This window comes from Budorcas taxicolor, chromosome 1 (assembly GCF_023091745.1).
Source record: "Budorcas taxicolor isolate Tak-1 chromosome 1, Takin1.1, whole genome shotgun sequence".
Classification (NCBI taxonomy): Eukaryota; Metazoa; Chordata; class Mammalia; order Artiodactyla; family Bovidae; genus Budorcas; species Budorcas taxicolor.
The window spans coordinates 207899587-208041528 of NC_068910.1; the positions used below are offsets into that span (position 1 = coordinate 207899587).

A 141942-nucleotide genomic window follows, 5' to 3' on the forward strand; every position below is an offset into this window, starting at 1 on the left:
ATGCTCTGGGGTCCCCTCACCCTCCTCTGTTTCACTCTTTCTGGACCCCCACCCTCGTATCCTCCAAGCTGCTATGTGTATACACTGTATATCTTTAACTCACACATTCCACCTTCCAGCGTTTTTATTCTGCTTCACATGTACTGTAAGAATCCTACGACAGTCCCTTTCCCCTCCCTGTTTACAGAAAGCCAGAGTACAATCCTACCGCATGTTCCCTCCCAGAGGGAAAATGGAGCTGCTTGGCAGGTAGCGCCAAAGACTCCCGCAGAAAAGAAGCAGTATTTGGAAAATGTCTTAAGGATTGGAGCCAACGCCAAGGCCCAGGAGTCACAAGACGGGCATGTAACCAGTAAATGTACAGCAAACCACAGCTCAGATTCCCTGACAATAAGATACACATCTATGGAGACTGCATCGCCCCATCTGTTTATTTTCTGTGTCTGATGCTTTGTCACGATGGGGCCTTGCCGACCCTGGAGGGATGGCCCTGCCCAGGTTAACGAATTCCTAGAGACAGTGAACCACTTACCTTCAAGTGCTTCTTTCATATGAAGATCAACCAATCAGAGAGCTCACACCCTACCCCCTCCTCTACGGGACCATCACTCTGGGCCACTGTCCCTTGTCACAAAGGGCAGGTACCCAATACCTGGGAACAGCCACTGGGCCCAGAACCTGCTGGAGTGACTCAGGCCAGCTAGTCCCAAGCCTGCTGACCCAGCCTTGCCAGCTCCTTCCTGTGGAAAATGCCATATAACTAGCTTTTGCCCACATTCTCCTCTTACTCCTATCTCCCGATGACCCTGGTGCCGGTCCATGGGGCCCTGCCTGCTCTGACATGTCTCCTGATTCCAGGGAGCTGTGTGTATAAACCTCTTCCTTCCTGGCATCATTTCTGTGTCTGTGTGTCTTAACATCCCTCATTAAAACATATCCAGAAACGCCTTCAAACAAAGGCAGTGGTGATCACAAATGTCCGAGCACAATGCCCAGTGTTTGTGGTGCTGGGCACTGGGGGGTGGAATGAGCTGGAAGCACAGTCCCCACTGCTGCGGGACTCATACTGCACGGGGGCACAGCTGATGAGTGAGAGGATGCTGAACACGGAGACTGCAGGACGTAGGTGCCACAGAGCTCCCTGAAACCAGGGGTTCCTCCACTGCAGACCTCTGTCCGCAATGAAGGGTGCTGAAGGACCCACCTCAGGTCCTTACAGGGGACAGTCACAGGCTCCAGGGGAGGTTCTAACAGACCTGCTCTACGCCTGTCACTTCTTACCATGGCAGAGCTGCTCTCCAGGATTAGAGGCAAATCTGGTCTAGTTAAGTATAAACTGCAGCCTCCTTGTCCTGTTTAGGATTTAGCAAGTGAGCATCAGGCTTTTCTCCAGAGCGTGAGCTCCTGGCATTTGAGCTGGGCTTTAATTTCCTCCTGGGTGCCTTCCTGTCTACCTTCCATTTGATTTTTACCAGCACAACTGCGAGGTGGATGGAAGATTAATCACTGAGGCTATATTAATAACTGCGTTTCCTATTTAATGGTACATAATTATCATCCTTTCACTGTGGACCCAGAACCACCCATGCACGTCACTGGAATTGTGGATGGAAGCTAATTTCATCATGTGTTAGGAGCTGCCTCTCAGAAACAGGATAACTGCCTCAGAAACATATTTTTAGATTAAAAAATAAAATTTTAATTGAATAAAGTTGGAGACATTCAGAAAACTAAAAAAAAAAAAAACGAGGTAGATCAGTCTGACTACATGAAGACAATAATTCTGAGTATTTGGGCTGATACTCCTTCAATCTTTCCCCCAAATATATAGAACTCTTTTTGTATTGTTGTAAGAAATTATTGTGGTGCTGGAGAAGACTCTTGAGAGTCCCTTGGACAGCAAGGAGATCAAACAAGTCAATCCTAAAGGAAATCAACCCTGAATATTCATTAGGAGGATTGATGCTGAAACTGAAGCTCCAACACTTTGGCCACCTGATGTGTAGAGCTGACTCATTGCAAAAGACCCTGATGCTGGGAAGACTGAAGGCAGGAGGAGAAGGGGATGACAGAGGATTAGATGGTTGGATGGCATCACCGGCTCAATGGACATGAGTTTGAAAACAAACTCCAGGAGATAGTGAAGGACAGGGAAGCCTGGCATGCTGCAGTCCATGGGGGTCACAAGGAGTTGGGCACAACGGAGCAACTGAATAACAACCACATAAGCAATTATGTTTACAAATTTTAGCCTTCTTTTGTCATTTGAGATTTTTATGGTAAGCACATCAATATTAATAATTCTAATGACTCTATGTTTTATTAAATTGATGAAACTATTCCTTTTTGATGTTCTGTTTACAATTTAAATTCTCTGACAAACATCTTTGTGTATAAATTTTTTTGGAGATACTGATAATTACCTGCAGGTAGAATCGCAGATGGATTTGCTCAGAGAGTCCGGCTTTGACTGCCTGGCCTGCTCCTGGCGTCCCCTCCAGGAGCCTGTCTGCCAACCCTGGGCCCTGGGCCTGACGCTAGAGCCCTGTGGTCTGCTACTGCCAGCCTGCCTGCTGCGTTCCAGCTGTTTGAACTTGAGTCCCCTTGCTACTGTGGTACCTGAATGATGACCTCCTTCCTGGGAGTATCTGCTGCCTCTCTGTCCCTCACGCCCATTTGGTCACAGCTGTGGGCGGTCTGAGGCTCAGGACCTCCCCATTGGTGCCAGCCTTGCCCCCAGACTCCAGCATCTACTGGGACTGTCTTGTTCATCCCTGGTCCCTGAACTCATCTGTGGTGAGGACAGAGCTTGCTCAGGAAATCTGCAGAGTGAATAAATGTCTCAGACAGTAAAAGGGGGGTTAGTGATTTGGAGACAGAGGGCAGGTCAGAGTGATGTCCAGGGTTTGCTACACAAGCTCCTTGAGGACCAGGCGCCAGAGAGATGGTGAAGGCCCTGGGACTCATTGAGTCACTGCCCTGCCTAAACAAACTTAGTCCCAAAGCCCCTCACTCTGTGGGGGTATTTGACCTCCTGTCTAATTGTAAGAGTCCAGAAGATGTGGGAAGAGAACAAAAGATCTGAGCTGAGAGGAGCAGGAACTGTCTCCCCAAAGGGAAGAGTCCAGAGCTGGCCGTGGTGCTGAAGTCAGGGCTCCAGGCTACCCAAAGGGAGCGTGGAGTGGAGTCTGCAGCAGGACTACCCTGGGACCAGGCCTGGACAGGGCAAAGAGAAGCTACATCTGAGGTTCCGGCCCCAAGGAAGTGTCAATAATTGAAGTCCTCTGCTTTCCCCTGACATCCTGGTGGGCTTACCTGTTTACTTATGTCCCCCTCACCAGCACCAAACCTCACTACAGGAAAACTCACAAGCTAAGAGACAATTAAATTTAATGGCAGCCTGGTGGAGCAGGTACTTATCTTCAGATAAGGATAAAAATTAAAGCTTGGATTTAAATAGCACCTTCCCAGCTACCCTTGAAGGAGCATCACATGGAATTAACAAACTAAACTTTCCTGAGCTGCACAGGAATTTGGGGGAACAGCTTAGAAGCACCCGCATGTTTCTGACATCCAATCTTCCATATAGCTGTCCTATTATAGGAGATGGAATAAAAATGGAAGATCCAGGTTAAAGAGTCCACCAAATCTCTTCTATCCACCAGGATCATCCCAATGTCACTTGAACCTCAGGAGAGCCTACAGACCCCCAGCCACCACAGGAGTGATATTCCCCTGTGGGATCTCCCAGGACAGAGAGCAGTGCCCAGTGCCTTATGGCTTGTCCTGAGCTAGTCGCCTTGGGACGGGCCTGGCCTGGACTCTGGCCCTCAGTCAGGACCGCGGTTGAGGGATAGACGGAATGTCACAGTGCATCTGAAGAGCTTGTTATCTGCCCCTGGCAGGGTCTCGGTAGACCTCCAGCTGACCTCTGTCTGCTGCTGCCAAGGGCTGGCAGATACTGTGGGCTCAGGGCTGAGGTGGGGACATAATGACTGGTCTGATCTGTCCCACTCCTTGTCACTTCTTATGGGCTGGAGTTAGGACACATGATGCAGGAATCGACCTTGGGTGTAAAAGAAGCAAGTGGAGGATTCGAGGCCTATGGCTCGGAACACCCTGCGTGGCTCTGCACAGCCCAGTCTCAAGGCATCCTGTGGACACGAGGACCCAGGTGCTCCAGCATGAGCTCCGGCTGGAGGGGCCCAGCAGACCTGCTGCAAAAGCCCTGGGCAGTCATCCCTGGAGGCTGGATGGACCCGCACCCCGAATTAAGTTCTGAGGTGGACACTAAAGATGGCACAGCTGGATCTGAGGTGGGGGAAGTTTCATTCCACATGCTCGGGTTTCGTTCCTCGCAGGACCAGGTTTTCCGAGCAGAACAGAGCAGGCTCCTTAGCTGGTAGGAACACAGCTCAGAGCCAGGAAGGCGCTGGCTGGGGTTTACTGAACGTGAGGGTGGGGTCCTGCTTGTATGTAGACAGGGGCTTGCATGATTTCCACCTCCTGCGTGCAGGGAGAGAGCCCCTGCTTGCCCAGACGTGGGGCTTCCAGGGCAGAGGAGGGGTAGGTGTGGACACTAGCCGCAGCCAGAGCCCAGGGACTGTAGCTTGGCCCTGTAGGATCTGAGGGACTGGTTTCCCTTATGTGTTTCAGGCCAAACAATTCACTTCCTGCTGTCTCATTTCCTTTTTAAAGATCTTTCGAAACATGTTAGCAGAAATGAATCACAGCTCCTGTAGGAAACAATATGGCAGTTCCTCAAAAAATTAAACATAGAAATACCATATGATCCAGCAATTCCACTTCTGGGCAGAACCCAGGAGAAGTGAGAGTGGAGCCTCAAACAGATATTTGCATACCCGTGTGCACAGCAGCCCTACTCTCAACAGCCAAGCAGGGGGCACAGCCCAGTGTCCATCAAAGGATAGGTGGACAGAGAGATGTGGTCCACCTTCACGAGAGAATAGTCTCCACTGTAAAGAAGAAGGAGGTTCTGACATCTGCTGTGACAAGGGTGAGCCTTGAGGACCCAATGCTCAGTGACATAGGCCAGACATGAAAGGACAAATACTATGTGATCCACTCACCTGAGGTCCCTGGAGGACTCAGATCCATAGAGACGGGAAGCAGGACGGTGGGTGCCAGGAGCTGGGGGGTGGGATGGGGAATCACTGTTTCATGGGGGCAGAGTGTCTGTTGGGGAAGAGGTGGACAGCAGTGATGGTCACACCACAATGCAAATGGACTTAATGCCGCTGGCCTGGACACACCTCTGAGCAGATAGAATGGTAAAAGTCGTGTTAGGTTGTTTTACCACAATAATAAAGAAGAAACAAACCCAAACAGCAGGTGCAGGGAAGGGTTTCAGACTTTCGGGGCTGTAGGGTTTATTACCGTCCCCGCCTTCCACGTGGGCCTGGGAGCCCCGACTCCTGCCCTCGGTCACACTAGCCAAGGAGATGACGCCAGGCCTCAGATGCAGGCTGTCTGAGGAAGAAGACGTCAAAGTGCGGACTTGTACCCTGGCCCTTACAGCAGGACTGTGGTGTCCTTGAGATGGAATTGACTCTGGGACCCCCTGGAACTGGCTTCCCGGGGTGGAACCAATCTGAGTCCCATTTGGATTACAACCGAGGTACAAGAACAGACTCTTGCCTAAACAGTGGCAGAGAAAATAGAACTCCTTTTTTAAAGATATCATCGTATTCCTGTTGTCCTGCCATAAATCTGGCGAGGAGGGAGCTGCACCTTGACTCCTGTGGGATCTTAGTTCCCAGACCAGGGCTCAAACCTGCTTCCCTTGCAGTGCAAGCGCAGAGTCTTAAACACTGGACCACCAGGAAAACCCTGAAAATAGAGCTTATGATTCCTCCCAGCCGTGCCCCAACTCCATCGTTTAATCTAAGGTTCAGAAGGTGCTTTCCCACCCGGCACCAGCCCTTCTTCCCTGTCCCCAGGCCCTGAGGACACAGCCCCCTGTGCTCGAACCTTCCTGGGCGTGAGTTTCAGGCAGCCCCTGAAGTTTTGGGCAGGAGGAAGGGGGCCACTGGCTGCCTTCTCACCCAGAGCGGCCTTCTTCCCAGCTCACACGGCTGATGAGGAATTCAGCTCCTCTCGGGCTGGCTGTCAAGTTCTCTGCCGAGTGGTCCTCTCCAAAAACAGACACAGAGCATCTGGCCCTCCTCAAACCCATCTCACTTGTCCTTCTCTACTCCTCTGCTCTGGTCTCTGCATCAGCATTCAAAGGCCCTTGAGCTCAGGTCAGACCAACTGGGTGGATAAGCTGTCTCCCACTTTATATCCCGGATGTCAGGTGGGCAAATCTGGGGTCCCTGATGTGAGATGGTAGAGGCCCCGGGTTGGGGCTCCTGGGCTCCTAGGACCAGAAGTCCCGGTACATTCAGATGCAGCTGGTTTGAGCTAGGGCCCAGGCATTGGTACCCAGGAAATCCTCAGGGGCCCCGAGAGCCAGGCTGGCCTTGAGGACCGTGGGCATGAAACACATGGCTAAGCACCTCAGCTGGCCCTGGCTGCTGCAGCGGAGCACACAGCCGGGCAGCTCTAACAGTGGGTGCTTATTTCTCACAGTCCCAGAGGCCAAGTCCAAGATCAGGGCTCTGCCTGGTGGGTGACCGACTTCTGTGTTTTCACTGGAGGAAGGGGCAGGGGCCTCTCAGGGTCTCTTTTATAAGGGCCCCGACCCTGTTCCTGAGAGCTCCACCCTCCTGACCTGGTTAACCCCAGAGGCCCCAGTGTGGCACCACCACCCTGGGCCTCTGGGTTATCCTGTAAATCTGGGGGCGCACAGACCTCTAGCCTGCAGCCCTGCCCAGGAGAGCAGAGCGGGGGAGAAGTGGCTGGTCTCAGGGCTCTGGCCCATTGGGGGGTTTCATGAGGACTGGGTATGGGGTCCTGGAGACGCTGCCTCCCCAGCTTAGGCAGGGGTCTGAGATGTACAGGACCTGGGCCAGGGTGGCTGGAAAACGACTGGACTCAGGGCAGCAGTCACTGGGCCTCGAGAATTCAGAGTGGGAAGAGGTTACCTCGGGGCTTCTGTGGGGCGGTGGAATCAGGTTTATTTTTGTTTATTTATTTTTTAAAATATTTATTTGATTGTGCCAGGTCTTAGTTGTGCCACACGGGATCTTCAGTTTCTGCATGTGGATCTTAGTTCCTGGACCAGGGATGGAACCCATGTCCCCTGCACTGAGAGCATGAAGTCTTAGCCACTGGACCGCCAGGGAGGCCCTAGAATCAAGCTTTAATTGCCCTTATACTTTGACCTGAAAATTCTAGAAACCTTGATGATGTTGGGAGCCACAAAGCGAGTGCTGAGAGGCATGGATGGGAGTCTGGCGGTCCCCATCAGAAGGACGGTGGGCCTTCCTCGTGTTGTCGCCCACCCTCCCCTGGACAGGCCCAAGATCCTTGGGCTTCATTGGCCCAGAGGTCAATCCTGTCCCCAACATCGTCGTGACACATGTGGTCAGACAAGATCACACATGGTCTCCGGGCATCTGCCCCATAGCTGAGCCCCTCGGCTCTGGTGTCAGCACCGGCCAGTCTTGGGTTAGCCCTCTGCACACATCCAGACCTCAGTCCAGGTGGCACATGCCCTGCGTGCTCCCAGCCAGAAGCCTCGCCAGGACCACACAGGCGTCAGGCCAGCTTAGCAGCAGTGACCCCCGAGGGGAACCAAGGGGCACAGGGTCTGGCCCAGACTCTGCCCTGCTGTAGCCTCTCTGACCCGGGAGCGATGAACCTGCCCTGTCCGGCTCAGTCCCTGGACGGGCTCTGCTGCTCCTGGGCTCAGGCTCTCCTGTGTCCTCTTTTTTTTTTTTTTCCTGTGTCCTCTTGAAGGCGGGGAAGGCCTTCTCCCCGAGAAGGAGTGCCTGGCTCCACCTTCCAGAGAACGGCTGATTTTCCTCTGTAAAAGGTTCAGCCACATGGACAGAACCACAGCAAACCAGTGAGTCTCCATTCACAGGATTTGGTCCATATCATGGGATATTCAGACAGGAATATTCTTTGCTGGCCACAGGCATTGCCATGGAAAATCCACCGGGTATTATCAAACCTACACACAAATCCTGGAGGTTCCAGGACATAATAGCACATACAAAACTTCACTTAAAAGGTCTGAGGGCTCTGTATCAAGATTATATTTTATATTAGTCATATTTAGGGGCTGATTTGGGGATGACTCGTGTTGTTTTACAAAATTCTACCTTCCTAGAGTCGAGAGCGGTAAGAACTCTTGGCAAGAGCCATCCACTCAAACCGGGTGCTAAGAGCCCTCGCCCCTGCTTACGGCCACGTCCAGGACTGCCACCCTGCCCCCCACAGCACTTGGAACAGCTTGCCTTTCACAAAAGCTCATGGGGTCCCTGCATTTCTTTCTCCCTAAGAAAAAGCTGCCCCCGGGATCTCACCCAGCCTTTGCGCCTGAGAGCCTTCCCCATGGGTGTGGACTTGCTCCTGGAGGACTGCCTGCAGCTGCCCGCTGGTGTGGACCGCCCCCAGTGAACTGGCCCTGGCCTAGACACAGCCGTGAAGACCAGCCTTCCTGCATCTCCAGTCTGACGGAGGTGGGGTGGCCGTGGGGGGAGGTTGACCTCCAGGGGCTGCGTGTTTACAAGGGCCCCAGGAGCACAGGAGAGAGGCGTGTGAGTGTGTGTACTTGTGGAAAATGTACTCTGGGAAGAGCACAGAGCCCTGGCATCAGAGGCCTGGGCTCAAAGGATCCCCATGTTGGCACTCACTAGCTTCAAGAGGTTAGTCAAGGTATGTCCATGCTTTGGCCTCTGATTCCTCAGCTGCCAGATGGGAGTATGAGAGTAATCACTAAGTAATAGCTACTCGTAGAGCTTCTGTGAGAGGCGTGTGCTCATGTCCACCCTGCTTGATGTGTCTGGATCCATGGTCCTGTCCTCACGGGCGGCAGCCCTGAGCTGTGGGAGGGACCCCAGTACCCCCTCCCCAGCCTCCTGCTGTCACAGGTTAGCACACATGGGACCCAGGGAGCAGCTTGTCACAGGCACTGGTGGAGAGGGGGTCCTCGGCGTGTAGTACAGGCGGAACTGAGGTCCCCCGGCGTCACGTCCATCTTTCCTCCAAGGACCCTCAAGATAAATTCCTGCTGATTCAATTCCAGAAGAGAATTTTTTCTCATTAGATGTACCGTTTCCCCTTGTGAAGTTAGGAAGCAGAATGCATGCAGCTGTCGCTGCTTCTCTTTCTGTTTTAGCTGCCAGGAAAGGCCCAGCCAAGGAAAATGCCCAATTACTTCAGCTCAGGTCTCCTAGGCTTTCTTTACTAGAAACACTTCCTTTACGTGCTTCCTCTAGCACGTTTTCTTTTCGTTTTTACAGTTGTTGTAGCATTTTCACTGTTGGAAATGATGTGACTTTTTTTAAAAAAGGAATTTTTAAAATTACCCAAGTGGTACAGAAATTTGTTCTCCTTGTAAAAGTTTATAAGTGAACAATGGCAGATAAGGGAGAGACTAGGTTGTCTCCTTGGGCACAGAACTCTACGCTCAGGGCACTCAAACCTCGTCCTGTGTGTCTTTTCATCTGGCGACTCCTTTGTGCCCTTTGTAATAAGGTTACAATGAAGGCTGAACACCGGAGAATTGATGGTTTGAACTGCAGTGCTGGAGAAGACTCTTGAGAGTCCCTTGGACAGCAAGGAGATCAAACCAGTCAATCCCAAACGAAATCAACCCTGAATATTCATTGGAAGGACTGGTGCTGAAGGTGAAGGCTCCGGTGTTTTGGCCACCTGATGCGAAGAGCCGACTCACTGGACAAGACTCTGATGCTGGGAAAGATTGAAGGCAGGAGGAGGAGGGGACGACAGAGGATGAGATGATTGGATGGCATCACCGACTCAATGGACATGAGTTTGAGCAAACTCCAGGAGATGGTGAAGGACAGGGGAGCCTGGCGTGCTGCAGTCCATGGGCTCACAAAGAGTCAGACACAACTTGGCAACTGAACAGCAACAACAATAAAGTGACAAAAATGAAAAAAAAAAAACCCACAGTTACAAAGCAGAGTTCTTCTATCGCTCCCCAGTCCTGGTCTCTCCACTCCATTATTTGAGAGCTTGGGTGTATGTTTCCAGGTCTTTCTCTCAGAGTTGACAAAAGATGGATACATACAGTACATACAGTATTCTGCAGGCTGCCTTTTTTCACCCATAAATGGCATTGTATAACACCTATCATTTGGGTATTTGTGGGTTTTTTTTTTTCCTATTTAACTCCATGCTTGGAGATCTCTTAAACTGTCAAATACCAAATGATAGCTGAAGTGACACCGACAGATTCAGCCCAGAGTCAAGCTCTCTTCTGACTTTCTGCCGCTCCGTCCCTGCGCACACGCATGGACGCGTCTCTAGGGCGATGTCACCCAGCCAGCGTTTCTATTTTGTCTGTTGCCCTGTGTGCATTCCTGTGGGATCGTACTCGGAGGGCCAGCACTGTCCCTAAATGCAAGAGCTTTCCTTGAACTTAAACGAGACATTCGAGGGAAACAAGCATCAGGAGGAGGGCGACGTGCTCGGTGAACTTGAAGTTGAACTTGAGGGCCTCCGTGGTTCCGAGGAGTGAACATGGGTCCACATTCTGCTGCGGGGGTCCCTCCTGGGGCCCCAAGTCAGGTGCTGCCGGGCGAGCGCCTGCTGGCCAGCTCTGCTCACCTTACCCGTGTCTCAGGGTGACCCAGGAGGCCCAGACTCTGGGGACTGTGAGCAGACAGGCGGTGCCCAGGGCTTGACACTCACCATGGTGGGGACCTGGGGGCTGGAGTCAGAGACCTGACGGCTGAGGAGGCGTCCGAGAGTGCAGGACGCAGGTGAGGGGCTGGACCAGGAGAGAGTGCAGGACGCAGGTGAGGGGCTGGACCAGGAGAGAGTGCAGGACGCAGGTGAGGGGCTGGACCAGGAGAGGGCAGGACGCAGGTGAGGGGGCTGGACCAGGAGAGGGCAGGGGGGAGCCTCTCACCCCAGGGGGGCAGTGCTGGGCAGGGGGTCAGCGAGGATAAGAGGATGAGACTGGGACTGGGCATGAGAACCACTCTCTCCAGGGACGCTCAGCACACCCCATCCTGGGGGCCGGCGGCCTGTGTGTCTTCACTTGGCATCCCTGTGTTGGGACACGTGGAGAAGGGTCTGAATTGCTGGGCCACAGCCAGCCCTGCCCCCGGCGGAGGATTGTCTCAGATGCTTGGCCAGACATCTGGGCCAGAGGGATTGCTGACTAATGACCTCGCAGGCTGTCACCCTGGGACTCTGGGTCCTGTGTGCGCTTGTTGTCACCTATGAGCACAGATGTGCCCTGGACGCCCTGGAAGCCTAGGCCTGGGGTGAGGGTCATGTGGTGAGACATCTGCCACTTGCCAGGTGCTGGAGGTTGAACTGTGTGCCTGAGAAGCTGGGTCCCGATCCCTGTCCCCGTGCCTGTGGCCTTATTTGGAAACTGGGCCATTGCAGGCATGTTAGCTAAGATGAGGGGGAGCAGGGTGGGTCCTGATCCAAGACGGACCTCCTTAAAGTGTCGGGAGAAGATGTGGACCCAGGGGGAGGCCACATGACAATGCAGATGAGCCTGGGAGCGATGCGGCCATGAGCCATGGGATGCCCGGAGCCCTGCCCTTGGAGAGCCCCTGGTGGATTTCAGCCTTGTGACACGGTGGCTCCAAACTTTGGTCCCAGAACTGGGCAGAATGACCCTAAGCCCCAGCTACTGGTGTTTGCTGCAGCCGCCCCAGGGGATTCAGACCTCAGGTGATCAGCCTCATGGGAAAGGCTTTTCTGGCATTTCCTCAGCTATCCCTCGGCCCTGAACATTCCTGGGAATGTTGAAGCACCTGATGGGCTTATCCTGTAAGCCTGTCCTGTTACTTCAAGGACACCAGAGTCGGAAGAGGCTGAACTTGAGATAGCCAAGGAAACAGGCAGCCGGTGGTGTAGACTTGGACTCATGTCCGAAAGAACTCAGCTGCAGAGGCCTCCTTCCTGCCTTGCCAGCTAGGCTCCTCTGGGCCCCTGGCTGGCGACCTTCTCCATCGTCAGTGGGCCTGGGCCCTGCAGACTCAGGGCCCCTACTTCTGCTGCCTTGCAGGCTGGTGCTGTATGGCTGAGTCTAGCATAGGGGACAAGCCCTTTGTCTACATCTTGGAGGGGTGGGTCCTGACCCCCAGCACCAAGCTGGGTCACAGGTGTTTTGTTAGGAAACTCTCCTTGGCCTTGAGCGAAGCGTGCTTTGGGCCCATGTCACCCCAAATTTCCTAGAGACTGCAGAGATGGGGGGGTCTGAGGACACAAGTGGACTGTAGGTGGGGGAGGGGAGGCAGTGTCCACTTGGAGCTGAGACAAGCGGGCCTCTGCCAGAAGCCGCATCCTAGTTGAGGGGGCACCCTGGCCCTGGACGGGGGAAGGGGTTTACTTACTGTCTCCCCCGTGAGCCTGGAACCCTGGCCTCTTCCTTCCTGACACAGACCACATGTGCAGCACACAACTCAACTCCCCTCGGGGCTTAGGTGGGACCAGAGGACCATGACCCCAACATGGCCCCGGGATATCTGAGCTGCTCTGACCTTGAAGGGGCATTGGGCCGGTCACCCTAGGACATGAGCCATCACTCCCTCCAGACACTGTCCTTCCAGCAGCTCATGTCCACAGATGCCCTGGTGCACACACATGCATGCACACACACACATACACACATGCATGCCCCCCCGCATGCACACACACACACACACACACACACACGGAGGTGAGAGCCTGGACTCTTCTCTTTATCCAGCCTAATGTGGTGCAGCTGTAGAGAAAGTTTGCACCACAACCTCTCTGTATCAAGTCCTTCTCTGGTTTCACAAGCAGCATTAATTACTTTAAACACAATGATGTTTGTGAGAGCAGGTATCTCGCAGAGATCTGTCATTTTATTTAGTTAAAAGCCATTTGTAAGTCGTTTGTGTTGTAAGTTCTGTAAAACAAACACAATTTCCACATTGGATTTTGTAATAAAATGAGACAAACATCTTCACAGGCGACACCCACATGAAGCTTTGAGGCAAGAAGTCGGGGCAGATCAGCGCTGACTCAGGGAACAGCCCGCAGTGCAAATGGGCGGGCGAGCTGTTCCCTGCTCACAGGAGAACCAGGTGCGCACGGAGCTCAGGTTGTTCTCAGGTGGTGTACCTGCACAGGGCTGAGGGGGCGTCAAGACCAGCTTGGGCCCCAAACTCAGGAGCGAAGCCCTTTCTCAACAGGCAGCTCCTCATACTCAGCTCCAGGGGCAGAAAGTCTAAATGAGCAGCCTCTGATCCCTCCTGCAAATCAGAATCCTGGAAACTTGCTTGCAAAATAATAGACAGCTATGCGAGGTCTCCGTCTCAACACCAGTCTGAAGGGTGGGTTCTACTGGGAGTTATTGGCTGAACTGTGTCCTTCAACAACTCACATGCTAAAGTTCTGACTCCCAGTACCTCACAAGGTGACCTTTGGAAATATGGTCATTGCAGACGTAAGGAGTTAATGTGAGGTCAGGCCGGGGTAGGTGACTCTGATCCAACATAACTGGCGTCTTTATAAAAGAGAGGAATTTGGACAGAGATAGGAGTGCACACACAGACAAACCAACTAGCCCCAAGAATTGCCAGCAACCTCCAGAAGCTAAGAGAGCTTGGGACAGGTCCTTCCCCAGAAACTCCAGAGGGAGCCAACCCTGCTGACACCTTGACCTGGGACTCCAACACGCAGACTGTGAGAGTAAACTTCCGCTGTCTCTGGGCCCTCGGGAACTCGGACAGGGCCACCACAAGACGTGTACCTTGGGCTGGGGGCTTGGGCTCAGAGTGAGGCTGAGTGTGGGTATCTGTGATAATACAGAAATCATTGTGTTTAGTGTAGGAGGAGAAAGGACAGACATTTCTGTTTTCTTGTGTGACCTAGGTTACTGAATTCATCTCTATTTACTTTTTAATATACAGCCGTAAGAGCAGCAACTCTCAGAACTTAGGCTTGCACCGGATTCCCTGGAAGGCTTGTGGGAACACAGATGGCAAGGTCCCACCCCAGAGTCTCTGCTTCAGCGGGGCTGGGACCACGTCAAAGACTTGCTTACTGCCCTGGTCTAGCTGTCAGGGCTGGGGCCCAGGGTCCACCTTTTCAGAATGATCAATGCACAAATTATTCAAATCATAAAAATAAATCTCTGGGGGCTTTCCTGGTGGCTCAGGGGTTAAGAATCTGTCTGCCGATGCAGGGGACATGGGTTTGATCTCTGATCTGGGACAGTCCCACACGCTGCAGAGCAGCCAAGCCGGTGTACCACAACTTCTGAACCCGTGCTCTAGAGCCTGAAAGCCTCGACTGCTGAGTCCATGTGCTGAGACCACTGAAGCCCAAGTGCCTAGACTCTTCGCTCCACAACAAGAGAAGTCACTGCAACGAGAGGCCCAAGCACCACAACCGAAGAGTCGCCCCTCCCTTGTCACTAGAGAACAGCCCACATAGCAACGAAGACCCAGTGCGGCCAAAAATAAACAAATAAATAAATATTTTTAAAGTGACCCATGAACTTTCCATAACGAATGGAGGTGGGAAGGGCAGATACAGCCATCAGCCCCACCCGGAGCCTTCCACAAAGCTAATTTTGTGCGGCGCTTACCCCATGCCAGGCACTGTGCAAGGCCCTATTACCTGATGTCTTCTAATCTTCACAATGTTCATACAAGGCTGGTACTTTTATTATCCCCATCTGAAATGAGAACACTAAGGCACAGAGAGTTTAAGACACCCGCCTAAGGTCACGTAGCTGTAAGTTACCAAGTCAGGATGCAAACCCAAGAAACTGGTCAGAAGCAGGTTGTTCAAGCTCTTGGGAGCACATTTCAGAGATGGTGCAAGTTAATTCTCCCTGGAGCCAGGAGGGAGGAGAGGACAGAGGGCAGAGGTAGCTGGGAGGGGCGGGAAGAAGCCTGTCTGAGTTTGAGGCTGGCTCACCCCTTGGCCGGGTGGCTGGAGAGTGCCATGTTCTTTTTCCAGATGCCAAGAGAAGCTCAGACCAGTGCAACAGTGTTGATTATCTTAGTTCAGTTCAGTTCAGTCACTCAGTCGTGTCCGACTCTTTGCGACCCCATGAATCGCAGCACGCCAGGCCTCCCTGTCCATCACCAACTCCCGGAGTTCAGTCAGACTCACGTCCATCGAGTCAATGATGCCATCCAGCCATCTCATCCTCTGTCGTCCCCTTCTCCTCCTGCCCCCAATCCCTCCCAGCATCAGAGTCTTTTCCAATGAGTCAACTCTTCGCATGAGGTGGCCAAAATACTGGAGTTTCAGCTTTAGCATCATTCCTTCCCAAGAAATCCCAGGGTTGATCTCCTTCAGAATGGACTGGTTGGATCTCCTTGCAGTCCAAGGGACTCTCTAGAGTCTTCTGCAACACCACAGTTCAAACGCATCAATTCTTCGGCGCTCAGCCTTCTTCACAGTCCAACTCTCACATCCATATATGACTACTGGAAAAGCCATAATTATTTATAATTAACATTCAAATTTCTGTGAGAAGATTGCTTCTAAATTGCTTCAAAATAGTCCTCGAATATTTTAAACATTCCCTCAGCAGTTTTATCTACTCTGTTTATCTATTAATTTGCAGTACTCTGCAACAAGTACGTAAAAGTGTGTATAAAGTAGAAGGAATTAGCCCAGTACCCCAGCAAATGATAACAGGACCCCTAGTCTTCAGTCTGGACCATTGGCGCTGGGCTGTAACATGAACAGGAAAGGGCTGAGCTCAGCTGCTAGGGGCATTTGGGGCTGACCCATGGGTCCGTGGGTAAACAGTGCACCTGCAATGCAGGACGCTGGTTTGATCCCGGGGTCAGGAAGATCTCCTGGAGAAGGAAATGGTAACCCACTCCAGTATTATTGCCTGGGAAATCCCATGGACAGAGGAGCCTGGTGGGCTACAGTCCAAAGTATCACAAAGTCAGACACAGCTGAGTGACTAAGCACATAGCATTTAGGTCACAGAACGAAGATCCAGGAGGCAGGCCTGGCCTATCCCTCTGTCTACCCTGTACTGGGGTGCTGGCCTTACCTTCTTGGCCCCTGCACAGGGTTCAGTCCACTGTGGGTGCTCAGCAGAGAAGTGAGGGGGCAGGCCGAGGGCATTGCCCACTGAGCACAGCGAGGGGCAGCAGGCTGCCTGCCAGGCTGGGGGCAGGGAGGGTGGGGAGGCGGGCTGCCTGGCCAAGGACCACAGGCTGGAGACTAAGACAGGCAACGCTTATTCTCTCATGGTCTGGAGGCTGGAGTGTGAGACCCAGGGGTTGCAGGGTTGTCCCCCTTGAAGCCTGTCTCCTGGCTGCGTGAATGGCCATCCTCTCTCCGTGTCCTGGCATGGTCATCCCTCTGCATGCCTGTGTCCCTGTTTCCTCTTGTCCCCAGTCTGGGCCAGGCTGGCCATGCTCACCTCTAATCCCGCAGGCCAGGGGCCAGGGCTTTTGTGAGTGGAGGGAACGAGTCTTCACCTTGTAAAGATGAACCCAGCAGCAGCAGACACTAACGTGCTGAAATGGAAGCTACAGGAGGCCCCATGACCATTACAGGGCCAGGCAGGAACGACAGCAGCAAGAGGGAACGAGGGAAAGGGGGACGACACTCTGGAGGGGAGTGTCCTGTGATGGATCTGAAGCAGACCCAAGGGGTGCATTTAACTCAGACCCGCTTCCAGCTGGGCTGCCTGGCCATCCTTGTTGGCTACGCCCTATCTGCCCATGTCCTCTGTGGCAGAAAACACATTTGCTGTGTCTTTGGGAGAAGTGATTAGCCCAGTGAGAGCTTATCTGTGGATAAAGTTCAAGCAGATCAAAGTGCTCACGATGCCCCTCCTTGTGAGCAGCAGCTTTACATTTGAATCTGGCTTTGACTGTAGTGCCCACGTGGTGGGAGACGTAAGGTGGCCCTGTGGTCTTTGGGTGGTTCCTGGAGCCACGCTCTTTCGTGGGTCCTTCTCAGGGGAGGCGCCTGGCCCCCTCCATCCCAGCCTCCAGGGGTCGAGCGCTGTGTGGTCCAGGCATGGAGCCCTGCCTGCCAGGGGAGGCTGGCTCAGGCCATGATGGCCGTGGGACTCAGGCCGAGCTCCTGAAGCCGAGGGGACCACGTGAGCCGTGTGGAAAGCAGGTGGCAGCCCTGGCTCTTTCATTCCTATGAGGTTGGCCCAGCAGGTGGGGGCAAGTCCCCTCCTGCAGACATGCCCCCTTCCCAGGAATGAAGGGGATGGAAGTGTCCCTGGCTCAGAGCTGAGCGTGAGATTTCAGATGCAAAACAGAGGCTGCGGTTTGTATGAAACGTCCGGAATAGGCAAATCTATGGAGCTGGAAAGTGGGTGACAGGTTGCCCGGGCAGCAGTGGCTGAGGGGGACCAACATGGTCGATAATCAGTGGGCAAGAAAGACACCCCCTGGGTGAGGGGACAGTGATGCTTGTGAAGGTCGCCTGCCTCAGGAGATTTATTTAAAAAACCACTGAGTTACATGTTTGAAATGGTGAAAACTGTATATGATACATAACATATGTTTTAAATTTATAATTTTAATAAAATTATAAATAATAGTTTTAAAATGAGGCTCATCAGTGCCATCTTTGTAGATTCCACATATAAGTTAATATACAATATTGTCTTCCTCTTTCTGACTTACTTCACTCTGTATAATCAGCTCTAGGTTCATTCACTTCACTAGGACTCACTCAAACATGCTCTTTTTTTATGGCCGAGTAATATTCCATTGTGTGTATGTACCATGATCTCTGTGTCTATTCATCTGTCGGTGGACATCCAGGTTGTCTCCATGTCCTAGCTATTGTGAAAAGTGCTCCAATGGGCACTGGGGTACATGCGACTTTTTAAATTATGGCCCTGTGGCAACCGAGAGGGGTGGGATGCGGGAAGATGGGAGGGGGAGTTCAGGACGTGGGGGACACATGCATCCCTGTGGCTGATTCAGGCTTACATACGGCAGAAACCATCACAATATTGTAAACCAATTATCCTCCAATCTTAAAAAAATCAGAAAACAAAAATGAGGCTACAGGTTTCAGTTCCAAATTCTCAAAGGGGCTGGACTCAGGGGGACAACGTTTCCTCTACTTCCTTCTTTATCTGAGTGTTGACTCCACGTGAAGCTTCACACCCAGCTCTTTAGCTGCAAGGACAGGAGCCTGCCTGTCAGCCTCTGCTGGTCTTAAACTTTCCTCACCTGGGAAATGGGATTAGTGATACGGTCCTCATAGTCCCGTGAAGATGGACGTGATGCAGGCAGGGCAGGGCTGGCCTGGCTCCCAGGACCTGACACAGTCTCAGCAGCTCCAGGAACAGCAGCTGTTGCTGGCGATGTGAGCATCAGTGTGGTGGGAGGATCCTAGCTGGATGGGGCCTGGGGCTTTGGTTCCTTGGATGTCCCTGGTCCCCACTGAGAGAGCGGCGTGTGTGTGTGCACGTGGTTGGGGGGCGATGTTCATGGGTAAGGGAAGCCAGACAGCTGGGGCCAGGGTGATGGAGAGGCCCTGAGTTGGCCACCCTTTGCTCCTGGCTTATTTCCAGCCATCCTTCGCGGCCCTCTTACAGGCCACCTTCCCAACAAGACAAGACCTTCTCTGCCCTGTGGATGGTGTCCTGCCCTGCTCTGTCTCTGCTCTGTGCCCTCTTCTCCACACTTCCTGTATGGATGGATGGTGCATGTGCCCTGGATGGGATGGCACCCCCCATGGGGCAGAAAGCAGGTTGAGTTTGCCTCTTACAATTCCTGGCTCAGTGCTGGGTAGCCAGCACACGGCCACTGAGGGAGTGCTCCATCCATCTCACCGAGCGGGGGCTGTCTCCCACCGGTGGGGGCGGAGGCAGTGTGGGCTGGCAGGGAGTCTGGGGCCCAGCTACTTTGATAGGAACTAGGAACCCCACCCCGATTCCCCATGTTGTTTTCACTGGTACACTGCTGCAAGGGAGTTATGGTCATTTCGTTCCGTGAGTTCTGAAAATCTAGCCCAGTTGGGAGTTTCTTACATTATCTTCCATAAAATTGCAATCCTCAAAGTGAGGACTCAGGCAGCCTCCCGGTGGAGTTAAGATAAATGAACACCACTGGTTTTCATGTCCTTTTAGATCAACATCATGGGAGCTCAGATGCTTAGAACTCTTTGAAATACATCAGTTCATCACAGCTGTAAAGTCACAAGGAAACATAAGCAGTAGTTATATCTTCTCCATTGATTTTGGAAGGAGAGTGTGTTGAGATCTCTCTGATGTGAGCTAGTAGAAATAGGGTGATAAGCTGGTTATCGATTAACTACAGCCGTGTAACAAACCACCACAAAATTTCACGGCTTAACCGTTTATTTAGCCCATGATTCTGTGGGTTGGCAGTTAGTCTAGGCTCATCTGGGTGGTTCTCCTGCCGGTTTTGGCTGAGTTTCACCAGCATCTGAAGCCAGCTGACAGTCAGTGGCCTCGTGACTGGTGTTGGCTGGTGGTTGCCTGGGGGGATGGGAGTGACTTGGCTGCTGCGCCTCAGCACCCACAGGTCAGCCGTTGATGTGATTGAGACCACAGGGATGCCGAGAGAAGCAAGACAGCCAGCCGCACGTGCAGGTCCTCTTAAAGCCACTTTAAAAAACTTTATTCCTTTTCAGTTGTAGTAAAACACACATAACATTAATTTTATTTTAGCCTCTCTAAGTTTTTGTTCAGTGGCATTGTTTAGAGACAGTTAACTACCTTGCATGCCTTTGCTGTAGTCCTGCTGCCAAAACAGATCTCAAGAGCAACCCAGGTTTAAGGTCGTGAGGTCATGGAGGAGCTGAACCTTACAGGGGCTACAGCGGGGCCATAGCAGTGCTAAGCGGGGCCGTGCAGCCAGTTCCCAATGGGGTGGGTGGGCCAGGGAGCTGAGGGTCACTTCTGAGGAAAGGTGGCTCAGCATGGCTCTTGTGTCTGATAGAGACAGGGCAACAGGGACCCTGGGGAGTGGCAGTAGATGGCAGGCGCTTGGCTCCAGTGGCTGGAGTTATAGACCCTGGTCCAGTGTCTTGGGGAATAGGCCTAGCGAGACAGTGGTCAGGGTGCCACTGGCTGGCCTGATTCTGGCAGGGTACACCAGCCTGGCTGTGAGTAGTGGCTTCATAAGCACTTGGTGAACACCAGCCACAGAGCAGGGCAAAGCCATCACGTGCTGGGGTGGATGGAAGGGGAGGGGGCAAAGGCGGCCACCGGGCAGAGACCCACCAGGGCGCCCAGGCAGGGGTCACAGTGTGGGATGAGGGTACCTGCCCTGGGGGCAGGAGTCCTGCCTCGTGGGCAGGCTCCGTGCTCCCTGGTCTGGGGAGCCGGCAGACGCGCAGGCATTTGGTGAGTGCAGGCGGCTGGGCCCCAGGGGGTCTTACACTCCAGACTTAATCTTCCTGAAGGCCACCCCCCCCCCCCCCCCGCCACACACACACACAGGCCGTAGAACAAAGGACTGAGAGATGGCTGGACTCTCAGCTGGTGTCGACGTGGCCCTGGCTGGGCTGGCGGTCCCAGTGGCAGTCATCCATGCCTGGGGACGGCTGGTCTCCCGAGGGTCTGCCTCTGCAGACAGCCTGGGCGGGGTAAGGCTGCTATTTGTTAGGGTTTCTGGGCAGTGACAGCACAGGACGCTTCCAGTGGTCTTCACCCTCACGACCACTCCGACCCTGCATCCCCCCAGAGGTCAAACACACCCAGCTGTGAAACGGGTGTCCTGGCATGGGGGGGAGGGCAGAGACCTGCACCTGGGAGAGACGGGGGTGACACTTCCACACCCCATCCCCGCAGGCATCCTGCTTGCCAACAAGGCACCAGCTCCGTCTGGAGCTGTGGGGCTGAGAGGGCCGTCGAGACATCCAGGCTGACCCCCCACTCCCCAGCAGCTGGGGCTTCTATTCTCGTCCCCTCTGCCTGAAGTCTCCGTGATCAGCAGTGGTCGGCCAGCTCTAATTGGGGGACGTTTTTCCGTCAAGGGCTGGAGGTTCTGTCCCTTCTCCTTTCATTCAAATTATCCACCAGGGGTTGAGCAAACAAGCTCTCCAGCCAAGGGGACCTGGTTTCGACGCTAGCAGCTGTGCGACCTCAGGCAAGTTACTCAGCCACTCTGTGCCTCACCTTCCTCACATGAAAACAGAGAACAGTAGTCCCTGCCTCATAGTGATGTTGGGGACAAAGGGAGAACGCGTAGCACAGTGCTGCGCTCGAGGCCTGCCATCAGCATCGTAGTTGCCATCACGACACAGCTCTGATTCCTCTCGGCCCGACTCCGACTAGCTGGGCCGGGGGGGTGCCGGGACTCCTCCTGTTGAGGGCGATCCCTGGACAGTGTCAGAGTGATGCCCTTGGACTCAAACCATCTTTACTCATGTTCCCGGCTTCTCTTTCCTTCCAGATTCCAAACTCCCTCCGGATTCTGTTCCCCAGAGGGTAGCAGCCCCAGCGGAGTCGGGCTGCAGTGGACCATGGGGAGGCCACGATGGAGCGGAGGCAAGACCTGACCCGGCTGCAAGCAGCTCTGTTTCTCCTGGAGAGCTGCTTCCGCTTTCACAACACCAGCTCCAGGTCCAGCTTATCTCCTCTCAGCATCTCTGATCGGGTAAGACACGGGTTACGTTTAAATGCCTTTCTGCATTATATAAGTGATACATGTTCATCGCAGAAAATAAAAATAAAGCGAGAGAGAGGACATTTATATTTTGGGCTGAGTGTTTGAGGGGGCTATGTCACCCTCAAATTCATACATTGAAGGCAAGTATTCAACACATGCTGAATGTGACAGTCTGGGGTCTCTGAAGGGGTGATTCAGGTACAAAGAGGTCACAAGGGTGGGCCTTATCCAGCATGACAGGGGTCCCATGAGGGCAGGAGAGGAGAATGCAGACATGCATGGAGGGACGACCACGTGGGGACACGGGGTGGAAACAGCCATCCACATGACAAGGAGACAGGCTTCGGGAAGAACTGGCCTGCCCACGCCTGACCTCCAGCCTCTCATTTACGGAAGCCCGAGAAGACACATTTCTGTCGTTTACGCTGCTGAGGCTGTGGTGTCGCTGCAGCGCTAGCAAACCCAGGCGAGATGTGAAGTGAACAGAGCGCTTCTCCCCGTGGACCCCCATCCTGAGGTCTCCAGAGAGGGCCTGCTGCGCAGCTGCCCAAGCATGAAGCAGGTTCGCAGCTGTCCGCTCAGACCAGGCCCAGATGGTGGCTGGAGCTGGGCCCTGTCCCCCAGCTGAGCCGTCCCTGTGACAGCGGACTCAAGGTCCTCCCGGGACCACCATGCCCCTCCCCACCGGTTCTGACAGAGGCCACTCCGTTTTCCAGGGCAGGGCACCTGAGGACTCATTCCCCCCCAACCCTGCCCCACACCACCCAAAGCCTCCCACCCCTGAAGCCAAAGAACATAAACTCATGCATTTGGTAATTACTCGGTTCCGAGGCTACAACCCATTCTGATGCAAAGAGTGGGCTTATTTTTTTTTTTCAAGTTTCTTTTTTGGGGGGGGCGGATGTGGGCCATCTTCAAATTATTTATTGAATTTGTTACAGTATTGCTTTTGTTTCATGTTTTGTGTTTTGACATCGAAGTATGTAGATTTTAACTTCCTCCTCAGGGATCTAACCCACACCCCCTGCGTTGGAAGGAGAGGTCTTAGCCACTGGACCCCAGGGAAGTCCCTGCGCTTTTTTTTTGCTGAGATGTTGTGACTGATGACGTTAGCAAGTCAGCCAAAGGGCAGGTACTTCCTCCCATGCGTTTCCAGGAAGTGACCCTGAGCTTGTCCTCAGTGCGCTGGGTGCTGCAGAGACCAACTCCTTTCCTGGGGCCCAGGGCACTATCCAGGCCTCTCTTCTTATTTCCAGAAACAGCTCTTGTGTTATTCTGAATATCTGGGTTTTTAGACTGTTTTGTTCCTAGTCACATCATGCCATGATCTTACTTGTGTGCCTAAACCTCTGTGCAGAAGGCATTCCACTCCCCCAAACCCACCCAGGTTCCCTTCCCCTTATATTAAGACAGTGGATGGCTTTTTCTGGAAGCATTTCCTTGAACCCACTCAAAACATTACTCAAGTGGCCCATTCCCCTACTTCTCAGGAATCAGGTGGCATACTGGGCCTGTGAGATGAGTTAGTTTTTCTGTGTATGTTAGAAACACCCAATCTGAACAGGTGAATTTTTAGAAACAGCGTGAACTTAAAAAAAAAAACAAACCAAACGTCAGAGAACTAATTGGAAAACAATTTGATGCAAAGAAAAAAAATGAGAATTTTTGATTGAGGGTGTGTATCTGGGTAAGGGTGGGTGTGAGGGGCAGACTGACCTTCCTTGGAGAGGCCCTGCCCACCCACCATGTGGACAAGCCTGACCAAGGCAGCCGCTCCCACCTTCACAAGGAGCCCCCAGCTCTGTGTGGATCTGGAGGCCCATGGCTGCAGGTCAAGAGGACGTGAGCGTGCACAGGACGTCCCCTTTGTCTTGGTCTCAAAAAAAAAAAAAAAAAAAATCAATAATCTGTGTGGCCAATAGGCACTTCTACATCACTAATTATTAGAGAAATGCAAATCAAAACTGCAGTGAGGTACCACCTCACACAGGTCAGAATGGCCATCATCAAAATGTCTGCAAACAACAAATGCTGGAGAGGGTGTGGAGAAAATGCAACCCTCCCGCACCATTGGTGGGAATGTAAATTGGTGCAGCCACTATGGAGATCAGTGCAGAGGTTCCTTAAAAAACTAAAAACAGAGCTACCGTTTGATCCTGCAATCCCACTCCTGGGCATATATCCAGAGAAAACAAAAATTTGAAAAGATATACACAACCTAAACTTCACAGAAGCACTATTTACAATAGCTAAGATGCAGAAGCAACCTAAGTGTCCCTCAACAGATGAATGGATAAAGAAGATGTAGTGTACATACACAATGAAATATTACTCAGCCATAAAAAGAATGAAGTAATGTCATTTCCAGCAACATGGATGGGCCTAGAGATGATCATACTAAGCAAAGTCAGACAGAATAAGACAAATATACGATATCACTTTTATGTAAAATCTAAAAATAATACAAATGAATCTGTATACAAAAGAGAAACAGACTCACAGGCATGGAAAACAAACTTATTACCGAAGGGGAAAAGAGGGGGAGGGATAAATTAGGAGCATGGGATTAACCCAAATACACTAAATATATAAAACGGATAAGCAATCAGGATTTCCTGTATAGCACAGTGAACTCTGCTCAATATCTGTAATAAGCTATAATGGAAAAGAATCTTGAAAATCATATAGATATTCTTATGTGTGTGTGTGTATCTGAATTACTTTGCTGTACACCTGAAACAAACATAATATTTTAAATAAGCTATAGTTCAACAAAATTAAAACATAATAAAAATAAGCGATAGCTACACAAAAATAAGCAGTCTATAGTAAGAATGGAAGAAAGTTTTATTCAAGTCAAGAATTCTAGCCAAGGAGTGTAACCTCCACCGAGGAAGAAAGCATAGCTTTAGGACTTCCTGGTGGTCCAGTGGCTAAGGTTCTGTGCTCCCAGCACAAGGGTTCTGTGTTCAATCTCTGGTCAGGGAACTAGATGCCGTATGCTGCAACTAAGAGATCCTGTCTTATATATATATAAGAAATCCTCTTATATATAAATAAATAAATATATATACTTAAAAAGCATGGTCTTTAGCAGCATTAGACTTTGTAAGAACAGAGAACACACATCAAACATGACAGGAATGGCTTGGTGGTAAAGAATCTGCCTGCCAAAGCAGGAGACACGGGTTCGATCTCTCATCCAGGATATACTCCTTGACATGACAGGAATATCCTCCTTTAAGGTGTCAAAGGAGACACAGTAGCATATACAGAGCAAGTCAGCACAGCTTTGACATCTGAACGGGAACCTTATTTTGAAATGAGGATCAGCTTTTATCATCATTTTCAAAGTGGACATTCTTACTTCTAGGTAATATGTTGTTTTCTTTAATGGTTAAGGCAGGTGTAAGGCAGGTTGGACAGGCCATAAACAGGTGTTCCAGCCCACATAAAGTCCAGGCCAAGTTCTGTATTAGCCAGATGGCTCCCCCATCCCCCAATCAGTCTGCAGAGCTGGAGTGCAGGCCCTGAGGGTGCCCCAGGTAAGAAGCACTTCTAAGCAAAATGTGCAGGCAAGGTCTGCGTATCAGGTGGGGCCTCCAAGCAGAACAAAGAGAAGGGTTAGGGTGCAAGGCGCTTGGGGGCCGTTGTAATACCTGTGAAAGGGGATGGAGCCTCAGACCTCAGAGCTGCTGACTGAGGCTTGGATGGCCTGTTTGGGGTGTCTGGCCACCAGCAGACCTGCCCCAGCACCCCGGCTGCTCACACTGACTCTCTGGTCCAGTTGCCCTCCGTCTGGTGCCCTGACTCTCCTGTGGGACTTGCTACAAGGATGCCCATGACAGTCCATGGCAGGCAGCTCAGCAGGCCCTGTGCTCAAGTCACAGAGCCTCAGTTCCCAGGACAGAATGACCACACACAGAAGCCAGTCAGCCCCACTTGGCTGAGCAGCTAGTACAACGTGGGACCAGGTTCAACCCTGGGGCTTCACCACTGCAGCTGGCTTCCCCGTATGCTGGAGGTTTGCCTGAGGTCTGTCCAGGCTGGGCACTGGCTTCACCACTCTTGAGACCTCGACTTCGACTTGTGGGCTGATCAGGCCAGGTTTCTCCCTGGAGCCCCTCTGGATTGCGTTCCCCACTTGTCAACACTCTTTATATAAAACAATAAATTATTTACTTATTTTTGACCGTGCTGGGTCTTCGTTGCTTCACAGACGTTTCTCTAGTTGCAGTGAGCAGGGGCTGCTCTTAGTTGCAGTGCTCAGGATACTCACTGTGGTGGTTTCTCCTTGCAGGGTATGAACTGCAGGGCATGCAGGTTTCAGCAGTTACGGCACATGGGCTCAATAGTTGGGGCACATGGCCTCAGAGAAAAAGTTCAGTGGCTATGGCACATGGGCTTAGTTGCTCCATGGCAGATGAGATCTTCCTATACCAGGGATTGAGCCTGTGTCTTCTGCACTGGCAGGCAGATTCTTTACCACTGAGCCACAAGGGAAGCCCAGACACTCTTTTTTAATATTCATGTTTAATTTTCTTTATTTATTCAGCTGCCCTGGATCTGAGTTGCAGCATGTGGGATCTAGTTCCCCGACCAGGAATTGAACCCAGGCCCCCTGCGTTGAGAGCTCAGAGTCTTAGCCACTGAACCACCAGGGAAGTCCTTTGCGTTACAGACTTTCAAAAGTGCTTGAATTAGCCCCAGGGCTTGTGGCTCTCCTGGCACACTCTTAGGATCATGGAAGTCTTGGTGTGGATCTCCTGGTTTTACAGAGAAAGAATACTAATAGTCCAGACCTCGGCTCTCAATTCCCCAGCGGTTTGTCCAGCTACTTTAGGAGACACCTGTCAGGCAGTATGGCCCATCTCCAGACCCGCCTGGCCCCTCACCTTTGCTCCTGGCTCCTGAGCTGGGCTTGACTGGAAGGGTCCCAGTGAGACTGTCTCAGAGCTGGAAAGATCCCTTCTGGGCCTGGGGTGAGCAGCTGTCTGCCATTTGATTTGGGATCACCTCTCAGGCTCCAGTTTCCTTTTCTGTGACATGGTATGCCAGCAAGTTCATCTAAGAATTAGAGCGGATAATGACCAGGATAGTCCTTCTCCCAGAGCCTGGCTCATACCCATTTTCAGCGCTCAGCTCCCACTTTCTTTTAGCTTATTCTTGGCAAAAATCCATCCCCCTCTTGCTACATACCTGTGCCAAATAATATTCTAGGTGAGACTTATCCTTTCCCCATTATAATTCAGTAGGCTGGGGACCTGAGTTTCTTTCCTAGCAAGATAGCATCCTTACTGCGCTCTTGAGAAGCTCCATCCCTGTGGGTGGGTTGGGGCCTGGAGCCAGGCTGCTGGCTCTGCTGCTGGCTGTGCACCTGTGAAAAAGCCATGCAGCTTGGCTGGGCCTCAGTTTTGCAATTGTAAAATGGGATGATAACAGTGGCCTTGTTGTGATAAGGAGGTGAAATAACAGCTCTCAGTAAACCGTAGTGGTGACCACATCTCCTGGTAACACGAGCAGGAGCTCAGGTCTGCTCTGCTCACTTTCAAGTTCCTTTTGTATGTTTACCCTGCTCACGTGTTCAGCCGAGCTTTTCCAGAGGCAAATTTCTGCTCAGCTGGGGCCTGAGTGATCATAGATTCCCATTGAATATAGATTAGATTGCTGACAATTTATGCTGGTGAGACAAATAGGGTGTTTTGAGTTGATCTAAAATCTCAGAGTAACTATTAAGGGGGCATTAAATGTCTAAAGGGCTTCCCAGGGGGCCCTAGTGGTAAAGAACCCGCCTGCCAATGCAGGAGACATAAGAGATGCCGCTTTGATCCCTGGGTTGGGCAGATCCCCTGGAGGAGGGCATGGCAACCCACTCAAGTATTCTTGCCTGGAGAATCCCATGAACAGCAGAGCCTGGCAGGCTACGGCCCATAGGGTTGCACACGACTGAAGCAGCTTAGCACACATACGCACAAATGTCCAAATGATGAGGTACATTTTATTCAGTTTTTAAAAAGTAATTATAAAGTGTGTGGGTATGATACATTTAAAATTCACTACCTAGTTCTCTGCAGCACAGCCAACGACAGTCTGTTTATCCTTCCAGAAGTTTTTAGGATGTGTATATTCATCCATTGCTTTTGATACAGAAAAGGGATGGTCAGATACTCAATGCTCTGTATTTTGTCTAAATCTCAGAGATCAGGTACTATCAGCAAGTATAGAACCAGTCACAATTTTAATGTTTTAGAAGAAAAATATTGCTAAATGAACATTTCAGAGTTTTTTTTTTTTTTTTTTTTAATGAGGTGTCTTGTTGGTTGTTTCAGGTTTATTATTTTTTTTGGTAAATATATGCTGTGTCACAACCTCCTGGACACACATCTGCAGGAGCCTGTGGAGCTTCCACTGTAGTGTCCAGGTGGTAGTGCAAGGACCCAGGCTTCACAGGTATTAAATTCGCATGAACATTGCAAACATATCTCCTTCTTCAAGGATAAGGGACTGTGAGTAGAACAGGTGCAGGTCTGTTTATTTTATTTTAGTTGGTGTTTTCTGAAATAGGCACAGCAGACAGCAACAGCACCTGGTATTGTAAGCAGTTTTCAAATGAAGCTCCTCCAAGCTCAGGAGGTCCACCTTGGACGTGGGGACTCAAGCAGAGGGCAGGCCACATGGAGGTATGGAGCCGGGCGGACACAGCGGTAACGACCCTCTACCTCTGTGCAGCCTGGCTGCTCCCCTGGGCCAGGTGCCTGAGGGGACGCAGGCAGCCCCGTCCAGCTGCTCAAGAGAGGACAGTGTCAGTGACCACAGGGGAGGGGTTGGGCTAGCAAGGCCGGTCTGAGGTCCCCCTGGCAAACGCCACCCCCATTCAGGGAAGCTTCCTCCACTGTCAAAAGCGGATACAGATATACAACGTTGCCAGCCGGGAGCCAACTGTAAATAAGTCAGAGGGGCTCCACTTGGGTCTGAAACCAGTGGGAACGGTGGCTCCCAGGACGTTTCCCAGTGCAGCCTCCGGGACCCCCCGGCGGTAACCGTGGACGGGGGAGAGGGGGCGGGGGGGATTTAATTCTTGGTAACACCCCTGTGCCCGGCCGGGCCCCCGGGGGGGAGGGGCGTCCACGCGGTCAGCCCTGTCCGTGGTCCTGTCTCCGCGACCCCGTGTGCCCCGCCCCCACCGTGAGGCCCACCCCGCACGCATGCCCTGTGTGCCCCCCGCGGGTCCGCGCCCTCCACCCACCTCGCCGGTTCCGCACCCACGTGCTCCGCCGCCCCAGGACCGCCGGGTCCTCCAGCCGCGTCCGTTACTGGACCCCGGGCGTCCCTTCACAGCCGGCGCCCGGCCAGGCCGCCAACCCCACGTGCCCCTGTCCCCCTCTGCGCCCCGTGCTCCGCCCGCCGTCCCCTGGTACCTCGCTGTCCCCTTGGCTCACCCGCCGCCCCCCGGGCCCCCCCGCGTGTCCGCGCTCCGCTCCCCCCTCGTATTCCCCCCCCCCGCGTGCCCCTGGCCGCTCTCCGCCCCGTGTCCCCTCCGCAGGTCCCATGTCCCCTCCCTGCGCGGCCCCCCCCCGCGTGTCCCCCGCCGCCCCGCGCGCCGGCGGAACTGTGGGATCGCCGCGCACAGGAAGTGGCGGGGCGGCGCGGCCGAGGGCGGAGGGCGGCGGGCCGGGCGGGGCGGGATGGGGGCCGGGGGCGGCGGGCGCCGCACTCGCTGAGGCCCGACGCAGGGCCGGGCGCGCCCAGGGCCGGAGCGCAGCGACCGAGCGGCCCGGAGCGGAGGCGACGCCGGGGCCACGCGCGAGGAGCAGGTGGCGGCGGCTGCAGGTGAGCGGCGCAGCCCCCGAGGTCGGCCCCCTCCCCGCCGCCCGAGATCGGCGCCCCCCTTGCCTCCCCAGATCGCCCCCACCCGGGCCCCGCGGCGCAGCAGGCCGGCTGCGCTCCGCCGGGAGCGGGGCCTGCGGGAGGACTGGAGGACCGGGACTGGGGACGGCGGGCCGTGGGTTCCCTCCCAGCCTCCGGGGCCTCGGCCGGCCAGGCCCAAGCCTGTCCCCGTCCTCGCCGGCCGGCCTGGGGCACTGCAGCCGGGCGCGCTGGGCCGGGGTGGGCGGCGCGCGGCTGGGGCCGGGGCGTCCTAGGAGGGGCGGGCAGCCGGGCTAGGCGAGGGAACAACACCCCTGCCCCTCGGCCCGCGGACTCCCTTGGGCCCCTCTGCTCCGGGTGGACGCCACGCGCCCCCGCCGGGTTTCGGGGAGCTGGCAACGGGGACCCCGCGCGCGCCCCCGACCCTGCGCGCTGCGGCCACGGGTTAGTTTCACTTTTTGCTCGGCCCGGAGGGAGGGCTGCAGGTGAGACCGCAGGCTGAGGTGGGGCTGAGCGTTCTGATTTGACTTTGACGTTTGGACCAAAGGCCGACTGTGAATTTCCACGGTTCCAGTCAGGTGATGGGGCCGGTCAATGATCCAAGAGCTGTTTGGGAGGAAAACCACCTTCACCCCCAGGGCCGGCCAGAGGGCCCAGGGACGCCTGAAGCTGCCCTCCCAGGGTCTCAGGAAGGGAGGATGACTAGCAAATGAAGCTGCCTGCAAATAATGTGCAGGTCCTCTCTGTCTCTCCTTCTCTCTTTCTTCCTTTCTTCCAACTTTGAAAGAAGTTGGGTGAAATAGGGAAAATGATTTTATAAATGGCTCCCCAGACTTTTTTTAGGCACAATATAAAACCTCCTCTTAGAGAATACTGGAGCAGTTAGGTTCCTTTCTGTAGGAAATTCGATCTTGTGAGAAGGGAAAATGACGGTGGGCTGTTGGCCTTGTGTCTCACTAGAATAACTGACACCCATATTAAGGGTGGAATCACGGAGACCCCAGATCCCAGGTGGTGAGTGGCGGCTGTGTGCTGTGGGAGAGGCCAGGGGACCCCCTGGGGCTCTAAATGACAGCTCTGCAGGCTGGTTGTGGTCATCCCCAGGCTGGTAATCAACTTCCTCTGCTGTTGAAAAGCTTCCTGGGGGTCTCAGGGAGACTCTGAACTTTTTCTAATTGGATCATTTCCCCTTTTCTAGACCATCCTAAATGGACTCCTCCTCTCCCTCAAAGTTGCAGAGTTGGCCTGTTACAACTCACTTCTGTATCCTTTTCTCAGCCCTGAGGGAACCTTCTTTACCTTGTATAAAAAAAGAGGACATGTGATTGAGGTTCACACATACCATGTGGCTGACATCCACAATGCACGCAAGTGTGACTGAGATTCAGCACGCACAGAGCCTTGTGGCCCTCGTGGCCTCGGAGGGGGACAGGTGCCTCCATGTTCCACGCACATGCAGACTGGCTGTGCTGGGCCCTGTCCAGGCATCTCTGTCCAGAGGTTTGAGGTTGAGCAGTGTGGCCTAGAGAAAGTGCGGGAGCAGGGAAAGTGGCAGGAGGTGAAGGAAGAGGCTCAGGGGACACTTGAGTTGCCAGGGTGTGGGTTCTAGGAGCCACCTCCGGCAAGGACTCTGCGCTGCCTGGGAGGGCCAGCTGACTTTCTGTGTGTCTGTCACAAGTCTGGGTGCCAGGGCCAGGGAAGTGAACTGAACGTTGTTCATTTTGGAAGTTAGAAGAAGTGTATCCACCAAAGTGATTTTTTAGAACTATTTATTCATTTATATAAGATCCGAGTGCTTCAGAATTTAGTTGCGACACGTGGACTACGTTGTTCCACGGCATGTGGGATCTTAGCGCCCTAACCAGCCATCAAAGCAGAGTCCCACCAGACCAGCAGGGAAGGCCCTTGTCTGGCTGTTTTTACTTCTGCTTCCCACGTTTGCTAGCATGGTTCCTGACATGCAGGATCAGGCCTTTACATGTGACACCCCTGAATTGCACTTCAGCCTTGGGGAAGAGTGGTCTGGGAAAAGCCAGAGGTTTCGTTACCTCCTGAAGGGTGGGTCACAGATCGGCATGACCAGAATCTGAACTGAGATCCTTGGACGCTGTCTTCTCAGCCCTATCAATCTGCTAAACATCTGTGAACATTTTTCAGTTCAGTTCAGTTCAGTCGCTCAGTTGTGTCCGGCTCTTTGAGTTGGTGAACATTTTTATCTCTAGTCAAATCAGAGATGGGAGGGAAATGTTGAAATCCCTATAAACAGGGGAAATGAAATCCAGAAACTGTGTTTGAGAAGAGTTGAATTTACTGGGTTTTCTGGAGTGGGGAGGGTGTTGTTGACATATCCAATCACATATGACTCCAAACCACACACCTTCCAATCGGCCTTCAGCCTGACCCAGTGGAGCAGACTCAGAGATCAGCTTCAGCGAAGGTTAGTACTCCATCCCCTGCTCTCAGCAATGAGGCCCTGACTCCGTCAGAGTCCACCTGGGGCAAAAGTAGTGGCTTCTGCTTCTGTCTTTCTCTCCTCTCTTGGGCCTCATCAGAAACTCTAATATCTCACTGTTACAAGTTGTGGCTGATTAATCCAGAGCAAAGCACTGGATGCAATTGGCTGCATTTATCTATTCCTTTCTTAATGATTTGTACTGTATGACATGGAATCTTTACTCAATCTTCTCATCGAGAAGTGTACAGTTACAGGAAGGTTGGACTAAATTTCGTAAAACGATTGCTTGGAAGTTTCATAGATTTTACTTTTGGTTAATCAAGGAATGCTTGAGGTTTTAAATAAGTTGCTTCATGTTGTAAAGTGAAATGACTTGGACTTAGTCTGTTGTTTCTGAAACCACTTCCTAATGATTAAAAGTAATCCTAAATTGTTGCCGCTGTTGTTTACTTGCTCAGTCATGCTGACTCTTTGTGACCCCATGGGCTGTATGTAGCCCGCCAGGCTCCTCTATCTATGGGATTTTCCAGGCAGGAATACTGGAGTGGGGTGACAGTTCCTTCTCCAGGGGATCTTTCTGACCCAGAGACTGAACCCGTGTCTCTTGCATTGCCGGTGGATTCTTCACCTCTGAGCCACCTAAGAAGCCTTAAATTGCTCGTTTCAGAATGCTGGATTTTAAGCAAACACAGTACTGGTTCAGCCTCGTACAGACTCTAATTTAGTTATTTAGAAGAATTCACCATGCCCTGATTATGTGTCGAGCAAAGTGCCAGAAACTGAAACACAGATAATCAGGCGGCAGTGCCTATGTGTCTTTTTGGAGGTGGAGGAGCTGATCCGCGGGGAAAGTTGGCCCAAGTTCCCGCTGCAGGGCTGGGGCCTTTGGCCCTGGACACCTTGCTTTAATTGGCCACATCTTTTCCCAAGCGCAGCTAGAAGGTCATGGATAGGATACATTGTAGATGCTGGTGTTAGCAAATTGAAAGAAACATGTCCTTTGATACTGTGACAGGCAGAAGTCTTCTCCCAGGCAGGAGAACTTGGCATCACACAGGACTAAAAACTGAAGCTGGGCGCTCATGGTGGGAGCCGCCCACCAGCAGCCGAGAGGCCTGTCCCCAGGTGGCCCGGGGAGGCCATGCATCATTGATGTGGCTCCTCGGTTCCTTTCTGAAAGTGGGCGGGGAATGAAACCAGCAGCAAGAAGGTTAGTAGTGAGTTCAGCTGGGAGCAGCAGTAAGAGCTGCAGCAGGAACGCCTTTACCAGTTCTGCCCTTCTGAGGCCTGTGAGCCCCAGGGGTGCACCCCCGGGGCAGGGGAGTGGCCTGTGAGCCCATGGGTATCAACCCTCAATGTGGAGAATGTGTTGATGATTGTGTTAATGCTTTTCATACTTTGGTTTCTAATTAGACGGTTATTCCAGGTTAACTGGAATGATTGGTTGAGTGAATGAATGAATGAATGCACCTTTTCTTAGGAAGATACACGTCATCTAATCCTTAGGTTCAGAGAGAAAGTACTTGATGGTATACCTTGCAAAATATGATTCACTAGCAGCGATTTTCGCCAAACTAACACAAATCAGATTGTTGGATGAAGACTTCACCTGTCCAGGTTCCATGAGAGGAGGAGGCCAAGGTGGGAAGTGCAGGAGGTTTGTGGGGGGCTGCTGTGGAAGCTGTAGGGAGGGGAGGAGGGGTGATCCTGCGCCTGGCCTCTGTGGGGTGGGGTGGGAGACAGGGCAGAGGACTGGGAGGATGGGCCTCAGACGCAGCTCTGAGAAGGTCCGCCTGGGGTCCTCAGTCCCGCCCTGCGTCTTGCAGCCAGGAATGGCAGGCACCCCTCCCCCGTACCCAGGGAAGCAGGTTCTCTCTTAAGGGCCTTCTGTGTGTCAAAGTGCTGTCACAGCCTCAGAGACAAAGTTTAGTGACTTGGACTCCACAGAAGTAGAAGGACGGTAAAAATGATCCCTTGGCCCGGGCAAAGTTTTGGTTTAGTTTTAGGAAAAGCCCTGCAGTCTGTTGGGTTCCGTGAGCGTTTATTTTGGCTCCTTTACTGTAAGTAGTGTTGTTGTTGTTCAGCAGCTAAATTGTGTCCAACTCTTTATGACCCCATGAACTGCAGCACACCAGGCCCCTCGTCCTACACCGTCTCTAGGAGCTTGCCCAAACTTATGTCTATTGAGTCAGTAATGCCATTCAACCATCTCACCCTCTGTCGTCCCTTTCTCCTCCTGCCTTCGACCTTTCCCAGCATCAGGGTCTTTTCCAATGAGTTGGCTCTTTGAATGAGGTGGCCAAAGTATTGGAGCCTTCAGCTTTAGCATCAGTCCTTCTAATGAATATTCAGGAATGAATTCCTTTGGTTTGATCTGGTTTGATCTCCTTGCAGTCCAAGGGACTCTCAAGAGTCTTCTCCAGCACCACAGTTCAAAAGCATCAGTTCTTCGGTGCTCAGCCTTCTTTATGGTCCAGCTCTCACATCCATACATGACTGCTGTGGTGAACTGATACAAAAAGAGAGTGTCCAGCAATGAGAGGAAGCAGACTCTTGCAGATAAATGACAAAGGGCAGAGCACACATGTGTGAGCATGGGGCAGTGTGTTCAGGTTCCTAGGATGGGTACTTAGTACTGTTACTCAAGTTCTAGAACATTTGGTAGAAAGTGCATCAGTGGCCTGTGGTTCAGTTCCAAGCTCCAAGGCAGCAGGGTGTTTCCCTGGAGCCCCAAGTGCTCTGTACCTGGCATTTCTCTTCTTTAAATTTTAATGAGTTATTGGGTATGTGCTGTGCTTAGTCGCTCAGTTGTGTCTGACTCTTTGCAACGCCGTGGACTGTAGCCCTCAAGGCTCCTCTGTCCATGGGGAATCTCCAGGTGAGAATACTGGAGTGGGTTGCCATGCCCTCCTTCAGGGCATCTTCCCAACCCAGGGATCGAACGCAAGTCTCCTGCATTGCAGGCTGATTCTTTACCATCTGAGCCACCAGAGAAGCCTGTTATCAAGTATAAATGTTTCTATTTTGGTAAACAAAGCTATATGTGAAAATTCTAAACACAGATGGGACAAGTGCTAGGCCAGGGTGGCCACGCAAACATGAATGAGGACTGTACACTGCTCCTCTCGGATGTGTCTTGCCTGACCCCCAGCCACTGACCCCATTGACCTGCAGCCAGTGACCCCTAGCCTCTGACCCCCAGCCACGGACCCCCAGCAGACATGCCATGCAGCTGTGGTACCCAAGTCACTAGCTCTTTGGCTGCTGAAACCAGCCAGAAACCTAGATCTTCATATGCAATTATTTATTTTTAACAAGCTGTGCAGGCAAATGGAAGATGTTCCTGCCTGAATTTAGACTGTGGGCCACTATTTTTACAACCTCTTGTCTAAAATATTTGTGTAATTTTCAAAGTAAAGTCAGTGAGCCAATTAAATGAGGACAAAATGCATGCAAGAGAGGCAAACAAACAAAAAGATGAAAAACAAGACCCCAGGATTTCATGTCCAGATGAAAACCAGGAGAACTGTCTTTCCTATCTCAAGCATGGCTGCTGGAGACAGGTTTGGGGTCCGTGAGGATGGGTGGAGGGAAGGAGAAGCTGGTACCCAGAGAGGTGTCAGTCAGGGAACAAAGGAGCTCTGTGTGTCTCCGGGTGCCTGTAGGAGGCCCTCCCAAGGTCCATGTAAAGATGAAGTCTGCAAAATGTAATGTTTACTGATACCAAATGCCTTTAGTGGAAGGCGCTCCTCATCTTGCTCTATGAAAGTGTTGGAAGTGAAAGTCGCTCAGTTGTGTCCGACTCTTTGCAACCCCATGGACTTATCCAGTCCATGGAATTCTCCAGGTCAGAATCCTGGAGTGGGTAGCCTTTGCCTTCTCAAGGGGATCTTTCCAACCTAGGAATCAAACCCAGGTCTCCCACGTTGCAGGCGGATTCTTTACCAGCTGAGCCACAAGGGCAGCCCAAGAATACTGGAGTGGATAGCCTATCCCTTCTCCAGCTGATCTTCCTGGCCCAGGAATCGAACTGGGGTCTCCTGCTTTGCAGGTGGATTCTTTACCAACTGAGCTATGATCCCCCAAGTATAATCTTGCTCTATACTTTGATAGAATGTTCTGTGTCCACACGTCTTGGTTACACGTGTGGAGCCATGCAGCCCTCTAGCGTTCTCTGGGCAGGGAAGTCCAGGCAGTGATGCCTGCACTGGGCTGTTTGCAGAGATAGGAGAGACTCTGACTGCACAGCCCCCTGCAGGGTGTTCCGTGGACCTACCTGCTCTTCAGCACCTGGAGTTGTCATGAAGTTTTGCAAGTGGAGGGACTTCCCTGGTGGTCCAGTGGCTAAGACCGCAGGGAACGCATTTCCATCCCTGGTCAGGGAACTAGATCCTGCATGCCCTGACTAAAGATCCCATGTGCCAAATAGGGAAAGTTTTGCCAATAGGTTGGATACAGACCGTGACTAGTGGTGGCCTGGATTTGTTTCCTGGTAGATGGGGTTGGGCCTCTCTCTGCACTTACTGCTGGATGCGTTTCCTCCTCTGTGAATCCCCTCACCTGTTTTCCTGTTGGGTGATGGGTTTTCCTTATGTATTCCTTGCATATGGTTCTGTATGAGGTATTTCCTTGTGCATTGAGGATAATAATCTTTTGTCCTAATGTGTGCTTCAGGCGTCTTGCTTAGGTGGGTCTGGTCTTTTTACTTTGTTTTGATGAATAGAAATTCTTAATGTAATATAGAGTTTATCCACCTTTTCAGCTTTTCGAATGCAGTTGAGAAGTCCTGAGGTCACTTGTGTGTTCTCCTGTGTTTTCTTATAGAAGTTGGACTGTTTGCTTTCCACGCTGAAGCCCTCCGTCCCTCGAGAGTGGCTTCTGGGTGGTGACAGGTAGGGGCTCTGTCCCCATGCAGAGTACAATTGTCCTGATACCAGCCTCCGCCGGGTGGCCCTCTTTCCTGTTGACCCGTGGGGCCACCGCAGTCACGTGTCCAGTTCCCTCCACTGGGTTCTCTGCCCCTCTGGTCGATGTGTCTGCATGGGTGGCCCCTCAACCTGACCCTCTTGCGCTCTGGGCATGCGCCCCACTCCCCCTGCCACCCGGGGTCTCTAGAGCACCTGGCTGATCTTTCTCTTTGTTTTCCTGTGTATGTGTTAAAAGCAGTGTGTCAAGTTTCCTGAAAAACTTTGTCAAGGATTTAGATCAAAACTGCACCCATTCTGTAGATCAGTGGGGGGGTGGATTTCATGTCTGTGGTATGAGGTCTTCCTGCCGTAGAGGTGGTGTGTTTCCATTAATGTCAGTCTTCTTACATGGTTTTACTAGGGCTCTCTACATCCTATTCTGCACGCTATCTTATACTTTGTGGTTAAATTTATTCCCAGGTGTCCTTATTTTTGTTACTTTTATAAACGGTGTTTTCACATTTTATTTATTTTTTTACTTAAAAAAAATTCTGACTCTCGTTGGTGTTGAGCAGAAGGGGAGTTGATTTTGGATACTGATTGCTGTCCAGGCACCTCGCCAATCTCTTTTTCTTATAATTTGCCGAGTTGGGGGATTTCTGCGTGGACAGAAAGTGTTTGTTTCCTCCTTACACCTTTGGCATTGTCCCATCCTGTTTTGCTGCCTGGGCCAGGGTTGTCAAGACAGGACTGTACTGTATGCGAGTGTGATGGGCCATTTTGGTCATTATTCTGGGTTTTCAGGGAATCTGCTCAGTTTTCCCGTTTAGTGTTGGTACAAATATGGAGGCTGCTTAGTTCCGAATCTTCCTGTTCCTCCTCCTGGGAGCAAAGGAGCTAACAGATGGAAGGAAATAAAGAGATGAAGTGATTCAAGACTCACCTTCACTGGTTATCAGGAAGATGCAAAAATGACAGCTTGGTGAGATGCCGGCCTGCTCCATCAGGGTGGCCAAAATGTAAAGAGAGTGCCTGGGCCAGGTGTGGGCACAGACGTGAGCCAAGGTGCGCTGGTGTGAATGTGAGCTGGGGGGTGTTAGAGAAGCACGGCCATGTCTGCAGAGCAGCCTCCACATCTAGGCACACTTGGTGTGTGGTCCCACATGGGCAGGATGGCCACAGCAGCATGCGTGCTGTGTCCCAGGGACACTGCTGGGGAGACGGCAGGGTTTAGGGCAACTATATGGAAGTGGGGGTGTGTGGTAAGAACCCCTTCCCAGATTTCTTGTCCTGTTGGAATGAGGACATACTGGGAAGAGACTCAAGGGGTAAGTGGTTACTTCTTTCAAGGGGTGGGATAGTGCAGCTGGGAGGAGTTACAATATATTACTGTATCTCCGCAGATTACCTTAACCCATTTAAAACAAGTTACAAAAAATAAAAGAGAGAATGCTTATTTTTCTGTAGACTCCCCTTTCCAGTTAAAAGAGTTGTCTTGTTTATACAAATATTTGACTTCTTTCTGAAAAATAGGAACCATATATACGTTTTTCCCCTTGCTTTCTTCTTAAAATTCCTTTTGGAGTGTAGCTGACTTACAATGTTGTGTTGGTTTCAGGTGTACAGCAAAGTGAGTCAGTTACACATAGTTCCACACTTTAAAAAATTCTTTTCCCATATGGGGCATTACAGAATATTGCATAGAGTTCCCTGTGCTATATAGTAGGTGTTACTAGTTATTTATTTTATTAATATATATATAATAGTTCATATATCAAAATTCCAGTCTTCCAATTTATCCCTTTACCCCCTGGTCACCATCTGTTTTCTACATCTGTAACTCTATTCCTGTTTTGTAAATAAGTCCATTTGTACCATTTTTTAAGATTCCACATGCAGGCGATATCATATGGTATTTGTCTCTGACTGACTTCACTAAGTATGACAGTCTCTAGCTCCATCCACGTGGCTGCAAATGGCCTTATTTCATTCTTTTTGTGGCTGAGTACTGTTCCACGGTATATACGTACCTTTATCTTTATCTGTTCCTCTGCTGATGAATATTTGGGTTGCTTCCATGTCCTGGCTATTGTGATAGTGCTGCTGTGAACACTGAGGTGCTTATATCTTTTTGAATTATGGTTTTCTCCAGATAGATGTCATGAATATTTGACTGAAGATGTTGCTTTATCAAAGACTTTTTCCGTGTGTGTTGAGCTGATCATATAAAAGTTTCTCCTTTTATCAGTTAATGTGGTGAAAGTACTCGAGTAGATTTTCCTGCTTTTCAGGAAATACCCCGTCTCAACCGTGATGTATTTTACTCCATGACCGTCCTTGGTGTGTTGAGATTTTGTGTAGAATTTGTTGCACCTTTGTTTAGAAGTGTGCGTGGCTTGTAACTGTCCTCTCTTGCCCTGTCCCAGTGGGTTTGGGGCCGGGTTACACTCATCTCATCATCCAAGTGGGCAGTGTTACCTTCCACGTGAGATTGAGGTGATGTGTTTCTTGGCCTGGGCCTGGCTTTTGTGTCGACAGATTTTTGCATTTTGATTGATTCTTTTACTAGCTTCTGATCTGTCCAGCTTTTCTAGTCTTTAAAATAAGATTTGGTGTTATTTTTCTAAGGAGTGAACTGCATTGTTGCTGTGTAACAAGTGACCTCAACACTTCCTGGCTTTCAACAACACTTTCCATCTCGTCGTTTCTGTGGTCCAGGAATCCAGGCTCAGCTTAGCTGGTTCCTCGGGCCGAGGTCTCTCATGGGCTGTGACCAAGTGTCGCCGAGGCTGCAGTCTTATCTAAAGGCGAGACAGGGCAAAGGTCCTTCTTCAAGTTCATTCACACTGTCAACAGGATTCAGGTCTTTGCCAGTTGTTCTGTCCATCCTGGCAGTTTGTCCATCAGAGCAAGATGGGGAGAGAGTGTGAGCCAGCTAGTCGAAGACTCAGTGCTGTAAGCCCCATCTTGGAGGCCACCTTCCACTACTTTTCTCAAAAGCCAGTCACTAGGTCCAGCCCACCCTCAAAGGTGTGAACCTTGAAGTCATCTTAGACCTCTCTACCCCAGGGTCCACATTAATAACATTGTCAATTTCTTGGTAAAAAGGTCTTAATATTTTCTTAATTTTTTAATCTCCCTGGATTTGACATTAAGCTCCACCTTTCATTCCTAGCATTGTTTTTGTTTTTCTTTTCTCTCAGTTTATCTCAGCAGAGGTTCATCTGTCTCCTTGCTGCTCACAAAGAGCCGACTCTCCGCCAGCTCTCACATCCATCACATTCTTGGTTCTCCTGACATTAATTTATCCTTCCATTGTCATCATTTCTTTCTGCTCTTTCTGGGTTTTTTCCCTGGTGATCTCTTTACAGGTTATTGAGTTGAAAGCTTAACTTCTTTGTCATTTTTGTAAGCACAGTTTCTTAATTTTCAAGCTTTATTTCTATCATAAGAACTAAAGGTAAACGTTTCTTCCTGGTGCTATAGTCCTGTGTCTGGTATATTTTGGAGTATAGCAGTATCACTGTTCGGCTTCCCTGGTGGCTCAGATGGTAAAGCATCTGCCTGCAATGCAGGAGACCTGGGTTCGACCCCTGGGTCTGGAAGATCCCCTGGAGAAGGAAATGGCAGCCCACTCCAGTACTCTTGCCTGGAAAATTCCATGGACAGAGGAGCCTAGCTGGCTACAGTCCATGGGGTCGCAAAGAGACGGACACGACTGATCGACTTCACTTTAGTATCATTGTTCAGTTCTTGAGCATTTTGGTTGTTCAGTTGCCAGATCATGTCTGACTCTTTGTGACCCCGTGGACTGCAGCATGCAAGGCCTCCCTGTTCCTCACTATCTCCTGGAGTCTGCCCAAGTTCATGTCCATTGAATGAGTAATGCTATCAACCATCTCGTCCTCTGCCACCCTCTTCTCCTTTTCTGAGGGTTTAAATATCTGTCATTACTCTTCTGTGACCCATGAGTGATATGGAAGGTACTTTTATTTTCTAAGTGCATGGGGATTTTACATTTATTATTGATTTCAGCTCAGAAGGCTTGTGGGCAGAGGGCACAGACATGGATCATACCGTGTCACCACCTACCGTCTCCAGGGGTCAGCTGGTGGTCCCTCTGGCCTTCCTGGGTGAGCGATGTTCCCTCTCCACTGTGTTTGCAGCCCCTTTTACATCCAGTGTTCTCTGTTTTTATGGTGGCATCTCTAGAGTGGGTTTCTTCTTATTTATCCTGCTTTGGAGTCAATGTGCTTCCTGAGGATAAAGTTTTGTGTCTCTCGGGAATTCTGGGAAAATTTCAGCCATTCTTCTGTTGACTTCTGCTTCAATTTACCTTGTGCTTGACTTTCTCACACCAGTTTCCAAGTCTCACACTCTTGCCCATGTTTGTCTTTTAGTCTTTTTTCTTATCACCACCTTCTCGTTTCCCAGCCGTATCTTCTGTCTAATCTGCTACTTAACCTGCACATTAAGCTCTTCATTTCAGTGATCCTAGTTTTCATTCCTTTTAAAAAAAAATATTTTATCTTTATTCATTGATTTATTTGGTTGGACCGGGTCTTAGCTGCGGCATGTGAGATCTTTAGTTGCAGCAAGTGGGATCTAGTTCCCCGACCAGGGATCGAATCCGGGTCCCCTGCATCGGGAGTTCAGTTCAGTTCAGTTCAGTTCAGTCTCTCAGTCGTGTCCGACTTTTTGCGACCCCATGAACTGCAGCACTCCAGCCTTCCCTGTCCATCACCAACTCCCAGAGTCCATCACTCAAACTCATGTCCATCGAGTCGGGGATGCCATCCAGCCATCTCATCCTCTGTCGTCCCCTTCTCCTCCTGTCCCCAGTCCCTCCCAGCATCAGAGTCTTTTCAGTCTTACCCACTGGACCACCAGGGAAGTCCCTGTTTCTCGTTCTTAAATGTCCTCGGTAGTTCTCTCCAAACCTGCCTCTTCTCTTGCTTGGTGTTTTTTTCTTTGCACTTGTTCCAAGTTCTTCTTTTATCTCTAAGCATACTTATTTCATAGGTGTGCTCAGTTTCATCCACCTCTTTGTGGGCCCACCAGGCTTCTCTGTCCATGGGATTTCCCAGGCAAGAATACTGGAGTGGGTTGCCATTTCCTCTACTGCATTGCAGGCAGATTCTTTTTAACTAGTGCCACCTGGGAAGCCCTGCTTGTTTCATATACTGCAAAGAATAAAGCCAACGTAATAAAAGCACCTAAAATAATACTGGAGTCTAAATTTCTTGAGCATTTGCTATGCTGCCTCTCACTCCCTGACGCTCAGTTCTCATGTGCTTTGTACCCTGGGCTGTGATCTTGTGTTCAGGAGACTTTGTCTCCCTGGAGGGGCTCTGCTTCTCCCAGGAGCCCGGGAGCGGGGCTGATCTAGAAATAAACCATTATAGGTTTATTTCCTGGATTCATAAGAGGGGACTTCTGAAGGTGTCATTGACAAAGAAGGAACTTGATCCCCTAAACAGAACTCAGAGCTTGAAGAGATTGCCAAGGTGAACCTACACAAATCCTGGTGAATAAAGCAATTGTGGGAGTTAAGGAATGCTATGGTGTGAGTAGCCCTGAGGGACTCAGCTAACCTGGGGGGTTTTGTCCTGGCCTAGGACTGCCTCGCCAGGGACAAGAGCAGTGTCCAGGATGCGGAAAGTCGGAGGCCCTCGCTCCCTGCACTCCGTGAAGCGCTTTATTCAGTTTGGGACACAGTTGCAAAACGTGACTCTGATTTTGTTCTCAATGAACTTAACTTCCCATTGACTTCTCTGTTGTCCATGCGACGGAGGTGGTGTCTGTTGTCTTAGAACAGGCAGACCATCCAGACAATGCTTTTGGTAGCTAAAAACTGCCATACGTCTGCAGTGTATGGTATATACCAGTGAAGGTGAAAGAGCATGATTTTTTAAAGGGGATTAGTAAATCTAACATGTCAGATTTCAAAGCTATTAATAGAAATTAAACATGAATGGAAAGACCGTCAGGCACTTGGAATGTTGTCTTGGTGGGGCGGGGTCTGCCCGAGTTCATGTCCACTGTGGATCTCCAAGACTCCCTTGTGTTTTAATTACTTGTGAGGCCGTGACCCCAGCTCACTGTCCTCTCAGTTCTGCTTCTTAAACCCTGGGCCCACAGGGTCCCCTGCAGCCTGTGCGTCCCTGGACCAGGCACCCCAACCTCAGCAGTCCTCTCCTGTCCGTTTCTCCCATACCCGTGAACATGCCTCCTGGGGTGATGTGTCCAGGCCAGGCCCTGCCCCACCCACGACCCCCTCCTCTATGTTTCTCATCGCCCCCCTGCCTCACCCAAGACTGCCTCCAGTCCCGCTCCCATCAGATCCCTTCCCTGTGGCCGTTGAGGTTCTGTCTCAGTGAGCCCAGTTCTGTTCCTGCCCTTGCCCGCTCCAGCCCCTGCTGATGGTGGTGATGCTCAGAGGATGCCAGCTCCTCTGTTTGGTCCTCACTGTCCCCTCAAAACCCGGTCTCGGCTTCTCCCCTGAGGCTGCACCCTGGACCTTTGCCTGGTGGATTCTTGCTCATCCTCCAGCTGTCAGTTTGCCAGGACACCTTCCCCAGCCTGAGACCCAGCTGGGATGCACACACAGCACTCAGATGCTCACATGCATGCACACACACACACACGCACCCGCACACACCTCACATCGTGCAGGCTGTCTATGGGCTGCTTTCCTCACTTCACATCCCACTGCTGACCTTTACCATCTGCGTGCTCCGCCCCTGGGTAGAGACCACAGGGCTGCACTTGGGCCTGTGGTGTGAACAGTGAGGTCAACAGCCAGCCCTGGAGCTTTTTCTGTTCCCTGTGGTGAGTCCTGCGGGCACCACATTCCCCTGGGTGGCTCGCTGAGCGCATCCTGCCCGTCCCAACACTGCAGACCCACATAGCAGACTTACCGTGAAGAGACCACACCTGTCTCCACACCCACCAGTAACGATGGAGAGAATACCACCATTCTGGGTGCCTGGTAGCCTTTTGTTTCCACTTTATTTCTGGTTTTGAATCCAGCAAACAGAGGCTTTGTCCCTGCTCTATGATGAACGTCGGTAGCATCGTAACCCACACTGTCCCCTGTTTGTTAACGTCCACAGTGCGAGTCGGGGCTTCCCTGGTGGCTCAGACAGTAAAGAATCTGCCTGCACTGCAGGAGACCCAGGTTCTGTCCCTGGGTCAAGAAGATCCCCTGGAGAAGGGAATAGCAACCTACTCCAGTAGTCTTGCCTGGAGAATCCCATGGACAGAGGAACCTGGAGGAAACAGTTTATGGGGTCGCAAAGAGTTGGACACGACTGAGCAGCTAACACACAAACACGCGCACACACAATGCAGATTGGTGGCAGGTAGACTGATTTTCCCCGTGGAGGTGTGGGATGGGCCATAGGCTTAAGTGGCCTCAGCCAGTGACTTCACACTTCTCAGGAGTGGCCCTCTGCTCCTCATTGCTCGCGCAGGGGCTCATGAGGGTTAGAAAACATCATGTGTGAAGACAGTTTGTAAAGTGGTGTCACACGTGAGGCACCACATGTGTGTCAGAGCAGCGATGCCTCATGAGGGGGTGATGGTGAGTCCCGGCGGGGCTGCCAGGGATGACAGCACATGGCCAAGAGACCCAGGGCCGTGAGCCCTGCAGAGGGTACAGAGATGGACACAGCTGAGCCCCACGCCAGCTCCTCCCCAAACTGGTGCATGCGTCCTTGGGTGGCTGACAAGGGTCCCAACCATCTCTCACCCAACGCTTCTCCCCTCTGCCCCTCAGATGCCAAGCAAGAGGCTGGTGGGTCTTGTTTCTGCAGAAGCCACTTCCTGCTGTGTTTGGCCCTTTTCTGGAACACGGGCAAGGCCGCTGCCCACTAGCCTGTGGCCAGCCTGGATGCCAGTCTGTCCATCTCAGAAGTGCTGGCTTCTGTGCCAGCTTGACAACCCCCCTCACCCTGGCGCTGGATTTTTTCATGGCTCAGCACGTGGCACGGAGCTTTGTTTCCCTCTAAAGTGCCCCTGAGGGCATCAGAGATGCTGGCGGCCTGCCCCAGGGAGGCACCTGCTGGCTGTGCACCCAGAGCAGGCAGGGCGCCTCGCCCATCCGTCCTTGTGCGGCTCCAAGGCTGCTCCTCAGGGCACGAAGCTGTGTTTCTGTGTCTTGGGGAGAAGACCAAGCGGCAGCTCTGCAGGGGCCCCAATGTTTATGCCACGAGTTCAGTCTCTGAGCCACAAGGGAAGCCCAAGAATACTGGAGTGGGTAGCCTATCCCTTCCCCAGAGGATCTTCCAGACCTGGTATCAAACCAGGGTTTCCTGCATTGCAGACGGATTCTTTACCAACTGAGCTATCTATGCCGTGGGTTCAGTTTCTGGTTTGGGGTGAACTGGGCCTGTCCTGCTTTGTTCTCCCTTCTACTGGGCTCAGAAGGGATCATCTCCCTGTTTCAGCAGTTTCATTTATTGCTCTGTGTGTGTGTGTGTGTGTGTGCATGTGTGTGTGAGACACACATACCTGGGCCTGAGCTGAGCTCTGGAGCATCCAGGGCTGACCTTGAGTGCTGGCCTGGCCTGGATCAGCAGCAGCTGCTTGTTGTACATTTTGACTCTTTTGTCCCTCCCCTGACTCCCCTGTGCCCCTTAACAATTGGCTAACAGTGATGCTCTGTGTTGCCTTCACAAACATAACCTTCAGCCCCAGAGACCTTGTTGGAATGGGAGCTCTGGTCTTCAGATTAAGGATGTGTCCTGACCCGGTTCTGGGCGTGGAAGTGGGACTGGGGTCTGGACAGTGTCCCCCAGCACCCCTGCAGAGGGGCCCCATGTGATGGGGCTCAGACCCAAGCAGGAGCTCCCAGTGTCCGGACAGCACGCTCACGCACAGCCCGCTCCCTCTCGGTCTCCACTGTGTGCAGGTTGCCTCTCTGAGGTCACACTTGGTTCTCGAGTAAACGCTTTCGGTTAAATGTCTTCTCCATTTGTGGAGGCCAGTTTCTCACACAAGCCAATTTAAGAAGGCTCCAACCAGACCAGCCCGGGGGTGCCGGGCATCTGCGAGGGCGGCAGTGCCTCCAGGTGAGGGCACAGGCAGGGGTCTGGTGTCCAGGGTTCCGGGGTGGCTTGTGGCTGACGCTTCAGGGCTTTAAAGATCATGGCGCACTTTCGGTTTTCTGTAGCTCCTTCAGCACGTGGTGGTCAGCTGTTGTTCCTAGGAATCTGTCCCATTAGCTGTGTTTGCACATCAGGAGCTGCTCAGAAGCGGCTCCTGATTCCCTCTGCAAAAATCCCTCAGCATCTGCTTGTGCCTCCCCGACCTCCTGACGCTGTCTACGCAGTCTCTCATTGTGTCCTGATTCTCTTGCCAAAACACAGCCAAGTTTACTCATCCTTTCAAAGACTCACTTTTGTGGGTTTCTGCATGTTTTTCGTTTCATTAATTTCTGCTTTCTAGGTTATTTCCTTCCTTCCTCTTAATTTACTTTGTTTTTCTAACATGTTTTATGTCATTTGTTTTCAGCCTTCTGAAAATTTCTCCCCTAAAGTATAACCTTTGATCCCTTTAAGAACTTTTAGCTGCAGCCTAAAGTTGCGAAATGACATGTTTTTGCTACTATTTCATTCAACAGGTTTTTCTAGTATAGTATCTTAATTGATTTTTAAATTGTTAATTACTTTTTTTTAAATTAATTTTTGTTGGAGTACAGTTGCTCTACAATGTTGTATTAGTGTCTGCTGGACAGCAGAGTGAACCAGTTATACATATACATATATCCCCTCTTTTTGCGGTTTGCTTCCCATTTAGGTCACCACAGAGCACGGAGTAGAGTTCCCAGTGCTTAACAGGAGGCTCTCATTAGCTCTCTGTTTTATACATAATGCCAATAGTGTGTCGCATCAATCCCAGTCTCCCAATTCGCCCCACGCCCTCTTTCCTTCCTTGGCATCCGTACATCCATCTGCGGCCGTTCTCTGCATCTGCATCTCTATTTCTGCTCTGCGAAAAAGTTCATCAGTATCTTTTTTCTAAATTCCAGAAGCGATACGATAGCGTTTTTCTCTTTCTGACTCCCTTCACTCTGACCGTCTCTAGGTCCATCCACGTCTCTGCAGGTTGTGCAGTCCTGTTCCTTTTTGTGGCTGAGATCCCATCGTGTGTCGGCACCACATCTTCAGCACCCGTTCTGTTGATGCACCGTCTAAGTGTATGAGAACTTTTCCCAGTGTCTTTTTTGTTACCTTTTTCTTTTGCATCAGTAAATTTTGGTCAAAGAATATACTCTGATTGATGCCTGTGTTGTGAAATTTGTTGAGACCTGTTTAATGGCTAGCATTATAGTCACACTTTATAAATGCTCTGTGCATCTTTGAAAAGACTGTATTCTGTGATTGGTGAGATTAGTTTTGGTAGGTTCATTAATCGTGTTGTTTAAACCTCCTATATTAGGTCTTGGCAAAGAGAGAGCCCGTAGGCTTAATCTGGCTTGCCACCTATTTCTAGAAATAAATTCTTTTTTTTGTTGTTTTAACTTTTATTTTTTGGTCATGCTACATGGCATGTGGGATCATGGTTCCCTAATTACCAGGAATCAAACCTGTGGCTTCTGCAGGGGAAGCACAGAGTCTCAACTACTGGACTTTCAGGGCAGTCCCTAGGGATAAATCTTATGGGATCACGTCCACATCCTTGGTTTATGTATTGCCGTGGTCTCTATTCATTTGCCCTGAAAAATCTAAAATATTTTCTCTTTGGCCCTTTCCAGAAAAATGTTTGCCAACTCTTGTATCTTCAGTCATTTATTTTATCTGTTTTATCAAATACAGAGAGCGGGTCTGTTAGAATCTTCAGTTATCATTGTGGATTTGCCTACTAATTCTTGCACTCTATCAGTTTTTGTTTTATATGTTTGGGGCTGTGTTATTAGTGACACAGTTTAAAATTGTGGTATCTTCTTCATGTGTGACATGTCTGTCGTATGAAGTAATCGTCTGTCTCCACTAGTGTGTCTTGCCTGTAAGTTGGCTTTGTCTGAGATTCGTATAGCTGAGCCTCTGGGTAGTATTTGCCTTGTGTACGCCTTCTGTTCTTTTATTTTTAACTCTTTTTTATTTTTAAGTCTTAGATGTACCTTGTAAACATATACATGTTGGGTCAGCCAGAAAGTTCATTTGGGTTTTTCTGTAAACATCTTACGGAAAAACCCAAACAAACTTTCTGGCCAACTCAATATAATTAAAGTGGTTTTTTTTTAACATGGTATTTTAAATTGAAGTTTGATATTCTTTTTTTAAAAATTCTGACAATTAAGAATTTTAGAGCCATTGTAAATGTAATTTCAGATAGATTTGAGTTTAAATCTACCATCTTATATTTTACTATTTTATCTGTGCTATGTTTTTTTCTTTCCTTCTCCTTTCTTTTTTGAGTTGGTTATTGATCCGTTCTTTGTTGTTGTTTTTTTTTTTACCTCTACCACTAGGAAGTTATAGACTTTTTCTGCACCTTTGATGGTTTTCCAGAAATTACAACATTCTTATTTATCAAATGTCTAAAACTAACTTGCACTTTACTCTTGGGGGAACCCAAGGACCTGAGATCACCCCACTACCCCTTCCAAGTGTTATTGTATATTTAACTTTTTTAACCCACTAGCCTTTGCTGCTTTATCCTCAGTATTAGTCTCGTTTAGATTTGCAGACGTACCTGCCTCTTTCTTTGCTCTTTATTCTTTTTGCATCTCTGGCATTCCATCTGAGCTCACTTCTTCCTGTTCAAGTGTACATGCATCAGAAATTCCTTTCATCAGGTTCTGAGGTGGCAAGCTTTCCCCACTTTTGTTTGGGTTTCCTTGCTGCTCTGGAGCTGGGCTTGCCTGTTGTAGAATCCAGGTTGGCTGTTGGGTCCTTTCAGTGCGACATTGTGCGCTGGCCTCTGACATCCTTTGTTTGCTAACAAACCATTGTCAGGCTATCCCTTCTTTGCAGGTAATCTGATTTTTTCTCTGGCTTTTCACATCAAAATTAAAAGTCTTTGTGCTTCAAAGGATGCCATCAAGAAAGTGAAAAGACAACCCACAGGATGAGAGAAAATATGCGAATAACTCATTTGCCTAGGGGCTTGTACTAGAAGGTAGAAAGAGCTCTGGCGAGGCTGTACGGCCAGTACCTGAGTGCCCGTGATACTCTCGAGCAGGGACAGTGAGTGGGGAGGTCCTGCCACCTGCCGCCGGCTCTGACCGCACCCTCCTGCCTGTGCTGTCGCCCACCTGGACCACCCCCCTCCATCTGCCTGCATGCAGGAGAATCACCCGTCATCTCTCCAGATGTCATGAGCGTCACCGCTCTATACAGCCGCAGCCTCTGCCTCCGATATGGTCAGCGCTTCTCAGCTGAGTGCAGTGGTGCCCACTTGGATGAGTGAGAAATGGAATGCAAACGCGGACTCCCAACATCCACTTCTAGGCGTGACGGGGTGACCCGGACCAGATCTCACATCCCGCATTGAACAGCAGGAAAAACCAGACAGAAGCATATGAGGTTGCAAGGTTAAACACCGCACGGCAGGAGCGCTGGACAGTGACCCCACAGGAGGGGCGCCCCCTTCGGCTCATCCCCTGCACCTGCCAGCTGAGCACAGGGAGGGTGGTGGAGGTGTAGCCCGGTGACCAGGGCTCCAGGGAGGCTGGAATCTGTGGGGGAAATGCTGGAGAGGCTAGGAGTGCATGAATCAGGAGCTCTAGGGCGCTGAGCACAGAACCCCCGCCCCGCGCTTAGACGCTGTTGACCATCGCAGGTGTGGGGGATGCCCCCAAGGTCAGGGGACCTGGAAGAGCGTGGGTATCATTATTTCCTCAGTTCACATGGGCTGTGAGTGAAGTTGCATACTCAGCAGCCAGGTGAAAAGACCTCACAGTTCAGAGGGCATTGAGCAGGGTCCTCAAAGGTGGTAGTCTCCTCCCCAGACGTGAGCCTGCTCAGGACCCATAGACACAAAGCTTGAAGGAAGCCTGGAGAGAGTTGAACAACTCTTGAGTAAGTTAATGACATCCACTAATGAGGCCTGACGATATTTGAGGGATGACAACAAACTCACCCCCCAACACGCCACGTTCACAGTGTCCAGGAACCAGGCAGAAATTATTTGTCGTGCAAACAGGTGGGAAAATGTAACCCAGAAGTTGAGAAAAATCAATTAGAAACAGATCCAGGTGGATCCACGCTATCCAGATGGTAGAATCAGGATAGAAGGATGTTAAAAATGTCTGTTATAAATATGGCCCATGTGTTCAGTGACACAGAGAAGCTATGCACAAGGTGAGGAGAAAATGAATGGTGTAAAAAAAAGACCCAAGTCTTCTAGAGAGGAAAGCCCTGCACTGGATGGGTTCATAGTGGGTCAGACGCTGCAGACACGAGATCAGTATTATTGAATATATAGCACCAGAAACTTTCTAAAAATGAAACACAGGAAAGAGGCAGGGAAAAAAAAACAACATCATCAGTGTAACCATGAAGAGCGATAATAAATAGGAAATTGAAAAGGATGTGTGATGGAAAATATTTGAAAAAAAAAGGCTAAAATTTTGCAAATTTGATGAAAACTGATTTTCAAGGAGGTCCACAAATCCCAAGCAGAAGAAAACTATGCCACTGCAGTATTCTTGCCTGGAGAATCCGATGGACAGAGGAGCCTGGCGGGCTACTGACCTTGGGGCTGCCAAAGAGTTGGACAAATGACTGAAGCAACTCAGCATAAAACAAAATTCTGACACATGCTATGGCATGAATGAACCTTGAGGACAGGCTGCTCCATGACGTGAGTCAGACACAAAAGGACAAACGCTGGAGTGACCCACTTATGTGAGGCCCCTGGAGGAGTCAAGTCCCAGGGACAGAAGGCAGGATGGTGGGGCCAGAGGCTGGGAAGGGGGAGGGGAGTGAGTGAGTGATGGGGCCGAGGGTCAGTGTGGGAAGATGGACAAGGTCTGTGATTGGATGGTGCTGACAACAGCTCAGCGGTGTGAATGCTCTTAAGGCCACCGAGCTGGACACAGCACAATGATTTAAATGGTGACTCGTACCTGAGGTTTAAAACAAACACACAAAAACAAGGACTAAACTTAGCCAGTAGGCCTGGTTTTGGCTTCTGATCACAAGCTAAGCTGTAGTGGAGGAGGGCTGGGCTGACCTGGAGACGAGCCTGTTTGCAGGGTTAGTGGGTCTGGAGGAAGGTGAGAGCTGCTGAGGTCAGCACGGTCATTGTCCTGGGAGCTGGAGCCTCGTCACCCAGAGGCCAGAGACCTGAAGGCTGTTCTGCTCCTCTTCCGAGGCAGGAGGCAGCCCACCTTCAGCTGCTCCTGCCAGCCCCCCATGGAGGTTGAAATTGCTTTGCAGCCCTTCCTGGGGTGTGCCCTCTGCCTCTCTCTGGGTATGTTCATTTATGGGCCATCTGTCAGGCCTCCTTAGAAGGCGGAGGACAGTAGCAGCTCTCGGAAAGGCCCCGCGAGGCTGTGTCCTTGGTGATTGCCTCAGCTAGCGGACTGTTCAGTTCATCAGGAAATCAGGTTCATTCAAAACCGTCCGCCTCCCTGATGTGCAGACTCGTTTGATTTCAGGGTAACAGCATGTAGTTCGTTTGCTGGTATTTTTCTAGTCCTGCCTAACTACACTGTGTTGTGTCTTTCACTTTCAGGCCTTGAAGTTAGAAACCTCCAAGGACGATTCTCCCGCTCCCTGCTGACCCTGGGCCTCGGTGAGTCCAGAGAGGGAGGTGCCTGATGCTTTAGCTGCGTGTGTGTGCGCATGTGCGGTTGTGTGTGTGCGTGTGTTTATTACTGTCCCCTGGAGCAGTCCCAGCCAGACAGGGTCCCACCCCAGTCCTCTGAACCTGGCTCCGTTGGGAGACACAAGTTCCTCGCTTGGAGAGCCAGGCTCGCTGGCCCAGCCTCAGTGACACTGAAGGGACGGATGGAGTGGGCGCAGTTGGGCCTTAACGCATTGCTGGTTGATTTTCCTAAAGGAGTCCAGCAGGGCTGTGGGGGGCACCAAGAGCCTTCTGATCAGCGAAGCACATTGCTCTGTGCACGGCAGCCGTGTGTTATCAGCACTGCTTTGTTTCTGGAGGAGAGTGGCCAATGGCACTGGTCATCAGCCAGGCCTTTCCCGGAAGCACAGAACTGGGGAGGTCAGAGGTGGAAGTCAGTTTGGTCTCCCTCTTTCGGGGTAGGGGGCCTCAAGTTCTGTAGCCCTTGAGGGCTGGGAACAGGAGCGGGAAGAGAGCAGCGAGTCAGAGGCTCTTCAGCTACTGGACAATCCCCAGATCAGACTGATAACCAAGCACCCAACAAGATTATCTCAACATTTACGAGAAGAAACGACGTTCAGTTACCTGCATACAACTGAACACTTTTTAGAGACAGGAAAGATAGAGCAACCTCCCCCCACCCTACCACCACCACAATAAGCTAGTAGTCATCAGTATTGAAAGTTAAAGCAAATCGTTTGCTTATGACTTGAACTGGCACCTCTCAAAAGATACCCAAGTGTCTAATAACAATAAACATCTGAAAAGATGTGTGACGTAGTCATCAGAGAAATGGAAGTTACAGACCGCGGTGTGCTGGTGTGATGAGTGGAGATGAGGCAGGTGGACAAGGGTGGCAGCAGGGGGCTCATCAGGCACGCTTACCTCTGATTTTCTGCAAGTCGGCTCCTAGCTGAGCACTTATAAAACCCCTCATCATTCAATTCTCTTCCCATCTGTGAACAGTGAGTCTTACCTGTGTTTTTCTGAGGAGGACACAGGCTCACGATGCTCCCTTTGTCCTGAGGGCAGGGGTATGTGGTCCTGTCCCTGCCGCTCCAGCTCCCAAGCCCTGGTGGACTCTGGTGCTGGTCATGGCGTCCTGCCCCAGCTCTGCGGGAAGCTGGGAACATGCTCAGACCTTGGCTGTGTGGATTCTCGGGCCCTGGGGCCTGAGTGCTCCTGAGAAGCACCCCACCTGCCACACGGCCCCAGGCACAATGATGGTCACTGGCTTTGCACCACCAGCCCCCCACCCCCCGCCACTGATGAATGGTAAAACAAACTAAACATCTCTCCTACGTAGCTTACTGCAATTTTAGCTCACACGAGTTTTCCATTAGCTTTTCTTACAAGTTTTAAGGTGATTAGAAGGTTTTTCGTAGTCTTTCTTAGGTACTGATACTGAAACAGTGCTGTTCCCTGCCTGCCCCCATGGCCCACATGGATCTCAGAGCTCAGTCCGAGGTGGGGGTGGGGGGGTGGGGGTGCAGAAGGAGAGGCTGCGAGGGCAGATAAGGTGGGAGGCCCCCCCACTCGGCCATGTTTGGGGACAGGTCCTCTTTGTTCTAAACGAGACACGAGGGGACTCACAAAGGGCTCAGACTTTGACCGGCCAAGTTGTGTTTGGAGGAGGCTGGTGTCCTGCAGGGCAAGCTTTTTCCCTTAAACACTATCTTATTCGGGTTCAGCCTAATTGATTAGGCCTTGTAGTGGTTGCAAAGACAGAAGATTGGAGCTCTATAAGCCAGCAGGTAACTTTTTGTTAATATTTACATTTTAATTAAAGAAGTGATGTATGCTTGTAAAAATTAAACACAAAACCAAACCTAATAAGTCATCAAAATTTCATTCTTTCCTCCATCCCAAATCCCACCTTTTTTTTTTTCTGGAGGGAACTGCCGCTGTAAATGGTTTGTGGTTTATCCTTCCAGAACTTGTCAACATACACATGAGAACATTTATGCAGTTTCTGAAAATGTTTATGTGTCATGACGTCTGTCTGTAGGACTTAGTTTTAACCTGTTTGGGGTCTTTTAACATACACAAACCTACCTTGTTTAAAAAGACGTAGCTTCCTCTTTTATGTATGTTCTAAAGAGCATGATTGGACATACGTATACAAACAAACACGTACACACATGCACACACGTACACACAAACTTTGTAAGAAGTCTGGCTGATAATTCCAGAGCACAATACCTGGTTCTGGTTTTCAGTTTCCTAGACCCAGAGTGTGCTTTCATGACTTGAGATATGTGTGTCTTCTCAGAAACTGTAACTGGCACGCTCATCCTCCTGTTCAGGGGCTGTGTGGAGGGGGTTGGGTGAGCGCGGTGGGGACAGTTGGCAGAGAGCAAGGCTCACCCTCTCGGACACTGCGGCAGTGTGAGCGGCCCTGCCCGGCCCCAGGTCCCCCCCTGCTGGAAGGTAGACTTTGCCCCCTGCCCGTGTAGAGCGCCTGGCTGGTGCTGTTTGTAGGTTGGGGGTGGGGTGGGGTGGGTGAGGCTCTACAAGAACAGTGGCCTGGGCCGGATTCCCTTGCCACCCAGGAGCGTCTGTTTTCTGGAACATTCCACACTGTGTTCCTCTCGTTGGGACCCATGTAAGGGTATGTGCACACGTGGTTACGTTCAGCTGGTCATCAGTTCAGTAACAGAGCCATGTCCCTCAAGCACGTAAAGAGCAAGCATACCAGAAGCACAAGCAGGTGGGGGCCTTGGTCTGACTCTGCTCCACCATGAGGCCCCGTGTCCCCGACACACCATCTGCCTGACGGCCCCTTGTCTCCTGGTGAACAGAGCTGAGGCTAGAGAGTCCTCTGGAGCCCTTGCGGAGCCTGAGCACCCACATGGCTCACTCTGCTCCAAGGGGTCTGGCTGCCCCAGGGATGGGCGTCCGGTCTGGAGCCGCCTTCCCACACTCGGTTCCGGCCTGCCTGAAGTGGTCTCCTGCTGGCTTGTGTGTTAATTTACATTCAGAAGCATGTCCGTGGAAGCACAGGGATCCCAGGGCTGAGGCGGGTGGGTGCTAGAAAGAGGCCGCCCTGTGAGTGCCCGTGCCATCGTCCACGTGTGGCCCCTTCTCAGCTTCAGCGCCGCTTTGCTGTCCTTCTGGCCCCCCAGCAAAGTGAGCTTCTCTCAAGGGAACCACTGGCTTGTGAGGGGACCCGGGGAACGGAGGCCCTGCCCAGCTGCCCACCTATCCCTTGCTATCACCGATAACTTGCCTTAAGAGCTTCTTGGATTTTATAGACAATCATTTCACCTATGGGTTCTGATTGTCTAAAAAGAAGGAAAGCTGGTTTCCTTCTTTTTCACCCTGGCTTCTGTTAGTTTTTTCCTTGTCTCATCACAGAGGCTGCAGTGAGCTCTCTGAGGATTAGGGGTCTCAAGGGTGGACGTCCCTAAACAGTCAGGGATGGCACTTGTCATCAGCTGCTTTTCCTGAATCTTATGACATGATCATGTTTTTTCTTTTTTAGTCTCTATTGACAATTATTAGATCAATTGAGTTTCTATGGTAGATCGTTCCTGTGTCCTGCCATAAACCAAACTTGGTCATGATGTTTTGTTTTCATTAACTATGTGATGAAATCAGTTTGCTAAGATATATGTATTGCATATGTCTGTGTTCTCACATCTGATTGACCTTTTAAGTAACGGGTCACGGACAGAGGAGCCTGGTAGGCTACGGGCCACGGACAGAGGAGCCTGGTAAGCTACAGTCCATGGGGTTGCAAAGAGTCTGACACAACTTAGCAACAGAATAACAACAGCAAACCATCAAACCATCCTTGCATTCATGGAGCAGACCCCACTTGGTCCTGCCATATTGTCTTTTTAATGTGCTGTTAGATTCTGTTTGCTAATTTTTAAAGGAAGTTTTGTATTTATTTTCATAAGTAAAGAGCAATGGTTCTCAAAGTTTTGGTCTCTTTACACTCTTAAAAAATTATTGGGGACTGTATAAAGCTTTTGCTTTTGTGAGGTATGACTTCCATTGTTCTCAGCTGAGGGTGATCCTTCCTCTACACAGGGGTACGTTTGGTGATGTGAGGAGAGGTTTTTGATTGACACAGCTGGTGTGTTGGATGTTTCTACGGGTGTCTAGTGGGTAGAAGACAGATGTCCTGTGATGCACAGAACAGCCCCACAGCAGCCCTACGACAGAGGTCCCAAATGTCAGCAGTGCCACAGTAACACAGAACATTAAAAAATTTTATTTAATGATTCACTCAAAAGAGCAGCAATAAACCCATTGCGTGTTAACATAAAGAATATTTTTTAATAAAAAAACTATATTTGAGCAAACTCCAGGAGATCAGTTCAGTTCAGTTGCTCAGTCGTGTCCGACTCTTTGCGACCCCATGAATTGTAGCACGCCAGGCCTCCCTGTCCATCACCAACTCCCGGAGTTCACTCAGACTCACGTCTATCGAGTCCATGATGCCATCCAGCCATCTCATCCTCTGTCGTCCCCTTCTCCTCCTGCCCCCAATCCCTCCCAGCATCAGAGTCTTTTCCAATGAGTCAACTCTTCACATGAGGTGGCCAAAGTACTGGAGTTTCAGCTTTTGCATCATTCCTTCCAAAGAAATCCCAGGGTTGATCTCCTTTAGAATGGACTGGTTGGATCTCCTTGCAGATGAGGGACTCTCAGGAGTCTCCTCCAACACCACAGTTCAAAAGCATCAATCCTTCAGCACTCAGCTTTCTTCACAGACCAACTCTCACATCCATACATGAGCACTGGAAAAACCATAGCCTTGACTAGACAGACCTTTGTTGGCAATGTAATGTCTCTGCTCTTGAATATGCTGTCTAGGTTGCTCATAACTTTTCTTCCAAGGGGTAAGTGTCTTTTAATTTCATGGCTGCAATCACCATCTCCAGTGATTTTGGAGCCCCCCAAAATAAAGTCTGACACTGTTTCCACTGTTTCCCCATCTATTTCCCAGGAAGTGATGGGTCCAGATGCCATGATCTTCGCTTTCTGAATGTTGAGCTTTAAGCCGATTTTTTCACTCTCCACTTTCACTTTCACCAAGAGGCGTTTTAGTTCCTCTTCACTTTCTGCCATAAGGGTGGTGTCATCTGCATATCTGAGGTTATTGATATTTCTCCTGGCAATCTTGATTCCAGCTTGTGCTTCTTCCAGTCCAGCGTTTCTCATGATGTACTCTGCATAGAAGTTAAATAAGCAGGGTGACAATATACAGCCTTGACGTACTCCTTTTCCTATTTGAAACCAGTCTGTTGTTCCATGTCTAGTTCTAACTGTTGCTTCCTGACCTGCATACAGATTTCTCAAGAGGCAGGTCATGTGGTCTGGTATTCCCATCTCTTTCAGAATTTTCCACAGTTTATTGTGATCCACACAGTCAAAGGCTTTGGCATAGTCAGTAAAGCAGAAATAGATGTTTTTCTGGAACTCTCTTGCTTTTTTGATGATCTAGTGGATGTTGGCAATTTGATCTCTGGTTCCTCTGTCTTTTCTAAAACCAGCTTGAACATCAGGAAGTTCACTGTTCACGTATTGCTGAAGCCTGGCTTGGAAACTTTTGAGCATTACTTTACTAGCATGTGAGATGAGTGCAATTGTGCAGTAGTTTGAGCATTCTTTGCATTGCCTTTCTTTGGGATTGGAATGAAAACTGCACTTTTCCAGTCCTGTGGCCACTGCTGAGTTTTCCAAATTTGCTGGCATATTGAGTGCAGCACTTTCACAGCATCATCTTTCAGGATTTTAAATAGCTCAATAGGAATTCCATCACCTACACTAGCTTTGTTTGTAGTGATGCTTTCTAAGGCCCACTTGACTTCACATTCCAGGATGTCTGGCTCTAGATGAGTAATCACACCATCGTGATTATCTGGGTTGTGAAGATCTTTTTTGTACAGTTCTTCTGTGTATTCTTGCCACCTCTTCTTAATATCTTCTGCTTCTGTTAGGTCCAGACCATTTCTGTCCTTTATCGAGCCCATCTTTGCATGAAATGTTCCCTTGGTATCTCTCATTTTCTTGAAGAGATCTCTAGTCTTTCCCATTCTGTTCTTTTCCTCTATTTCTTTACATTGATCGCTGAAGAAGGCTTTCTTATCTCTTCTTGCTATTGTTTGGAACTCTGCATTCAGATGCTTATATCTTTCCTTTTCTGCTTTGCTTTTCACCTCTCTTCTTTTCACAGCTATTTGTAAGGCCTCCCCAGACAGCCATTTTGCTTTTTTGCCTTTCTTTTCCATGGGGATGGTCTTGATCCCTGTCTCCTGTACAATGTCATGAACTTCATTCCATAGTTCATCAGGCACTCTATCTATCAGATCTAGGCCCTTAAATCTATTTCTTACTTCCACTATATAATCATAAGGGATTTGATTTAGATCATACCTGAATGGTGTAGTGGTTTTCCCTACTTTCTTTAATTTGAGTCTGAATTTGGTAATAAGGAGTTCATGATCTGAGCCACAGTCAGCTCCTGGTCTTGTTTTTGTTGACTGTATAGAGCTTCTCCATCTTTTGCTGCAAAGAATATAATCAATCTGATTTCAGTGTTGACCATCCGGTGATGTCCATGTGTAGAGTCTTCTCTTGTGTTGTTGGAAGAGGGTGTTTGCTATGACCAGTGCATTTTCTTGGCAAAACTCTATTAGTCTTTGCCCTGCTTCATTCCACATTCCAAGGCCAAATTTGCCTGTTACTCCAGGTGTTTCTTGACTTCCCACACCCAGGAGATAGTGAAGGACAAAGGAACCTGGTATGCCACAGTCTATGGGGTCGCAAAGAGCTGGGCACTGAAAAACAACAACAACATTTTCCAAAGCTGAAAAAAAATATAATGAGGAGAGAGAGAGATCATTTTGTATATTCCTTATTGTTGGTGTTGTTCAGTCACTAAGTTGTGTCTGACTCTTTGTGACCCCGTGGACTGCAGCACCCCAGGCTCCTGTGTCCTCTACTATCCCCTGGAGTTTGCTCAAACCCATGTCCATCGAGTCAGTGATGCAATCCAGCCATTTCATCCTCTGTTGGCCTTTTCTCCTCCTGCCCTCAATGTTTCCCAGCATCAGGGTCTTTTCCAGTGAGTCAACTCTGCATCAGGTGGCCAAAGTATTGGCGCTTCCACATCAATCCTTCTAATGAATATTCAGGGTTGATTTCCTTTAGGATTGACTGGTTTGATTTCTGTCAAGAGTTTTCTCCAGCACCACAATTTGAATGTATCAATTCTTTAGTACTCAGCCTTCCTTATGATCCAACTCTCACATCCATACATGACTACTGGAAAACCATAACTTTGACTATATGGACTTTTGTTGGCAAAGCAATGTCTCTGCTTTCTAATATGCTGTCTAGGTTTGTCATAGCTTTCCTTCCAAGGAGCAAGAGTCTTCTAATTTCATGGCTGCAGTGACTGTTCACAGAGATTTTGGAGCCCAAGAAAATAAAATCTTGTCACTGCTTCCACTTTTTCCCCTTCTCTTTGCCATGAAGTGATGGGACTGGATGCCGTGATCTCTGTTTTTTGAATGTTAGATTTTAAGCCAGTATTTTTTCACTCTCCTCTTTCACTTTCATTAGAAGGGTTTTTAGTTCCTTTTCACTTTCTGCCATTAGAATGGTATTATCTACACATCTAAAGTTATTGATATTTCCCCCAGCAATCTTGATTCCAGCTTGGGATTCATCCAGCGTGGCATTTCACATGATGTACTCTGCATAGAAGTTAGATAAGCAGGGTGACAACATACAGCCTTGACGTACTCCTTTCCCAATTTTGAACCAGTCCGTTGTAACATGTCTGGTTCTCAGTGTTGCTTCTTGGCCTGCATACAGGTTTCTCAGGAGGCAGGCAAAGGGAAGTCGCTCAGTTGCGTATGACTCTTCGTGACCCCGTGGACTGTAGCCTGCCAGTCTTCTCCTGTGAAAATTTCCAGGCAGAAGTACTGGAGCAGGTTGCCATTTCCTTCTCCAGGGGCTCTTCCAGACCCAGGGATCAAACCCAAGTCGCCCGCATTGCAGGCAGACTCTTTACAGTCTGAGCCACCAGGGAAGCCCCTTTCCTTTAAAATTTTTCTACTGTTTGTTATGATCCACACAGCCAGAGGCTTTAGCACAATCAGTGAAGCAGAAGTAGATGTTTTTCTGGAATTCTCTTGCTTTTTTGATGAACCAGCAGATGTTGGCAATTTGATCTCTCGTTTCTCTGCCTTTTCCAAATCCAGCTTGAACATCTGGAAGTTCTTGTTTCTCATACTGTTGAAGCCTGGCATGGAGAATTTTGAGTATTAGTTTGCTAGCATGTGAAATGAGCCCAATTGTATGGTAATTTGAACATTCTTTGGCATTGCCCTTCTTCAAGATTGGAATGAAAACTGACCTTTTCCAGTCCTGTAGCCACTGCTGAGTTTTCCAAATTTGCTGGCATATTGAGTGCAACACTTTCACAGCATCATCTTTTAGGATTTGAAATAGCTCAGCCGGAATTCTATCACCTCCACTAGCTTTGTTCGTAGTGTTGCTCCCTAAGGCCCACTTGACTTCGCACTTCAGGATGTCTGGCTCTAGGTGAATGATCACACCATCGTGGTTATTTGAGTCATTAAGACCTTTTTTGTATAGTTCCTCTGTGTATTTTTTGCCACCTCTCTTAACCTCTTCTGCTCCTATTAGGTCCTTACTGTTCCCGTCCTTTATCAGGCCCATCCTTGCATGAAATGTTCCCTTGTTGCCTCCAGTTTTCTTGAAGAGATCTCTAGTCTTTCCCATTCTATTGTTTTCTTCTTTTAGGCATTGTTCATTGAAGAAGGCCTTTTTATCTCTCCTTGCTATTCTCTGGACCTCTGCGTTCAGTTGGGTATACCTTTTTCTTTCTCCTTTGCCTTTTGCTTCTCTTCTCTCCTCAGCTATTTGTAAATTTATATTACTACAATGTAGTAAATCTCTCAAGCGTATGATGCAATAGGAGACCCCTGAAGTATCTGCAGATGGTGAAGGACAGGGAGGCCTGGTGTGCTGCTCTCCATGGAGTCGCCAAGAGCCAGACAGGACTGAGCAACTGGACTGAACTATCTGCCTCTGCATTCAGTTGGCTTTACTGCGCAGTGTGGTGGAGCTAGTGATGAAAACTCCACTTTACCAAGAATGTGCTTGGAAAACAGATGAGTCTGATCCCACGACAGGGTCTTAGGGTCCCCTGGGCTTCCCAGATCACTCCTGAGAACCGTTGGTTTAGACAAATTCCTTTTTTCCTGTGTTCATTCTCACATAGTAAATTCAGGGTCACACTTCCTTCATAAAAAGGCACTTGGAAATTTCCTTCCTTTCTTATGTTTGGAGAAGGTTAAATTATGTTAAGACAATCTGATCTTACAGGGTTGATAGAATTCTCTTGTGAGTCATCTGGGTTTGGTATCATTCATTAATTTTTAATTCTATAAAATTAGGTCTGCTCAGACTTTCTATCTTTTCTGTGGTCACTGTTTTTATAAAAAAATTTTTTTTCTCTTAGAAAATCCTCTATTTCACCCAAGTTTTCAAGTTTATTTGCACAGAGATGTACAATTATTTCCATGATTTTTAAAACAACTTTATTTCCTTTTGACAGCTATTCTCTCATACTTTGTGTATTCTTTGTGTATACTTTGTGTATTCTTTGCGTATTCTGTCTTTCCTTAGTTTATTTTTCTTGCTATAGAGAACTTACCTGTTTTATTGATTTTTTTCCAAAACCAGCTTTTAAGCTTTAGTCATTAATTAGAATACTTTCTTCCTAACTCATTTTTGCTTTTACTTTTATTGATTCCTTCAGTTACTTTTAAATTTTCTTCCAACTTTCTGAATTGGAGGCCTAACTCTCTTATTTTCCTGTCCTCATTTCTAAAGATTTAAAGTATTTAGTGTGATAAATTTTCCTGTAAGCACTGGTTTCGTTTTCATTGTGTTTTCTAGGAATTTTGCAGTTTGGGTCTCTACTTTTTTTTTCCCTGGAGAGTAACTTGTCAGGGGAGAACACTGACATTTTGCGGCAAGGAAGCAGGCCTTTTCTGATTCCTGATTTTGTTACTCATTTCTAGGCAATATTGTTTGCATCTTACTTCCTGTTTCGGATTTGTTGAAAATTTCTTCATTGCTTAATTCATGGGCACTGTTTGTGAATGCTTCTGTGAGCAGCTGAGAGAAAGTGCGTCCTGTCTCATCAAGCACAGGCCTGGCTGCTTGTCCTCCAGCTGCACTTCAACAGGCGGCATCATCTGAGGTCTCTCTTAGTTCTGGACCACTGTTCTTTCCTGGATTCAGAGCAAAGTACTGACATCTCCTATTACTAGGAGATGCCTTGATTTGTTTCTGTGGTATCCCCGTGATTTCTGCTTCCTGAAATGTGAAGCTGCATTGCTTGGTGTGTAGCTCTAAACTTACATCTTCCTTGAGAACTTTAGTTTCTAGCATTATAAATAGTCCTGCTTTGTGTCATTTAATTTCACTTGCCTGACATTTTCTTCTCCAATATCAAAATTTTGGACCCTATTTTTTGAGCATTCCTCGTGTATATTTGTTCGTTGTTTTCAGTCTTGCTGAACTGTTTTGGTTGAGCTATTCTCTTATACCTAGCAGAGCTGAATGTTTGAAAATTTTTATTTTATTTTTAATTGGAGAATAATTTCAATATTGTGTTAGTTTCTGTCATACATCAACATGAGTCAGCCATAGGTATATGTATGTCGCCTCCCTCTTGAGCCCCCCTCCCCATCCCACTCCTCTAAATTGTCACAGAGCACCAGATTTGGGTTCCCTGCTTCATACAGCAAGTTCCCACTGGCCACCTGCTTTACAAATGGTAATATGTATGATTCAGTGCTCCTCACAAGCCCGTATGAAAGTGCTTCCCATTGTGTATGTGTTCTTCATCCATTTGTACTGACCTGATCCATGTCTTTGGATTAATGCTGTCAGTATTCTGTGTATTTGGGGGGTGAGTACGGATAGAATGGTACCCATACACAGACACACTCCGCTGTTCTCTTTGTGGTGTCTGTTCTTGGCCTTTCTGGTATCGTTTTGTGTTTGGTGATGCTGACCCAACAGTCAGGAAAGTGTGCTTGGCCTTAGTGGTTACCTGGTATGAGCAGATTTACGTCAGATCCTGAGTCCCCCCCTTTCAGATAATGTCTGTTGTTTTTCTCCTAAGAGCAACAGTAAGAGGCCCTGTGGCCTCCCTCCCCGCGCCATTCCCTTCCCTGGCACCTGCTCCGGACAGCCCTGCACACCCGGGGCCCCCTCGCTGTACCTGCTGCTGCTCGTGGAGTGGAGCGATGGGGTCACCTGCTGCCACCACGCCTCCTCCACACCCTCCCCTGCCCTGCCAGCTTGTTGAGCACACAGCGTGTCTTGTCGGGTCAGCCTCCTGTGCTTGGACCCCTCTGTCCCCTGCAGCACATCAGAACTCCTCGCTGGGCCTTCTCGTGGCCCAGGCATGTCCTGCAGTCCTGTCACAGGCACAGGTATGGGCACAGAGCCACTTGTCCCCACGTGCCAACCCTCTTCAGGGCTCCAGGACCTCTCGGCTCCAAGTCTGTGTCTCGATCTTAGTCTCTCAGGCCAGCGTTCTTCCCGTGGGTGTTTGTGTGTCTTCCCTTTGCCTGTAGTTTCTGTCTTTCTGTGGTACTGTGTCTTAGCTTTGCTTGTCTCCTGTGGTCTAGCCTTCGACTGGACCTGTAGACTGCTGTGTATGCTTGTCGCGATCACTGACGAGCTTGGACTTCCTGCTCGTAACCATCTCGTTACCATCCTTCTCCTTTGCTTTCCCGCCTGCTCTTGAACTTAGCGTGTTGAACGTGTTCACTCACTCCTCCCTGTGGTGCCCACCCTTCTGACCCTGGGATGCCTCAGATGGAGGCAGAGTGTATTCACGTCTCAAATAATGTGAAAACCCGAGGACCAGGGTTTGGGCACACGGTGTTTTCACGCCCTGCTCTCTGGGCACGGGCAGTACCGTGCAGGTGTTTGCCCTTGTGCTCTCTCAGAGTCCCTGCTGTGACCAGACAGGCTCTGGGCACCGTCTGCAAATGAGGGACAGGGAGCCCCGAGGGTGACACTGGAGTGGGCAGCAGGGCGCATGGGCCCCAGCTGTGGCGCTCCCCACCTGCTCCTCACTCCCCGCCTCTGGCCTTCCAGGACCGTCAGCTGGCCTTTTTATCTCCTTCCTTCTCTGCCGTAGATGGTGACAGTTCTTATCGCAGTAGTTCTTAGCCCAGCGGGTGCTTAAGTCCATGCTGGTCACCAACCACAGCCACCACACTCCTGCCTCCCACACCCCCGAGCAAAGGGCCCTTCCTGGGGCAGCTCCTGCACTGGCTTATGTGTGTGTGTCTTCCTCTGTGAGGGAGGGGCTCAGGGATGCTGGGGACACCAGGAACTTGGCTTTATCAGGGCAGTGAAGGACCTTGCAGGAGCTCCATTATTTGGCACCTTGACAGCTTGTTTTCAGTGGTTGGTTCAGCTTGTTTTCAGTGGTTGGTTGTGCTTCTGTTTATCAGTAACCGGCCCCAGGTGCTTGGTTCTCTGAGTGAGTCTTGCCTATCGTTTCCCGACCTCTGGAGTCTCAGGATGGGCCAGTGGGTGTCGGGGAAGGTGGGCACGTTCCACAGCCACAGTGCTGGGTGGATATGGTGGGGAACGTCCCAGGAGCACGGGGCGGGGTGGGGGGGACATCTTGGGAGGTCAGCAGGAGGTGCAGGTGTGAGGATACCTCTGTGTCTTGATGCCACTCTCGTGAAGGTTTAACGAACACTTGGTGGGTCATTGTGAGAAAGTAGGCTTCTTTGGGGTGAAACCAGAATCCTCCCGCCAGGACCTGGATGTGAGGAGCTGAAGCCTGAGGAAGGAGGGAGCACTGGTGGCTGGTGCCGGTGAGCTGGGGGCCAGGGAGGACCGTTGGCATGTTTTCTCTCTGCTGCAGGTACTTTGTGTCATTCGCACTGGAAAAATGCTGTAACCAGCGACACGTGTTGTCTGTCTTAGAAGTCAGGTTGCTCATAAAGAACCTACCCCTCAGTGGTTGCGGAACAGGCCCTGGTCCGGGCTCCCGTGGCTGCTGGGAGGGTCTGCTGCTCTGTGGCTATGGACCCTCGGTGTCCACTGGGTTTTGTCAGCTTGGAGAGGACCTGGCCACCATGACCGTGGACCTGCCCAGGCCCCCTCGGACGGGCCATCCCAGCCAGAGGTCAGGCGCCCAGTGAGGGGGGTGAAGCACTGAGCCTGGAAACAGGTTCAGCTGAGATCTTATTCAACACTCGCTAACTGCGGGGAAGGGCCAGCCACGTCCCATGTGCTGCTTGGGTCAGGGGTGGGTGAGGTGCCTGCAGACCTCTGTTTGGTGAGGGCAGAGGCTCCTGGGGGCTCAGGGGCTCCTGGGCAGTCAGAGGCTCCTGGGGGAGGTGACACAGAAACATGAAACGTGCTAAAGACCCACATTGGGACCCTCTGTCCTTTGCCAGTTCCTAGGGGCCCTTCCCGGCTTCCGGGCTGCATTCCGGTGGGCAGTGGTGGGATGGAGGCTGAGGTGACAGTAATAAACGGATGAACACCAAAATGCCAGGTGACAGTTGCTGACAGGAGCCTGACTGGGGGTGTGGCAGGGTGGCAGGTGGGGTGGATGATGCGGGAGAACAGACAGCCCCTCCCAGGGGGCAGCAGCCCCTCCCAGGGGGGCAGCAGGCGTGGGCTGGAGGAGGGTCAGACAGATGGAGGGACAGCTGGGTGGACGCAGTGCAGCCAGTGGGGAGCAGGGGGGGTGTGTGGACAGCAGGCCCAGCAGCCAGGGGTGGGGGGATTTGTTCTTGGTTCAGCAGGGCCCACAGCAGATGCCCAGCATGGTCACGGCCTTTGCCGGACAGGGAGGCCCCAGCTGACTCAGGCTGCCGGGGGACTCGAGTGAAGGTCGGGAGAGGGTGGGCTGGGTGGCAGCACTGGGCGGAGAGCAGCTTGGCTTGCAGGGGGGTGAGTGCATGTGTGGTGCACATGCGTGTGGCACACACGTGTGTGGGGGGTGCACGTGTGGGTGGGTGTGGTTCACCCATGTGCATGCGCACATGTGTGGTACACACGTGTGTGGGGTGTGTGGGGTGCACATGGTACAGACGTGTGGGATGTATCTGTGGGCGTGCATGTGGTGCACATGTGTGTGTGGGGGAGGAGGGAGGGCGGGAGGCAGGCGTGCAGTGCGCCAGCCCCCACCCCCAGGTGCGAGCCGTGGGAGATGTGGGGAGGGCACAGTGCTGATCCTGCCTTGTGCTCCGAGCTGGAATGTGTGGGAACATGTCCGGTGCCGGGAGGGTGGCCCAGGGCGGTTGTGTTTCACCAGGATTGGGTTTGGCCTGGCAGGAGCCTCTTCTCTCAACCCTGTCTTCAGACACCATCTGTGACCCTGGTAGGGGGGTCACAGGCTCTGGGGTCGGGGCCTCGGGGGCGCCGCACCAGCCATCCTCCTGCAGATGAGGAGCTGGAGGCTGAGTGTGCGTGTCTGCATGTGCACGCGTGTCTGCATGTGCACATGTGTCTGTGTATGCGGTAGCCTGTCCGAGGCTGACAGTTTGTCTCCCTGGAGCTGCCCTTTTGGATTTGGGGTCTGTCTCAGACCCCACACTGCTACCTGGCAATGTGGGTTCAAGGGTGTCTGAGACATTGTTTTCTTGCATTTGACTTTTTAGAATCAAAAATCTATGCAACTGGTAGAAGTTGTAAAGTGTTGCCCAGAGACTGTAGCTGGGGGCTCCTGTCCTTGGGAGTGGGGTTGCAGGGTGAAGGGTGGCCCTGGGGCTCCAGTGAGGGGATGCGGAGGCAGTTTCTTGGGTGACCAGCCTCCAGCTGTGGATGGATCCCAGGCCTGGTTGGCATGAGTGGGACCAGGGTGCTGTGCACCCAGCTGGGCCCTGGTGGGTGAGCTCGTCTGTTCCAACCACAAGCCTGTGCTCTCCTCCCTACACTGTGAGGGCATCAGGACCCATGATGCAACTGTCCCCAAGAGGACTGGCTGTCATTGGGCATTTATGCTGCGAAAGGACAAGTGAGGCCAAGAGAACACGGGTGTGTGTGCTCGGAAGGGTAGGGTTGAGAACCCGGTGCATGCTGGGCACGGCCTCCACAGCTCCCTGTTCCAGTGTCGACAGGATTGCAATGGGAGTGCAGAGCCGGAGCCACATTTATGAACCACTGGGGAGTCCTAAACCACTCAGGTTAATTTGTAACAGTTTCAAGATCTGCCCTTTAATCACCTTTGCCCCAGACTTCCACATCTGCTGGGAGCAGGTTAAGCCTCTGCGTAGGTGCTCTAAGAAATCAGCACAGGTCAGTGTTTCTCCTGTTAATAGTAAGACAGTCCACGGCAGGGGTGGTAGCTCCATGGAGCCACAGGGACTCAGGACTCTGACTCCTCAGTCCACAGCTTCTGTCCTCCCAGTGGTCTCAAGAAGGCTGCTCCCCTCTTGCCATTTCATCTTCATTCCAGGTAGGAAGGAAGAGTGCATATCTGGGCCGTTTCCTTTTAAAGGGCTCTCCCCAAGTTCCCCTCAGTGGCCTCCACCTCCCTCTTCCTGGCCAGACATGGGGTTCCCACTGATCCCCTCTCCTTCCTGGCTGGGCCTATGCCCGTGGACAGGATGTCTGTCCAGTTGGTACAGAAGCAGCTCCTTCTGCCACTTGGCAGAGTAGTCATTTTCCAGGAACTGTGTGTGTCCTTGACCCTTGGCCTGAATTTGGACTCTTTGTCCTCCCTCCTCACTGCTCTCCACGTGGGTGGCTCTTCACCGTGGACTTGCACTTCTCCTTTCAATGTGGGGGCTGGTCAAGTCCCAGCTTCCAGTCGCTGAAAATAAGAAAAAGAAGGAGGCAGCCACAGTCTCTGGCTCCTCTCCGCACTTGGGGCCAGGCCAGCAGCTGTGGGCAGCAGCGCACTCTCCCCTGGGCCATGTGGCAGCCGCCCCAGGCCGCTCTCCTGGCTGCTTCTGCCTTCCTGGCTTGCACAGAGTCTGAGTCATGAGTGAAAAGCCCCCATCTCTGGCCACAGGCAGGAGGCAGGGTCTTTTTTCCCATCTTCCTAGGAGCTCCTTCCTCGCCAACGGGGCGGGGCTGAGGGCAGGATAAAAGCCACCTCGTGGGACTTCAGGGCCTTTGGGACTTGTCCTGCAGGCTGGCGCCCAGAGCCCAGGTAAGGGTGGCTGGGAGCTGCTCCCCACAGGGCCTCCCCCCTTCCCTCTGGAAGAGGCCCCAAGACCTCCTGGGGAGAGGGGACGGGAGGTCAGGGCCATGCTCCTCAGGACTCCGAGTGTGCACCCTCTGTGGGCTTGCCTCTCCCTGAGCTCCAGCTGCAGGAGAGGGGGCTGGGTCAGTGGTCTGTCCAGGGACCCTTCCCTGCCTCTGCTGGCCTCCACTTTTGAGAACTTGCTCCTCTTTAACGTGCCGAAGTTTTCTGTGGTTTGTCTGTCCTCACCCTGAGCTTCAAAAGACAGGCAAGGACCAGAGACCCAGAGGTCTTGTGTTCACCCATCCTGTGCCCGCCTCCAGCGCACCACACTTGACCCTGCTTCCATCAGGCTGTCACGGCTGAGTGGTTCCTGGGTCTGTAGCGTCTGCCAGTCAGAGTGATCAGAAGCTTTCATCTGCCGCGAACATTACACACGTAACCGAACAGCAGAGTTGATGGTCCAACGTGCGATGCCTCAGACCTTGAAAACTAAGTATCCCTGAGAGGTAAAAGCACACAGACTTTGCAGACTTGGATGAGGGCACAGACGTCTCATTGCTGCCTTCTTAATATGATTGCCTGTTCAAATGATGACATTCTGACTGCCCTGGGTTAAATAGAATACATCACTAAAGTGAACTTTACCTTTCCCTTTTTAAATGCAGTTTAAGATCCCCCCAGGCTCATGGTATCACCCTGTGCCAGCCTGCTGGGGTGGCGCCTCCCCGATTTGCCTGGGACGGACTCTGAGTCTGCAGGGGAGGGCAGGGTTGGAGTTGGGGGGGCAGTGATTGGCTGTCGCTTCTGCCTTCGCTTTCTCTACAGCCATATCTTGGGGATTATGTCAGGTTAATATGCAAGGGCTGGAGGAAGGGTTCTGAAGGGTGAGGGTGTGTTCATGGCAGAATCAGAGGTGTGAAGCAGGCAGATGCCAGAGGGTGGGTCCCTGCCCAGGGGCTGTGGTGTGGAGAGGATAAACCTGGACCAGTAAGTACTTAGGTGTGGTGGGTTTTGTGCTATAAAAGAAGAGAAAGTTGAGACAAGCATTCTGGGTGGTCTTGCTGGCGGCTGAGTTTCCCTGGAGCTGAAATTGGTGGGATGGACCAGGTAGAGGTGAGTGTTGGGCGGGGCATCTTGTTGTCCACCCCTGTGAACTCCCCCTGGCCTCAGCGCCCATGACTTCCTGATCTGATTGTTTCAAGGAGTGGTGAGCTCTTCCAGGTACCCAGCCTGTCTAGGCGCCAGCGGTGGGGAGGGCCAAGGCTTGGGCTGTGGAGGTGCCCCTGGAGGCCAATACTCCCGGACGCACAAACAGCATGAGTCCACGTCAAGGTCAGGGTCACTTGAGAAATCCAACACTGAGCAGGTGAAGTGTGTGTTTGGAGTCAGAGCTTTCTCCTGATGGAGCTGGTTCTGTGAGCCAGCTTGCAAAGTCTAGAAAACATGCACTGTGTCTGGGTGCCCAGGGCAGGACGAGACTGTAGCTCCCACCACGACGAGACAAGGCACTGTGAAGCGAGAAGTGGTGTTCGTTAGTGGCTTATGAGTGGCAGTCCGTTTCCCCGCCTGGTGTGGAACCAGGGGAGGTCAAAGTGACAGCCGTGTCACTGATCTGTTGAACGTGACTTAGGTGTCCTACAAAGCTGGACTTCCTGATTCTAAGCCCCAGGCTTGCCCACCAGCAATGGGCGACTGCAGCCCCCCAGTGTAGGGCAGGGCCACCCCAGGACACTCGGGCTGGGCAGGCTTGAGGACGGGCAGTCTGCAGGTCAGGGCGGGAAGAAGAAGCTGACACCAGACCACTCGTGCTCAGAGGACAAGGGGATGGGAGCGGCCGGAGGGCCGGGCATGTTCTCCCAGTGGTCAAAAAATGCAAGTTCAGCTCTTCCGCTGCCTTTTTAAATCCAGCTCCATACAACGTTCCGCTGCCGCAACTCGGTCTGCGCGGCAGCACCTTCCGCCGACCACTCCGCCGCTACGGAAGACATGAACGAGTGCAGCAACATAGAGGAATTCGCAGAGGGATCCAGGATCAACGCGAGCAAGAACCAGCAGGATGACGGTAAAATGTTTATTGGAGGCTTGAGCTGGGATACAAGCAATAAAGATCTAACTGAATATTTGTCTCGATTTGGGGAAGTTGTGGACTGCACGGTTAAAACAGATCCTGTTAACTGGAAGATCACAAGAAGTTGGATTTGTGCTTTTCAAGGTTGCTGCTAGTGTTGATAAGGTTTTGGAACTGAAAGAACACAAACTGGGTGGCAAATTGATAGACCCTAAAAGGGCCAAAGCTTTAAACGGGAAGGAACCTCCCAAAAAGGTTTTCGTGGGTGGGTTGAGCCCAGATACTTCGGAGGAACAAATTAAAGAAAATTTTGGAGCCTTTGGAGAGATTGAAAATACTGAACTTCCTATGGATACAAAAACAAATGAAAGAAGAGGATTTTGCTTTATTACACATACAGACGAGGAGCCAGTAAAGACATTGTTAGAAAGCAGATATCATCAGATTGGTTCTGGGAAGTGTGAAATCAAAGTTGCACAACCCAAAGGGGTATATAGACAGCAACAGCAACAACAAAAGGGAGGAAGAGGTGCTGCAGCTGGTGGGCGAGGTGGAACTAGGGGGCGAGGCCGAGGTCAGGGCCAGAACTGGAACTAAGGATTTAATAAGTATTATGATCAAGGATATGGAAATTACAATAGTGCCTATGGTGGTGATCAAAACTATAGTGGCTATGGCGGCTATGATTATACTGGGTATAACTATGGGAACTATGGACATGGACGGGATACGCAGACTACAGTGGGCAACAGAGCACTTGTGGCAAGGCATCCCGAGAGGGTGGCAATCACCAAAACAATTACCAGCCATATTAAAGGGGACGCTGCAGGAAACAGGAAGAGATTGCTCAAGTAGCCGTCTTGCGGGAGGACATTGGAGATTGGTCTTCTGCTGATCCGAGATGATTATTTTGTAACAGACTTTCTAGTGTGCAAGACACAATTTGTGTCCAACTGTATATAGCCGCCAGTTAGTTTTCTTTGTTTTTACTTTGTCTTTTGCTCTCTGTGTTATGACTGTGTGGATCTGTGTTTATACAGACTTTATTTGTATGATTACATGTTAAACCTCAAATAAATGCTTCCTTATGTGACTGTTTTTCTGCGTCAGGTACTAAATAGCTCTGTAAAAGTGTAATTTTAAATCAGCAATAATTAATGCACAGTTTATTTTGTAGGGAGTCTTGCTCCATAGGAAGAGAGAGCTGGTCCTTTGTGAATAGCCAGCTACAGTGTCTGCTCTGTCTCCTTGTCTGTTAGATGGATTCTGTTCTCTTAAGGCTTCGTTTTCCTCTAACCGAGGCTTCCATCATAACCTTTAATGTTTCCTCTCTGCCTATCTGGAGACATTGTCATGAAAGTTTCTGTGGCATAGTTATACTGTTGTGATGAGTGGGAGCTTTCTAGTAGACCATGAGTCTTTGGTTATATTTTGAAAAGTAAATTTTTAATGGGATAAAGCATGCTGGTAGCTCCTTTTATGAAGAAAATGTTTTGCTTTATTCTTGTCTCCAGAAAGGCATTTTTTAATGGTTTGTTTTATTCAGTGGTCTGCTAGAAAGAGCTTTGATTGATCATAATATCATAACTTTGTTTTCTTGATTAAAATGTCCAGATATACCCATTACAGGGTGGGGGGGAGGGGGGCTAAAACTGTGTTATAGGCGCTACAGGTTAAGAATATCAGATATAGTTAGATTTTACACAACAATTTGGGCAAATAGGTATGAAGTTATTAAAAGTTTGAACAAAAGTTAGATTAAAAGATTTGAAGTAGTAGCTGAGTAAATTAATTGTATTCTCTTCCGTTGGTTTTATGTCACAGCAAGCACCAAACTGAACAAAATGTTTTCTCTTGGGGCATTGTTAGGAAGCTGTACTGGGTGTTAACTGTTAGATGGTGTGAGTTCTTAGAAGGCATGGTTAGTAGGTTTCAGTCATTTTTTTCATGCGGTTAGTGCATGAGCTGAGTAGTTGAGCATATTCACATTCAGACATGAAAGAATATTGGAGAAGGATAGCCCTTGATTCTTATGTAAATGCAAGTCTTAAGTGTGATCAAGTCATGTCATTACAACAGATCTTCCTGGTGCATTAAAAAGAAAACCTTTTCTCTCTAGATTTGGGCGGATATCCTAGATAAGTTCAGGTTTTGAATTTTACATTCAGTGTAGTTAACTGAGTTTAATGTTTTCGGTCTTGTTGCTTTGGTTTCGTGTTCGCCATTAGGATTGGCATACATGTTTACTTGTGGAATAGTTCGCCTCACCTTCAACCAAGTGTAAATTTTTTTATGCTAATGAACCTGCCCCTTGTTTTCTTTGGTGCCTGCAACTTTCTTTTATTCCAGTGATGTTTGTACTTGATGGGCTATCAAGTTATAATGCTTTTGGCTTTGTTTTGCTCCTGTTTTGCTATTTGATCTTAAACCTAAGCCAAGTGCCAGTGTTGGCTATTGCAAGGGATTGTTTATTCTTTCAACATGCAACCTTAGGGGACAGAAAGGAGATTTTCATTTTAAGTTATGTTGTCAAGTCAGTAGGTGCAGTGTCTTTAGGCAGTAAATCTTGTAAGTTCAAGTATATGATTAGGTGACAAGTTGACATTGAGATTGTTGTCCTTTCCCTGATCAAAAATGAATAAAAGCTTTTTTTGAACAAACAAACAAAAAATGCAGGTTCAACTGCACAGGGCCCCAGAGCCTGACCATTAGATCAGCAGACACCAGGGTGGCCCCACAGTTAGGGGCGTCCAGGTGGGAACCAGAGGGCTCCTATATGAGCCCCAGAAACTGGGGAGGGGGTAGTTAGCTTTATGTGTGTGCCCATCGGCGAAGACGTCTTTTGATCACAGATGGGCAGGAAGGTCCCCAAGAGAAGGCCCCTAGTAGCCTGGCATCCCAGGAAGCAGGCAGGGACGAGCCTGCTCATCAGTGGCCCTCTACCTGCTATGCCCCTAGGTGGTGGCGGGGACGGTTCATCCACAGCCTGGAGGCTAACACATGGTGTGGTGCAGGAGGTGGGGTCACGCCCTCGGAACTGTGGAAGCCTGTCCTTTCCCAGGAGGAGCCAGGCCGGTCTGGCTGTGTTCACATGCCCCCGGTGAAGGTGATGTTCACACGCCCCCAGCGAAGGATGAGGCTCCACTGTTGCCACACTTGGTTGGCCGGTGAGAGTCAGGCCGGCAGGGGGGATGCAGGCCAGCTTGCCATCACACCGTCAACCACAGGGCTCCGGGACAAGGGCAGTAAACTGAGCCTGGGACAGCCTGCGGGACTTAAACAGGAGCGGATTCGGGCCAGAGACAGGCAGGTGCCCCAGCAGCGGGGTGCCTCAGGCTCTCCATCCGCCAGGGCTGGGGAGAGAGCTGAGAGTCACAGGAGTGCACGGACGTCCTGGACACACTGGCAACTGAGCGAGTGCGGGCCGGGCTCTGTGGCCAGTGTGACCGCAGCCCGCGGGGACACCCAGTCTCACCGAGGGCTCACATCTCGCAGAGACCAGGTTGTGAGTGCACAGAAGTGTGTTCGAAGGCAGTTTCTCTTGTCCCATTAAACACCCCCTTGGAAGGCACGTGTCAAGTGATTAAAGCACTGTCCACAACTGGGCTGAGTAGGAACTGCTGCAGCTTTTTTGAGGACTAAGATGGCAGTACCTTTTAAAATATAAACTCTGTTTACACTTTGACCAGCCTTTTTTTCTGGGGACTCTATCTAACCAAAGTATTCAACAAGGGCTCCAGGATCCGCATAAGGAGGCTCAGTGTAGCATCGCTGGTAAAGGAGAGACGTCGGAGGTGACCCAAGTGTCCTCAGGAGGAGAAGGGTGACGTGGTTACCGCATCTGTACAGTGAAATACCCTGCAGCTGACTTTACCAGAATGAACGCAGTGATGCTGACGCCAGCAGTACTGGGCCCCGGGCTCCCCACCCCCGCCACCTCCGCAGTCGAAGTGCTTTGCACTTTTCACCCTCGAAACCTGGTGACTTAGGAACTGCCATCCCCACTGTATAGATGAAGACACGGAGGCCCAGGGAGGCACGTGCGCTTCTCAGGGGCACGCAGTGCAGTGGTGACAAGACTAGGCTTGAACCCAGATGGTGCTGTCTTTGGTCTCCGCTGCTTTTGAAGAAGAGGAGAGGTTTGTACTGACCCGAGAGTCTCCTGCTACCATGCTCAGGCCACCCAGGCTGCTGCCACAGACTCCCCGAGCCTGGGGGCAGACACAAGCAGGCCTTCATATCTCACAGTTCTAGAGACTGGAAGTTCAAGATCACGGTGCCGGCAGGTTCGGTGTCTGGTGAGAACCCACTTCCTGGTTCCCTTCCCACTGGGTTTCCAGCCCCTGGTGCTGCCTGGGGAGGTGGGAGGTCCAGGTCCAACCTGGCACCCTCCTCCTCTTCCTATGGGACCCTGCCCTGCCCCGGGGCGGACATCCTGCCTCGAGAAGCAGTGCGTCTGTGCGGTGCTATCGCGTGCTTGCTCTGCTCTCGCTCAGCACACCCAGGGGTGAGCAAGCCCTGCCCAGCTGCTGCCCTGAATGGATGCAAACTGTTCGGCCACCTGGGCAGGTCCTTGGTGTAGACACCTGGCTTCTTCCTGTGCTCCGACATCCGTAAGTATCACAGGAAGAGCCTTGATGCTCATGGCCTTGTGGCTTTCACAGCCTCCCATGTCTGTTTTCTTTCATCAGGAGATCACGAAGACCAAAGTGAGGGGCGTGTACATGCCCGCCTGGGAATGGCTGCGGTGTACATGTGGCAGTCACTTAGCTGAAGGTTAGAAGTGTTAACAACGGGTTTTAGTTGAAATGGTTAGGAACAAAGCAAGCTGATTCATATGAGTTTTTAAAAATCATGATAATTGTTCAAACAGATTTCATGATTGAAACTATCTTTTGTTTAAAAATCGCCTTCATCCTAGGAGCTCTCTTTCTGGGTGAGTGTCCAGTGGGTGGTACTAGTTCCTGGAAACCAAGAGGTTCACTAAGAGGGGTGTGCACGTGTGTTTCAACTCCATGCAGAATACTGGGCTGCTTAAAGTTCTCCTAATGAACTGAAGTTGTCCACACGCCCGTTTCCTTTTATCCTGTGCTGTCATCTTGCTTCAAGGACCAGCAGGTAGTTTTACAGGCGCTTCCAAGCACTGGACTCTTAAGTGCTTCTTGAAGGCCTGACCAATAGTCCCCCCCAAAAATAAGTGTGTTCTCATTGTCTGAATGCCCGAGGTGGCCAGGGGCTGCCAGAGAGCCTGGTCCCAAGTCTTTGGAAGGCTTTGCAGGTGGATCCCATGTTATCCCGGGCTACGTGCTGTGCTTGCCCCTCTGCCCATGTTCACCTGATCAGCCAGTACAGACACCGCTGGGTCACCGCCACTGTGCGGACGGCGCTGGTGGAGGTCCCGGGAGGCAGGCGGTAGGCGTCCCAGGCTCCTCCGAGGCCCTGGAGACTTGGCCATGGGTTTTCCTGGGCTTGTGCCTCAGGCTGTTTGCTCATGTTTGGTTTGCATAGTAACTTGTGTTCTCCAAGGTCCCCGTGTGGTTTGGAAGGACGTTGTGTCAGCTGGTCCCCGAGAGCGCTGGCCTCCTTCCTGGGGCCTCTGCCACCGCTGGCTTGTTTACCTGGGAGCTTTTCATGTGTGGGGGTTATTTTTGTTATTTACGTATTTATTCACGTATTTAAAGCTGCGGGAGGGCGGATCAGGTTGAAGAGTGAAACACAAAATCTCCAGGTGTGCGGGTGGGAGGTGGCCTGCCACTGGTGCCACCCTGTGTGTCCGAGGCTGGTTCCCAGCAGAACGTGGCCCTGGGCCCTCCGGGCACGCAGACCGGAGCTGGTGAGAGCATCCTCTCTGGGGATGCTGGGGCTGCAGACGCCACCCCTCCCTGCTTCCTCCAGGACCCGTGGAGAAGGCCCCAGAAACTCACACCCTTTCCAGTTTCGTGCTGCAGGAAAGCACCAGGAGCTCTGTGTCTAAGCGGTCAGCGGGGAGGTTGCCCTGGGTGGGGAATGAGGTGCAGGTTAGGGCACCCTGTGAGGAGGGGAGCCCAGAGAGGCCTTCGGGGCCGGGGAGTCGTGGGTGAGCACTTCTGGCAACGCGTCCCTTGTTGAGGGTGCTCCCCTAGCTCTGGTGCTGAGCTCACTGGATAAACAGGCTGCTGTTTATAAACAGCCAGGCCTCCCCAGCGGGCGGGCAGCCTCTCCTCAACCCGTTAACCCAATAAATGCAGCCACTCGGTGAGCAAGAGGCCCTCCTGGGGCAGAGGTGTCTGGATAGCTGAGAACTGGAGGCGGGGCAGAGAATCCGGAGCGCCTCTCCTCCGAGACCAACGCCTGTTGTTGCCCACTGCCCTGAGCGCAGGGCACCAGGGTTGACAGTGTCTTTGGGGAACCAGGGTAGAGGGTGGTGGGCTGAGATTTCATAAGTGTCTGAGGCGTGGAGCTGTGTGGACCAGCTCCAGGACACCCGGCCCCTGGGGACTGCTGGACAGGACAAGCTCAACTCCTCTCTGGGCATCTGGAGTACAGCCAGCAGCTGGGGACAGCAACTGGCTCAGAGGCTGTGTTAGCCAAACTGATTTCCAATCCTGGTTCTGCCAGTAACATGGAGCCCTGGGACAGTGTTCTGTGGAGTTGGCAGCAGCATGCTGGTCCTTCAGTAAGTAATACCTGTATAGGGCCCAGCACTTAGCATGACCCCCCACCACCGCGTGTCTCCATGCATCCACTTCCCGCTTGACTCTTGGCTCCTGGTTTCCAGGGTGGAAGCCCATGGGCTTGTGGATGCCGGGGAAGGGGCCCAACTCTCGCGAGGGCTCTGTCTCACCTCCTACCTCGTGGGCCCTGTGGCCATCCTTGTGGGCCCTGCAGCCATCCTCGGGGACGCTGCCAGACCCCGGGTGTTCAGGGACACCACCCCCCGCCTCAGCTGCCCACCCACCCTCCGAGCTTGGCTCCAGCCCTGTGACTGCGGCAGGAGGCTGGGGACAGCACAGGACTTGGGAGTGTCTCCAAGGCCTGGAGTTGAAGGTGACCCTTGGGATGCTGGCAGTGGTGATTTGGGGGCCACGGCCTGATTTGTGCTTCAGACGCATTGTTAGTTCTGGCTGCGCGTGGAGAGGCCTGGGGAGCCTTTCTGGAGCAGGGCAGAACCAATTGAGGCTCAGAAGGTCCTGACAAATAGCTTTTTAAATGAGAACAGCCTTTAGAGCAAAGGTCAAATCCAGGTGCTGCTGGTCAAGGGTCAAGGCAGGGCTGTCTGCTCCCTTCCTGGAGGTCTGAGGGAGACCTCAGCTCAGTGATGGGTCACAATCACACAAGCAGATGCACAGAGGGCCCTGCCAGATGCTGGGGGCTTGCTCTATGACCATAGGTCAGTGCACAGCTCTTGGGGCGGGGGGAGGGGGGGTGCTGGGTCATTCCTCATCAGGCGGGCAGAGGCTGTGTCCTCTCCTGAGGCTCCAAGTGTCTCCTGAGGAGCCAGCCTCCCAGGTCAGCAGTTCCTCTGCCTTGGGGATTAAGGGCTGGAAAGCCTTAGCCAGTGGGGATGGTGCTGAGCAAAGCTTGCAGCCCCGCCCATGTGCTCAGCAGACGAGTGATGACCGCTTTCTCCCCTGAAGCTCCTTGGGCCAGGAGCCCAGGGCTGGTCTGGCAGAACCATGCAGCTAGAAGGAGCCGTACAGTAGCCCGTCCAGAGGCCTAGCACAGCCACCTTGGTTCACCATGGGGCCGTCCACACCCCGAAGCCTCACAGTGGTGCTCGGACCGATCAGGCTTCTCCAGCTGTGTATTTACCAAGCAGGACACAGGGCTGCGAGGGGGCCAGACAGGCAGCCAGAGCGGCTGGGACAACGGCTGGTTCAGGAGATGGTCTTTTATGCTGAGTGCCGCAAAGATGTGGAAAGCGATGACTGTCCTTCCATCCCAACACAGCGTGAAGAGCCCTCTGGAAACCTCTCTTCCATGTCTCATGTGCCCCTGTCTGTGCAGGCCCTGTGTTGCAGGGCCACCTCTGTCCCTGGGTCACCCCATCTCACCTTGGCCACTGACAACAGGTTCAGACGTCTCAGGCTGGGGAGGTGTCAGCATCAGAAGACAGGCCCCCACATTTGCTTGTTCAGGGGTCAGGTTCATTCTGCACCCCTCCCAAGGATAAGAGGGGCATCTTCCCTCATGGTTCTTTATGGGGACCTGTGCCCACAGCGGCGCTGGAGCAGCCATGCCCACCCAGCACCCGGGCTTGACACTGGGTGGTGCGTGTGGTCTCTGGGCCCTGCCTGGAGTTCAGGACTCGGCCCCACACAGGGGACATCAGCCCGAGGGCCAAGCCTGACCAGCGAGCTCACCGCACTACCTGCCCCAGGCTGAGTAGGGTTGGGGCTGTTGTGCCAGTGGGATTCCTGCATGTGCCCTCCACCCACAGTCCAGATGGGGGGCTAGATGGGGACCGCTGACCTGTCTCCTGGCCGAGCCCCGTGACACCACCTGCTTACCGTGGCTCCAGGTTGCAAGCCGCTTACTGGATTAGTGGGCGCCCACAAACCCCTGCGGTGGCCAAGGAGAGGCCCGAGTTTTCCATGCAGCTCCAGTTTGTCTCTGAGTTGGCCGCTGAGACCTGCAGGCTGTTGTGGACGGCGGGACCCAGAAGCTGGGTCTTTGCTGGGCAAATGGTCCCGGTGGCCACAGCCCGACAGAGCCCAGCAGAGCGGTCCTGGCCGTGATCCCTCCAGTTAACCTCGGGTTGGAGGCTGACCCACTCCGGCTGCCAGGCTCCTCTCACCAACTCTCAAGAAGGATCCGAAGATGCTGGCCAGCTACTCGGCCTGCCTGTTCTGGGGCGTCTGCACCGCCCTGCTGGCCGTGGCTCTGGCCTACTACTTCTATTGGTGAGCATGGCTGATGCCCGGGCTGGGCTGTCAGGGCGGGGGACGGGGGGCCACACTTACTTCTGCTTTCGTTGTGGCTCTGCCCGCTCTGTTCTCCAGACTGACAAGCGGTCCCTCGCGGCAAACAAAGGGAAGCAAGTCGGCAGAGTGTCTCCCTGAGGTGGGAGCTATGCACACGTGGTCTGTAAATTCAGTGGGAAAACCATGGTTTCCATCAAAGGGACGCCACTTGTTGCAGGCATAAATGTTGAGCTGATTTATGGCGGATCACCTACACCCTGGGCACAGCTGCAACGGGCGTGCCCACCAGTTCTTGTGGTGAACACAGGGAGGTTCTGGGTGCCCCCTTCCAGTCTGGCCCCTCACAAGGCTGGGGGCCTGGGAGCTGCAAGCCCCATTTCCATCTGTAGAGACAGGACGCACTGATGTCCCGTCCCTCCAGGCGACAACCTCATAGTACCCAGGGCTGATGGTAATGGCACCTCCGTGGGGGAGCGACCCACACAGGACAGCACTCGCCTGATGGTGGGAGCTGTCAGGGCGGCTATGCGGAAGGCCAGACCCTAGATCCGGAGCTAACTTTACGTGCTAGGTCTGAGAATGGGGTAACACCCCATGAAGAGATGTTGCCCCTCTGAAGGTTCCATCCCGGGTTGGTTTCCTCAGGACACCCGTAGTCTGGTTTGGAATTGAGTTTCCTGGTCTGGAAGGTCTCTTTCCTATAGATTCAATTAGTGCTGCTTCTGTTTCTGAGGAGGAGAAGGGGCCTGGCCTGCGGCCAGGTAGGCGTGACCCCAGCCCTCCCCTCCCAAACTTAGGGTGAATTCATGCGTGGAAGTGTTTGCACTCAGAGCTTCTGCAGACAGGGCTGGTGCTGTTTACAGGTGAGGATTACAGGGAACCAAAAGATAAACACATTAGTGTGGGGACGAATTAACCCTAATTCCTCATTAGACTTGTGTCCCTTATTAAATGGGTTTCTGGCCTCTTTGAGGGTGAGTGGCAGCAGTCTCTGGTCTGGAGTGGCCCCCGTAGGAGCAGCGGCCACCTACTTTATCACAGACTCCGGGACACTTGAGGGTGAAGAACCACAGCATAGGCGTGCAGTACCGCTGCCCAGGGAGCCTCTGCGTGGGCCGTCCTCGTGCCCCAGGGGTGGCGGTGGGGGTGTCTGTCACCCCGTGGTGGTCAATGGTGAGTCCAGGTAGGGCCGGGGCAGCCAATGCGGGCTCCGAGGCTGCAGGCCTGCTGGGCATGGGACTGGGCTGGGGGTGGGGGTTGGTGGCCGCCCTGGTCAGGGGCTGCACGGGCAGGGGAGGAGCGGGCTGCCTTCTAGTCTGGTTTGTTCTCCGACCTTCCCTCCTCTGACGCTTCTCCTGGCCACCAAAACGTCGTTTGATCCATAAACAGGCAGAGACACTGTTCCAGGAACATTCCTGAAGCAGCAGTGATCTGACCAGAGAGTCTGACAGCCCCCAGCGAGTCCCTGAGGCTCAGAACTGGGAAGGATGTCAAGGTTTTCCTTCTCAGGGTCTGCGGAACTGCCCTCCCTGGTCAGTACTGGGCAGGAGCGCCGCCTTTTCTTTGGCTGTTCTCCCCAGTGACCTTGCATCCTGCTCCAGGTGGGCACTGGCTCAGGCCCCCTGCAGAAGGGCGACTGGGGCCCACAGCTCACTGTTCAGACAGACACAGCTCAGCTCTGTGTCAGAGGGTGTTGGGGAGGGGGTCCCGCTCGGCGAGAGGGCGCTGCATCTTTGTGGGTGGGTGCAATCTCCAAGGACAGGGTGGTGGCCTCCGTGCTCATCTCAGGCCTCTCCTGGGAACAGCCCAAGGAGTCCAGAGAGAGGCCCTGCCCCTGGCGGGACCCAGATGGTGCAGTCACAGCGGCCCTGCCGCATCCCAGTGCCCAGGACGGAGGCCTCGCCTCATCTCATCCTCTTCATGGGCTGGGACTCTGGTCGTAGCAGGCTCTGACTCGAGCTGGGTGTGAGCCTATCACTGACAGGGGCGCTGGATGGGGCCAGCAGGGTCTCGGGCAGAAGGGCCCCCACCCCGCGAGGGGGCCCCTTTATGAGGGGAGTATGGTCTGGCCGCACAGCGCTGTCATGGGAAGCACTACATGGGACCTCTGACTGGGGAGTGAGGTAGGGAACAGTCGCCACGTCTGGGCTCTGTGGCCGGGATGGAGCCTGCTTTTCTCAGGAAGCCTTGCTTCAGACCCAGGGGGAAGATCCCAGGACCCCACTACAATGTATAAGAAAATGCTGGGTCAGCCAGGTGAACCCATTTAGACTGTGTCCCACTGCCCAGGAGTGGGTCACACAGGGGACACCGCGGGAACAGGGAGGTTCTGGTGGAGGCAGAGGCGGGGGCAACCTCGTCTTCAGAGGAAAATAGGAAGACTGTGTTGCCCTTCTCTCATATTGAAAATATTTCGTGAGTTCCTTGACCTTACTGCGAAAACTGTTTGATCCATCAGCTCAGGAATTTTCCTCATTGTTAAAGAAAAAATTCCTGCCACTGAGAAACACCCTAAGAGGAGAAAGACATTTTAGCATCTCGTGTATAGCATATTCAGACTCACAGTGGTTGCCCTGGCAGAAATCTCACTTTCTGTGCTCAGTCCCACAATCCCACTGGTCCCGTCTGGACAAGTGTAGTTGGAAGCCTCCTAAACATGGCTTGGTGGTAAGTTTCCCTCCTTGCCATCTTAGTTGAAGTATGGTTATCGCTCTGGGGTTTTGGGGTGTTTCAGAGAGGAAAAACGCTAGCACCAAAAACCTTGTTTAAGCTTATAACAGAAGTTGTTTTTCATGTTGGTGATTTATAACCAAGTCAAATAATCAGATTCCAACCATACTCTTTGAAATGAAATGTGTAAATAATAATTAAAACCCCACTAATGTAGAGTGAAAAGACCCTGATGCAGAGAAAGATTGAAGGCAAAAGGAGAAGTAACTGGCCAGACCATTTCTTCCCTGCCCAGCTCCTCAGAGTGCATATCAGTTACCTTCCAGAGGGAGTGGGGCACACAGACTTTGCCAAAGCAATGTGACAGTGAGACCCTGTTGTACAAGCCATTTCTTCGGATTAGCAGTTGAAGTATGCGGTTTTACAAATGCTCAAAATGATTCAAATACCTGCCGTTTGTAGGGAAAATAGCACCTTTGTTTGCTCACCTGGGAACCTGGATAACCCTTTAAAACTTGGCTTACAAAGGATCTTTCGGATCTCAGCTATTTATAAGCATGAGAGGGACCCTTCTCAACCCTCAGAGACACCATATGCTACTGGGCTAAAGGTTGCCTTATTCTCATCTTCAGACCGGAAACTGACGTTCAAAATGACCACGTCATGTGCCAAGGCCACAGACAGGGGAGACAGGGGGCAAGAGTCCAGTGTCAGGAGCCCCTGGCCCAGAACACTGGTCACCAGCACAGGCTCCTCCTTTTTGGTGGAAAAACCTCAGCAGGTGTGTGGGGTCCTGGGTGCTGAGGGTGGACACTGAGACACTGATGGGATTGAAACTTTCTTCAGGTCCTTTTTGCCTGACAAAGTGCCAAGAGGATCTGTTTTTCGTCTTTAAAGATGTTATCATTTCATTATTGTTCAGTCATTCAGTCGTATCCGACTCTTTTCGACCCCAATAGTCAATGTTAATTTAGGCACTGAGATTTCTTTACTTTTTTATGATGATAAGAATAGCAATGTACATTGGTTTAAAAGAAATCAAGCAGCAGAAATGACTGAAAGGACGGGTGGTTCTCCAGCTGCCTCCCGGCAGCTCTGCTGCTCAGAAGAGGAGCCCCGAGACTGAGTCCTGGGGCTTACTCCACAGTCTGCGTGTGCCTGTTTCTTCACTTAAATGTCATTCAGTGCTCCGGCAGATTTCCACTGAGTACCCACCGTGTCCCAGGCGCTGTTCGAGACTTCTGCTTCTCAGTGTGTAAGACAGATCACGCTCCACTCTAAGCAGCGGGACCTGTCCAGTCCTCACTACGAGTGATGAGGGATTTAGTCAGCTTACACGCCTCCTGTCTTCCGTCCATTGCTGTCACTGAGTTTTGTTAGCTATACTGTTATTTTTAGTTATTTTACTGTTCCTTAAAACTTGAATATACTCAACTTACCCCTTTGTACTCAACTTACCACTTTTTGTTGGATCAACTTAGAAATCTCTTGACCTCCATTATGTACAAAATTTGGGTTTAGGATGTTCATATTCTATTGTATAATTGCAATTAAATTCTCCATGTTTCTTTTATGGGTTGATTATAAATATTAAAGGTCCAGAAATAGAATTCACAGTAAAATTTTAAAGTTTTTTATTCCTGCAAGTGCCACAAAGCAGAAACTAGAAATCTAAGCCATTAAGTCTTTGCTGCTTGGAGGAGGAAGTTTTAGGTACCTCATGAAGTGATTGTGGGAAATCGTGCCCCCTGTTAATTTGATTTACATTTGGGTAACAGTTGCCTTGCACAGCATTTTTTATTACTTGAAAATCTTAATTGCTTTTTTTTTTTTTTTGAGAAAAGAAACATTCCTTCTTCAATACCCAAAACTTCCAGCTCCTTAATTATATTCTTTGTTGAATAAATTCTATTTTCTTCTTGAAAGATTTCCTATGTTAATTTTGACCAATTTCTTTCCAGGCCATCTATAAAGGTGTTATCCTGGCATTTCTTTTCATTGCGTAACTGGTCTGTTTTTTTTTTTTTTCTTAAAAAAAGGAATTTTCATTAGATTCCTTCTTGTTTTGCCGGACTACATCTTCAAGTAGTCTTTTCACAAAGGATGAGTAGAAGTTAAGTTTTCTGAAATCTTGCCTATCATGAGGTTACCATAATCTTTGTCTTCATTCTTTGTATGAGTCAGCATCCCACTAGAAAACAAGTGTGTGAAGCCAGGATTAGTAAAGGGGGTGTTTACAAAAGTGTAGGCAGAGATTAAGGAAAGCAATAAGGAGGTTAAAAATAGCTTGAGTTAACAAGTTCTTGCAAATAGTAGGACTTTTTTCTGCCTTTTCTGTGTGTGTGCAGGGGTTGGGGGGAGTAAATGGTCCAGGGGACAGTAGAAGGAGGCTCATGGAATTAAATTTTGCTGTTCTTGGTCCCAGGGTTCAAATTCTGTGAAATTTGTAAAGTGACCACATTTTGGATTGTGCTTAAGCTTCAAATCCTGGAGGAAACACCTGTTGTGTTCCACGGCTATTGACCTAAATAAAGGTTTCAGCCTGAAAGCACTCAGGAAGAGAATGCTACTGGCAGTGAGGTGACCATTTCAGCACATTTAATATGAAAATAAAGCATCTGTAGTACGAATGCATTATTATTTCTTGGTTTAGTCAATAGACCCATCCTTGGTCTATATGTTACAATTTAGAAAAATCCGTAGACTAGGAGAGAGAGAGTCATACAGGGAAGAAGAAAGAGCAACTCAGAGAGGATAATCATTCCTGGTCCTTTCCCCAAAGGGAACAGGACAGAGTGTGGGGCCATTCATGAGAGGTGGGGAGTGTTCCAACCCCATCAGGACTTTCCATCGGCAGTGCTACATGTAGAGGACTTGGAGTTTCTATGCGGACCAGAAGAGGCTAAAAATTCGTAAGCAATTTGACATTTTAAATGTTGTGAAATCATTGCCACTGTAATAGAGATCACTTAGTAGATTAAATTAATCCTTAGTGAATCTTTGCCATTTCATGAGTTTAATTTTCTTTTCTTCCACTCAGTTCATTTTTCTATTTTGCTACTTGGTCTTTATGTCAAGTAGAGCATAGTGTCCTGAACATCGGTGGTCTGTGACATCGTCTCTTAGGATACCGAAACAGTGACTGTCCACAGCAGGTGCTTCGTAAGCATCTATTGAAAAAGGAGAAAAGTTCAGCGCTAGAAAGAGCTAGAGAGGTCATCACGTGCCCTCTTGTTCAGGCGTCAGTGTTAACTCTGTCACTGCTGGACAGATCTGTACTGCCCACCAGACTCCCTGGGCACTCTTTCCACAGCTGTATTAACAGTCAACCCAGGAAATGCTTGTCTAGCATGCCTTTTAAATATAAGCAGGTGTTGTTACATCATGCATCTTTGGAAGCAGATGTTGCTCACATAATGGGGCTGTCAGTAGGAGATGTGGCTGGTGCCTTCACCTGCTGGATTTGTTGTCAGTTCCTGTGCCATTTCCATTGAGTGCTGGGTGCACAATGGGGACGGGGCAGTCAGGCTGCTGCCTCTGGTTTGCCCCAACGTTCAGGGAAGGACGTTGTGGAACAAGGTCTGCCCTGGAGGCAGTGCCTCCCTCAGCCCCTGACCTGCCCTCCCTAAGCAGGATGATCTTAAAGGGATCACAGAAAGAGCTTGGTTCCCCCAAAAGAACAGAAAGCAAGGCCTGTTCCTCAGACACAGCCCTGTTCTTTCTGGAGAGCCCAGCAAGCCTCTATTGGCATCTCATCCAAGGTCTTGGAGTCTCCTTCCCACCAAGGTTGTGCCTGTCATGGGCACCAGTGTCGTGAACCCATCCTTGGACACTGCTGTCGATCTTGCAGGCTACAGAGAGGCATCCTTAGGGGTAAACTGGAGACCAAAGGGGTGTGGTGTAAACCTAGGTGGATTTGAGGAAAACGAGGAAGACAAAGCCAGCAGAGGTGGGACCCCCCCCCCCCCATAAAATCTCATCAGACGCCACAAGCATTTCACATCTTACTGGAAAAGCGACTTTAGGGTGAGAAGCTCATTGTAGGGGTACAGCAAGGAGGGGACGGGCATTGGTTCTCAGTACCTGCCCCCCCACAACATGCACACACAGGAGAGGTCTCCCCAGCATCCAGTGCCCTCAGCCCTCCCCTTGACAGCCACTTGTCACCAGATCATCCCAGTGGGGCTGCTGTCCTTGAAACCCCAACCCCAGCGATGCAGTGGGATGGAGCCGCCTCGGGGGTGGGGAGCGCGCTACGGCCTTGAAGGTAGCGTGTCCACCCCCACCCACACCTCTCTTAACCATTTTCCAGTCAGGCTACTGGCAGGAAAGAGAGGAGCAGTGTACAGCTTGCCCTCCGGGGTCCTAACGTCCCAGGGTGGCACCTTGGCTCTGTACCAGCCCAGGAGGCACCTCAGGGCACCAACCCCCCACGGGAAGTAGGTGGGCAGTGCTCATGGCAGTCTCTGTTTCACTTTCTATCTAACGCTTCACGGGTGTGGTTATGTCCTTTGAAGCATGTGTGTATCTGAGATGCTCTTGAGTTGGTGTTCAGGCAGGAAACTCAAGTAAGAGGCAGCTGCTGAGTGACAGGTGGCCCTCCTCCTCTGACTTGGGGTGAGTCTGGCCTTTTCCAAACCATCCTGGATCTGGGCTGCCCTTTCCACTGCCCTGGACAGAGGCCCAGATGGACATTTGAAACCCATTGCGTTTACCCCTTGTTGGAGTCACGATGTGTCTTTAATGGGAAATGTGACAGGATCTTTTATCTTTGTAAATGACCTTGTTCATCCTTTGAGGTTTGTGTTCTGCTTACTAAAAATCTCTTGTTAATGACCTGCAGACTCTAGAGTGTGTAGGAGAAGCTTTCCCAGGCTTGCTGCATGGGGTTCACTGGGGGTCATGGAGGAAAAGTCTGCAGGAGGGGAGACCTTCCCACACTCCCCAGCTGAGCTGCCTTTGCTGACCAACTCCTCCCATGTCTGCACTGGGGGCTGGGTCTCAGTCCTGCCCCTGGCAGGCACCCACCTCGCTCCCCATTTTTTGTTAATTGGTTGTCCTATAGCCTCACATCTCTGATGGGGTCAAGAAAAGTCATGAATTTGCCGGTTTTCTGGCATTATCTTGTGGCAGGGTGGGAGTGACAAGCTCTCTGCATTCCTAACGGGACACCAAGACTCCATATAACTTTTAAAATTATGAAACATATTGTCCATGTAGAAAAGTGAATTAACAACCAATTCATTATATAAAGGGCTTCCTTTGTGGCTCAGCTGGTAAAGAATCGCCTGCAGTGCGGGAGACCTGGGTTCAATCCCTGGGTTGGGAAGATCCCCTGGAGAAGGGAAAGGCTATCCACTCCAGTATTCTGGCCTGGAGAATTCCATGGACTGTATAGGACATGGGGTCACAATAATTATAAAGCAAACACCTGTTTCTCTAAGAGCAAAATGTCATTACTATAAGGGGCAGATCATCATCACAAAGTGATCTCCAAGGTGGCTTCGCCTGTTTTGTGTGTGTGTGTGCGTGCGTGCATGCGTGTGTGTGTGTGCGTGCATGCGTGCGTGTGTGTGCGTGCGTGCGTGTGTGCGCGTGCGTGTGTGCGCGTGCGTGCGTGCGTGCGTGCGTGCGCGCGTGCGTGTGCGTGCGTGTGCGTGTGTGTGCGTGCGTGCGCGTGCGTGTGCGTGCGTGCGTGCGTGTGTGTGTGTGTGCGCGTGCGTGCGTGCGTGTGTGTGTGCGTGCGTGCGTGCGTGTGTGTGTGTGCACGTGTGTGTGTGTGTGTGTGCGTGTGTGTGTGTGTGCGCGTGCAGGTGGACAGCTGCCTTGGTGTGCGGGGTGCCTGCAGTGTCCTTAGGCCCAGAGGTTTGTCACAGGCCTATTGTGCAGTCATCAAGCTGGGAGCTCTTCACCTCCCTCCCACCTCCTGCCCCAAAAGTCACCACTGCCCAGACCAGTAAGTCCATCAGGACACCCTAGGAAAGACGATCGATTCTGGAGGTCAAAGAGTAGGGTAGGTGGGGTGTAGGGCGGCCCAGAGGTCCCTCTCAGGCCTCTGTCCCTGGGCATCTGTCCCAGCCCCTCTCCTCAGCTAGCCACCATGCTTCCTGCCTGGGGGCACTGTTTCCACAGTGGAAGCCCCCCGGGGACATGACAGCACTCTCTCCCCAACCCCCACCTGGTCCTTGGAGTGTGGTTTGCAGGCCCTTCTAGGGCCTGGCGGGAGCTTCTGGCCTCTGTCAGCGGTGGCCCAGGGGCACAGGGGCCCTTTAGTCCATGTGGCTCCTCCGGCCTGTGGTCAGGAGGGATGCTGGCTGTGCAGGGTGCCTGCCTCCGTCCTGGGCAGCCAGAGTTGTCTGTCCAGCCTTCACCAGCTGCAGTGATGCCCCACACATCTCCCACAGGGCTGCAAACATGGCAGTTCCCCTGTCCTGCATCCCAAGCCCTCGCCCTCCAGCCTGCACAGCTCCTCCCCAGCCAGCAGCACCCACCCATCCAGAGTGTGGCAGGGTGTTGAGGGTCTCCGATGAGACTGTCAGGAGAAGGGCTTCATTGGCTCTCCCATAACGTTGTTCTTTCAGGAAGCTTTTCCTGAGGCGGCTTGTAATGACATGTGAGTGGTGCGAGCTTCAGGAGTCATGCTGCCGCACGTCACACATGTACGTAATAAACACGGGCGTCCCTTAGCCAGCCTTGCTGGAGCACTGCGTGTTGTATGCCAGACCTGCGTGCACAGCAGGAACGGACGTGGTGAGGGTGCGCCCACAGGGGTTTGGGTCACAGGAATGCCCACTGAAATGCTTGTGACTCGTGTCCCCTCTGCCTCTTGGAATGGCAGCTGCTGGCAGAGTCTCAGCTGCTCACCACTGCCACTGCCCACAGCATGGGTCCTTCCTCCTCACGTGGATCCCTTCATGCTCCCGAGATGGCCTCATGCCCATCCCTGGGGCAGTCGCTTGAACTGGGGGTGAGGTTACTTTTACGGCTTAGATCTGGGGCTGGGGGTCCCCTCCTGGGCCCAAGGATTGGTGCTGCTGCCATGGCAGAGCTCCCTCGGGTTGGGGAGGATTGTTATGGAAGCCTGAATGAGCCATTCAGTATACCCTTTTGTGATACTTTTCTTTCCCCTTTGGTTGAGAGACACAGAATGCCAAGAGTGTCATGAGCCCAGTGATGGTTTTAGGTTAGCTTTGTACCCTCTTTCTTGTGCGCGCAGCAGAAATGCCAGTTTGCCTAAAGGCAAGTACAAAGGAAGTCCGCCATGTGAGATGTCACGTGAGACATGTCCTGTGTCATCTGCTTAGTTGGTAGCAACACTCAGGACCCTCGACTGTCTGGTCTTCCCCTGGCAACTGCAGGGTCACCTGGTCCAGCTGCCTAGAGACTCTAGGAGGCCCCCTCCTTGTTAGCCCACTGTCCACCGCAGACTGTTGGTCTGTGTCATTGCCTGCATGTCTGGTCACAGGCCAGGAACACACCCTTAAGAGCAGAGGCGGCGTCATATGTGATGGTATCTTGCGGCTGTTTCAGGTTCTGTTTCATGGTGGTTTGGTTTTCTTTCCTGTTTGTTTTCCCATGTGGACCGTAGAGTCAGCATTTCCAGTTCCAGGGCTGAGGGAGAGAGGACCTCTTGGTATTTTATTTAGGGTTCGATTACATCTATAAATTAACTTAGAAAGCATGGCTTGTGTATTATCTATGTGTTAACATCTAACAAACCACCTCAAAAAGTCGTGATTGAAAACAACCACCATTTTCTTATCTCACAATTCTGTGGGCCAGCACTTTGGGCTGTGCCCAGCAGGGCGGTTTTCTGCTGGTCTCACCTGGGGTCTCATGTGTGGCTGCAGCCAGCTGGCAGCCTGCCTGGGGTCGTGGGTCCATCTTTGCTCGCTGTGGGCCCACCTTCCAGCTGGCTAGATGAAGTCTCTTCCCCCAGTGCCTGGAGGGTGCAGGGGAAGCTGCAAGGCCTCTGAAGGGATGTCACCCCATTCTACTTAGGGGTGAGCCTTGCAGCCAGCCCAGGCTCCAGGAGCCAGGGAGCAGACCCCTACATCTTGATGGGGGAGCAGTGCTGGTTTACTGGGCTGTGAGCACAGGGGTACTGTTGCCCCTACTGCACGGTGTCTTCCCATTTGCTTAGTTTTGCTTTCGTCTCCTTCTGGTCCTATGGTTTATATGTATGAGCTCTGTTTATTTCTTCTGAAGTTTGTGAGTAGGTATTTTCATCTTCCTTTTTTTTTTCATCTTTTTTTATCACAAAGGTCCAGGGCCTTCTCCACTGTGTCTTCTGTTTTTGTGTGTTCACCTGGAGGTGTGCCCACTGGGCCATGCTCTCTGGCAGCCTGGACGTACAGCAGGGCTCTGTGTCTTTCTGGTCACTGAGCACTTGTTGCTACCCCGTCTTGCTTTAGATGGAATCCCTGGTACTGGAATTCCAATGTTATTCCTTTCTGCTAGAGAGGAACCACAGAGCAGCCCAGACAGGCATGCATTGAAGATGGCAGAGCTCCCAACAGCCTGGGCCCCAGATGACCACAGTGGGCGGAGCTGCCAGGCTACCTAGGCCCTGGATGACCACAGTGGGCGGAGCTGCCAGGCTCCCTGAGCCCTAGATGACCACTGGGGTGGAGCTGCCATGCTACCTAGGCCCTGGATGATCACAGGGGGTGGAGCTGCCAGGCTCCCTGGACCCCTGATGACCTCAGGGGGTGGAGCTGCCAGGCTGCCTGGGACCCAGATGACCTTGGGGGGTGGAGCTGCCAGGGTGCCTGAGCCCCAGATGACCTCAGGGGGTGGAGCTGCCAGACTCCCCGGACCCCAGATGACCTTGTAAGGAGGAGCTGCCAGGCTTCCTGGGCCTGGATGACCACAGGGTTGGAGCTGCCGGGCTGCATCTTCAGTGCATGGCTTCCTAGGTTGCTCCATTGTCCCAAATGACCATCTGGGACCAGTGGCCTGAAATCTGTTAAGTCAGAAATAAACAAACTTCTCTCCTGGGCCTCTTAATTACTTCAGTTATAGCAGGTTATTGAACACTATTATCAGTAGAACATTGATTGCTGGCATTGTATTGGTTTTATTCCTTTCAGCGTGACCGTAACCACTGATTGGTTCCAGCAACACTTTGGTTACAGTGGGTTCTCTCGAGTCTACACAGCATACCCCTTCCACCTTCAGACACTGCTGGTCTCACTCCTCCTTTTCAGTTCTTAGGTGTCTTGATTTCATATCCTGATGAGGGTCAGGCCGCAGCAGATGATTATTAGCAAAGAAATACGTCGACTTTCTCAGCATTACTGAAACATAAGGTGGTCCCTGTAAGTGAATTTACCCAAGAACTGGAACCAGCCCCCTTAAATCTCAAAACTAGGACTAATCTAAAATTTTTGCTGGCCTTGTGGAAGTGCCCCCTCTGATCCCCAGCTGCCTTCAGTGCCCTGGTGACCGCGACTCAGCCCCCAGCGCCAGGGCCAGGTCACCGTGGACAACCGTTGCTGCACTGTGTTCTCATCTGTGAGGTCACCATGGGTCTGCTGGGTCTGTGAGCTGGCCCAGCACCGGACGCCCTCCGAGGTGTGCCGTCTCAGGTCGCGGGCTTGCCTTTGCCCTTGTGCTGCTGCCAGCAGGATGCCTGCCCCCAGTGCCCCCTGCCCCTCCTTTTCTCATCTGGCACTTCGGTTTGGCTGTGGGCCAGGAGACCACCCAGTCCTGTGTGTCCGAGCTGTGTTAAAAGCGAGAGTGAGGAGGAGCCCATCCAGGAGCTAAGGCGTCTGTTGTGAGTGAGGGTTCTGCCTCCCTGATACCCTGGCCAGCTGCAAAGAAAGCAATGGGGTTTATTCTTGATTTTGGTTGTGTTCAGAACAGTAAATCACTGAGATTATTTGCCAAGTTAAGATAAAATTAGTTGGCAAATTTGCCACCTAAATTATCTTAAGATAACTTAAAAATATCTGAGGTGATATCCCTCTACTGTCCTCTGTTTCAAATAGTCAGTCCAGTTCATAGACTTTTCCCTCCAGTATTTCCTGACTGGAAACAACAGAACTATCAACATGCTAAACAAAAATGTAAGACTTGCCCCCGCATAACCCACCCCCCATGCAGTCAGCCAGCATGGCCTTTCTGCCCTGCAGGCTCATGGCAGACCAGGTCTGCTCTGCTTGCTGTGCATATAGGCACTCAAATGTGGGACCAATGGACAGGTGAATGGATGGATGGCTTGGCAGATGGATGGATGGGTGGATGGCAGGGTGGGTAGATGGATGGGTGGATGAGTGGGTGGGTAGATGGGTGGATGGATGATGGATGGATGAGTGGGTAGGCTGATGGCTGGGTAGGTGGATGGATTGATGGATGGATGGATGGGTGGGTGGGTGGATTGCAGGGTGGATGGCTGGCTGGCTGGCTGGCTGGCTGGATGGGTGGGTGGATGGGTGGGTGGATGAATGGATGGATAGGTGGGTGGGTGGATGGATGATGAATGGCTGGGTAGGTGGATGGCTGGGTAGATGGACCGGTGGATGGCAGAGTGGGTAGGTGGATGGATGGGTGGATGGCTAGATGGGTGGATGGGTGGATGGATGATGGATGGATGAGTGTGTAGGTGGATTGCAAGGTAGGGGGATGGATTGGTGGATGGATGGATGGATGGCAGGGTGGGTGGATGGGTGGGTGGGTGGATGGATTGGTAGATGGGTGGGTGGATGGATGAGTGGGTGGATGGATGGATGAATGAGTGGATGGGTGGATGGATGATGGATGGATGAGTGGTTGGTGGATGGATTGGTAGATGGATAAGTAGGTGGATGGATGGGTGAATGGGTGGGTGGATGGCTGGATGGGTAGATGGATGTTGGATGGATGGATGGATGTTGGTGGATAGATGGATAGGTGGATGGGTGGATGACTGGGTGGGTGGATGGATGGGTGGATTGATGGGTGAAGGGATGAGTGAATGGATGGATAATGGATAGATGGGTGAGGGAGTGGGTAGATGGTAAGTGAGTGGATGGGACAGAGGAAGAGAAAGAAGGGAGAAGGGAAGGTAACAGCCTTGGTTCCCTTTCATCGTGGGCTTTGAATTTGGATTGCATATAACTAAACAGCTCTTTTTAGTCCTGTAATCCAGACTTCCTATCTAGAACCACAGAAATGAGGCACTTTTGGAGTGTTTAATGTCTTTTCCCTTTACTAACCACTGTGCTTAGGGTCAGCCCTGCTCAGGACAGACTGCCCCAGCAGGGCAGGATGAGGCTGCCAGCCTTTGACCACAGCTCCGAGGGGTAGTTGGTCCAGGATGGCTTTCAGGAATGGGGCAGCAGGGCAGCTGAAGTGGTGCCCCCAGCGCTGGCCAGTTCCTGCCCCCACACAGAGCCAGATGCCTGCCCGTGGGGCAGCACTGGATGTTTGAGGCTGGGGGTGCAGTTTCCTATTGGGCACTGCTCTTCAAACTGTCTGAGTAGACTGCATTGGCAGAGGCTGGAGGGCTGACGTGGGCCCTGTGTGTGAGCAGAAAAGTGGTCATCCACATGCAGAGAGGCATTCACCTCCCTGCACAGAGCAGAGCAGCTGTCTGGGTGGTGTGGGAGAGAGCAGGCCCTGGACTTCAACTTCAGTTCCTGTGGGAAGGGTTTGTTGTAAAGATGGGAGGGGGGCGGGGGGATGTGCCTGGGAGGAAAATCTGAAGGCTAGTTCATGAGGAAGAGAGACAAAGGGACCAATACCAGCCTGACGAGCATCTGGTGGTACCTGAGGCTGGTGCAGGGGGTGTGAGCAGGGTGAGGCTGGGCCTCCTGGGCAGCAGGGCACGGGCACTGCAGGATCTGAGAACGAGGCCTGAATGTTTGTCATGGGTGTGTTCCTCTGCTGGGGGGACCATGACACACACCACAGGTCAGGGGCTTAAACAGCAGTCATCAACTCTCCCATCTGGAGGCTGGAAGGCCAAGGCCAGGGTGAGGGGACTATGAAGGGAGAAGCTGTGTGTGGAGGCTGCCTCCCCCATGTCCTCTTGTGGTCCTCCTCTTTATAAGGATGCCGATCAGATTGGACTAGGACCCGCCCTAGTGACCTCACTTAACTTGACTGCCTTTGTTGAGACCATATTTCCAAACACAGCCACTCGCTGGGGTGCTTGGGGGCAGTTAGGCCCCCAACACAGCTTTGTGAGGGGATGCAGTTCACTCGTAAGAGAGTGCCGAGGTCAGGGCTGGCCAGTGGTCAGCGGGCTGGGCCCTTCTGGGCATGGTGGCGAGCCAATCCCAGTGCTCCTGGCTCTGGCTCTCACCCTCACCACCCTGAGCCCCGAGCAACGTGGCCATGGGAACCCCAGGCTCAGAAATAGTGGGACAACCCTGGAGGGGTGGTGTCAGAACCACAAGGTACCTGCTTGTAAGCCAGGGGCCTGGGGCGGGGCAGGGGCTAGGAGGAGAGACTGGTTTGGCTCCCAGCCCTCCCCGCTGTATCAGAGCTCCGGCGGCTCCTGGGCAGCCGGGGTCAGCGTCTGTCTGGGATTCACCTGCCCTGGAACCACGTGAGCGCAGCCCCGCTGAGCCCCTGGCCCCGCCCCCTCCCCACCTGGCCACCTCTGCTCTGCGCCTCTTCCGAGTGAGGGGCAATACCACCTTGTGTCTCCCTGTTGGGAAGCATGAATGCAGCCCCTCCCCTGCCCTGAGAAAGTGGGGTCCCAGCAGCTTGTACGGGACCACAGACCCTTCAGGACTGGGCTGTGCAGGTGCCAGGTTTCTGGAGCAATCTAAACTCTTATCCAGTGAAGGACTTAGGCTCAGGTTTCTTCTCCAGCTCAGCAACAGCATCTGAGAATTAATGAAAAGGTGCCAATATATTTTATTTTTAATTGGAGGATAATTGCTTTACAATGTTGTGTTGGTCTCTGCCATACATCAGTGTGACTTGGCCATAGGTATACATATGTCCCCTCTCTCTTGAACCTCCCTCCCACCTCCCACTATTGTTTATCTTAAAATGTTATGGAATAACAGTGGTTACCTTGGTCGGGAAGATCTGCTGCAGAAGGAAATGGCACCCCACTCCAGTACTCTTGCCTGGAAAATCCTATGGATGGAGGAGCCTGGTAGGCTACAGTCTGTGGGGTCAAAAAGAGTCAGACACAACTGAGCGACTTGACTTTCTTTCTTTCTGGGGCCATTAGGGGATGAGTGGATACCTATTATGCCTCATGAGCTCTACCTTACATGTCTTCTTTTATTCCAGGACATACCGTGTGTTTTCTAAAAGCACGTACCAGCCTCAGTGAAAGAGCTGTGCATTGCTGTGGTTTTGAAGCATCTCGTTTGTGTCATTAGGCTAAGTACATCACATAGGCAGGCGTGGTCCCTACAGCATCCATTACAGGGGGCGGTTCTGGATCAGAACAAGCTGGGCCCATGACATGAGAGCTAGGCAGGAGGAGGCGTTGACTGAAACTGTGGGGTCAGAGGCGGTTGGAGATGGATATTAACTCAGCATCTGCCCTCAGATGGTGGGCTCAGCCCAGCAAGCTGAACTTCTACCCGCAGACTCCTAGTGGCCCCAGCTTTACCATGTGGTGGCAGGGACAGGACAAGGTGCAGTGTGCCAGGGGGTACAGCCAGAAGCCCCCAACGACACTCTGGACCTGAATCAGTCACGAGAGAAGAGCCAGACATCCGGTAGAGGGATGTCCTGTAGACATCAGGACCGCTGGCCTGGGCTCTCAAGTGGGTGGGCAAGGGTGTTGGGTCAGAGAACAGGGGGAGTGTGTGGTCGAACGCCACGCCGCCCCTCAACTAGGGCCTGGATGGAAAGAAGCGGTACAGGTTGTTTGGGGACAGTGGGTGAAACTGGACTACAGATGGGATATTCGACAATATGGTTACGTCGGGGTTAAATTTCTCAGATACGATCATGTTATTTTACGGTCAGTCAAATGCCCAGATTCTGAGGAGACATAGGCTGAACTGTTTCAGAGTGCATTTTCATCAAATATTCCAGAAGAAAATTTTAAATTTAGCCCATAAACATGAAATGTAAAAATTAAATTTAAATATTCATATGTGTTTTTGTTATATAATGTTAGGTTAATGTGATTGGTAGAAGACTTTCAATCATAATAAATTATATTCTAATAAGCTTCTGTAGAGGAGGTACAGTGGAAATACAAAATCAAGGAGAAAATGGAATGCATTTCTTGACTTGTAAAGAAAAGCTTGCTGTTTTTGTATTTTGAAAATGGATGGTGGTGGTGGCTATCAAGTCACGGCGGCATTTAGATCCCACCGTCTACACTTAAGAGAAAAACGTCCCTGACTTATGGTGATTCAGATCATGATTTTTGGACTTTCCAATACACATTCGGTGAAAACCATACTTCAGATTGTGAATTTTAACCTTCTCCTAGGCTGGTGGCGTGCGGTCAAGTCCTCTCTCTGATGCTGGACAGTGGTGGCCACAGCCCCGTCAGCCCTACCATCACGAGGGTGAACAACCCGTGCTGGACCCAGATGGCCGTCCTGTTTTTTTACTTTTAGTACAGTATTCAGTACATTAAAAGAAATATTCAGCACTTTGTTATAAAATAGGCTTTGTGTCAGGTGATTTGGCCCACTGTAGGCGAACGTTGAGGTGGGTGGGGCTCAGCTGTGATGTTTGGGAAGTTAGGTGTATTAAACATATTTCAACTTAATGACGGAGAAGGCAATGGCAACCCACTCCAGTACTCTTGCCTGGAAAATCCATGGACGGTGAAGCGTGGTAGGCTGCAGTCCACAGGATTGCTAAGAGTCAGACATGACTAAGCGACTTCACTTTCCCTTTTCACTTTCATGCATTGGAGAAGGAAATGGCAACCCACTCCAGTGTTCTTGCCTGGAGAATCCCAGGGATGGGGGAGCCTGGTGGGTTGCCGTCTATGGGGTCGCACAGAGTCGGACACAACTGAAGTGACTTAGCAGCAGCAGCAGCAACTTAATGATATTTTCAACTTATGGTGGGTTTATTGAAATGTAATCCTGTTGTAAGTTAAGGAAGTTCTATATATTTAGGCTTTCCTTTAAGTGTATTTGTTTATTTATTCATCTGGCTGAGCTGGGTCTTTGTTGCTGCATGTGGGCTTGCGGCGAGCAGGGCCTCCGTGCTAGTTGCGGTGTGCAGGCTTCCCTTCGTGCGGGCTTCTCTTGTTGTGGAGCACAGGCTCTAGGCCCACAGGCTTCAGTAGTTGTGGCCTGTGGGCTTAGTTGCCTCACGCCGTGCAGGATCTTCCCGGACCAGGGATCGAGCCTGAGTCCCCTGCATTGGCAGGAGGATTCTTAACCACTGGACCACCAGGGAAGTCCAGATCTGTATATTTAAAAAGTGAAACTTCACAATATACCAGAATTTATACCCCTTGCATATTTAAAAATGTAGAAATTGACTTATAATTTGTCTGGTGATATATTTTTTTTATTTAATATTTTTGCTGTGGAGCATTTTTAAAGTCTTTATTGAATTTGTTACAACATTGTTTCTGGCTTATGTTTTGGTTTTTCGACCGTGAGTCATGTGGGCTCTTAACTCCTTGATCAGGGATCGAACCTGCACCCCCTTCATTGGAAGGAAGTCTTAACCACCGGATCACCAGGGAAGTCTTGTGATATTATATAGTTTTGAAAATATTTTCAAGGGGTAGGCACAAGCCAGTGCCCTTGGGGGCTGCTGAGTTGATGCTTTCCCCCTTGCTGGTTTGTAGGCCTTGGGGGGAGCTGGGGAGGATGTGAGCTGAATGGGCAGCAGGGTTTCTTCTGCAGGGGGCAGGGCTGGTAAGCCCACTGTCATTGAAGGGCCCCCAAGTTAGCATCTGTGACTGATGTGTTATTAAAGCATTCAGGCCCAGGTGGCCCAGAGGTGGTGGGCGAGAGGCAGGGATGCCTAAACAGATGGTGGCCACTGTGTGCGCTCATGGGGGGTGGATAAGTGGGGGGCCTGAACTGCAACTGCTAATGCTCCTTAGAACAGGTCTGGCCCACATCCGGGCACTGGGGACAGACTGACAATCTAGGCCAGTGGCCAGCAGCAGGGGGACAGTCAATGGCAACCAGGAATCCTGGGCAGGGGTGGGCAGCCATTCCAGACAGGGGTGCGCACTTGCAGCAGCCGGTCCAAGAAAAAGGTGTGGCTCATAGGGCCTCTGTGGATGGCCGTCCTTGACCAGAGATTCAGGGGCTGGACTGGGACTGGCAGGTGTTAAATGGATTCCCGAGCAGGGGGCTGTGTCCACGCAGAGGCTTGTAGAGAAAGTGTGGGGCCAGAGACTGCACACCTGCTGCCGTGAGCAGGTGCACAGGTGAGCAGAGAAACTGGAGATGGTGCTCCCACCAGAGGCTGGATGGCAGCCGGACTGGGCCCACAGATGGATACCGTGTGAGCCTCTCTATGTGAACCTTTAGAAAAGGAAGGTTGATCCAGTGCCTGAATGCCAAGAGGTCCTCGCAGGAGTGGGGGAGCATTGACAGGGAAGGGGGCGTTGATGGAGAAGGCGGTGTCCGGCCTCGGCTCCTTCCTTGTCCTCCTAGCGTCCTGCACGTGGCCGCAGACTTCAACCCCCATACCCCCATGCAGCCACTTGGCACCCAAGGGCAGATGGAGGGCACCTTCTAGAGTCATGTGGCCTGGTCTCCCATTCAGCAGTGGGGCCGCTTGTGCCCTGGAGAGCCTGGCATGGTCCACCCTGAAGGCTTCCTGAGCCTGCTCCACCCTCACCCCAGAGTGTGGGCACCTCTCTGGAGGACCTGGAGCAGCGGCCAGCGGCTGCCAGGCTGTCCTGTGCCCAGCTCTGTTGTTTCTGTCCACAGCAGGATTTCAGGGCCACTCACAGAACAAGTACAGCCATAAAATGTGAGCTTCTGGCTTCACGTTTGAAACCAAGAAACCAAACTGGTGTTGAAGGGAAGGGAGGGAGAAGCTAACTGGGTCCCTGGGGGTCACCCTGTCTGCCTTAGACCAAAACAAAGGCTTTTCAGCTTAAAAAGTCCACAACAGCTTGTGAGTTAAAAGGCATTAGTTGAATGTTTTATAGTGATTTCATGTGTAGTTTTTATTTTTTAAATAAGATGCTAAAACAAGAAAAGAAAAATTACCCGTCATGCCTTTAGCTAGAGATAACATGCTGCCCTGTGCTGCACTCAGTCGTCTCAGCTGCGTCGAGCTCTTTGTGGCCTCATGGACGGTAGCCCGCCAGGCTTCTCTGTCCGTGCAGTTCTCCAGACAAGAGTAACTGGAGCAGGTTCCCGACCCAGGGATTGAACCTGTGTCTCTTACATCTCCGGTGTTGGCAGGCGGGTTCTTTCCCACTAGTGCCACCTGGGAAGCCAATCGCTATTGATATTTGTATGCATTTTTCTAGTCTCTTCTTTCTTGTGTATATTAGGGTGTGTGCATGGTGTGTGTGTATGTGGTATGTGTATATGGTGTGTGCATGTTATGTTTATGAGGTGTGTGTATGTGATGTGTATGTACATGGTGTGTGTATTTGGTGTGTGTGTGTGTGTGGTGTGTATATGTGGTGTGTATATGTGGTGTATACATGGTATTTGTGTGCATGGTGTTTGTGTATGTGGTGTGTGTGTATACATGGTGTGTACATGGTATGTGTGTGTACATGGTGTGTGTATATTTGGTATGTGTGGTGTGTGTGTATGTGGTGTGTGTGTGTACATGGTGTGTGTATATGTGGTGTTTGTGTGTGTACATATGTGTATATGTACATGGTAGGTATGTGTGTACATGTGGTGTGTGTATATGTGCTGTGTGCATGGTATGTGTGTGAGGTGTGTGTGTGTGATGTGTGTGACATGGTGTGTGTGTATTTGGTATGTGTGTGTGTACGTGTGTGTGTATGTGCATGGTATGTATGTACATGGTGTGTATGTGGTGTGTGGTGTGTGTGTGCTGTGTGTGTATACATGTGTGTGCATTATGTGTGTATACGTGGTGTGTGTGTATATGTGGTGTGTGCATGGTGTGTGTATACATGTGTGTATGGTGTGTATGTGATGTGTGTGTGCATGGTGTGCATGTGGTGTGTGTGCATGTGGTATGTGCATGGTGTGTACGTCGTGTGTGCACGTGGTGTGTGTACGTGGTGTGTGTGCATACATGTTGTGTATATATGTGGTGTGTGCATGGTGTGTGTGTGCATGTGGAATGTGTACCTGGTGTTGGTGCGTGTGCACTTGGGGGGGGTGTGTATGTGGTGTGTGCATGGTGTGTGTGTGCATGTGGAATGTGTACCTGATGTTGGTGCATGTGCACTTGGGGGGGGTGTGTATGTGGTGTGTGCATGGTGTGCGTGTGCGTGTGGAATGTGTACCTGGTGTTGGTGCGTGTGCACTTGGGGGGGTGTGTATGTGGTGTGTGCATGGTGTGTGTGCGTGTGGAATGTGTACCTGGTGTTGGTGCGTGTGCACTTGGGGGGGGGTGTATGTGGTGTGTGCATGGTGTGTGTACGTGGTGTGTGTGCATACATGTTGTGTATATATGTGGTGTGTGCATGGTGTGCGTGTGCATGTGGAATGTGTACCTGGTGTTGGTGCGTGTGCACTTGGGGGGGTGTGTATGTGGTGTGTGCATGGTGTGCGTGTGCGTGTGGAATGTGTACCTGGTGTTGGTGCGTGTGCACTTGGGGGGGGGGTGTATGTGGTGTGTGTGGTGCCTGTGCGCACCATGTATCAGCTCCCCCTCCACCCCACACGTCCACCGCCACTCTCAGGAGGGAAGGGCCTGAGGGTGCTGTGGGGGCCACGGATCTGGGCTCTGGAAGGGCCAGTGTGGACCTCTTCTCCACTCGCCACCCCTCCCCCTGGGGTTCCTGCGCCTTCCTGACCGCTGCCCTCTCTTTGCAGGACGGCGATTCTCAGTGAAGGACCCTGCACTCGCTCCTGAGCTGTGGCCATGGGCCTGCTCGCCTTCCTGAAGACCCAGTTCGTCGTGCACCTCCTCATTGGCTTCGTCTTCGTGGTGAGCGGGCTGGTCATCAACTCCATCCAGCTCTGCACGCTGGTCCTCTGGCCCGTCAACAAGCAGCTGTACCGCCGGCTGAACTGCCGCCTCGCCTACTCGCTCTGGAGCCGTGAGTACTGCCTGCGCTGGGCATGGCACGGCGCAGGGAGGGGTCTGGGACAAGGACAGCCACAAACAAGCCGGCGCAGGGGCCCGTAGGGCTTAGTGCTTGTGACGATGAGACAAGATGGCCGTGGGCTCCGCAGTCGGGAACTAGGGGGCCTCTCCTGGCCGTGAGGAATGTAGGGGGTGCTCAGCCTGAGCCCTTCACTGGGCTGAACCATGCCATGTCCCAGTACCCGAGCCTCTGGACCCACAGAGACGGTGGCTCCATGTGGTCTCACACGGTACCCTGGACACCTGAAAACAAGCACCGTGTCAGCGCACCACTACTATGCCCGACGCCTGCCAGCATGCGGCCAGTCACAGGCCTCCAAACCCCAGCCCTGGAGCACTCCCCTCGAGTGGCCTGTTATCACGTGCAAATAATACTTCAGCATCTCTCTCTGGACCTACCTGTCTCTTAACTAAATGTTCAGGCATGCACAGGTGTTACCTGTGTGCACTGGTGATGTGTGTGCATTTATTTGTGTGTGGAGTCACCCTCAGCTGTCAGAGACTAGGAAGCTCGGTGATTATCCGCTACTGGCGAGGGAACACACTGCGGGTTGGGGTTCCCAGGCACTTCTTTGGACCCGTAACAACCAGCAACTTAAACAGTTCTATTTTTTGACCCAATTATTCCACCAAATAAGAATGTAACCTAGAAAGATATCTATAAAAGTATGTATATGCATAGATATATTCATTTTTCCAGTTTTATATTAACATATAAAAATGAGCAGCCAAAATGCCCAGTAACTGTGGTGTATCCACTGGATGGAGGCCCACACGGCCTCTAAGACCAGCAGGGGATCTCTTTCCTGGTATAGAGAACCAAGTTCAAGATACATTTTTAGGTGAAAACAGAAGCTAAAAAAACAAAGTATAGAGGTGCTACCATGATTTACTTTTAAAGACACGTGTGATATGTCTGCACTGGCGTGTAGCTGTCCCTCCTTAGAAAGTGTAGAAGTCAGAACAGAAAATGTGGCTGTCCCGGAAGTGGGGGTGGGACTCTTGCTGCTTTTTCCATACTGTGTGCAATTTACTTAGCATAAGAACACCTTTCTTTTACAATGAAGAGCAGGTAGTACCCATTTCATGTCCTATGGGAAGTGGTGAGTCTGTGCACTTGCCCCAAGACCTCCCCCTCCCCAGTGTAGGAGGGCAGCTGAGCAGGCAGTGAGGTGTCCAAGTCCAGGTGTGCATGCCCCAACCAGGGCACAGCAGCCCCACCCATGCTTCCAGCCATAAACAGGCGAAGGTTTCAGTTCCCAGCTGCTTTTTTCCAAAATAAAAGGCCGCCTTCCTGTGTGTGAGAAGGAGAATTAGAAATACTACCACGCAGAGCACATACCAATGTCGCCAGGGCAGATGGGTACACACCTGCAGGGCAAATGCTGACTTGTGAAAGTCACAGCCTCCACTGACAGTAGCATTCTGAAGTCAAAGCACTTCTGCACAGCCAGACTCTGAGTAAAGCTGGCTTTTTTAAGGCTGTAAATAAAGGAAATCCCTCAGCCACACCCCCGCCTCTCCGCAGAAGAGGATACTAAGATGGAGTATCAGCACTGCTTCCCAGGGCCCCGCCTTGGCAGCTCCGAGAGACGGGCTGGGTCTCAGCCAGGACCTTAAAATTTGCTGAAATGAGCAGACTGGCAGTGCCCATGGGGTCAACAGAGGCAAACAGAAATGTGCTTTTGGCCTGAATTAGTCTCTAATTCAGTAGAATCACATAGATTGAAACAAGTCATATATGAACTCAAGACAATAAATATACAACGGAAGATTTAGACAAAAGACTACCCAAAGTCCCCAGATTTGAAGAAGAACCAAGGAGCACTTCTATGCATGAAAATTGTAATTATAATAATTTTTTTTAAGAAAAAAACTTAGTGAATCTTACATCAGATTAGACACAGCTAGTGAGCAAGTGGGTGAACTGGACAATAATATGAAGAGCTCACAGCCTGCAGTAGAATGACAAGGTGAAGAATATGAAACAGGAGCTAAAGGAGGTAAGGAGAGCATGCAGGTTTATGAACTGGGTGTTGGACTCCTGTCCCTGAGAAGTGAATAAGGAGAAGCACTGTTGGAGGAGATGGTGGCTGAGAATTTTCCTGAAGGGAAAATTCAGTGGTAAGGACTCAGCACTTTAACTACTGTGCCCCAGGTTCAATCCCTGGTCGAGGAAATAGATTTTTTAAGCCCCATGGCACAGCTGAAAATAAAAAATTGTCCAACTTGACCATGAGCAGAAGAATCATGCCGTCAGTCCTGTCTGCACATGTAGGCACCTGCCATCCACGGGGAGACGATATATCTCGAAACAGGCCAAGCCACCCTCAGGCCATGCTGGCCATTGGTGGGACAGAGCCTCCTCAACACACCGCCTTCCCACAGCTGGCTCTGCTCCAGGGGGCTTGGAACATCTGCAGAGGGCTGCCTGTGTCTGTCTGTCTAAAAGCTGGTTCCTCCTCGCGGCCCCCACCTGGGCCAGACCTCTTGTTCTGGCCAGAAAGGCCCGGGTCCTGAGCGCTGCCAGGTGAGGGTGTGCACTCACCGTGGCTTGTTCACAATAGCCAGGATGTGGAGATGGCATCCATGTCCATCAACAGACCAACGGACAGGCAAAATGCCGTCCATATGGACAATGGAGTACTACTCAAGAGGAAGGAAATCCTGCTGTTTGTGACAATATGGATGAACCTGGAGGGGATGACACAGAGGGAAGCCAGGCAGTCGCAGAAGGACCAACACTGCCTGATTCCTCCTTCGAGGGATCCACATGGCCAGGCTCAGGGAAGCGGAGCAGAGAACGGTGGTGGCCGGGGCTGGGGGAGGGGCAGTGGTGAGCTGCGGTCAGATGGGTGGCAAGTGTCTGTTACCCAAGAGGAGTGAGTTCTAGAGCCCGCTTAGGGCCTGGAACCCACAGTTAACAGGACCGCGCTGTGCACTTGGATATCTGCGCAGAGGGAGGCCTCAGGTTGAATGTCCTTACTGTGATAAGGAAGGACATTTCCTCGTGCCCAAGCAAACTGCTCTAGAGGCAGCAGCCTCAGCTACCGGCTCTTCCTTGACCAGCTGACACATGGAGGCTTCCCAGAAGGAAGCCGAGGAGGTGCAGGAGCAGGCCATCACCAGGCTGCTCATGGGTCTGTCCCAGCCCTGGGGCCCCGCCACTTGGGGAGGGGGTGTGAGTGGGGGCATTGGCAAGTCCCCGGCAGCCACCTGTGCTTTCAGAGGGACAGGTCAGCCTAGCCTTGGGCCTCTTTTTTCTTAAATAGCAATAAGGAAGTGAAATTCACCCACTTAGAGTGTGGAGAAGCTTTCCCCATGTTCCCCCCACCCCCTGCCATCTCTCCCCTACCAAGCCCCACAGTCACTGGTCTACTTCCTGTCCGCATGGCTTTGCCTGTTTTGTGTGGTTCACGTGATGGAATCATGCACTGTGTGGGCGTTGTCTGACTCCCCACACTCAGGGCTCCATGTTTCCTGGGTTCATCTGTGTCCTGCTGTGTGTCAGGCCCATGTTCCCACTTCGGCTGAACGATGCCGCCCTGTATGGATGTGCACTGCCCGTTTCTTCATCAGTTGTCACCCTTCTGGGCTGTTTCCACTCTCTGACTTTGTGAATAACACTGCCACGAACATCCATGTTCAAGTTTCTACACCGACATCTTTCTCATTTCTACTGGGCATTTCCCTGGTGGTGGAATTGCTGGGTCATCTGGTTACTCTGTTTGGAGCATAGACGCAGCTGCCCTGTTTAGTTGACATCTCCACCTGCAGCACTGGGCATCCCAGGGCCTCTGATCCTCGCTGGCACATGCTATATGTTGTCCATCTATTGGATGACAGCCATCCTGTGAGTGTGACGCAGTGCCTGCCTGTGGCTTTGGCCTGCACTTTCCTGGTGACCAGAGATCCCAAGCACCTTCTTATGTTGGCCATCTATAGATCACCCTTGAACAATATCTGTTGAGGACCTCTTGTCTTTCTATTCCTTTATTCACAACTTGAATGTTGGATGGAAGTGGCCAGGCTATCCCAGGGGCATAGTTTGCCCCTGTTGGTGGGCCTCCATCTCCTCAGGGCCCTGGTCCCTTGATGGAGCTTATGGCGAGTGTGTCCTGGAGCTGACCCCTTCATGGCCCTTCCTCTCCATGGTTTGAGAGTGTGCAGGCGTCATCTCAGAACTGGCCTTGCATCCAGTCCCACCTCATGTAAAAGAGGAATTTGAGACCCCAGTACATGCAGGGAGCTGTGTGTCTCCCCACTTCTGCCTGGGCTGGTGGGGACCTTCATTGGGAAGGAGAAGCCAGCCCCCGTGCCAAGTCCCATCCTGCCCCCCGGCAGCCTCTGAGGAAGCCACAGTTGTCTCCTGCCAACAGGGGAAGCAGGCTGGGAGCCCACTGTCGAAGTGCTGGGCAGTCCTGCCTCTTCAGCCTTCCCAGGGCTGGTCCTCTCTGAAAACCGATGGGTTGGTGTCCAGCATGGAAAGGACAGGCCCTCTGAAATCCATCCTGAGCCTGGGAGCTACACTTCGTGGTCTGAGGCCACCCTTCTTAGGATGCCTGGCCTTGGTGGGTGTGACACTGCCTGGCTGGGTGCCCACCACCTCCCCAGACGCCTCATCTGGGGACAGAATGTGTGCTGCCCCATGGGTCCAGAGCACGTGTGAAGACCATAGTCGTACATGATGATACAGGTGTCCACCTCAACCCTTTGTAAAGAGTAGCGTGGATAAGAGTAACAGTGCTTAATACATCTCAACCGAAGACCCCCCAGAGGGGGGCTCCGGTTTTATTCACTTACTTCTGTATTTTGGAGCTTCCTCTGAAACTTTCCACAGAGCCCCGGACTTAGTTTTGGGGGGCTGAGATTGGAACTCCACCACTTTTTCTCTGAGCTTTGGGAATAATAATAACAATAACTCAAGTTGTCTGCTAGAATCTGATGTCATTTATAGGCAGAGTGCCTGGTATACAGTTGGTATTCAATACCTTGTAATGAAATAATAAGAATATAATTATGGTGCTGTATTCTCTTAATAAGTGAATGTCTTGTTCACCATCTCATCCAATGGGTTATTTGATTTTTAAGAAAAGTGAAGATCTGATTTTTAAAAATATATATTTTAAATTAAGTCCTTTAGATACGTTGACTACAAAAAAAAATCCACCTAAAATGGGTTTCCTCTTCCATTTCTTCTGGCTTTTTTTTTTTTTTTTTTTTTTTGGCTGCTCTGGGTCCTCGCTGTGGCACACGGGCTTCCTCTAGTTACCATGTGCCAGGAGCGTGTCCTCTGCATTGCAAGGTGGATTTCTAACCACTAGACCACCAGGGAAATCCCCCATTTTTTCTGCTTCCATTTGACTTCTCCCCTGACTTTTGCTTAGAGAGATAATTATAGATTTAGAAAACTTAATTTATTACACACAAACCATCAAAACTCATTTCCAGCAGAAAATCCCAATCTGGGTGATACTGTGCAAGCCCCGCCCACGTCGGGGAGCAGGGAGGGAGGGCTGGCCGGGAGCGTGGCAGTCTGCACCTGGCTGACGTCCTGCATATGTCCACAGAGCTGGTCATGCTCCTGGAGTGGTGGTCGTGCACGGAGTGCACCCTGTTCACCGACCAGGCCACGGTGGACAGCTTTGGAAAGGAGCACGCAGTCATCATCCTCAACCACAACTTTGAAATCGACTTCCTCTGTGGGTGGACCATGTGCGAGCGCTTCGGTGTGCTGGGGGTAAGCAACGTAGGGGTCCCAGGAGGGTGTGGGGTGAGCGACATGGGGTCCCAAGGAGGGGCTGGCATGGCTCCCTGGGGGGTCTGAAGTCTCCAGGGCTCTTGAGTTTTCGTTTGCTCTGTGTTTAGCCCCTGGTCCCTCTGAGCTAGGCGTGTGAGTATGGCTGACCACATGGGTTCTGGGACTGCAGGCTGCCCCAGGGCTCCCTCCTGAGATTTCCTTTGCAATCCTTCCCTGTTGGCTCAGCTGCCTCAAATGAGAAAGGCTGAGGGGTCCCCTGCAGGGAAGCCCAGTGGGTGGTGGCCCTGGCATCATCCTCAGCAAGCCCCCAGCCTGGCAGCCAGAGCAGCCCTGAAGACCCAGTATACCCTCTGTGCCCCTCTCCTGCCCATGCACCCGCCTACCAGCATCGGGCAGCCTCTAGGCCCCCCTCCTGCCCACGCACCCGCCTGCCAGCATTGGGCAGATCTGCCCATGGATTCTCATCTAGTGGCACCTGCACTCTGGGGCCCTGCCCATCCCAGTGGCATCATGCTCAGTGTCAGGGTCTCCCGATGACAGCCAGTGCTGAGGGCTGCCTGCAGGGTGCTGCCCATGGGGACTTCGTGGCCATGATGCACCAGCTGCTCCCCCTCCCTCCAGAGCTCCAAAGTCCTGGCGAAAAGGGAACTGCTCTACGTGCCCCTCATTGGCTGGACGTGGTACTTTCTGGAGATTGTGTTCTGCAAACGGAAGTGGGAGGAAGACCGGGACACCGTCATCAAAGGCCTGAAGTCCTTGGCCAACTACCCCGAATACATGTGGGTGAGTGAGACAGCGGGGCAAGGCCACACAAGCTGTGTTACCTTGGGCATCAGGAATACAGCCCAGGTTATTAATTGTAAAGCCAACAAGAGCCTCTGAGCTCCGGGGCCACGGCCCCGCCCCATGCACCTGCGGGCTTGGGAACCGCTCTTAGACCACCTGCTTCCACCTGCCCCAGATGGGCCCCACACATCTGGGCCCACACAGAGGAGATCCTGCTGGGCTGAGTTGGGAGCACCCCTGGAATGTTAGCGAAGAGTCTGCCCAGGCACCCAGGCTGTTCTGTGGAGTCAGATGTCAGGACAAGCCCTGTGACCCACAGTCCTGTGGGTCAACGTGGACTTCAATTCCTAGGTTTGCACTGCACTTAAAGCAGCCTTCAAGGGCAGAGCAGGGCCTGGTGGGTCCTTTCTGACCCCTTGGTTGGAGTTTGACGAACAGCCATCTGAAATGATCGGTATCAATCGGTTTGAAATCAGTTCTGATTCTTCTTTCTGGTCTCTGACGGCAATTATTTGTGAACTGGCTGTTTATGTATTTGGTGTCTGTAACTCACATTGAGGCAGAGGGATGGAAGATTTTGTTTTCCACAAGCCACCAGAGGCTGGCGCCCAGGGACAGCGAGTCTCACTTCTCCCCAGGAAGTGTCTTTTCACTCCCTGGGAGTAGGCGCAGTGCTGCCACCATCTGTGTGCAGATGTGACTGCAGCATCTCTAACTGGCCTCTGTCCCCCACCACGACCTAGTTCCTCCTGTACTGTGAGGGCACACGCTTCACGGAGAAGAAGCACCGCGTCAGCATGGAGGTGGCTGCTTCCAAGGGGCTGCCCGTCCTCAAGTACCACCTGCTGCCTCGGACCAAAGGCTTCACCACCGCGGTCCAGTGCCTCCGCGGGACAGGTAAGAGCTGCCTGCCCTGACCACCACCACCAGCCCAGACTCCCAGCAAAGTGAGAAATGAAATCAGTGATTTGCCAGAAACCAAATCAGTGAGTTCTGTGTAAAATACAGAATGCCAGTGACATTAAAAGGAGATCTGAGTTCGTGGATTTACATGTTGTAAGATTCTCGTGTCATTTTTTGAGGTGATAAAATACTAGTTAATGGAAAACAACTAAAGTGATAATTTTAAAAAAGTATATACCTGAAAACCTTATAAAGGAAAATATATATATCCAATTAATCCAAAAGGATGGCAAAATCAAAGAAAGGGACAAAGCACAGGATGGATAGGAAACAGCCAGACAGTAGCTTTAAACACAAGTGACTCAACTAAACGCCCCAGTGAGAGATGGGAACCCTCACAACGGGCATCCAGGTGGAGAGCCACGGTGGGCCAAGCTGCCGGATGTCACCTGTCACCCTCTGCGCCCTCCCTGCAGTCACAGCTGTGTACGATGTCACGCTGAATTTCCGAGGAAACAAGAACCCGTCTCTGCTGGGGATCCTCTATGGGAAGAAGTACGAGGCGGACATGTGTGTCAGGTCAGCTAGTGCCACGGGGCCGGGGCTGGCGGGGGCGGGGCCGGGGCCGACGGGGCGGGGCCGGGACCAAGCCAGCGTGCACCTTCTGCGCGGCTCCTCCCCTCTCCCGGATGCCCCCACGTGGAGGTGCTGGGGCCTTCCACCCTCTAGGACCCGCGCATGGTGGGGCCCGGACAGAGCAAAGGAGGAGGCTGCGTGAGGTACAGGCAGAAGGTTCCAGAAGCTCCAAGGGAGGCGTGATCCCTCCCCTTGGAGGGAGCAGAGGCTTTTGGGAAGAGGCTTTAGAGAGCTAAACCTTGGGCAGTGAGTAGACTTTTCATAGGCAGAAGAAGGACGAACTGTCCCATCCTCAGCGGCATGCCCATGTGGTCCCCTTTTCATGGTGTACGGCCATCTATACCACCTGGGAGTGATGGTGAGGTCAGGGCCGTGTCCTCGCTGAGTCGGCAGGCTCTACCCTAGCGCGCCTGAACCCCCTTGGCTTAGAGGCAGCCAATACGGGGGCACATCAAGCTGGGTAACACAGGGCTGCTTGGGATGGTGGGATCCATGTCTGTAACAAAAGACCAAGGCCGGGGACTAGAGTTGTGTGCAAGGTCTTCCTGTCTCACAGCCACACTCTGACCTCCACATTTCTCTGCCTCAGGAAGAGAAGACAAGCACCCACAAAGTCTGGCGGGGGGTGGTGGTGGAGACACAGTAGTGGCCGCCAGCGGTTGGTGATTTTTCCGGGGCCCTGTAGGTCCCCGTCCTCCTCAGGGAGCCCTCAAGGCAGATCTTGGTCTAGCCCCTGGGTAGTAAGGGGCTCTGGGCATCCCAGATGCCCATGGTCAGAGCCGGCGGGTGGAAAAGCAGCTGGTGGAGGGGGGACCTACCTGGTCCAGCTCCAGGCTGGTGCTCTCGCCTGCCCCTAAGCTGCACTGCCCTCTGCGTGGACATTCAGCTCCAGTGGGAGAGGACTGGTGCTGTAATCTGCTCTTTTTCTGCTTTGTTGCAGAAAACGAGGGGCTGTATTCAGTATCTTAATAGATATATTCTTAGAATTTTGGAAAGTTTCAACTTACTGTTTTGTATTATGTACCGTTTGGGTGTTTTGGGCAAAAGCAATATTCTAATGAGTCCAGAACATACCTGTAATCAAATAAGTCAAGGTTCACATGACCCAGTGGAGTTTTGCTTCATTTTCCCATCCCCTACTGAAGAAGATGCCCCAGGGGCCTGTGATTAGGCAGGGCCAGGGCCATGGGGATGATGCCTTGAGGCTCTCCTGTGTCCATGCTGGCTGTTGGGGCCACCATCCTCAAAGTGGCTTGAGTCCACACGAGGAGATAGCATTCATATTTGTCTCATCATTTAAAATTCTTACATACTTCATGCTTCATACAGCAGACACACAACAGAATCCGTATGTGGTATCTGTGCAATTAGGGGAGAACAGTCAGTTGAGTTTGACGCTGTGGGCGGTCACCTCTCTGCAGACAAACCTCTCCTGCCTTCCTTTCCGTCCCGAGGTGGTGCCTGTGATGAGTCCTTCAAGTGGTACCTCTCTCGGTGTGGTCTGGGGACTCCTGCAGTGCCCCACACCTTCCGGGTCCACAGAGCTAAACCGTTTTGTTTACTAGGGGGTTAGCAGTCTTCTTCTGTCCTCTGAGTGCACAGCGGAGTCTCCTGGAGGCTGCGTGATGTGTGCTCAGACGTCTGATTGCGTGTGCTTGTAAAAATCCTGTTTTCATTTTGAATATGGTAAAATGGATAAGTACAACCCACCAGAAACAAAGTTCTCAACTTTTAGAGAAAAAAAAAAGTTGATATTCCTTCAACATAGGAGATTTGCCTCTGGCTGTGGAAATTTCTCCTGTCTCTTCTCTCACCCTGGGCCCTCCGACATAGGCAGTCAGGCCCAGCAGCGGTCCGCTGGTTAAGTGCGCTCGGCGGCCCCTGCTGGCGATCCTGAGGTATTGCAGTGCCCTGGAAAGAGATCCTGGTCGTAACAGGTAGACACCTCCCATCCTGGGGCTGGTAATTCAGCTGGTGATCCGGTTTACACATAAGCCACTGTCCCAGTTGAAGTCAGCAGTTTGTTAGGTGAGATTAAATTTTCAAACTCTCTTCAGCTTTTCAGGCAAGTAGATTTCATTTGTGAAAGATGAAGTTTTCTTTGCCTCATGAAAGACACTCTCAGCGATGATCACATCCAAAGATGAACTGCAAGACCAAACCTCCTGCTGAGGCTAATGAACAGTCAGCCTGCCCAGTGGAGCTAACTGCTCCTGTCCATGGGGACACTCCTGAAGTGTCCCTGTGCAATGCTTCAGCGCTCCTGGACATTTGACGCGCCTGCTGGGGCCCTTCATGATCCCCCACAGTCCTCCGAGGCACGGGACACTGCTCGAGGGAAAGTTACTTTGATGTTTGTGTGTTCTTAGAAATTGAGAGTCCGATTTGAATAGAAAAGGCAGGACTTTGAATAGAAAAGGCAGGACTTCATAAACTGTACCAGGAGAAGGTAAAGGGGTCTCACAGAAGTTCCTGATGCACAAGAAGTTACTTTTCCCTGTTCCAGTTTGATATCATCTGGTAATTCACTTCGCTTTCAATCTTCTTAATGAAACAGGAGATTTCCTCTGGAAGAGATTCCACTGGATGAGAAGGAAGCAGCTCAGTGGCTTCATAAACTGTACCAGGAGAAGGTAAAGGCGCCCAGCTCCCCCCACCTCCACCCCTACCCCTGGGGTCTCACAGAGGTTCCCAAGGGGCAGCTAACAGGGCAGGCAGGTAGCGCGCCAACTGCCTCTAGAGACAGGCATGCTGTGCCACTCTCAAATTCTTCTTTCCAGTCCTTTTCTGTGCCTTTCATTTTTCCTAACTTTCAAGAAATTAACAAACTAGAGAAAAGTATACTGGATATCACAGTGCTTGTATAACCATTGCCAATAATACCACATTTGTTTCATTTTGTGTGTGTAACAGAAATTGTAGGTATGCAACACACATTATGTGTGTGTGTGTATACATATGATTTAATATGTAAAAGACACACTATAGATGACAGGACAGCCTTCTTGGTGACCCCACCCAGCCCCTCCTCCATTCCCCTGACATGTCTCACCCCTGACTCTTCGGTTTGTTTTATACACACAAACATACAGGGCACTAGGTTCTCATCTTCAGCAACAGAGAGGCTCAGATAATCAGAAAGCCCTTCTAGTATAAAACACATACCCTTTTATAAGGGTTTTAACCAAGTAACAGGAGCTTCCCAGGTGGTGCAAGGGCAGAGAGTCCACCTGCCAATGCAAGAGACACAGGTTCCACCCCTGGGTCGGGAAGATCCCCTGGAGTAGGAAATGCAGCCCACTCATGTCTTCTTGCCTGGAGAATCCCATGGACAGAGGAGCCTGGTGGGTTCCTGGTGTCGCAGAGAGTCAGACATGACTGAGCCCACGTGCAGCAGCAACCAAGTAATGTATGAAACATAAATCTTCAGAGGAATTTAAGCAAACTTTTAAAACTAAAAAATAAAATGCATATCCTTTTAAATGCACTGACAAGTGCTAAAAAAGAGTAAGGGACCTCTCTCAGGAGCGAAAGAGGACGTGGGACTGGGAGTCAGCTGGGAAGGCTGTGAGTGGAAGCTCGCCGCGTCTGTTGGTCTGCCCACCCTGTGGTCTTATGGAAACAAAAGACATGGATTTGACCTCACTCAGGGCTGGAAGTTAGAACTAAAGACCCTAATGAAGCTGGGACCCTGTTGGACTTTCATCCTCATGGAGGCTAAACTGGAAAATGAACCTGCCAGCACAGGGAGTGACTCTGAAGCTTACCTTTCCCCTCTGAGTCTTGAAACATCTCCCTGGTGATTCATAATCCCAGCACTGTCCTTAAACAGGCGGGGGATTGACGTCATACTAACAACATAGTTCAAGAACAAAATCAAAACATCAGCATAAAAAAGTGGCTCCAGGTGAATCTCTCCAGAGTCCCTGAGAGAAGCACACGTAAAGCTAGACGAGCATGACTCCAGGCTCAGCTGCTGAGACTTCTGCTGGAGACGCGCTCGTAACCGGGACCCGCCACGCGCAAGCACGACAAGCAGACAGAAAATTAAACCCTCCCGAAACTTCAGCTATGGAACTACCACCAGGCAGAGACTCAGGTCAGCTTGCTTGAAATGACTAAGCAAAAAGGAAGGGATTGAGGACTTCCCTGGCGGTCCAGTGGGGAAGAATCCGCCTGCCAATGCAGGGGTCATGAGTTCAATCGTGGTTCAAGAAGATTCCATGTGCCTTGGGGCCGCTAAGCCCATGTGCCGCTACTGAGCTCATGTGCCACAGCGACTGAAGCCTGTGCACCCTAGAGCCCATGCTCTGCAACAAGAGAAGCCACTGCAATGAGAAGCCCGCACACCACAACCAGAGTCGCCCCCACTCACCTCAACCAGAGAAAGGCCGTGTGCAACAGCAAAGACCCAGCACAGCCAAAAATAAAAATTAACAAATATTTTTTTAAAAGAAGAAGGGATTGAAAACAAAAGAGTAAGACCGATCAAAAATGGAACAGATTTGAGGAAAAACCAAGTAAGATATACAGTCATGAGAAATCTAGTAATTGACAGTAAAATCTTAGTTAACAGATTAGATAGAAGATTTGATACAGCTGAAGAGAGAATTAGAAGCTGGAATCAAGACTGCTGGGAGAAATATCAACAACCCAGATATGCAGATAACACCACCCTCATGGCAGAAAGTGAAAAGGGACTAAAGAACCTCCTGATGAAAGTGAAAAAGCTGGCTTGAAATTCAGCATTTAAAAAATTAACATCATGGCATTTAGTCTCATCAGTTCATAGCATATAGAAGGCGGGAAAGTGGAAGCAGTGACAGACTTTATTTTTTGGGGCTCCCAAATCACTGCAGGTGGTGACTGCAGCCATGAAATTAAAAGACACTTGCTCCTTGAAAAGAAGGCTATGAAAAACCTAGACAATGCAGAGACGTCACTTGGCCAACAAAGGTCCATATAGTCAAAGCTACAGTGTTTCCAGTAGTCATGTAAGGATGTGAAAGTCGGACCATAAAGAAGGCTGGGCACTGAAGAACTGATACTTTCGAGTTGAGGTGCTGCAGAAGACCCCTTGAAGAGTGCCTTGGACTGCAAGGAGATCAAACCAGTCAATCCTAAAGGAAATCAGTCCTGACTATTCATTGGAAGGACTGATGCTGAAGCTGAAACTCCAATACTTTGGCCACCTGATGCGAAGAGCTAACTCATTGGAAAAGACCCTGATGCTGGGAAAGACTGAAGACAAAAGGAGAAGAGGGTGGCAGAGGATCAGATGGCTAGATAGTACTACCGACTCAATGGACATGAGAGGAAACTCCAGGAGATAGTGAAGGACAGAGAAACCTGGTATGCTGCAGTCTGCGAGGTCCCAAACAGGTGGATACAACTTAGCAAATAACAACAACAAAGGTTTTGAGGAAATTACTCAGCATGTATCACAGGGAAGTGAACACATAAAAGGAAAGTTAAAAGATCCAGAGGCTAAAAAGATGTCCAGAATGTAACAATTAGAGCATCCAGAGGATAAGGTGGAAACAATGATGAAGAGCAGTTGTCAGGGATAACCATAAAACCTCCAGAGTTGAAGAACATGGGTTTTGTCAGGTTCAAGAAACACAAGTCAGGGACGGGATAGATTAAAATAATGTACGTACATACATATGTGTACACACGCACACAAATATACATGAAATAGAATAAACAGAGAACAAAGAAAATAATAACAGCATAAACTATTTAAGCAGAAAACAAAGCTACAAAAGAGGAATCCAGTGCACCGAAAGATTTTCTTTAAACATATTAATAAAATGGAAAACCTTGGGCAAGGCTGACCAATTAAAAGAGAGAAGGAATACGGTGTGTGCCCGTCCCATGGTGGATGGGCAGAAAGACGTGTGCATGAGGGTGCAAAGGAGAGTGTGTCTCTGGATCAGGGTTAGTTTTTAAAAGTTGGAACCTCTTACAAAGAGTGATATCTCCCAGCAACAGTATTTGCTTATTTATCAGGAAGTGAGAAATAATCTAAAAGTACATTATTAGAAAATAGATACATTATGTTTATTCATTTGCTGGGATGCAGTTAAAATGAATGAACTGCATGCATATTCTTAGTCTAACTGAATCTTGAGAAAGCAGGTGTATGAAAAGCAGACTGCGGTAGGCGTGTGGTGTGATGCTACTCACAGAAAAGCACACGGCACAGGAGCAGTCCCAGACACTGTCATAGAGGTGCCCATGCACAGGGTGCAGGCGTAAACCCTCCTGGGGAAGGAGAGCACACTGGCCTTTGGGTGTGTGAGGAATGGCTGACAGGTCGGGACTCGAGAGACTACCACCATCTGCATCGTCTGCTTAGGGGCAGGCGGGCAGAGTGGAGCAGGCTGAATGAACAGGCTTGAAAATGTTCTGGAACCCCATGGGAAGGGCCCTTGGGGTTGGGGGGGGGCACATGTGGGTGACCTGAGGTATCCTCATAGATGTAAGGGTCGCAGCTGCTCCTGAGCTCTCAGGCCTATGGCGCCCGCCCCATGCCCCCTGGGTTGGCAGGGGCAGCTGGTGTCTGACCACACATTGGAAGAGGCTGTGACACTGGGTATTTGTCAAGACCCCTGCCCTGTTTTTAATGAAATGCCAAACACAGCTGAAGAAGCTAAATGCAGAAAATAAAACAGAAAAAGGTGAGAGGCGAGACCCAAGCCCCTGAGGTGATTAAGATCACGTGGGTGCTCTTTCCAGACTTGGTCCCAGACACATGCCTTGTCATACATGTTTTTATTTATATGGAATTGTATGGCACTTAGGTTCTTCAGAAAACCCAGACTATCGTGAGTGTATGTCCTTGCTGGCACGTGACATGTCACAGCTGCAGAGAAGTCTATCTCAGCATCTCGGCTGCTCAATCAGGCAGCTGCCGCTCGATGTTTAGCGTGGCCCCATCTCCCTGTCGAGGATGCTTTCACGTCCTCACCTGCTCCCTGTCCTGCCATCATTAGCCGCCAGGACACGAAGGAAGGAGAGGTTAAGCAGCTTTCTGTGCATGACACAGCTGGCGGGCCATGGACTCCCAGCAGTGGTGGCTGCCACCCTCGCTCTGGAGGTGTCGCCAGAGATGGTGCGGGGCCTGGCAGACGCTGCAGTCCAGGGGCTTGGAGGTGTCTATTGTGTGCCAGGCACGGGCTGATCATTTTCCTAGGAAACTTGCCTGATCGGAGGGTTTATGTTTCTCAAGCTTTTGATATAAGCCAGCCACAGATGAAGGTCACGTCAGCTTCATCCCGTGGCCCGTGTCATGTGGCCCATCCACTTCAGGTAGAGTCGTTTCTCGCTTTTGGGTTAGGACAGCAGCACATGAAGGCCACTGTCCGGTTGGCTCTTTCAGGACGCGCTGCAGGAGGTATATAACCAGAAGGGTGTGTTTCCGGGGCAGCAGTTCAAGCCCGCCCGCCGGCCGTGGACGCTCCTCAACTTCCTCTCCTGGGCCACGCTCCTCCTGTCTCCTCTCTTCAGTTTCGTCTTGGGCGTCTTTGCCAGTGGATCCCCCCTCCTGATCCTGACGTTCCTGGGGTTTGTCGGGGCAGGTAATGAAGGGGAATGATGGTGCGGCTCAAGGGTGGGAGCCTTCGGTGTGCTGGTGGCCATGCCCAGGCCTGGAGACGGTCACCCGGCAGCCGGGGTCCAGCCCGAGCCTTGCCAGCCTCAGAGAGCAGCTCTGACCATTGAGCCACAGGGCCATCTCTCCAGAAAGCTGGCCAGCCGGCCTGCCACCTGCCTGGCATCTTGGGCCAAGAGCTGCGTGGGGAGGGTCCTGGCCACTGGGTTTGCACTTGGGCAGTTGGGGGCGTGGGCTGGCATGCTGGGCCGAGGTTCCCCAGGACACTGCCATCGCTCGCGCTGTAGCAGACTCAGGGGCACTAAGTGTAGGGCACTGCAGGCCTCAGTGGGCCCACACCTACCGCTGCTCCCCGCTACCCAACCCCACAGCCTGACTGGGTGGGAGAAGGGCAGAGGACCCGCCCCTCGCCCCCAGGAAAGTCTGAGGTCAAAGGCAGCCCCCCACCCACCCACCCACCCAAAACGACTTTTCCAGCTTGATGGCAAGGCGATCAGCTAACCTAGCCTTTTTCCTGTTTTAAAGCTTCCTTTGGAGTCCGCCGACTAATAGGAGTGACTGAAATAGAAAAAGGCTCCAGCTATGGAAACCAAGAATTTAAGAAAAAGGAATAATTAATGGCTGTGATTGAACACACATAACCTGACGGTGGTATCCAATTAACTCAATTAAAAACAACAACACATCTAGAGCGGGGGAAAAAAGACACTTAGAAACTATTTTTCTTATTAACTGGTGACTAATATTGACCAATAAAACTTGAGCCAAGAGTAAAGCGGTCGGCAGACCTGCAGATGGAGACGCCAGCCTCGCCCCTGCGCAGGAGAGTCGGGCTGGGTGCCTGCTCCGGGGGGCGGCCGCTCCCGCCCCCAGGGATCCGGGGGCTCACCTGGCCCGAGGGAGGCTTTGGAAACGTTCTCTTCTCGCACTTAGATCCCGTTTTCGGTTTTTATCAATTTTCTTGGGAATTTCCCCCGGCCCTCGCCTCTTCCCCTGCACCCCCTGCGGCCTCTCCACCCTGCTCCCGCTGAGAACTGTGTGCCTGGGTCCCCAGGCCCCCAGAGCACCTACCGGCCGCTACCAGCCCGCACCCGGCCTCCGGGCGGCGGGGACGTGGCCTGGCGAAAAGCACACTGGGCGGGGCTGCGACGGGACACGCCCCCTCCCCCGGAGCGCCTACCTAAACCTGCCTGCTGACACCTTGAATCCGTTTTAAAGCGAGTGGAGCCAGCGAAAACGTGGTGAGATGTCGAATTCTGCCCATGCCCGGGGCTTAGCTCCGGTCCCCCTTGCTCCCGGCGGACAGCGGCCTTTCATCCCACCCGGGGCAGGGCCGCAGGGGGCCGGCCCCCCACCCCCCGCAGGGCCGGTGTGCCAGGGGCGCTATGCAGGGCTGGCAGATACTTTGAAAAGGCGGTGCAACATCACCCTGTCTTCTAAAGGTGGTTGGAGACTGTTCACTCGGAGCTTTTTAGAGGTTTTGTTTTCACAGTTGACCTGATGGAAACCAGAGGTGGGGAGCCTTCCCCACTCCGTCACCTCCCTTCCAAGCAGGTGCGTGTGTCCTGGAGGATGCTGGCCTTTGGGGGAGGCAGGGGAGTCCCTAGTGTCCAGGCAGCATCCTCTCCAGCCAGCAGCCAAAGGGAGGTGTTTCGTGCACTCTCGGGCCTCTTGGCCTGGCGGGGCTGGAAGCCTTGGGGTTGCCCAGCAGGGTGGGCGTGGGCCGCCCCTTCAGCTCCGCCACCCGCCTGCATCCGACTTTCTTTTTAAACTTTCAACTTGCTTTTTTAAAGTCACACTCCCCTCATCTTTTTTAGCAAGGGAAAGAAAAAAATGGGTGTTATCTCTGCTGTCCTGTAACCAGCATTCAGAATAGAGGCAGGTTGAATTTTCTAGGGGGGAAAAAAAAACAAAAGAAGAATGGGCAAAATTATAAACCAAACTGGAAAAAATAATTATGCATTGGCCCGAAGTCTGAATTCTGGGGAGACCTGTGGAAACAGCAGATTGCCTTTACAGTGATACAATTGAATTCTGGGTCGGTGACCTTGGTGATGGCACCAAGGTCGCAGGGATGTGACCCGCAGTTCTGTGCTCCCTCACAGTGCTCTGAAGGCACACACGTCCTCTCAAGACTGGGCATTGAGACAGTGTGGAAGGCAGCTACCCTCTGCCACAAAGCTTGCCTCCCGCTTCCCTTCGGGCGTGGAGCCTGACACGCAGTAAAGCCACTTCCACTTGGGTGAGCGGCTCCCTTAGATCTTGTTTTTCTTCACACAACATGCTGCTCACCTGTGTGTGTGTGTGTGTGTGTGTGTGTGTGTGTGTGTGATTTGCTAATCCACTCATCCCTGAAGAGCTTAAAGAAAGAAGTTGAAGGGCACTACTGTGAAGCTACATTACCTGGAAAGTGCAAATTTAGATCTTTTACCATTTAATTAATAGTTCTTGCTTCCCAGCTAAGTTCCCTCCCCTTGAAATTGATACACAATATGTCAATTCTATACTGAGTCAGTAACCAGCTGTGAAGACTCCTGGGTGAATGGAGATTGAGACCATGTGTAGGTTTTAAATCTCAGTGACTTCCTTCTGATTTAACGAAGATTAGCTTGTGCATTTGAATACCAAGCCCTTTGAGAGCAATAAAAATTACACCATGAATGTTTGCTTTTTTTTTTGGAGGGGTGGATTTTGCTTTTCATCCACTTCAGAGGGAAGAGGGGGAGGCTCCTTTAGTTTTTCTAAATTAATAAATCTCAGAACAGTGCTTTTCTTATTTCTTTTCCTTTAACTCCTTTGTTACTGATGTTCTCATTGTCCCAAATCAGGCTGAGTGTTGGGACGGTCCTCCTGGTCACAACCAGGGAGGGTGTACTCCAGATTCAACACACGTGGCCCCAGGTCGGGTCGGGTGGGACCAGGAATCCACAGCGTTGGCTGACCGCTCTGCCAGGGGAGGGGTTTGCTGAGCCTCTGGGGCTATAGCTCTGTTGCTGCAGCAGCTTCCAGAGCCAGCCCCACTCCCTCTGGAGAGACGAAAGGCAGCAGCTCCAGGCCTTGGGTCCCTCCCACGGGTGCCCGATGAAGGCCAAGTTCTGAGTCCAGGCCGCTGGATGGTGTATTTCTCAGCTCAGGCCCCGGCGGCCTGGACTCAGAACTCAGCACACGTGTCCTGGTGCCGCCTGGCAAGTAGAGTCTGGGTCCTGGGCCCTCTTTGTGTGTCCAGCCATCCCTCTAGGGGGCTCCAGGGGCTTCTAGGGTGCCTGCAGCACTGTGGCCTTGTGACAGGCGCCCCTCAAGGTCCTGTGACAGCCCTGGAGCAGGTGAGCAGACGCTGGGGAAAGGCTTACCTGCTCAGGGACTTTTAACCCCAAAGAAGTGACCCTGGTCATCAGCTCCTTGGTGACAGTGTGCTGGATGCACAGCCCTGTCTGAGCCACAACCCCCCGCTGAGCAGCAGAGTCAGATTGAAGAGATGGTCTCTGTATGAACTGCTCAGTCATGACTTGACTTGAATCAGCGACATGAGTAGTACTTGCTTGTGAAGGTGACGCAGGCGTGACCGCCTGCCAGGGCAGTTTGGAGTCTCCGCCTTGTTTGCCCGGTCACCCCCGACCCCTGTGTGCGCCATGGCCTGAGCTCTTTCTCACTCTCAGTTGCTGAGCACCGACGTCCACCTGCAGAAGAGTGGTGCACGCAGTTACGTACAGGTCAGGTGCTGTCTCCAAGCTGTCCACACCCGTGTGACCCCCGTTCGTGTCAGGTTTGAAGAACAAGTCCCTCTGCACGTTGCTTTGTCTCTGCCTGAGACACCTAGAAACAAGCCACATAGAGTCTTCGGAGCCCAGCTGATTTTCAGCTGAGCTGACCAACCCTTGTGTACCGTGCGCTGTGAGTTTCTCACCACAGCTGCACGCAGCCCTGGCATGCACCGTGGCATGCAGCCCTGGCATGCATGGCAGGTAGTGGTGCCTTGTGGTTTCCCCTGGCAGTGTAACCAGGCGTAGGGGTTAAAACCATCAGCCCAACATGCCCACCTGCTTCCCTCTCAAGACAGCATGTCCCCCCTCCACGTGCCTGCCCCTTTCTAACAAGTTATCTCCCAAGCAAAGGCAAGCCTCTCCCCAGTGCCCTTGGGGCCAGCCACACCCCTGACACCCCTGGACTTGTCCTGGGCCATGAGTGGTGCTGCAGGCAGGCAGACTTTCCTGTGGGTTCCACATCCTTGCATGTCAGGGCCAGGACACAAATACGCTGGGACCTTTTTTGGGTAGGTGATGTCACACTGCATTCTGCTTGATGCAGGGGTGGACATGCATGAGTTGAGTTCACCCCCAGCACTGGCTACTAGCTAATTCAGTGCAATAGAGGCATTCCCACAAACGTACGGGAAGGAAATAAGAGCCCTCGGGGGAACCCAGGAACTCAGGGCAGTTGACTCCAGTCAGGCTGGCGGCAGTCGCACCCTCCTTTCAAAGACAATTGAATTGCTTTAAAATTTGAAGCTTTGTGATGACAAGTTTACTTGGAGTTTTCTTTTCCTATAAACTTTTCCGTTTCTTAACTTTTTGTTTGCAAAAGTATTTAGGACAGAAGTTGAACTGTGAATGAGATACTGAAATGCACTAAATTGTGTTAAACTGAGTTACTTGATGCCATGAAGAAATGCATCTGATCTGCTTGTATTTATTGTCTCAGAATTGTACGTGGTGACAATCAAATGTTACTTGCCTACATACCAGGAAATTCAACTGGCTTCTGAATCATAACGATCGTCAGCAAGTACTGTAACTGTAAATGAAAATCTCTCTCTTTGGAAAACAACACAAACCATCGACCGAAACGTGTGGGACAGATGTCAGCGTTCTTTTTCCATTATTGATCCTCTGCCGTACCTGACCGTTGGCCAGCTTCAAAGGGTGATAAATTGTATACAGGGTGCAAATGTATTATATGAATGCTTCCTTTTGTACACTTCGTTTTTACAATTTTGCTACAGCTTTGTGTAGTGGAGGAGAGTGGGTATTTTTGGTCTATGGAGCCTGTCGGGGGTGGGGGGTGGGGGTGGGAGCTAACTTTGACTCTAAACGCCTGTATCCCACGAGAACTGGCTGCACTTGTCGTGTGCTGCAAAGGTCGCTTTGTACTCGGGTGTGCTCCAGCCTGCCTGAATGGCAGTATTTTCTAGATAGAATGCTGTGGGTGTCATGCTTGTTTATTAAAATTGCTGCTGTGAAAGAGAGGGATAAAATATGCACACTATGAGACAGTGACTGCCTGCCTCCTCCTGTTTCTGTGCTGCTGGCCCGCGGAGGGTTTTCCCTGGGCACTTCCTGGCCCTTGGGTTCCCTGCCTGCAGGCACCCTGAGGCTTGGACTGTTTCTCGAGACCGTCCTGTGATGACACTCTCTGAGCCTCTCCATCTTGTGAAAGTTGCTTTTGGAAGGGAACTCAGGCAGAGCGATGGTCAGGCGAAAGCAAGGCAGAAAGATCAGCTGGTGCCTAAAGCATGCTCACTGACCCCTCTGCCTAAAAACCAGTCTGAAAAGCCATCTAGGACAAAAGAGTTTCCAAAGTAGGCATGTATATATCAAAAACTATTTTTTTGTAAAAGCAAATTCACTCTGTGGAGAAAACCCAGGAACCCTTCTTTATAAAGAAAAAAACTCTTGTCAGAACCAAGAGCTATTCCAGGGTCTGATTTGTCTGTCTTGTGAAAATAAATTGAGCTAAAAGACTCATGGTGTCACTTATGCTCTGGGCAAGGCCCCTGAAGACATGCCTCTCTGCTCTGGGGCCGGTGCCAGCAGTGGGCATCCACCCTGAGACCTGGGAAAGCCAGGCTCCACTAGGTTCTCCTGACCCACATGTGTCTACCCATGACTTGGCTTTGCAAGTATATCCTAAACTCAGAGCATGTGTGGACCAGCACATGCCTACAGGCCCCCCATACACATGTGTACTGGTGCACGCGCGCGCGCACACACACATACACACACACACAGGTACACACATATCCCAGATAGCAAGGGGAGAGCTTGAGGTGGTCATGTAGGAACAGCCCCATTAGGAAATGGGATGAAACCCTAAGCCTGCCCTGGGCGCTCCCCTGCCCCGTGTCTCCTCCCTGCACGGAGCCTGAGCACAGCCTGGGCCAGGCAGTTGCACAGGTGAGGGTTTGAAAGTGCTCCCTAGAGGCTGAAACCTCAGTGGGGAGTTGGAAGTGTCCTGTGGTAGCTTGGAGGAAGGGGGCGAAGACCAGCTGTCTCTGGGCTCCAGTTCCACCGACTGGCAGGGGGTGCCACTTATAGGAGCCAGACCTCCTGCCAGGGCTTGGAGACTTAGAGGGACTCTGGGTGCTGTGGGTCTGAGAACCCCGGGGCGGGGAACGCTGTCTGGGAAGGCACAGCACACCTGCCCTGAGGGCTCTCCACCTCCCCTGGGGTCTGGGTCACCACTCAGCACTAGGAAGCTCTGGATCATAGTCCCCACAGACTGTGCTAAAATGTTACCACTTACTGGTAAAGGACTTTAGTGACATCTCTGATTAAACCATCGGTCCCTCCTGCCCTGGACTATGTAAGAAAACCTGACCCACTGGGCCAACCCACGGCCATGGATGTGCCGTCAACCCTATGAATGGCAGGGCGGGAGCTGCCGCCTCAGGCCCCTGCCTTCTGGATGCCACACGGAGCTGTGCAACTGTCTCAGGATGGCCCTTAAGTGCCTAGAGCCAGCCGGGCAGGTGGGAGTTGTCGGCCCCTCCTCCTGCTCAACCCCTTTTCTGTGGCTTCCAACCAGAACAGAGGCTGAGACCAACCTGCCTTTTGCCCCTCTTCAGTGAGAGACTTGGTGCAGAGGGAGGTGGGTGCTGTGCGTCCTGGTAAAGCTCAAGGTCTGGGGGAGTGTGCCCTGCATGGAGCTGCTCCTGGGCTTAGGGGGTTGGAGAGACGCCCACCTTCCAGTGTGGGAGGTACGTAGTCCAGACACCCCTCCTTGGCCTCGCTGGCCTGTCTCCTGGGGACAGCCCAGCACATCTGTGGTGTCCTCGGCACGAGGGTGAGCGCTCACTGTTCTGAGTCGGGACCCCTGTGAGCAATGCACTGGCGAGAACTATTTCTTCCCAGCGGCTCAGTTTCCTGCACACCCCAGGATCTGATGAGCGCAGGGTTGCTGTGGGTGGGAGGCGAAGGCACATGTATGCACATTCCTGCCAGGCCACGCGGCAGACGGGCCGCAAATCCCAGCGTGGCCACTGAAGCTGAGCTGCCCCTTGCGATACTCCCGTGTCCTGTCCCCAGTGAGGGGAAACTCATTTTACTATTGTGAACGCTGCTCCCGCTTTGACTTTTTTTTTTTCCTGCACTGGCTGGTGGGATCTTAGTTCCCCGAGCTTGGATTGAACCCGGGCCCTTGGCTGTGAGAGCTCAGAGTCCTGACGGCTGGGTCTGTTGTCACAACCATGTCAGCTTGTGGAATCTCCTCAGGAGACTCCCAGAAGACTCCTCCCACTGGTAGATGCAAGTGACCCACGAGGCATCACTGCTTGTGCTTCATCCCAGAATGAGCACCCAGAATACCCAGGCGGGCACTGGAGAGCAGGCTGAAGATCGAAGGACTCCATCCCTCTGGACAGCAGCCAGCAGAGTGGATGCCTCTCGGCCGGACAGCCAGGTCTCCAGAGACAGGGGAGGTGAGGAACTGGGAGGTGGACCTGGGGTCTCAGCCAGGTCCTCCAGGCCTGCTGAGCTCAGCTGGCCACCCCTCCCCATGCCCACCAGTGCCCCGAGAAGCAAGAGAGCTAACCTTGCACTGGGCACACCTGCCAAGTCCTGTGCTGTCAGATCCCTCCCAGAGGGAGAGACAGAGGCTGGCTCACCCAGTTAGGATGGGTAAAAAAAGGCTGGTCACCTGTCAAAGGCAGGTTTTCCTGCTGTAGGAGGGAGGAGAGCCAGGGAGGCTTGAGCCCTAATCCCCATGCCAAGGCAGGGGCTCTGGAAGGCTGGGTGCCCTGAAGGAAGGGCACAGGGCAGGGGTGCATGCTGTGGCCAGGCCACCAGGGTGAGCTAACTGGACATGCCAAGGCCCCCGAGGACAGGAGGTGGTGTGTACATTGGAGCAAGGGGCCCAGAGGTATCTACTAAAAAAGTCACAGCTTAAAAACTTAGAGTTACATTTTATTTATGGGAATGTTTAGGGCTTCAAGCCTGGGAGACAGGTCTAAAGTAGTCCCAAGAAACTGCTCCAAGGAGGCGGAAGAAAGAGTCAGATTATACGGAAGCTTGCAACAAAGTGGGGCAGGCAATCTGAATATAAGAGGCTATTTTAATTAAGGAAAACCAGATACATCAAGTTAAGGAATTTAGTAGTGCTTTTCTACGTATTGGAAGATGCAAGCATCTCAGCTCAGTTTGGTTCAGTAGCTCAGTTGTGCCCGACTCTTTGCGACCCCACGGACTGCAGCACGCCAGGCCTCCCTGTCCATCACCAACTCCCGGAGTTTGCTCAAACTCGTGCATTGAATTGGTGATGCCATCCAACCATCTCATCCTCTGTCATCCCCTTCTCCTCCTGCCTTCAATCATTCCCAGCATCAGGGGCTTTTTTAATGAGTCAGTTCTTCACATCAGGTGGCCAAAGTATTGGAGTTTCAGCTTCAACATCAGTCTTTCCAATGAATATCCACAACTGATTTCCTTGGATCTTCTTGCAGTCCAAGGGACTCTCAGGAGTCTTCTCCAACACCACAGTTCAAAAGCATCTGTTCTTTGGCACTCAGCTTTCTTTATAGTCCAACTCTCACATCCTTACATGACCACAGGAAAAACCATAGCTTTGACTAGACGGACCTTTGTTGGCAAAATAATATCTCTGCTTTTGAATATGCTATCTATGTTGGTCATAACTTTTCTTCCAAGGAGCAAGTGTCTTTTAATTTCATGGCTGCAGTCACCATCTGCAGTGATTTTAGAGCCCCCCAAAATAAAGTCTGTCACTGTTTCCACTGTTTCCCCGTCTATTTGCCATGAAGTGATGGGACCGGATGCCATGATCTTAGTTTTCTGAATGTTGAGCTTTAAGGCAACTTTTTCACTGTCCTCTTTTACGTTCATCAAGAGGCTTTTTAGTTCTTCACTTTCTGCCATAAGGGTGGTGTCATCTGAATATCTGAGGTTATTGATATTTTTCCCTGCTGTCTCAATTCCAGCTTGTATTTCATCCAGCCTGGCATTTCTCATGATGTACTCTGTATATAAGTTAAATAAACAAGTGACAATATACAGCCTTGATGTACTCCTTTCCCAACTGGGAACCAGTCTGTTGTTCCATGTCCAGTTCTAACTGTTGCTTCCTGACCTGTGTACAGATTTCTCAAGAGGCAGATCAGATGGTCTGGTATTTCCATGTCTGGAAGAATTTTCCACAGTTTATTGTGATCCACACAGTCAAAGGTTTTAGCATAGTCAATAAAGCAGAAATAGATGTTTTTCTGGGGCTATCTTGCTTTTTCAATAATCCAATGGATGTTGGCAATTTGATCTCTGGTTCTTCTGCCTTTTCACAATCCAGCTTGAACATCTGGAAGTTCACAGTTCACGTACTGTTGAAGCCTGGCTTGGAGAATTTTGAGCATTACTTTGCTAGCGTGTGAGATGAGTGCAACTGCAGTAGTCTGAGCATTCTTTGGCATTGCTTTTCTTTGTGATTGAAATGAAAACTCACCTTTTCCAGTCCTATGGCCTCTGCTGAGTTTTCCAAATTTGCTGACATATTGAGTACAGCACTTTCACAGCATCATCTTTTAGGATTTGAAATAGCTCAGCTGGAATTCCATCACCTCCACTAGCTTTGTTCATAGTGATGCTTCCTAAGGCCCACCTGACTTTGCATTTCAGGATGTCTGGCTCTAGGTGAGTGATCATACCATCGTGATTATCTGGGGCGTGAAGATCTTTTTTGTGTAGTTCTTCTGTGTATTCTTGCCACCTCTTCTTAATATCTTCTGCTTCTGTTAGGTCCATACCATTTCTGTCCTTTATCAAGCCCATCTTTGCAAGCATAAGGCAATGGCACCCCACTCCAGTACTCTTGCCTGGAAAATCCCATGGATGGAGGAGCCTGGAAGCGACTTAGCAGCAGCAGCAGCAGGCTTACTGAAATCATGTGTTTCTTATATACTTCATCTATCTGGGACCAGCATTCTGTTTCTTGATTTTATTACTTCCTTAGCTCCTTGTTCATGCTTCCCTGACGGCTCAGACATAAGAGTCTGCCTGTAATGCAGGAGATCCAGCTTCCACCCTTGGTCCAGGAAGATCCCCTGGAGGAGGAAATGGCAACCCACTCCAGTATTCTTGGCTGAAGAATCCCATGGACAGAGAAGCCTGGCGGGATACAGTCCATGGGATCGCAAAGAATCAGACACAACTTAATGGAACAACAACTTAGTTTCTGGCTCACTAGTCGGTTCACTGAAGGGAGGGGGCGGCAGCTGACAGCTGCTGGATCGCAGGCATTGTCCTCTCATTTGGGCATCCTCTGGGCTCAGTAATTCACATTTGGAGGCCTGAAGTCACTGATGGCTGTGACATCCTCATTTACTGATATGGCAGGAAAATACTTCATTTCACAGTGGTAGGCCCTAACCTCCCTGGGTACAGGGCAGGGAGAATGGAGAGGCTCACTGAACATTTGCTCCCTGGTCCTTTGGGCAGGGGAGGTTTACATTTAAGGGTGGAGGAGGATTTGCCTAAGCAAACTGCTCTGAGGGGGCTCCAGGATTCACCTGTCTAGCACCAGGTGGAGCTGGAACTGACAGGACATTCTCCTGGCGGAGCTGAGCATTTTAAGGTGGGATTGTTGCCCTTCATTGGTAGTTCAGATGACAAAGCATCTGCCTGCAATGTGGGAGACACAGGTTCGATCCCTGGGGCAGGAAGATCCCTGAGTCGGGAAGAGCCTCTGGAGAAGGAATTGGCAACCCACTGTAGTATTCTTGCCTGGAAAATCCCATAGACGATGGAACCTGGCAGGCTACAGTCAATCGGGTCGCAGAGAGTCAGACATGACTGAACAACTAACACTTTCAACTTTGTCCCAGGGCAGGGCCCCGAGCTGTCAGCAGCTGCCAGAATCAGATCAGTCTCAGTGAAAGGTCTGGATGGTTCTCAGCACCCTGCAGAAAGGGGACAAGGGCCAACCTCCCTGCCCTCATCCCCTGGCCATTATGCTGGCTCTCCCCTGGTGTGGCCTGGAGGAGCCTGGAGTTTCTGCAGCAAGGGTCATGAGAACTGGAGAGCAAAGGAAAGCCAACCTGCACAGAAACTGCTGGAAGGAACTTGGGACGGTCAAGGCCGAATGGGGGGCGGCAGGGAATTTCCAAGGGGAGTCCTGTGGTGACACTGGAAGTCTCCAGGCAGCACTTGATCAGAACTGTCACCCGCCCCGGGGTTCTTCTCTCTGAGGCCTGAAGGCAATGGGAGTGGGTGGTAAGGGAGCGATGGAGGTATTTGGGAAGGAAGTCCCAAGATGAACTCTTCAAAGGAAAAAGAGCTAAAGTGAAAGCATAGCACCACCAACAAAGCAACTGTCAACCAGAAAATGTACAACATGAGAGCTGAGAGTGGAGTTTCACTTGGGACCAAATGAGGACTGTAGCCCGCGAGACAGCACCTCAGAGAGCCCTGAGACACTGCTCCAAAAAGGTAGTGGCAAAGGTCAATAGAAGGAGGGAGGGGGGAAGGTCAGTATATAAGACTGTGCTGAAGGGAGAGTTCAGTGCAATCAAGCACTTACTTTACAAAAGGTTCTCTGCTAGTCACCAGGAGCCGATGTCACCAAGAAGGGATTTAGTGCTTTTCTAGATATGAAGAGATGGAAGCACACTGGCTGAAACCGCCCACCCTGGCCAGACACCACAGTAACCATTTGTATGAGTTATTTTATGACTGGAAGTGCTAGTAAGGATCACGGAACTAACAAGCTACCACTAACCAGAAGAGTCATATTTTTTTGCCTTTTCATTCTGTTTATGGGGTTCTCAAGGCAAGAATCGGAGAAGGCAATGGCACCCCACTCCAGTACTCTTGCCTGGAAAATCCCATGGATGGAGGAGCCTGGTAGGCTACAGTCCATGGGGTTGTGAAGAGTCGGACATGACTAAGCGACTTCGCTTTCACTTTTCACTTTCATGCATTGGAGAAGGAAATGGCAACCCACTCCAGTGTTCTTGCCTGGAGAATCCCAAGGGCGGGGGAGCCTGGTGGGCTGCCGTCTATGGGGTCGCACAGAGTTGGACACAACTGAAGCGACTTAGCAGCAGCAGCAGCAAGGCAAGAATACTGAAGTGATTTGCCATTCCCTTCTCCATTAGATGGAAGTTCGTAACATTGTATACGAGGTGGTGATCAAAACCATCCCCAAGAAAAAAAAATGCAAAAAGGCAAAATGGTTGTCCGAGAAGGCCTTACAAATAGCTGAGAAAAGAAAAGAAGCGAAAGGCAAAGCAGAAAAGGAAAGATATACCCATCTGAATGCAGAGTTCCAGAGAATAGCAGGGAGAGATAAGAAAGCCTTCCTAAATAAGTGGTGAATGAGAAGAAATAGAGAGAAAAAAAAACAAATGGGAAAGACTAGAGATCTCTCCAATAAAATTAGAGGTATCAAGGGAACATTTCATGCAAAGATGGGCACAATAAAGGACAGAAATGGAATGGACCTAACAGAAGCAGAAGATATTAAGAAGAGGTGGCAAGAATACACAGAAGAACTGTACAAAAAAAATCTTCACGACTCAAATAACCATTATGGTGTGATCACTCACCTAGAGTCAGACATCCTGGAATGCGAAGTTAAGTGGCCCTTAGGAAGCATCACTATGAACAGCACTAGTGGAGGTGATGGAATTCCAGCTGAGCTATTTCAAATCCTAAAAGATGATGCTGTGAGAGTGCTGCAGCAAATCAATATGCCAGCAAATTTGGAAAACTCAGCAGTGGCCACAGGACTGGAAAAGGTCAGTTTTCATTCCAATCCCAAAGAAAGGCAATGCCAAAGAATGTTCAAACTACTGTAGAGTTGCACTCATCTCACACGCTAGCAAAGTAATGCTAAAAATTCTCCAAGCCAGGCTTCAACAGTACGTGAACTGTAAACTTCCAGATGTTCAAGGTGGATTGAGAATAGGCAAAGAAACCAGAGATCAAATTGCCAACATCCACTGGATCATCAAAAAAGTAACAGAGTTCCAGAAAAACATCTACTTCTGTTTCATTGACTACACTAAAGCCTTTGCCTGTGTGGATCACCACAACCTGGAAAATTCTTCCAGACATGGGAATACCAGACCACCTTACTTGCCTCCTGAGAAACCTGCACCCAGGTCAAGAAGCAATAGTTAGTACCAGACATTGAACAACGGACTGGTTCCCAACTGGGAAAGGAGTACATCAAGGCTGTATATTGTCACCCTGCTTATTTAACTTATATGCAGAGTACATCATGCAAAATGCCAGGCTGGATGAAGCACAAGCTGGAATCAAGATTGCAGGGAGAAATATCCATAACCTAACCAGATAAGGACTGATGCTGAAGCTCCAATACTTTGGCCACCTGATGCGAAGAGTCGACTCATCAGAAAAGACCCTGAAGCTGGGCAAGATTGAAGGCAGGAGGAGAAGGGGACAACAGAGGGTGAGGCGGTTGGATGGCATCACCAACTCGATGGACATGAGTTTAAGCAAGCTCCGGGAGTTGGTGAGGGACAGGAAGCCTGGTATTGCAGTTCTTGGAGTCGCAGAGTCAGACATGACTGAGTGACTGAGCTGAACTGGCCATTTCTAATATTGATTCTTCCTGTGTGGAACATCCCATTCCTCCTCTCATATAATCCTTTTTCATGTCTTGCAATAAAGTTTTATGATTTTTTTCCTTATAGATTATACGTATCTACCCATAAGTACCAGCCACCCATTCTGGGCTTAGATCCTTCTGTGTGTGCGTTAAATCAAGCTAATCCTAACACTAACCCTACTTCAATTTTTCCAAACCTCTATCAGTTCAGTTCAGTCACTCAGTCATGTCTGACTCTTTGTGACCCCATGAACTGCAGCATGCCAGACCTCCCTGTCCATCACCAACTGCCGAAGTCCACCCAAACCCACGTCCATTGTGTCAGTGATACCATCCAACCATCTCATCCTCTGTCATCCCCTTCTCCTCCCGCCCTCAATCTTTCCCAGCATCAGGGTCTTTTCAAATGAGTCAGCTCTCCGCATCAGGTGGCCAAAGTATTGGCATTTCAGCTTCAACATCAGTCCTTCCAATGAACACCCAGGACTGATCTCCTTTAGGATGGACTGGTTGGATCTCCTTGCAGTCCAAGGGACTCTCAAGAGTCTTCTCCAACACCACAGTTCAAAAGCATCAATTCTTTGGTGCTCAGCTTTCTTTATAGTCCAACTCTCACATCCATACATGACTACTGGAAAAACCATAGCCTTGACTAGATGGACCAAACCTCTATATCCTTAGTTATATCTATCTGCTCAAACTACCATAGAATTGTGCTTATTTCATGTGCTAACAAGGTAATGCTCAAAATCCTTCAATCTAGGCTTCAGCCATACACAAACTGAGAATGGTTCCTATTTTTATTAGTAAAGATGTGTTTGAGCCGAGTTATAATGATTTAAAATTCGGGATCTGAAACTGCAACTACTTTTGTACCAACCCTGTGCTATACTGTAGGACCTTGTTAATCTGTTCTCTGTATAATAGTATCATCTTCTAACTTCAAACTCCAGTCCATCTCTCCCCTACTCCCCAACCCTTGGCCACCACAAGTCTGTTCTCTGTATCTGTGAGTCTGTTTCTGTTTCGAAGATAAGTCCATTTGTGCTGTGTTTTATTTTATTTTAAATATTTATTGACTGCATTGATTTGGCTGCTTCAGTGGGTTGCTTCATGCCGGACCTTTTGTTGGGGCTCCTTGATTCTGTCACACAGATTTAGCTGCTCTTCAGCATGTGGGATCTTGGTTCCCCAACCAGGGGTCAAATCCCTATCCCCTGCATTGCAAGGCAGATTCTTAACCACTGGACCACCAGGAAAGTTCCCCACTTGTGTCATATTTTAGATTTCACCTATATTCCCAGGTCATAGCACTAGTCATAGCAAACACCCTCTTCCAACAACACAAGAGAAGACTCTACACATGGACATCATCAGATGGTCAACACTGAAATCAGACTGATTATATTCTTTGCAGCCAAAGATGGAAAAGCTCTATACAGTCAGCAAAAACAAGACTGGGAGCTGAGTGTAGCTCAGATCATGAACTCCTTATTGCCAAATGCAGACTTAAATTGAAGAAAGTAGGGAGAACCACTAGACCATTCAGCTATGACCTAAATCAAATCCCTTATGATTATACAGTGGAAGTGAGAAATAGATTTAAGCGACTAGATCTGATAGATAGAGTGCCTGATGAACTAAGGACAGAGGTTCATGACATTGTACAGGAGACAGGGATCAAGGCCATCCCCATGGAAAAGAAATGCAAAAAAGCAAAATGGCTGTCTGGAGAGGCCTTACAAATAGCTGTGAAAAGAAGAGCAGTGAAAAGCAAAGGAGAAAAGGAAAGATATAAGCATCTGAATGCAGAGTTCCGAAGAATAGCAAGAAGAGATAAGAAAGCCTTCCTCAGCGATCAATGCAAAGAAATAGAGGAAAACAACAGAATGGGAAAGACTAGAGATCTCGTCAAGAAAATTAGAGATACCAAGGGAACATTTCATGCAAAGATGGGCTCGATAAAGGACAGAAATGATATGGACCTAACAGAAGCAGAAGATATTAAGAAGAGGTGGCAAGAATATACAGAAGAACTGTACAAAAAAGAGCTTCACAACCCAGATAATCACGATGGTGTGAACACTCACCTACAGCCAGACATCCTGGAATGTGAAGTCAAGTGGGCCTTAGAAAGAATCACTACAAACAAAGCTAGTGGAGGTGATGGAATTCCAGTGGAGCTATTTCAAATCCTGAAAGATGATGCTGTGAAAGTGCTGCACTCAATATGCCAGCACATTTGGAAAACTCAGCAGTGGCCATAGGACTGGAAAAGGTCAGTTTTCATTCCAATCCCAAAGAAAGGCAATGCCAAAGAATGCTCAAACTACCGCACAATTGCACTCTTCTCACACGCTAATAAAGTAATGCCCAAAATTCTCCAAGCCAGGCTTCAGCAATACATGAACCATGAACTTCCAGATGTTCAAGCTGGTTTTAGAAAAGGCAGAGGAACCAGAAAGCAAATTGCCAACATCTGCTGGACCATGGAAAAAGCAAGAGAGTTCCATAAAAACATCTATTTCTGCTTTGTTGACTGTGTCAAAGCCTTTGACTGTGTGGATCACAATATACTGTGGAAAATTCTGAAAGAGATGGGAATACCAGACCACCTGACCTGCTTCTTGAGAAACCTATATGCAGGTCAGGAAGCAACAGTTAGAACTGGACATGGAACAACAGACTGGTTCCAAATAGGAAAAGGAGTACATCAAGGCTGTATATTGTCACCCTGCTTATTTAACTTGTATGCAGAGTACATCATGAGAAACACTGGGCTGGAAGAAGCACAAGCTGGAATCAGGATTGCCAGGAAAAATATCAATAACCTCAGATATGCAGATGACACCACCCTTATGGCAGAAAGTGAAGAAGAATGAAAAAGCCTCTTGATGAAAGTGAAAGAGGAGAGTGAAAAAGTTGGCTTAAATCTCAACATTCAGAAAACGAAGATCATGGCATCTGGTCCCATCACTTCCTGGGAAATAGATGGGGAAACAGTGGAAACAGTGTCAGACTTTATTTTGGGGGGCTCCAAAATCACTGCAGATGGTGACTGCAGCCATGAAATTAAAAGACGCTTACACCTTGGAAGGAAAGTTATGACCAACCTAGATAGCATATTCAGAAGCAGAGACATTATTTTGCCAACAAAGGTCTGTCTAGTCAAGGCTATGGTTTTTCCTGTGGTCATGTATGGATGTGAGAGTTGGACTGTGAAGAAAGCTGAGCACTGAAGAATTGATGCTTTTGAACTGTGGTGTTGGAGGAGACTCCCGAGAGTCCCTTGGACTTCAAGGAGATCCAACCAGTCCATTCTAAAGGAGATCAACCCTGGGATTTCTTTGGAAGGAATGGTGCTAAAGCTGAAACTCCAGTACTTTGGCCACCTCATACGAAGAGTTGACTCATTGGAAAAGACTCTGATGCTGGGAGAGATTGGGGGCAGGAGGAGAAGGGGACGACAGAGGATGAGATGTCTGGATGGCATCACTGACTCGATGGACATGAGTCTGAGTGAACTCCAGGAGTTGGCGACGGACCGGGAGGCCTGGTGTGCTGCAGTTCATGGGGTCGCAAAGAGTCGGACACGACTGAGCGACTGAACTGAACTAATATTCCCAGGTGGCACTAGTGGTAAAGAATCCACCTGCCAGTACAGAAGACATAGGAGACATAGCTTTGCTCCTTGGATCAGGAAGATACCCCTGGAGGAGGAAGTGGCAACCTGCTCCAGTATTCTTGCCTGGAGAATCACATGGACAGAGCAGTCTATGGTCTACACTCCATGAGGTCACAAAGAGCTGGACGTGACTGAAGCGACTCAGCGTGCACGTTAGTGGTATCAGATGATATTCGTCCTTCTCCTTCTGACTTACTTGGTAAGATAATCTCTAGGTTCAGCCATGTTGCTGCGAATGGCACTGTCTCACCCTTTTGGGTGGGTGAGTAATATTCCATTGTTTATATGCACCACATTTTAACCTATTCATCTGTTGGTGGACATTTAAGTTGCTTCCATCAACATCCTTTCTTATAGTAACAACCCCTGAGATCACGGACATTTTTCACTTTCCTTCCTACAGTGCGTGTGCCTAGGGCAGTGTTCACATCTGTGTCCCCCACTCCCGACCACCCCCAAATATTTCCCAGCACCTGCAATTCTTTCTCATTTTTACCCCCAATGTCACTATTGCTATTTTCACAGAGAGTTCCTGTTTGCCTGGATTCCCCATGTCTGAACTTCTGGGTTTGATAGCTGTCTTCCATCTTAGAACCGCTCCCTGCTAGGCTCATTGTTCTCAGAGCAAACCTTTGGGAACTTCCTCGAGTGGGTCTGTTGGTGGTAAACAACTTTAGCTTTTCTGCAAATGTCTTTGTTTTGTCCTGGTTTTGAAATGAAGTTTGGCTGTGTGACTAGTTACAAGCCATCATTGCTTTCTCTCAGCATTTTCAGACAATTTCCACTCCTCTTGCTCGGAGGTCTATGGACAGGATCTCATGCCTGGTTGCGAACTCGTCCTTTCTCTCTGCCTGTTCAGAAATCCTTCCTCCTGTTTGTCTTCGCTGTCCGCAGCCACACTAGAATGTCTAAGTGTGAATTTATTTTTATCTGGCTTGAGGTCTGATTTGCCCCCCGTGCCTCTGAGGATACAGTCTTTCATCAGTTCTAGCAATTGCTCAGCCATCATTGTGCCTCACATTTTGTCTTTGCCCTGTTCCTTCCTGTGTTCCCTCTATAACCCCAGCCAGGTGTGTGCTGTGCCTGCCTTTCCATCCCCAGGCCTCACACCCTCTTTCCTGTGCCCCACCTCTGTGTCTCTCTGCACGGCATTATGGCCAATTCTGTCCATCTGCCAGTTGACACATTCTGTCAGCAGCCACGTCTAATCTGCCTTCTAAACTGTCCATTAAGTCTTTTTCTTAAATTGTTTATTTATTTATTTTTGGTTGCACTGGGTCTTCGATGCTGCATGCAGGTTTTCTCTGGTTGCGGTGAGCAAGGGCTTTTCATTGCAGTGGCTTCTCTTGTTGCTGAGCACAGGCTCTAGAATGGGCTTCAGTAGCTATGGCACATGAGCTTTTTGCTCCATGGCATGGGGGATCTTCCTGGACCAGGGGTTGAACTGGTGCCCCCTGCATTGGCAGGCCAATTCTTAACCACTGGACCACCAGGGAAGTTGCCCATCCACTGAGTCTTAATCTTAAATTTTACATTTTTATCACTATGCTTTTAAAAAAGCACATCCCTCCTCTTTTCCACATAGTATCACGTTCCTGCCCCATGCTTTTGATTCCCTTTCAGCACTTGAAATATTCTGGATGCACAAAACCATGAATGGCTAAGCCCCAAAGAGTCTTCCGTCCTGGAAATACTCCTCCTCACCCAGCACAGTCAGGGCCAAGTAGCTCTCCAGGGAGGTACCTCCTCTCTTGGATTACGAGGCCATTGGCATAAGGGGCGTGAAGTGGCTGGAGGTGTCCATAGCTTTATTTCTGTGCAGAACTTAGTGTATCCCCATGGAGCATCCCCTACATTTCCCCCAAGCCAGAGCTGCCAGTCCAACAGGATCTAAGTTTGCAGGCATGAGAAGCACACATTTTGCAGGTGGATCCTGGAGTTAATGGGGAGAGGAGCCAACTCCACCATTCCCCATGGGGAGTCTGATTATGAGGGGATATTATTGTACATTCGCTGTTGGCTAAATACATAGCCAGTGTCTTGGAGCTAACACCCCACCCCCGAGGACACTGAGCCTTGGCCCCACTCGGTTTGTGAGGCTGGGCTCCCAGCAGCGTGGGGAACCAGTGACAGAGTGGTGGTCTCTGTGGCCACAGCTCTTCTGCTACAACGTGAGTCCCCGATCTGAGGCTGTGACGTGTGAGGTCTCCTGAGCATGGCCTGGGGGCTGCAAGGGCCCTTGGAGACCAGTGTGGGCTCAGGTCCTGGGGTCCAGGGAGCAAGCCCCGGGCTGGAGCTGACATCACCTCTGGTGGTGATGACTCGCTTCCCCCTCCAGTGAGGATGGGGGTCTCCTCTCACCAGTCTGCCCCCAGCTGGCTGGTTGATCTCCTTGAGAAAGGAACTCTTGTCACGGACTCAGCAGCACAGCCTTCTGCGGGCAGCTTGGACATTCGGCCACATCACCCTCGGAGAGCTGGAGTGGGATTCGCCTTGCAGTGGCCGGGGAGTGAGGTGCTGACACCTGCCCCTGGGCCATCTGGCCCCCTGTTGTCCTCTGTGCAGATGCTCTCTGTGGACGGAGGTGGGACACAAAGATGCACACACTTTGGGCCACCCCCTTAGACCAATCCATGTTCCCTAAGGCAGCCTACCAAGGCCTTCCCCCCAGACCTTCCGGTTCTGGTTCCAATCCGGTGCTCTGAGGCCATTCGCTGCTGCCCAGAAGTCCTCTCGTGGCATGCCCTCAAGCCACCTCTCCCTCCATCCAAAGGCAGGGCACCATGACTTCCGTAATCTCTGCTCACTGGCCCTCAGGGCCACCTGTGTGGCTGGGGTGCAGCCATATGTATGTTCCTTTGCACTATCATGTCAGGCTGAGCCACTCACGAATCGGATCTAGGCTGCCCCCCTAGTAACGTCTTAGGACTTAGGGGACACCCCCAAGTGGCCAAGGTGAGACTGAGGGGGAGGTGTCAGGGCAACAGAGGTGACAAGAAGGTCTGGACCACAGTCTGGGTAACTTCCTTGTCCCTGGGCTTGAACCCAAATGTACCATTTCCATCCCAGGACAGAGGCTGTTGCACCCACCCAACCTTATGACAGTGGTTTGCGAGCCCCTAGCTCGGGAGGGGCAGTTCCAATCACACCCAACGTCAGTGCTGAGTCCTCAGGACCTGCCAGGGCCCCGAAACTGGAACAGTGTCTAGTTCCCTGAGCCAGAAGGACTGGCATCACACTACAACCCAGGGGGGCCCTTCCCACTACCCCCGGGGAGCCCAGCTTGGCGTCCAGATCCTGGACCACGGGACTGGCCGTGGAGAGTGGCTGCCGGAGCGCCTGTGCAGTGGCGGTGCCCTGCTGGTGCCCGCCCTCCGCTTAGTGGAGACCGGAGGACTTCTGGCTTTCCTAGGACACTGGTCAGACGGAGGACTCTCCGACCACACAGGTGCATCTGCTGCAAGTCTCCGCCCCCTGAGCCTCTCACCCCTCCTCCTCACCCTGGCCAGGCAGTGCCGGCATCTCCATGGGCTACAGGGAGTCACCGTGGCCACGCCCCCTGGCCGGCCCCTTCACAGCTCATCAGGGTCACCCAGACACCCGCCCAGCGCATTAGGGATCCCGAGTCTGGGGCACAGAGCTCAGGCTCACACCCTCTCCCTTGCCCGGCCTTACGCTCTGCACCACCATCTGCCCCTACTATCCAGTCCCCCAAAGACCGTGCCTTCCTAGCAGCCAGTCCTGCTAAGCCGTTTCAGTCATATCTGATGCTATGCAACCCTACCCCAGGATCTTAGTCCCCAGGCTCCTCTGTCCATGGGATTCTCCAGGCAAGAATACTGGAGTGGGTTATGCCCTCCTCCAGGTGATCTTCCCCACCCAGGGATCTGACTTGCATCTCTTACATTTCCTGCATTGGCAGCCGGGCTCTTTACCACTAGGAAGCCCTCTTAGGAGCCAGACCCTGCACTAAAGTGAACAGAGCCCACGTTCCTTTGCTCAGGCTATGCTCAGGCCTGGCTCTCTCCTGACTGTTCTGGAATGAGGGGCTGGTGTCACCTGTGACACCTGACCCATGCGGGGCCCCTGTAGGTCTCCAGGGAAAAGGGGATGCTCCCCTTGTATGCGCGAGGGAGGCTACTCTGCTGGCCCAGAGCTGGGGGGCGTTAGCTCAAGGTTTTCGGGCTGGTCTAGTAAGAGTTTCCCTCCCGGGTCTCAGGGTCCATCCCCACCCCGTGCCTAGTCTTCAGCACAGCAAACTTGTCATGTGGCCCGGTCCATGGCCAGAATGCCTATGGCTCTGCCTCCTCTGTGTGACTGGCCATCCCCGTGAGCCTGAGACTGTCCTGAAAGTCCCATGGCCTTGGACCCAAGCTCTTTTGTCTCCCAGAGAGTCACCTGCTTACAGTCAGATCCTGGGTCCAATGCAGGACAGGCCGATTACCGGTGACTGAGACCCTTGCTGAGGGCACAGGTCGGGGCACTGGAACTGTGGTCATTTAAATCAGGAAACTATCTCATAACTAATACTAGGTTCAGTCAAGGGGAATTGAGGGCCCCAAGGGTAAGCAATAGGTGGTTTCATTTACTTCAAAAATGCAGAATTAAGAATGAACAAATGTAGTAATGTAGAGTGGAGCCATATGTAACTTTGTCCTGTATTTTTCAAGTCTCCTGTAAGTGTGTTATCATACTTTCATAATTTAAAACATAAAAAAGAAAGAGGAAAAAAAAGAATTAACAAATGTACAGGAAGTGAGACTAGTTAGTTCAGAGACTGAGGCTGAATTCGTCTGAGGGATTCAACCTGCCCAGCGCTCCTCTCAGACTTTCCAGCGAAGATTGAGGGGTTGTCTCGGGACATAGCCAGAGCAAAGATGAGCACAGTGGCCAGCTCTTGGTGGGCACACCGGGACCCTGCCTGCAGGCTTTCGTGGGTGGAGGGGTCACCACCTCCTGCAGCCACCCCAGGGCCTTTCTGCCGCCCAGCTGGAGCCTCTGTGGCCTCACAACTCACTTAGAGAGTGGCCTAGACTAATGGCCACTTAAAAATGTATGACCTCGGCTCCGGCCAGGTCCTGGGTAGCACTGGGAAGATTGATCCTGAGTCTTTGCCACAGGGTCCCGGGGCCCTGGAACCAGCATCAGCTTCACCTCCCGCCCACGTTCCCTTTGCTCCCCACTCACCCCTCCTGGGGCAAAAACTGATGCCCTGAGCTTTGTCACCAGCTTCTCTTGTCTCATGGTTCTCTGCCCAGGCAGTTCAGAGACTGCGCGTGTTCACGGCATCAGGACGGGCCTCAGGCTGTGAGGGCCAAGGCTGCTGAGTGGCCCATTTCCCACGCAAAGGCACCAGAGGATCAATAACCCCCATGGGTGGGTTTCCCGTCCCCTGTCCCCCACGGCTCCCAGCATCTCCCAGCCTTGCTCAGGCTGCAGGATCTGGTTCTGGCAACCCAGCAAGGCACTAGATTATGGATTTGGGCTGCAGCTCCCTGGCCAGGAGGGAGGCTCCTCCCAGGAAGTGCTGTCTCTGCCTTCAGATCTGAAGGCCCCTCTGATCTGAGTCCAGCCTCTCTTGCAGGACTTTGCAGTGACCAGCATGGCCCGGAGTGCCCTTATGTCACCTCGGGGCACTAGCAAGCCAGGCTCTGCACTCAAGCCCAGTGGGTGGCACTTTGTCTGAGTACTTAGTCATCCCACTCCAGGGTCTGTGACTCATGGCATTAGCTGCAAGTGATCAGGACCCTGCTAACAGTGCCCTAAACTAGAGTCAGTTGTTTACCCATGCCAAAATAGAGCCAGGTCCGTGCTGACCTACTCTGCAGCTTGACGAGGTCAGCGCCAGTATGTTGTCTGTGCAGCCAGCCCAGGCTGGAGGGTGGCTGGGTCTGAGCATGCCTGGCCTGGCAGCGTCCACACGGCAGAGGCCGTGACAGGCCCTGGGGTGTCAGTTGGCTGTCTTCGCAATGTGCATGGCCTCCCAGCACCTGTGTTCTCAGGACGGCTATCCCAAGGGAGCTTTAAGAGCCCAGTGGCCCAGAGCTGAACCTCCACTTGTGGAAGTGCTGCTGCTGCTGCTGCTAAGTCGCTTTAGTCGTGTCCGACTCTGTGCGACTCCATAGACGGCAGCCCACCAGGCTCCTCTGTCCCTTGGATTCTCCAGGCAAGAATACTGGAGTGGGTTGCCATTTTCTTCTCCAGTGCGTGCATGCTTGCTAAGTGACTTCAGTCGTGTCCAACTCTGTGCGAGTCTATGGACAGCAGCCCTCCAGGCTCCTCTGTCCACAGGAAGTGAGCCCTGGGCAAACTGGCTGACGAGCAATTTGGAGACAGAGAGGCCCGTTGGCCCAGGACCCTCCAGGAAGTTACAGCAGTTAGTGACAGCTGCTGGAGAAAGGCTGGTGTGCAGCAATTGCTGTGGTTTCTGTTTCCTTATTTTGTCATCAATTTCTGGTGCATGTGTGCTTAAGTTGCTTCGGTTGTTTCTGACTCTTTGTGACCCCCTGCCAGGCTCCTCTGTCCATGGGATTTCCCAGGCAAGAGTACTGGAGTGGGTAGCCATTTTCTCCTCCAGGGGATCTTCCCAACCCAGGGATCAGACTCACGTCTCCTAACGTCTCCTGCGTTGGCAGGCAGGTTCTTTACCACCAGTGCCACTTGGGAAGCCAATCAATTTCTGGTATTATTGCATTATGATCAGAAAATCTCGTGTTTCCCTATAGTTTGGAAATTATTGAAACTCTCTGTGGCTCAACGTGTTGTCAACATCCAAGAATGTTCCAGGACCACGTGGAGAGGCAGTGCTGTCCCTGAGATGGCACCGGCAACGTCTCCCTCATTTCCACCTTCTGGTCATCTTGCTGGGCTGTGCGTACAGTTTCCTTAGTGCCAGTTCTGCTGTGGACGTGGAGGAGAGTAAAGGCCCCTCTTACCAAAGGGCCAGCTTTCTCTCTGTGTCTCCTGGCGCGAGGATGTGTCTCAAACAATGTCCATTCCTTTCCTCCACTGCCGGAGTTCAGCTCCAGCAGCCAGGGATTCAACCTGAAGGGGTGGGCGGTGTTGGCGAGAGAAACTGAGGCAGCCTCTCAGTTTTCTTGGACTGCCTGTTTATTTCAAGCTTATGATTCTCTTTTATACTTTTACAAAAGCATTAGGTCAGAGGTTTGATATTTTTAGTTCCCATTGACCCAGGTTTATTTTTCTCCAAAAATCATTGTTGCCCCGCAAAAGGAGTTCCTTCCTCAGCAATTCTCTTATCTACTTCTTCTCATGTGTCCTTGTGAATACACTGTAACTCATGCTAATGTCTGGGCTGCATACCGCATTCCTCAGTTTATTTCTTATCTTTCTAAGTCCTGTTTGCCCCTAGTATCCTAAGCTTACTATTTCTTAGAAAGGGCTTCTAGCTAATAATATCTCTAAAGTCCCTAATTTTTATAAGCTATAGTAGAATATTGTAACATTACAGCAATCCTTAAATCTTTAGCTTCTAACTATTTTAATTATTCCTAAGCCCTAAATTCAGCAAACTCCTTTGCCATAAACACTTTTCTCACAAATAGGCTTCAGATAGGAATCCCTCCCATGGTCTCAAGCTGCGGCCCCTGTGCTCACCCTGAAACACTTTTTTGTAAAAGTCCTTGAACAAATGTCAGTGATTAACTTTATGAATTATTCTTTGAGCACAGCTGTAGAAGGCTTTATGCCTTCTCCTGCTCCTCTCAAAAACAATAAGCACCTTATTAGTCTCTTCAGTCAACCCAGCCAAGGAAAGGAAAAAACAAGTCAGAATCACAAAACATTACTCCTTCATCCCGGGTCCATGCCTACGGAACAAAGGGAGGGGGTTTAGAGCCGTGCCTCTATTTTGTCAGTAATGACTAACACGGCTCCCGACACTCCACACAGTGGCCTCGAAGAAAACATGCTCTGTCTGAGCTTTCTGGG

The 141942-nt window shown here is 51.1% G+C and overlaps 2 protein-coding genes across 4 annotated transcripts; both read left to right on the plus strand.

The window, feature by feature from the left end:
- The first annotated feature begins 29410 nt into the window (after positions 1–29410).
- AGPAT3 (1-acylglycerol-3-phosphate O-acyltransferase 3) lies at positions 29411–118790 on the plus strand. Of its 3 annotated transcripts, XM_052643637.1 has the most exons (11): positions 29411–29522; positions 51609–51668; positions 88182–88259; positions 100482–100708; positions 106326–106495; positions 107138–107299; positions 108046–108199; positions 108682–108784; positions 111399–111474; positions 116226–116424; positions 116982–118790. In XM_052643637.1, the coding sequence occupies exons 4-11, from the start codon at positions 100531–100533 to the stop codon at positions 117068–117070; spliced, it is 1131 nt and encodes a 376-aa protein (XP_052499597.1). In that variant the 5' UTR covers positions 29411–29522; positions 51609–51668; positions 88182–88259; positions 100482–100530; the 3' UTR covers positions 117071–118790. The 3 variants fall into 3 exon arrangements, with proteins under 3 accessions (XP_052499597.1, XP_052499520.1, XP_052499675.1); XM_052643560.1 differs by lacking the exon at positions 88182–88259; XM_052643715.1 differs by lacking the exons at positions 29411–29522; positions 51609–51668; positions 88182–88259 and adding an exon at positions 74788–74803.
- On the plus strand, positions 31505–70842 carry LOC128053267 (heterogeneous nuclear ribonucleoprotein D-like). Its single transcript, XM_052645766.1, is given in 10 exon segments — positions 31505–31616; positions 49216–49333; positions 51250–51344; positions 51609–51668; positions 52782–52994; positions 53992–54046; positions 69820–69917; positions 69920–70131; positions 70133–70601; positions 70763–70842. Coding segments are annotated over 10 exon segments (1512 nt in total).
- Positions 118791–141942: the final 23152 nt, after the last annotated feature.

Coding starts and splice junctions, on each gene's coding strand:
- AGPAT3 (XM_052643637.1), top strand. CDS start 100,531: ATGGGCCTGCTCGCCTTCCTGAAGACCCAGTTCGTCGTGCACCTCCTC. Junction 111,475..116,225: donor ATAAACTGTACCAGGAGAAG/GTAAAGGCGCCC, acceptor TGGCTCTTTCAG/GACGCGCTGCAGGAGGTATA. Junction 116,425..116,981: donor CCTGGGGTTTGTCGGGGCAG/GTAATGAAGGGG, acceptor CCTGTTTTAAAG/CTTCCTTTGGAGTCCGCCGA.